Source organism: Lytechinus pictus, chromosome 3, assembly GCF_037042905.1.
Source record: "Lytechinus pictus isolate F3 Inbred chromosome 3, Lp3.0, whole genome shotgun sequence".
NCBI lineage: Eukaryota > Metazoa > Echinodermata > Echinoidea > Temnopleuroida > Toxopneustidae > Lytechinus > Lytechinus pictus.
Genome location: NC_087247.1, coordinates 58,789,939 through 58,932,401, shown reverse-complemented (window position 1 = coordinate 58,932,401; position 142,463 = coordinate 58,789,939). Strand labels below are relative to the sequence as shown.

Genomic DNA, 142,463 nt, shown 5'->3' with positions numbered 1-142,463 from the left:
GTTGGTCATCTGTTTGAATTCGCATCTCTTATTTAGTCTGCGGTAATCGTTCGTTTATCGTTCGTGTGTTATAGTCGCGCATAGTCCCTCATCGCGCTGTTGCCTAAGTGGACCGATCTAGCTCAAAAGAACCCTTAACGAAGCAACACAATGACACAAACATACAAGAACGCCTGATCTATTCCCTCGTCTTCGTTTTTAATCGCACGCCATATCAAACCATTGCTCACTGTTCGTTCATTTTACTGGGTTATATCAACCCTTTGTTCGCCTTTGGCTGCAATCTACTCAAAGAGGTGAACCGAAAAATCGATATCCTTCGCATGTCATATTTATCCTTCGCTTACCGTTCATTGATAAAATTTGACAATAGTTGCTGATCGCATGATTTGACGGAAATCTTATTTGAATTTGTTGAATTCGTGTGCATTTCGTGCATTTTTTCAATTCGTCACCCTTCGTCCGCCTACATTTGGTCAGGTGTGAGGGGGCTTTAAGAAAGGTGATTTGGTGAATATATAAAAAAGAGAGCCCAAGAGATGAGAGGGAGGTGTACAGCACTGAAACAATTATGTGAAAATAATAAATGCTAAAAATGGAATGGATATTAGTGACAACACATCCCCACAAATGGTGAGAATATGGACTTGAGATGGCTTTTGTAGGTTTAAATCTACTTTATTGACAGAGGGAGAGATGCATAAACCTTAGTGCCACAGTGCTTTGTAACTGCATGTAAAAGTTGCTAAACCATATACTCAATGGATTGGATTCGACAATGAAATGAAAACTAAAAGATATCCTTTCTATCATATTCACTCTTACAAATACATCAAATCGAATAGGTACTGAGCTATTTAATACCCCTAGCAACTAGTATCAACATCAAAATAGAAAAGCTCACAATTTTGTTCTATCACCATTGTTAATGATAATCAGAGGAGAAAATTCAATTCCAAAACTGAACTGTATTTGACCAAAATAGTGGATTTCAATGCCTTAGATAACAGAAATGAATGATAAACCAGAAGGTGTTTTGGCCTATCACATTAAAAACTTTTAGGAAATTTTAGCATCATGGCGAGAATTGTATAGTCAAGCAACACTGGAAATACTGTTCACACACCACACATGATGCAAGTTTCTTAACATATCTATCTACACTTCATTAAAATTTAGTTCCAGGAAATTCAGGTTATGATCCTATTTTAGGAAATTCAATCCTGGGATAGAAAGGGAAGGCTTCGATAAAAAAAGCATTTGCATTCATTTACATGTGTTTCATCGTCATGACTACTTATGACTCCTGGAAAGCTGCCTAGTATGTCTTAAAATGGAAACAATGTTGCAGTCTCATATCATCTCTGGATTACAGTAGATTGGAATATCCTATTCAGACATAGTCTTCAATGTCCTGTTGAAATATTCTTTTACAAATACTTTCATTTAAAATATCTATTACTTCTTTACAATGATTTTGTTGAATGAGAGAATATTAATTTACTCAGTCAAGTAGCAGAGTCTGAATTAATGCCCTTACTTGATATTCAAATAAAAATGTGTTCATTTTAATTAAATTCAAAATTGCATTTATTCATTAAATTGCTAATTAAAGCACATCAATAACTAAAGTAAATGTCTAGATTTGTTTCTTTAAGTTGTACTTAAAAAATAAAAAAATCTTGCAACTTTATCTGCTTAAAATGGAATGCCATGTTAAAAATGAGACACACCTTAATAAAAGGACACATGAACTCTTTTAAAAAGTACTACTGAATTATGGCAATGAAGCTAAAGGCAATTGTCTGTATATAAGTATACTACATTACAAAGTGAACACAAAATAGTTTGAAGGCATGGATGCCCAACCCCTGTGAATCATATGTGTTTTTGTAAAAAAGAAAATCAATGTTTTGATTCTGCAAAATCACTGAAATGGGTCACTGCCTAGAGATAGAGGAAAGTGATACTGTTACAATCCATTTTGTACTCTAATCTTGGGAAGGAAATGATTTCAAACTGATTAGGTCTCGGATTATTATAATTGGGACAATTAGGTATTAGCAAATGCCCTAGATTAATATGAGCCACTGATGATGTGATGATATGATTCAACTATTTCATTGAACAGTTAAAAACTTCATAGAATAATTATACGATATGGAATGAATTCAATTATTTTAGAATGTAAAAGATCACCTTGCATATCCTTACAGGAAAAAAATTAAATCATCATCTTTAGCCCAACAATAATTTATAATCTTTTTAATGAATAAAATTTGTCTGTTGGAATTGTTTGATAATGACTGAATTTTTAAAAACAGAAATATTGTAATCTTTGAAGATTTAGAATAACCTTTGAATAAAGATGCATTCTTACAATTAGTCTATCATAAACCACTCAAGAGCAGAATCATAATTATCATTTTAGAAGTAAGCTTAGTTAGTGTTCCCACAAAAAATGATAGAAAGACAATTATTCAATTTCTGTGCATTAAGCTTGCACTAGGTTATCTTATCTTTTTTGGGGGGTGGGGGTGGGGGGGGGCACAATACACATCATATAACCCAGTGTCGGTGATAGCTATTTACAAAACAATAGTGACAATTAATTACCATATCATTTGCCATCATGACAATGAATATGTTTTTCATAATAATTTATCATCCATTAAAGCCTGCCTAAAGATTTTTGAAAAATTAACAATGTATATATATCATTGAACTACACTGCATTATTCTAACATAAGAATCTTATAAAAGTGTAGGTACTGTTGCATCTCTTTAAATTTACTTTTTTTTCTTTAAAAGACTTTGAATTTGATAATATATTAGATTAAGCACCCTGTCTTGGAAATGTTTTATTTTTCTAAATAAAGGCATTTGAAATTATTATTTTACAAATTATTGTATAAATCTAGTTATCAAATTTTAGAAAGCTACATTATATCCTGACATTCTTGATCCAACCATAATGGTTTTATACCCCCTCCCCCCAAAACAATAAAACACTTCAGACTTTAATTTGCATCTTTCATAAACATGGGTGTTATATCTTTCATTTTATCTGACAATGATTTGAAACTTTGAACATTTACCAAAACTTAATGCAGGATTTACTTTTATGGTCATCTTTTAACATAATAATATAATATCACTGGGTTGTATGGAGGATATTCAATACTGATTTTAATTTTACTCTTCAGCAAACACTATTCTATACAATTTTATATATAAAACACATTTTTTTAGATGCTCTAAGAAGTTTTCTCCTAAAACATAATTCATCTATTTCATCCCTTTTTTCTCCCCCTGTAACCCCTAACCCACATTTTATACTACGATACTCCATTCCCACAATTATTTCAGACTATTTTACATCATTTTGGTTTTAAATGCAAAATAATGTCTAATTGTTGAATATTGTTGATTCTAAACTACTTCCTTTCCAAATGCAAGTTGTTTTACCCACCCCGCCCCCTCAGAGTAATGTATAGGAACAGGGTAGAAATATAGGGGGAGATGTCCACTCATAGTCCCTGATACAATAAATTGCATGGCGCGCAGGGGTCAAAAATCCAACAGAGATGTTGCGCATATATGCACTGAGTGATATTACAAACTGTGATAAATAGTGGTTTATGATGCTAAAAATTATGTGCATGGTACAAATGATTTTACAAAGTGTTCAAAACCACCTGTTTCTTTTTTTAATAAACGGTTTCTGAAATTCCTACCTGCACTTCATTTCAAATGTTTCAAATTAAAAAAAAATTTGCATACTGTAAAATGATTGAATTTACACTTTGTAGCTATATAAACATTGCTCTGGTTTCCTTTAAAGCACAGATTTATGAGCATCAGAAAAACAATCCGTCTAGATCTAAAAAAATTGAGTTTTGGGGACCAGCCGAGGTTTAAGCCGGATCGTAAACTTGGTGACAATTATTCAAATACATAGACAGCATGTTTTGATACACATGCAATACATAAAAATAAGAAACAAAAACAAAATGGACCATGTTCACAGAGAAAGATTACAGGCAAAGTCACTCTGAATCATGCTATTAATAAATTGAATTTATATAGTTATCTCTTGTCTTTTTCATGAGTGTATTTTACTCTATGGAAATCAGTCTAGGTGTGAGTAAGTAAAACTTTTTTATTAATCCCATGATAAATGTTTGTCAGGTCTGGCTCAGTTTTATAGACATAACATGTATTTGTCATTTCTCTTTGACCTGTCCAGGACATAGGTCAGTTCAGAATAATAAAGGAAATATTTATAAATAAATGGATATATGGAAGTGCAACTATCCAGTCAAACAGCTATAAAGAAGTATTTTTCACATGAACATTTAATCAAAATATCAACCATTTTGTTGAAGGGTTAACCCGGATTTTAAAATTATGCAAATACTTTCGTACAGTACATATTGTTCCTAAAACAATTGGTAAACCCTTTTATGCCCATAAAGGAATACATTTCTCGTTAGTAACAGATTTTTGGTTGATGACTTGAATATATTTTTATAGCTAAGCATAATATTCACTCCTTCTTCTGACAAAGATCAAAACGAGAGCCAAATTTAGCTTAATCTGAAAATCTTAAAAACTATTTTTAATCCAGCTGCAGGAAAAAAGCAATCAAAATGTCAATAGATATTAGGCATCACATTAAAGCACAGCGTGGAAACTTAAATAGACACTGACATGCATAAAAAGTTATTGTTTAGTTATTCATGGTATTTGGTATAATTCCTCCTCTCTGAATACAATATATATATTATTTTTGTGCTTTGATACCCCTTGTTTACTTCACATGAATATCAAAATGCAAGAAAATGATGGCTTTTTATATTTCCTGTATTTTCAATCAAGATTAATGAATAACCATAGAAAAGAAAAAAAAATGATATAAAATTTCAGAAGAAATGGTTGAACAAAAAGGAGGAGAGGTGATATCAGGATAGAAAGAAGAAAATGAAGAAGAAAACATTGGACAGGTATATAAAAAAAATGAAATATGAAATAAAACAGAGATCAGTGAAAAGGGAACATAATAGAATGGGTCAAATTGAAACATCTGTGGTAGACCTTAAAATCCATCTCTAAAACCTAAAGGGTTTAAAGTAATGTATAAAAAGAAAAAAAAGAAGAGTGAGGTACTGGGGAAATGGAGACATAAAAAAATCCCAAATTTCTAAATTGCACACTCAAAATCACCAGACATCAGGTACCTATTTATTCCTAAAATAAGAAGATGAGACATCAAACAATATATAGTAAGAAGTAAGAATATGATGGGATCAAGACATCCTGTACTAATCCTTCTAATCAATCCTTAATCCATCACGATCCCAGCCACCAAAATAATCTCCCCCTATTGAGCGATCACTATCCCACAATACCTTGCATCGCTGACTGGTCCTTTTGCCTCGCTCCCATGAATATCGCTTCCTCAACACCATAATAGATCCTCTAAAACCAAATGAATTTACTTTAAAATGTTTAGCATAAGGATATGAAGATTCTCATACAGTAATCCAATAACAGTCCTAAAAAGTCATAGAGAACCAGTTTCAATTCTAGAGACCAAAAAAGTAACTTCTAAGTTGCATCATGGACAAAGAATGAGTTAAATCTCTTCAGAATTAGTCATCCCAATCTTATAAGGATGATGTGGTATATATCCAGATAGGTTGATGATTAAAAACTCATATTCTGATGAACGTACACAACTTCCAAGCATCAGAACCAAAACAGTGATATTTTGATTGGTCCTCCTCCCAACATGTGCTCCATTCCATAGCATTCTCACTCTAGATCTGAGAGCATACTGTTAACTACACTATATTCCATGTCTGGTGACAATCATACCAAAATTGCATTGTAATAATTCAATTCACAGCTCAAATCCCCATGAAGTACAAAAGAGATATATATATATGCTCAAAATATGACTTCCCCTGCATTGCTTACTCATGAACCAAACAAAGCATTTTGTCCAAGTGAAGGTCTAAACACCATGGACCGTTCTTCCCAGGAGACAAGTGGGGGCTCTCTCTTCCTCTTACTGATTCACAAGACAACAGTGTAGATGAGGAGTCAGAGAGGTTGGGATTAGGGTGCAGAGATGTACCCATCCTTGATCACATACATTGGGAAGCTGGACCAGACACATTTCAACTGTGATACACTGCTCTTTAGTCGGCAAACCTAAAAATGCGAACAGATTAGGGTGAGCTGTACGAGGATTAATAGGAAGAAATATTGGCAATTTTCCTTCCCTCCCCCTTAGCAGTTCTTCCTCTTTGCCAAGTCTTTTTCACAGGCAGGATTCATATTTTCCAGCATGCTTTTGAATAACTTGTCAGTTTTTAGCATGTCAGGATATAAATAGATGACAGGACAAATCTGTTTTTTGTATAAGGATTAAGAAAGGGGCAATGGGAGATTTATTGATTTCCCTTCTCTGTCTTAGTAATTATCATTGTTATTTCATTGAATCAACACTTATTAGCAACTCGAACTTGATCAAGCCACACTACATATTTATTTTCTTTAAGAATATGCACATAAATAATTTCTGTTTTTTTTAACTGTCAATTTTCTTTGTTTCTCTTTCTCATTTGATTTATTTGGAGAGTGGAAATTTTTTTTCAAAAAAAACTTCAAGTTAATTTCCCTTTATCTCTGCTTGAAACTCAAATAAATAGATGGGGAAAAATTAAGGGAAAATACAGGATTTTCCCCTCCATTTTAAGTAAAACTAGTATTGCAAACTTGACAAATTGCATTACAAATTTCACAAAGCAGAAATTGTGTGGTAATAAAGAGAATTTATGTCATTATGGCCTGTCAGAATAAAAATGACAGAAGTGCATCATCTGCCAAAAAACATCATTGATCTTGCAAAAGCTGAGATAATACATATTTCTAACTTTTGGACGGCGTAAAAGCTTTTTCTGCCTTTGAAAAAATTCTCCAAAAAAAAAAGAATGAAGATCTGCATCCTCAAATAAATATTCATTATTTCAATTTGAAAATGGCCCAATGTGCCTTAAGCAGAGACTATCTGTCTTGAATTTATGTATCTATATAGATATCTGTTGGCTGCCAACTAAACAAGGTAGGTTATGGGGCTTTTTCTTGGCAGTCTCATGGCATGTTGCTAATGACATTGGAAATTAAATTAGAATTATAGATATCAAACAATATTTAAATGCTGTAAAAGCCTATAAGCATATTGAATTTTATGCCATGTCTACACAAACAGAGCAAAGATTTATCCCTGAAACCCCAGTCATCTTGGATAGTCCTTCATTGATTTCTCAACTAACTTAACTTGTGAAGTGACAGCTTTTAAATGACCATATTTAACTCACCCATCCAATTTCCTGGTAATTAGGTGATCAAAACTGGCTAAAACTTGCATTTCATTACAGAGACAAGGTTCCTCCTTTATCCTTGCTTATTGGCATTTCCCTCTATCCCCTCTCCATCTTCTTAACCTTCATTTCTTTTTTTTTCTCTCTTTATCTGTGCTATCCAGGTCTATTAACACACCTGATATATTGATTTACCGATAAGTACTCTTTCTTTTTATGTTGTCTGTTTATTATTGTTATATTTTTTTCTTTTCAAAATTGTTATCAGTTATATCAATTAGCCCTGTAGTTTGCCCGAGAAGTGAAAACTGCTCTTATTCTTGCCATAACTGTCAGAGGATCTTATAAATGCACTTTCTTCATTTCATGACCAAATAAAGATTACTTACATTTGTGACCTACCATCCCCCAACCACCAATAAGTCACCAGGTAGGGTTCTATGTAAATAGCCAAAATAGTAATTTAGTCTCCAAAAACAAAAAATTATAAAAATAACTTATCTGAAAGAGCAATTCTTCTTCTTCATACCATGAAAATTTGACGTCATGAAGTTGAATAAAAGAAAAGATACAAGAGTTTTTTGGACTCTACAGTGCGTCCCCCAAAAAATGTCCCTCTGATATGCGGCTTAATTACTTCCAAAAATAAGAATTATTTTCAATGAAATGTATGGAACTAGGAAGCTCATCTCATGTTCTAACTTCTATAAAAATTTAATTGGTCTCACTTCAGTGGTTTTGAATACACAGTTTATTATGTAACAGTGGTGCTTTTCAGCCCATTCCAAGTGCATGCATGCAGCACTGCTGTGTGTTCTGCACTTTCTATAGGATATCAACCCACTTTGACCATTCTGACCAGGCTGACCAAAGAATTCCCTGATCTGACCAGAGAAATCTCCATGATCTAACCAGGCTCATTAAATCACAACCTTGAGCATGTTCAGAAGGCCCAGTCAGAAGGGCAAAAACAGTATTTGACAGTTCATTTCATGTTTGATAACGGGAGATGTAATGATTAGGTGGTGCTGCACCATCCCGAGTTTGCTCAATCTCGAGATTTTAGCCCGATCGGCCCACTTCGCGATTAATCTCGAGATTCAAGAAACCCCGTCTCCACCATCGCAAGAAGAGCGATTCCTGCTCGAGCGAGGCAACAAGCCTGATGTTACGAGCATGCGCACTTTCGGATCTTGGAGTTTCAACGGCCCGCGCTTTTGAATAACTTCCCGCGATATGCAAGCAATGTACTCCTTTCACTAGCACTTTCGCCGAATTCGACCGGTGTTATGCAACAATCCTCTCAGCTCAGCGAGTGAAGAAGTGATGTATTCTTCGTTAAATATGATGGCGGAGTAGGAGGCAACGACAGAGAGAGAGAGAGAGGGAGAGAAGGAGGAAAGAAATGCTATTTGCTCACATTTTGCGAAGGAATAAGACAACACTGCTGTCAGTGTTGTTATTGAATATGACCATCGTCGATGAGCGCCTCCCCCTTCGGTCTGGTCTCTCCCAAAATCCATTCACTGGTGGGACACCATCGTTGCTTATTAGGCAATTGATGAACGCTATTCGCATGTATATAAAGTTGATTTTCGCACGTGTTTATGTTTTGACCAAGGCGGATGTGGAACGCGAATTGCATTATGGACTGACGTCATGAATAAATTACCCCGAGTCCAATCTCGAGTGCGTCTGCACCGACGAATTAGCGGGATAATTCGTAAAATAGCGCGCTATTTTGCAAATAAACCCGAGTTGACTTGGGATTGCAATCTCGAGATTAATCCTACGAACTAGCGCGATAATTGCGTCTCCACCGCCAACTATCTCGAGATTTTTCAGATCGGGATAATTTGCCGGATCAGAAATAGCGCGCTAATTTGAAAACTCGGGATGGTGCAGACGGCCCTATTGAGACAACGGGTCATGTCTGTTTCATGCCTAATTCCAACAATACAGCATTTTTGTTTTCATTCCTTTTTGTTTAGTTAATAAGCTACTGAAGTCAAGTTAATTCAATCACTGTAACTGTTTAAAAGAAAAAAAGAAAAATTCTCAGGTAGTTTCTTTTCGCAAAGGGTGATTAACTTGTGAATTCCACTTTATTTTTCAGCTTATTTTCCTCATCCATCATTCACATTTTCTTTCAAGTTGGTACACTGATTCCCCTTATCAATCATCAAACAAACTTATATTTCATGTTTCTTGTCCTTCTGAACATACCAAAGTAGCCTGGATATGATTAGGGAAATGTCCCTGCTCAGATACTGGATGTAAAATGGAGGTTGACATGCCATATGACCCCTGTTACATCTGAAAGTTCCCTACCCGAGACCCGACCGAGTCCACTTGCAACCTTGACTGGATTATTGGTGGATTAGCTTCGCGAACGGACCGAGTCCGAAATGTGGTCTGTTTACATCTAGCGTTCATTCCCTCCCCTATCGGTACGGTTTCGAGCCGTATCCGATTGCTGACACCAAAGGGTGCTCTCGATCTAGGCTCTGAATAATTTGCGCGCCCTAATTGAAGTTGTTTACATTTCGTTACACTCGTCGGCTGCTAGCTCGCCATTTGGTTACGATCGGACAGCGTACGTTAGTTGTTATTTCTAGATATTTAAAACCCCGAAAAGTACAGACCCTCGAATACATTATGAAGAAAATTAATGTGTATTCCCTGATTCGGGAAAGTCGTAAGCAATTTCTTCGGGAAAGGATACGTTTAAAATGCTTCCTAATTCTTTCCACTCAAATCAAAGACTTTATCAATCACAATTCACATGTCGCATGCCGCAAAACATTCAAAGAACAACGGGGCTGGGGAGGGGATAGCGCGCGCTATGACATAATTTGACAGCTGGCGAACGGACCGAGATAGGTTCGAATGCTTGTGTGCGTTTACATCTACGAATCGGTGGACCGGGGCCGGCCCGATACCTACCCGAGACTACCTCTGGATGTGGTCTCGGGTAGGTTCGCTAAAAGGTGGCCCGAGGTAGGTTTGGGATGTTTACATCTGATTTCTTTCCGACCCGAGGTAGGCCCCGGGCCGGCCCGAGGTAGGGAATCTCTCAGATGTAACAGGGGTCATAGACAATGCAGAAATGCTGCAAACTTGGAATGGGCTAAAATGCATCACTGTTACATAGCAGAGTGTGTATTCAAAACCGCTGAAGCGCGACCAATGAAATTTTCGTAGAAGTTAGATCATAAAATGAGCTTTCTACTCATGAACATTTATTTGAGAATACTACCACATTTTAGAAATAATTCAGCCCTATGTCTGAGGGACATTTTTTTTGGGACGCGCTGTACTTTTTCAGACTGCTTGGAAGTTTCACTGAGATTACACAGTATGCACATCTCATGCTTGAAGGAACCCAGACTTCTTAACCTTGTTTTCTCCTTATTTTTTAAGCTCTTGCTTAATTTCCTCTGCATTCAAACAAGTACTTGTAATGGTTATTGTTGGTCAATTTTAACATATTAAAGCTTAGAAAGTGAATTTTGAAGCTCAATTAAAAAACTAATTAATCATTTTGGTCAACTTATTGATGGTTTGGGGGTGGCAGGTCACATTTATGACCCAAACTAATCCATGTATTCATATCTTATCAAGATAGAGATCATTGTCTTTCATTGTTCCCTTTTTCTGAACAAATTGCGCAAATAATTTAATATCTTGCATATATAGTACAAATCATTTGACCTAAAAAGTAGACTCACCTTTACTAAATAAATTGATTTAAGAATTATAAACAAAGCTCTGAGGTTCATTTCCTTGTCTCCTAATAATCAAGGTCAGATACAAAAGTTGTGAAAGGAAGAGCCCATAGAAAATTGCCAAATATTGAGTGAATTAAGACATGAATATGCCACAAGGGGCAACACTTGCAATTATTCACTGCCAACAGGGTATGGATATTCCTACCATCTCCCAAGTCTATAGCGAATGTCATGCACAGACAGTAGCACATTGCCTTATTCGTGCTGATGAAAGAGTCAAGGCCGCTATGACGGCATGTATAGTAAGAGAAGAATCTTACTCTAGGAAGACGTATGGTAATACTGATGCTAGAGATATGGTGAATATTGCAACGAATACCACGTCTGATAGAAAATGGTCAAAAGTTAAATCGAATATCACATGTGCTGTTAAAAATAATTGTCAAGATATATGGACCGATAAGGTTGAGGGATTGCTGCTCCAAGGTAAATTCTTGGAGCTCATGAGGCTTGAGCAGGAAGATCTTACCTGGAAAAGTATTATATACGACCTACCATCCAAAGTTCTTAGTTTTGCAGTCAGGTCTTCTATTGACTGTCTCCCTACTTTTAGGAACCTTCAAAGATGGGGTAAAAAACTATCGGCAAATTGTAAACTGTGCGGAAATAAACAGACCCTCCTGCATGTTCTAAATGGATGCAAAATCATGTTAGAACAAGGTCGATACACATGGAGACACAACAGCATTTTGAATGCGATATACGAGTGTCTTCAGTCATCATTATCTGGAGATTACACTCTTCGAGTAGATCTTCCTGACAAAGCCAATCAACCCACAATTCCTATGAATATTCTACCGACTCCACTAAGACCCGATCTTGTTCTTTCATCTGTCCAAAATAAAGAAGTCATTGTTGTTGAGCTCACAGTTCCATTCGAACAAAACATTGATTCACGTCATGTGAACAAATGCAATAAATATGCACCTCTAACTAATGACATTGTTGACCAGGGATATTCATGCAAACTTTTCTGTATAGAAGTAGGTTCAAGAGGTTATGTGTCTAAGCAAAATAAAGTTAGGATCAAATCATTACTCAAAACGATGAAACTAGGGAAGAAAAACAAAATGATGTTGAATAGGATAAGCAAGCTGAGCATCATGACTAGCTATTCTTTGTTCCTTGCAAAAGACCAATCAACTTGGACCGAGCCCCCATTGCTCAGTGTCCCGGAAAACAACCAAAGCTAGTCTACTTTATCTGCTTGATGATTTTGACCCTTATAAAAAAAATAAGTAACTCCACTTTTTTTTTTCTCAAAATATAGGTATTGTGATCTCTAAATTATAATCTATATCAAGAGACGTTGATGAAACAGTCACATGTATACTTACCGTCTAATATTAACATACATAGAATGTGAATCATTAAAAACAAGATATTTAATTAAATCAATGGATTATCTGTAAATATGTATAACTTCCAAATGTCAATCAGGATAAACAACTTGAACTTTTTCTTTTTACATTTATTAGTCTGTCATATTTTAAAATATCATAATTGCAATAATTCACATAATGGAAATATTTATCATAACAAGATTCCATGAATTTGAATAAGTACGTAACACTGTTTTAGTTGTGGCGATGCGTACCTGTATTATGAATGTATATATATCTTCATCACAAAGTGATGGTTTCAATTTTGTACTTTCCTACTGTCTGGCCCCCTCTTAATCTCTCTTTCATTGAGACTGTCAACTTTCTTTTTCATTTAACATGCTTATCACTTTCTGCATACTCTACGTTATTCCATTTAGTCAAGTATATATTCAGCTTTCTTATGTAATGTAAATTATGTGTTAACTCTTATGTATTGTACCTTATGAATTGTACCTTTTCAATCAATATCATGTATTATCACCCTGCCTATTGCCAGTGAAGGGGAGTTTGTCCCATCATCACTGGCAGAGGACCTGGGTTTATTGTAACTTCTCTATTTGATTATGAAATAAAGATGATTTATATATATATAGGGGTGACCAGACAATACTCATATTACTTTATAATTTTATTCAAATTGTTATCCTTTGCGTAAATCATACATAACAAATAAAGGCTTGATACAACCCGTTGCTAGTATAATGTTGAAATTTGACTCTCATCGTATATTTACCGCATTTATACAGTGCCATCTATCTAGATATATTCTATTCCGAGGCGCGTTGTTATTATTATCCCGACTTTAGCTTGAGCTGCCTTTCAGCGCACATGCACTCAAGGAATTAATCCTGCCGGGTACCCATTCACATTACCTGGGTCGAGTGCAGCACAATGTGGATAAATTTATTGCTGAAGGAAATTACACCATGGCTGGGATTTGAACCCACGACTCTCTGTTTCAAAGTCAGAAGACTAATCCATTGGGCCACATCATTCCACTCAAGGCATTCCCTTATGAACTATGACTTATTTGTGAAATAATACTCATAGTCTTAACTCATTTCACACTAAGCTGCTGATCCAGAATTTACCAGGAGGGCCCCGATTTTTTCTTCATTTTTTTTTACATGGAAGATATAGCAAAAAGCGAAAAGGTTTTTCCCACTCATGGGGACCCTTTCCACCCCTACAAAGAAAGTCAGGGGGCAAGGCCTGCCCCCCCCCCCAAAAAAAAAACAGTCAGGAAAGCAAGGCCTGCTCTACTCCCCTCCCATAAACAACCGGCTGCACAACACCAATTATTGAGTTGCATAACATGCACTTACATGTACGATGTAGTCTTTTATGTCTTTATTTTCATTATTTTGGGGGCATTACTGCTCCCCCAATGAATACAGATTCTTTTCATGATACAACTGAATATCCAAAGTTAAAATGTTTAAGATTCAGTCAACTGACGGTGAATAGAAGTACCGGGCCAAACTTTTAGCATGTACGTGGGACTATGGTGCTTTCAATATGCCTCTTAATTATGATCATAATTTGCCCCTTTTTTCATATCATAAAAAAGTGAAATTATTTAAAATGGGCTATTCTAACCAACATCAAAGCAGATTATGGATAAACCACAAATGAAAAAAAAATAGATGTACATTGTTAGAGTCTAAATTAGGTGATTTATTGTTTATTATGTCATATTTATCATATTCTGTAATTCATATTTTACTAAAGCTTTATCTTGATACCTAGTAGCCTATGAAATGAAATCAAGTGGAACATTTTGAAAGTTCAGGGAAATCTAAACATTCAAGGAAGCCAATCTATGTCAATTTTAACATTGCAGTGCTACATGCAGTTAATATAATTTTGAGTGTAGCTTATTTCATCATAATTATCTGTAAAAGATTTGTGCCATTCAGCTCAATCTTGAAGCAAAGTACCATTATTAATATAGTAATAATCCTCCAACAAAAATGTTTCTAAATTTTGTAAACTGTATTTTGTGATTAATTTTTGAAATAGGATAATACATTTAAGTGTTACTATGTTACACTGGAATTGCCAATCAAAATGTCACTAAAGAGGAAGAATAAGGGCATTTATAGAACTCTGTCAAAGTTCTCCAAAAGAAGTTCTGAAGAAAGAAGTGAGAATATGAATCAGAATAGAGAAGGAAAGATAGGAAGATACAAACAAAAATAAAGAGGAAAGGAGTTTCCCTATCGATGACATCACAGTAAGAAGATGAAAATGTCATAGGTCCCCAGTAAACTTTAATACATTAACATTCTATATCACCCCTCAATGATAGTATTTCCCCCTTTCCCTCTCTATCATTCAATATCCTGACATTAACAGTAAGGCCTAACTCCCTCTCCCCTTCATGAAAGTATAACTGTAACTTGCTTCACACTCCTGCATCAGGCAGTACAGAAAAGAAACCATGTTGACACACATCTTATTTTCAATCAATCATATTGTTTGATGTTACAAAGGCACTTTATTCATTATGGGACCAGGGAAATTGTGAAAGAAAATTTGATACAACAAAGATAGATTATGTTAAAAACTATTTTTTTAGCCCAAATATTTTCAAGAATTTGTCATTCATAGCAGAAAACAAGTCACATAAATATTCAATTGCATATACATGTAGTAGTAATGTATTCCAACTTTTTTAATTTGACAAAAATATAAGATAAATTTTAAACAATGAAACTGAAATATTTTATAAGAGCTTTTATCATCATTAATCATGCCACAAAAGTGTGTAACAATATGAGATGCGATAAAAACTAACTGACATGAAAACTTGAAAGCTATTGTCACTAGATATTATCACAAGTGCATTTGAGGGTGTATGTGAGGTTTTACATCTGTGCCTGTCTGACTAATTCATGTGTGCGGAGATGACTCAGAATACATAGGGTAAGATAAAACATACTTGCACCTCTCTCTCACGTAACCCAAATATTAAAAAAGATACATACAATACAAAGTGTAGCCTATGTTACCTGTATAACACTACATGATAATAATACTTATCTGGGGGCCGTGTCATGAAAGTTTTCAGCACTGACAAGTTGATTTTCTCTGACAGTTGCTGTAGTAACATCTAGGCCAGTGCCTCTGAAATTGTCTGCAATAACAAGTCACTCAGTGCTGACAACTTTCAGAAAACACCCCCCCCCCTCCCTCAGTTATTCATAAGGTGCTTATGACATCTAAGTGCTTACAGATTATTATTACTTTGGGGGATGCTTCATGAAAGTTGTCAGTATTAAAACTAAATTGTCTGTGCTGGAAATTTCAGTGAAATCCTTGTTTTGATTGGCTGAGAGGCAATTGTCTTTGACTGTTACAATAGTAACTGTCAGAGAAAGTCAACTTGTCATAGCTGACAACTTTCATGCAAATGGTCCCCTGGTCATATTCAATTAGACATTTCTGTACATATGCACATCCTCCACTCCTTAGGGAGTATTCCAGCCTGTTGCTATGATAAGTATGGAAATTGACCAGTGCTTTTAATCCCTATACATAGGCCTACATGTATGTAGAATATGTTCAGTATCAGTTCACTGCCTTTTAAAACTGCATATCATGATCGGGCCCTGACAGGTTGTTTTTCCTGACGAGTCTATGACTAGGGTTATTCAGAAGCAGGTGTGAAGTAGTGTATTATATAATTCAATCACCTGTAACGCCCACTTCATCTCTATTTCCTAAGTGGAAGTAGACATTGAACATAAAAAACAATCACCCCAAAGAGGGATGAATCAAAATCTAATTTTCTCCAATGTGATAACTGTTTTTTTTTTCTTCCAGATAGAATGAATTATCAAATCAAGTTGAATGAAAGTTTCTTTTACATTTATACAATTCGTTCTTTTGTTCCTTTAACAATTTTTTAACAAAAAATGGCCTACATCTTTTACTATCACCAGCAATGTTTACACCTATGGAAAAGCAGTCAAAGTCATCTAAATTTCAAGTTGATAAGATGCAGGTTAGATGAGAAAATTTTACCAAACAGCTTAAGGAATAAAGGAAGAGCTTTTAAACCCCTGTCTGGCTCCCCTTTTCAATTTTATGTTATATTTTGGGATTACCCCCTGAGTAGATGAATCATGCTTGGCAGGAACACATCTTCAAAATCAAATCAAGACATGCATAGTGTCAAATCATTTCAATGTTCACTAAAGATTTTCTCAAAATCACTCTTGGTATCTCAATTGGTAAAAATCTTTATTTTTAAAGCCAATTTCTGGCAAATTGGCAACAGGGGTTAGAAAGTAACTCATTAAATATCTGTATGTCCAAAGAACTAGGTCAGATATATTATGGTTGATGTGCCAAGCATCAGTGAGAGTATGACTAAATCATGAATATTATCCCAATATCTCTCCGATAGAATTAGATATAATAAATAAAGATAACTTAATTTTACAACTAATTTTTCTCATATCCATCATTATGATTAATGACTTTTATTCAATTTACAAAATTACTTTTATCCGACCAGTTTGAAAACAAAAGTAAGAGCTTCGAATGATTTTTTTTAATTTGTTCAATATACATTAATTAATATTTCAAATATGTTATTTCTCGTTTATTATTTAAAATACAAGGACATGATATAATTTTAGACAATATGAAGAACCAGGGTGTTGTTATATAAAAGTCTATACCCCAATTCAGTTACAGTGATATGATACAATTTGCTGGGTGCACATAGGCCTAACAGGTGACTCATTTAAAGGATAGAGATTTAAGTAGGAATAAGAAAGGAACTTGTAATGAAGGAGAGGTACTTTTTGAAAGTGTCTGGATTGGTATTTGTTAGATCATTTTGTTTCACAAGTTTCCAGGAAATACAAATATCGCACTGAAGTCATACACCAGAGAGACCCTGTACAGAGAAGATTAAAAAGCACTGTCAACACTACAGGATACACTCTGTGGCAAGTCGGGGACCTGGGTATATAATCTACTTTCTTAGAGATCAATGGTGTCCTGTAGAGGCGAGAAAGAACATTTCAAAAGAAAGATGGGAAATAAGTTATATTCAGACAAGGTTGGGCAGAAGAGGAGAAATAAGGGGATGAATAAAAACATGAGATCAGCTTTTGTATCCAACGATGTAGGAAAAAGATTCAAATAAAGAATTAACTCTGATATCATTTTTGTCCATCTTTATCTCCTTAAATTCATATACAAAATATAAGGCATGCTTTGCAAAGTCCAAGTGTTACATTTGCATAATATTCCATCAATAAGAGAGAGGGACTAAAAAGGGAATATCAAGAAAACTACCGAGTCAGTTGTAAGAATGAGACATTTTAACCATGCTACAAAGGATATGTGATATAGACAGTGAAACAAGAGTTTGAAGAAGAGTAAAGATGCTCAATGTCTAATCTACACATAGATGTAAATCCTGCCATCTGTAGTCTACAATGTGACAGTTCATTTTTTTTCTAGAATTTTGGTATGTTGTAATAAATGTGCTGTCAAGGATAAACAGGGACTGTGCTTACAACATTTTCGGTGTAAGACTGTGAGAGTATGCTTTTTTTGCATGTTTAACAAAATCTGATATTGTTACACTTGTTTCATATACAATAGTCTTTTTCAGTACATATCTCAGATAAATATAAATTATACAATCATGACTACTGAACAATTATCAAGCCTGATATCATCTGATTGGGAATGTTTGTTATAACAAAGATTCTTTCAAAAAACTTTTAATTTGCAAAACGGAACCAAACTGATAGACGACTGTAGTTCGTTCTAGTAGCTGCCCTTGCATCATGGTTTTACTAAAAATCAGGCAATACATTTAACCCAATGTCTACAGGAACCTGGGTGTCCCTGTGTAGAGCCTAATGGGAATTACAGAATTCTGTAGTCAAGTGGTTTACAGAAGAAAAGAACAAGAATTAAGTTGAAAAAGGTAAGAAATGTAGACAATGGCACAAAGACAAGAAACATAAAGATAACCTTTCCACCTCCTGGGCTTCCAAAAGAAAATAGGCCCACCCAAAATGAATTCACAAAAAATTAATGAGATGAAAATAGATATATATATACTTATTCAATATCTACAGACTGAAAATATTAAGTTAAGGCAAAGATATTGGTGAGGATACAAGTGATTAGACATCATTAAGACTTAGATAGGAAGGAAAATGAATAAGAGTTAGAAGGAGACTATAATATGAGGTCAGGTATCAAAAGCCTATCATTGCCAATCCTTTGTGGGATCTGATACCTGTGATGTCATCACTGAGTCATATATGATATCATGATATTGACTAGCTTCACCATGTGGAAGAAGATGAAATAGTTTATTAGTACGGACCATGTGTAGTTCTAGGGTATAATGGGGATGATTCTTAAAATGTGATTCTCTCTCATAGTCTACTGTTATCAATGCTGGTGGATAAAATATGTTGACATGATAACAATCTTGCCATATCTCAGTACATAACCTAACCTTATTCTCACAAACTACAGAATGCATCTTAAGGACGTTCCACAGTTATGTTTGTGCGCATCATGACCTGCGCATTTTTTACACTCTGCGCGCTGACGTCACAATGGATGAACAGGTAATTAATCAGCTGTAGGTAGGAATGAGCTGATTTTTTTTGCTTATCTGCACTAACTGCAGATCCGATGTGTTATTTTATTCGGCTAATAAACTGGAATTATTCCATATGGACCATTTTTTTTCTTCAAATTCCTCTACAATTTCAAAATACTTTACTCTGTAGTGCTGCAAAGTGCTTTTTTGGGGTGTTTTAAAAAGCATGTTTGCTCTAATAAAAGTGCTGATAGTTTGAAAACGAGCACATGAACCCATATTTTTTAATGTTTGTACCTCTTAGGTATACTGTCCTCTACAACTTTGCAAAGTTTGGTAAAATTGACATGGATTTTGAATAAAGTGCATCATATCTTGTACTTCTCAAGTTTGTTATTGAATTTTCACATTTTTGAGCTTGAGTTTTTGTTATCTTTCGCCCAATATCTAAGAACTGAGAGTGCTGTTAGACTTAAAAGAGCAAACAATTAAAGGACAAGTCCACCCCAACAAAGAATTGATTTGAATAAAAAGAGAAAAATCCAACAAGCATTACGCTGAAAATTTCATCAAAATTGGATGTAAAATAAGAAAGTTATGACATTTTAAAGTTTTGCTTAATTTCACAAAACAGTTATATGCACATCCTGGTCAGTATGCAAATGAGGAGACTGATGACGTCATCCACTCACTATTTGTTTTGTTTTGTTTTTTATTATATGAAATATGAAATATTCTAATTTTCTCCTCATTGTCACGTGAAACAGTGATTAATTCCTCCCTGAACATGTGGAATTATGATTGGTTAATACTATATGGTTCAGTCAAGTCGGTCCCTATGGTCAAATCTCTAAAAAATGAAATATTGTATAATTCAAACATTAAAAAACAAAAGAAAGTGTGATGGACATCATCGACTGACTCATTTGCATGTCACTGAGTTGTGCATATTATTGTTTTGTGAAAAAATAAGCGAAACTTTAAAATGCCATAACTTTCTTATTTTACATTTGATTTTGATGAAATTTTCAGCGTTATGCTAGTTTGATTTTTCTCTATTTATTCAAATCAACATTTTGATGGGATGGACTTGACCTTTAATAACAATATAAATACATTATCCATCTTAAGGATACAATTATTAATTATATTACAAAATTTGATGAAATGTTCATGGAGTTTGACTGAGTAATAGAGCTTTAAACTCATTGCTGTGATCTTGTGAGGTCTAAAAATGCCAAATTCTTTTGAATGCTTAATTCTTAAGAACATCCATTTGGGTGAACTTTGAAGCTCTATAGCAGAAAATCAAGCACATGGACCCATGTTAATTTGTGCATATTTGGATTATACAGACTGTGCAGAAGTATCTATATGCAAAGTATGATGAAAATGACATGGGTTTGTTTCAATGTTTGGGAGCAAGACAACTGAATCATTCGCATTTTAGATGGTATAATCAGACTTTTGCTTGTTCTCGGCGCATTTTGGGCTGTTTCAAGCCAACTCGCAATAATTTGGACACTAATAGTTTAAAAACGAGCACATGAACCCCATACTTTTAACATTTTAACGTCTTCAGAATATATTCCTCTACCAATTCGGAGAGTATGAGGAAAATGACATGGATTTTGAATACTTGGGAGCAGAACTACGGAACCATTCGTATTTTAGACATTTTGGACGTTATTATCAGACTTTTGCACGTTTTCGGCGCATTTTGGGCTGTTCCAAGCCAACTCGCAACACTACAGACACTGATAGTTTAAAAACGAGCACATGGACCCAATATTTTTAACTTCCCTACACCTTTGCAATGCATTCCTCTACAATTTTGCTGAATTTGACGAAAATGACATGGATTTTGAATAAAGTGCAGCTTAAAATATACTTTTTTTAATTTTCGAGTAGATTCACCTCTTTTAAAGATTTGTATTTTGGAAGTTTATGCACCATTCCTGTCAATGAGGCCGCTGCTGACTCCGAATAGATACGGTTTTGCCAATTAAAAGATATTCTCCTACTTTGTTATCTACTAAGTTACATATCCTGAAAATTTGATGAAGTTTGATGCGATATCGACAGAGTAAAGATGATTTAAACTCGTTTGGTGAATTCGTGAGGTCTAAGAGAGGCATAATTCCCTTGATTGTGCAATTTCATATCATTCAAATACGTCGACTTTGAAGTCACGTAGAAAAAAATAAGCACATGAACCAATATTATTTTTTGCATTTTCATAATGCATACATACCAAAGTAACTCTCTGCAAAATTTGGTGAAAATGACATGGACTTAATTTTAACTGTGGAACGTCCTTAACAGAATATAAATACAAATAAAGATATTTATCAGAATGGTGATGATTTAACAAGAAGAGATTTTCAGTCTCCTGGACTGTCACACTGCCAATATCCCATCTACAGCAAGTCAAAGCTAGTTTGGAGAAGCCTGAATCAACCAGTAGGCGAAAGCTTTCTAGTTACAACAATAAAATGATTCTGAAAAGATGAAAATTTAACAGAATTACATTATCTTTATTTCATGTAGCATTATACCGTTGTTTTATTTAAGCAAATACCCCATTTATCATACTATAGTATGATTCACATACATTTACTATGATTCGTTAATTCAACATAAGCTCAGCTTCTGCCTTACTTCTTATCTAATAAATTACATTAGAAACAGTTAGATAGATTGATCTTTCTTTCTGATATTTTTCAAAGTGCTATGAAGAGTTAAATACAACAAACCCTTGATCATTATAAAGAACCTATCAATAATAAAAACAATAATAATTTACTCACGGTTGCCAACCACAGAACTTTCTATATTAATTACACGTCTCTGACTTACATGCTGACTGCCTATATAGTTATAGAAGGCAAAGGTCTTTGGTATGATTTATTGATGACTGAACTTATGACCTCCCTTTAGGAGAGGGCACTTTACCATTGACCAACATTGTTTATAAATACGTATTTCAACCATAATGATTTAGTTTATGGAAACCAACAGTCTAAAGATGGTTTGTTGTAAATATAAAAGCCAGAAATTAACTTAATGTGTCTGCATGACCAAAATAAGCTTTTGTTAAGCAACAGTGTTTTAAAGTTTGCAAAAGCATAAAAAACTAATTATACGTTCACATCTTCTGAAGATAAACATAATATATGACCAAGTCCATACTACAGTCTGTTACTATAAAGGTTACTTACTAGCAAATGACATTTGTGTTTTTGTATTCAGATAAAATAATCATTACGCTTACTTTCACACCACAGCTAACCAGATTTTATGTGAAAAAATATTACATGCATTATAACTAAGTTAAACTAACCGGGCATGGTGGCTCTGTGGTAGAGCGCCCGCCTCATGAACGGGAGGTCGTGGGTTCGATCCCTGGCCGAGTCATACCAAAGACTTATAAAAATGGGACCTTCTGCCTTCTAGCTAGGCACTCATCATTTAAATTGGAGAAGGGTAATAATAACAACATATTATGTCATGCAGGGCCCAACGGTAGAGCAGTTTCCCCACTGAAGTGGCTACCCTGGGTAAATAAAACATCATTATTATTATCATTATTAAGTTTTAGAGTCACCGCCTAGGAGCAATATTTGAAATTATTATGTAAACAATACAAGTCAAGCCAGACTTACTTTACTAGAATTGTCAGAGCAATGACCTATATAGACCTAGATTTAGCCTACTTGATAATTTTCATAAGGATTATGCTACTATAAAATCGTAAATAGAAAATATTTTCTTCTTTTAAATAGTTCATGACTTCAAAGACCCTAGATCAACCCCAGATTGAATGCCAGGAATAAAGGCTGATTGTGAGTGAATACAGGTTGAAGTTTGAGTCATATTTATTCGAAAGAGATTAGGTGAAGAGGTCAGTAGGTGAGAAGAATTAGAACAAAATAAAACAAGTGAAGCATGCTGTATGTCATTTCAGTCACTAAATAACAGCTGACACTTAATCATTCTTATTGAATGAGGAAACTAAAGACCTGCACTATCACTAACTTTGATTATCAAATCAGTTTACAGTTTAGGCCTCTTTTTAATGGTGAGTTGTAGCTGGGGCCTTAAGTATGCCTAACAAAATATACTAAAACACTGATATAGTAATGTGCCTGCCTGACTGAACAATACAGTGATGTTCCTTTGGCTGACTTTAGTTAAAGTGTTTGAAAGCACATCATTGAAATGCCAATGTGTAGCTTGTAAAGGAATGAAATAACACAAACAAGTTGCACCAAAAATGATTCATACAGTCCTACATGGGTAAAGGAAATATTGCATGAGTAATATAACATTAAGAAAACAAAGACATCAGAGAGAGAAACAGGAATATAACATATTGTGGGCTTATGGTCAGTGCAACAAGGGTCTCTTCTTAGTGTCAGCACTCTATGACTTAATGTCTTTCGTGCACCAAGTAGACAATATATCCTGATTAATATATTCCTGTTTAAACTGAAATTTGTTATTGATGTAACTCATACTGCACTGAGTGATATTTTATAGGTTGAAAACGACCCTTTTTGACCCCATTCTCCACTGGCCACCTGCCAAAACTTCAATTTAGTGGTTGATGTCAGTAACTTTACAAACAAAGCAAACAGCAGATGCAGAGAGTCAAGATAGCCGTCATGCTTAGAATGATGAGAGATGAAATGGTAGGAAAGGTTACTGTCCAGTAACATCCATTGTGGGTGGTTGCTGCCATGAGGTTGACACCAAATTCAGTTCTAAGAAGACAGGAATTTAGTTTAATCACACTTTACTTTTCATTTCATATCACGTTACACTCCATGTTAAAATAGACATCTGCCATAAATCTCAGTTTCTGGTTACCCTATTCAATAACTCACAGAGTAGGATGTTTTAACCCACCATGCACAGCCTACATTTTAACAGACCAATCAAAAGGACAGATCATAGGATCACCCTTAACTTTTTATAATTTGACTAGGCTCTCTATTATTGAGAAAAGCAGGAATGTAATCACTCCACATTGCCCAAACTGACCACATAACCACTAGAAGATTTGTGTTCTTTAATAGTATCATGTGATATAAAGTATCATGGGCTTTAAAAAATGCTGTTTCATCTCTTAAAACTAAAAGCTAGATATAAGGGCAACACAGCATGTGATATAGGAAAAGCAAATCACCCCATAAAAATATATCAATTGCAAGGAAATAGATTTATCAACAACAATTTGAAAAAGAATTTGGAGAAAAATATTTGTTTAATCCATGGGGAATTCATTATTTCTCATACCTGACAATATATTCACAACTCTACAGAATCTTGTATTAAGTCATAATTGGAAAACAAGCTAATGCTATTAAATCATAACACTAAATATTGGGAGGGGAACTGTATGGGCTAACTTCTCCCACCTGCTAAAACTAGATTCAATTTCCTTAAACCCATATTCATTTAGTAAAATCTGACATCAATGTCTGTACAAGGTGTATTTGATAATGATATTGGCCTAGCTGTCAAGTATTATATGCAAGAATTGGAGGTGTTAGGTTCTAAGATTAGAAAGCACTTAGATTACTTCCTATATACCATTCCTCACTTTGATCTATTCTTAATCATAGTCACATGATCAAGGACAAGGAGGATTCAAAGACTAAAATCTATGAGTGGGAAGGAAAATATATTACTTTACTTTCAAATCCCCACTAATCAGCTCTAATTCATTGCCACTGACACCATAAAAAGTACAGAGCCTAGCTGTGGTGGTGTTAAAGAAAATATAATATCCAGGAGTTTCTGTTTTGCTCTTGTAATTTTTATCTTGTCTTTGACCTCTTTACTTAAGACAATGCCAATCTCACAAACATGGCGTTAAACTTGTTTTATTTAAAGCAAACATGTACAATCAGCTTAGGGCAACTTTGACAAAGTGAAACTAACAATACAGTTGAAACAAGTTTACTGATTGCTAGCAAATATTTTTTGATAAAAAGAAATATTACAAAGCTAAAGGAATTCATGTTGGTGAGAGAAACAGCATTCACCATATACAGAATAAGGGGGGGGGGCATGTATGAGGAGACCTCTCTGAGAGAGTAATTGTGACTAAGATACTGTCAGGTGAATAACAAAGTGGTAAACTGTCAACAGATTCATATTCCATGAATATTTCTTATATTATACTTTTATTCTGATATTTTTACCTTCTATGATAGACAAAAAGACACACACAAAAATAAGTTATATGACCAACTTACCCCAATCATTAACCCCAGTCTTGGGATCATAATTACAATGATATTCTTCTCCTGTTGCCTTGGAAAATAAGACATTCAGGTACAGTGCATGTTAATCCACAAATAATCCCATCGTGATGCTTCTAAGCTCTCTGATTCTTGCAACACATGTTTGTCATGTAAAAAGTGTTAAATATCAAATATGATGATAGAAAAATGGTAGAACCTCCACAATTTTAGGAATATTTGGAAGAGTCAAGTTGTTAGGTTACTGATCTGACTCCACTTCAACTGTTTACCCATTAACATCCAAGGTATGATGGAGGAAAAGATATGTCAATATTCAAATGACGTGTAAAGCAAATTTTTCTCAAAAATTAACAAGTCTCTCAAGCATAATAACATCATGGCACTCTATTAATTGTATCAATGAGTGAGCAACACTAGGAGAGTGTAAATTTGGCAAGGATACAAGTGTTGTAAGCACAAAATGGTTCCTGTCTTCGTTTCAGTCCCACATGCAGAGAAAGGTAGAGTGAGTTTGACTTTTATCTGCACTTTTTTCAACATGAACTCTTGATGAACGACAGTCTCCTGATGTTTTCCTTACTCAAAGATACCCCATTATTTAGTCATAAAAAATAATCAAATCAATGATAAAATATGTCTCTGTGTAATATCTGAAGGCAATGCTGCATAATACAAACTGTCCAAGATTGAATGTTACAGGAATATACCTGTGGATAAGGCTGTTAAGAGCAGTGGTTAGGTGATGAGGTAAATCCTGTGCCCTGATTCTTATCTCTGACGGAACGTAGTCACAGCACGATAAAGCGTGTCATAGCAGTGCAAACATTTTAAAAAACCATGCAATACAATCCACAATCGTCCTCTGCAATTGAATATGGAGTAGTAGAGTCTATCCAGTCCATGAAAGAAACAATACAGGTTTACACAATCTTAATGCAGTGATGGTTATAATGAGTGTGCTTGCCATGTCATTCCTTGTAGCAGAACGTGATTGTGGTTTGTACTGTCCTCAGGTTAACAGGTGGGGGTGACAAGAAGGATGTCTAATGCAAATGGGGTGGGGAGGGGGAAAGCCAAATAATAATACCTCACATGCTAACACTACCTGTTGTGAGATATTAAAAATCATCAAACCACATGAAATGGTTCCTTTTCAATGTAGAAGACATACCAATCTGTAAAATTTCAAACAATCTTGAATATCAAATCGTCTATATGATTTTAATGATGCCTCAAACTTTTTTAGCAGCTAACACTGCCACTATTTGCTTAATTATGAAAATTCCTTTTCTACAGAAAACCAACAAAAGACGTCAGACATGTTGAATGAAATAGCCAAGTCATGTTCCTAGCTGTTGTCTGACAGCACATGGATGAAGGTTTCCTCTCAAAACATTAGAGAATACTCCCCTGCAGGATATCTTCTAAAATAAGCCTGTGCTCTCACTACGCTCAATGTCTATCACATCACCATCAAGTTCAAAGAGAGAGCTTCAAATGAGTTCTTGTGTCCCGTGAAACCAACTAGGGTCTTGGCAATCACATGTTGTTTAAGTAATTAACTCAACTTCCAATTGACTTTCCTGATTGCTTGTCATGAACAGTATGTCTCCTGAATGTTAAATGTCAACTTCAGAACAGAATTGTCCCAACTAACGATGAAGTCATAAAACAAGTCTTCGAGTATAGCCTTGGAGTGGGATGGGGCATTCTACAAAGGTCAGTTTCTTTTAAAAGATACTAGATTTGTTAGAGGATTCCTTTGCTCTCTGCCTAGAGATAGATCATATTCTTAAGATATGACCTCTTTAAAGTCTATCTGTCATTGATATATATTGCTGATTGTCAAATAATATATCTTAAATTTCTGGTTCAACCCACCTATGTAATATCATACTTATATGAAGAAGAATCATCAGTTGATATTTATTTTTTTACAAACATCATGTATAAGGTTTTGAATATCTTCCCCATTTAAGATAAAGTAAAACACAATGAAACTCTATCACACAAATCACAGGAATAAAATAAACAATGATACCTATATCCAAGTATCAGTTGTATATAGAGTACCCAGTTTTGTCACATGATAAGCCTAGATGTTTTGTACAGAAAATAAAATGAATAGGGCAATACTGATTTCAACAGTCTTAACATTAAGAGCCTCTTGTGAGTCACTGAGCTCCTTGAAATCAAGAGGTGAATCATTTGTATTATTTTCCAGAGAACCTAACACTGACAGACTCTAAAAACAATTCCTTTTTTTTCTTATTTGGGACCTTTTTTAATAAAAAAGGAGCAACAAAATTTATCAAGAGGTGAATCATTTGTATTATTTTCCAGAGAACCTAACACTGACAGGCTCTAAAAACAATAACTTTTTTTCTTATTTGGGATTTTTTTTAACAAAAAAGGAGCAACAAATTTTTTTACTGAAATCAATGCATAAAGTAAGCATTTTGAAAATTTGGGGGAAAAATCTGAAAGAGAGCATTGTTGTTTGATTAAAAAAGAGGGAAAATCAGAGAACGGTGCCTTTTTGGATCTCAATTAAAAATGTGTCATACTACCCATAAAAGTCAGTATAATTGCCTTTCCTAAAAAGAGGATAAATCAAATAATCAAAATGTAACGTTATATACTTTTGTGTCTGGGCATAGTGAGGAATTCTATCTGCTATATATACATTTCCCAAAATGGTATCAAGTATCATTTTATTCAGAGATCATTTCTATAATCCCCCCATATCAGTCCAACACCTCTTCAATAGATGACTGTATGACACACTAAACCATTTTTCATCATCTTAGAGATTACCCCAATTAGACCCAACCCAGATATAGCTAACCATAGTCGTGTTTACATAGAATGTTCACAATAGGAAATATCATCGAAAAAAAAGAAAAGATCATGAAAAACAAAATAATTGGTATCGAGAAAATGTGAAAAATAATGACAGCTGTTGAACTGTTAATTGACCAAGTCAATATGTTACCTAAATTTCAGAGGAGACCTCTTATACTGAAGTTTTAGATAAATAAATATTCAAATATTACTGGTAGTTTCAGTATTCCAATATGTACCTCAACACTTCTTACAAGATGAAATCAAAGTAAAAAATCAAATTCAAAACTGACATTTAAAAATAAATACTCCAAGTGATGCCCTGAATTGAGGTTACGATAAATCATGTAAACATAGCTTATCTTCACAACGCTAGTACATCCCAAAATCTTTCAGCCCCCATTATGGCTTTTTAGTTCTAACCAAGCCCAATACTTGAGATTAAGAGATGTGACCTGAACCGTTTCATATCCTCTTTCCTGTGGGGTGAGGATAACTTTAATCCAAGTGAGAGAATATCAAACAAAGGAAGAGACAGGCTTCTTAACATATTGATTTTTGCTCATATCCAATTATTTTTTCCCCCATTTAATGTGTAAATTAAATAAAAAAATAACAATTAATAACAATTTGTAAAAATGAGAAATCTCATTAACCCCCTACCCTTTCATTTCTCTCTCTCTCACTTTGTTTAAATTCCACTGTATATGTGTAGAAAACACTCATGGATAAAATATGTTGAGTGTATTGTCAAGTTCTAAGTAACCTTAGACTGCAATATGACAGTAATGGCCCTTTTCAGTTTTGCATCATTTTGGGGCAAGCCAATCCCCCCCCCAAAAAAATATATATATATATATTTCACTCCAAGTTTGGTAACTTTTCTCACCGAATGAACCCTTTTTTCATCCTCAATGAGGGAATAAGGTGGAACCACATACCAGAGTGTATTCTTTTTGTACAAATTTAATTTAAAAAGGGATACAATCCCTATGCCGAGTGATCTGTGCATGAAAATACGATTAGTAACCTTATCATGTCATTGCCACATTTCCCTTGTGTTATCAACCATGAAATTGTATAATTTTTCCGCTCAAAGAATATGAAAAGGAATCAAGTCCTCATTTAATGTGTAAGGTTATAATTGTTGTTACATACTTTATTAAAAACAACACATACTATGAAAAAGTTGAGCAAAATTAAAATTCATGTCATGAAGCACATGTGTGGCAAAGAGTTGGGATGTGACATCATCAGTTTCTTTTCCAGTAAAATATTACTAAAACCTTAATAAATCTAATTTTTTTTAATGTGATTTTTCCAATTCAATTACAATTTTTTTGTTTAATCTTACATTATTTTCAACAAATCATGTTAAATGAAGGATTGGGTACCCCTTCAATTTGAAAGGTTTTACCCATAAACAAAGCATAGGTGACACACAATGTTCTTGAAAAACATGATGAAATTAACATAGAATATGACTCATTGACTAGTAGCAAAGACATGCAATAGGAGGTTCTCTTCATCACAGTCATCATACTGTAAGATAATCATGTTTATGTCCTCAAACTGTTTCAAGTAAATGTTAATGATACAAATGCAGGTTTTGCTTTAAATCCTTACGAGCTTCTTCATTTACTCAATATTGGGGAAATACTCTTACCTTCAACAATATACTCTACAAAAAAAATTGCAGTAGCTATAAACATTAAACAAGTGGAATGCCTCTGGCGGTCTCACCTGCATCACGCGATTCAATATAGCAGCAGTGCTGACTTTGAAAACTACTATAACTCGCACAAGATGTTCAGTGATACTTGCATGGTTACTCTTATGTCCACGTTTTATGAACTAGACTAATACACTTACAGAGATATGATGGTAATTCAACAAATACCCCCAACATGGCCAAAGTTCATTGACATTACATGACCTTTGACCTTGAACATGTGACCTAAAACTCGCACAGGATGTTCAGTGATACTTGATTACTCTTATGTCCAAGTTTCATGAGTCAGATCCATAAACTTTCAAAGTTATGATGGTAATTCAACAGATACCCCCATTATGGCCAAAGTTCATTGACCTTTGACCTTGGTCATGTGACCTGAAATGTGCACAGGATGTTCAGTGATACTTGATTACTCTTATGTCCAAGTTTTATGAACTAGACCAATATACTTTCAAAGTTATGATGGTAATTCAACAAATACCCCCAATTTGGCCAAAGTTCATTGACCCTAAATGACCTTTGACCTTAATCATGTGACCTGAAACTTGTACAGGATGTTCAGTGATACTTGATTACTATCATGTCCAAGTTTCATGAATCAGATCCATAAACTTTCAAAGTTATGATGGTAATTCAACAGATACCCCCAATTCGGCCAAAGTTCATTGACCGTAAATGACCTTTGACCTTGGTCATGTGACGTGAAACTCATGCAGGATGTTCAGTGATACCTGATTAACCTTATGTCCAAGTTCATGAACTAGGTCCATATATTTTCTAAGTTATGATGACATTTCAAAAACTTAACCTTAGGTTAAGATTTTGATGTGGATTCCCCCAACATGGTCTAAGTTCATTGACCCTAAAATAACCTTTGACCTTGGTCATGTGACATGAAACTCAGGCAGGATGTTCAGTAATACTTGATTAACCTTATGGCCAAGTTTTATGAACTAGGTCTATATACTTTTTAAGTTATGCTGTCATTTTGAAAACTTAACCTTCGGTTAAGGTTTGGTGTTGACGCCGCCGCCGCCGCCGTCGGAAAAGCGGCGCCTATAGTCTCACTCTGCTATGCAGGTGAGACAAAAGTTAGCTCAGAATAAGATGACAATTTCATCATGCAAATTTATAAATGAATTTTCCTAACATAGTATGTGACAATTGGAAACATCTTCTATAATTTAAAAGAGTGACTCATGATAATGAAATGCATATAGGTTTTATGACTGGAGGAAATTCACCAAGAGAGAACCCAATTACGAAATCATGTTTGTAAGAAACTGAGTTTATCTACATAAACTTCTGTTGTTTGGTGCACACATGAAATATATCCAGTGAAAACTCATTAATGGTGAGTTGAAGGGTATATATTAAAAAAAGTGGAATGCCTCTCGCAGTCTCGCCTGCATTTTGCAATTTAATATAGCAGCAGTGCTAACTTTGAAAACTGCTATAAGATAAACATTCACAAAAACATCATTCATATAATGACATAATACCACGTTCATTGACCATAAATGACATTTGAACGGAGACTTAAGACTGTCAACTACACCCATGTCCACATTTCATTCACTCTATCCATAAACTTTCAAAGTTATGATGGCACTTCAACAATTACCCCAACATGGCCTAAGTTTATTGACCTTAACTGACCTTTGACTTGGTTTTGTGACCTGAAACTCACAGGGGATGTTCAGTGATGCTTGATTACTCTTATATCCCAAGTTTTATGAACTAGATCCATAAACTTTCACAGTTAGGATGGTAATTCAACAAATACCCCAAACACGGCCAAAGTTCATTGACCTTTAATGACCTTTGACCATGGTCATGTGACCTGAAACTCGTACAGGATGTTCAGTGATACTTGATTAACCTAATGTCCAAGTATCATGAACTAAATCCATAAATTTTCAAAGTTATGATGGTAATTCAACAAATACCCCCAACTTGGCCAAAGTTCATTGACCCTAAATGACCTTTGACCTTGGTCATGTGACCTGAAACTCGGGCAGGATCTTCACTAATACTTGATTAACCTTATGTCCAAGTTTCATGGACTAGATCCATAAATTTTCAAAGTTATGATAGTAATTCAACAAATACCCCCAACTTGATCAAGGTTCATTGACCCTAACTGACCTTTGACCTTGGTCACGTGACCCGAAACTCGAGCAGGATGTTTACTAATACTTGATTAACCTTATGCCCAAGTTTCATGAACTAGGTCCATATACTTTCTAAGTTATGATGTCATTTCAAAAACTTAACCTTCGGTTAAGATTTTGAAAATAATTTTCCCAACATGGTCTAAGTTCATTGACCCTAAATGACCTTTGACCTTGGTCATGTGACCTGAAACTCAGGCAGGATGTTCAGTAATACTTGATTACTCTTATGTCCAAGTTTCATGAGTCAGATCCATAAACTTTCAAAGTTATGATGTCATTTAAAAAACTTAACCTTAGGTTAAGATTTGATGTTGACGCCGCCGTCGGAAAAGCGGCTATGCAGGCGAGACAAAAACTGAGCCTGCCTCACACTCTGGAATGTCCCATATTGGCACCCTTACAATGAAATAATGTGATCCTGTTTTTTTTTATTCATTGTCAAAGAGGTTAATATATGAACCAAACTTGAAATACTTCATAAGGTGCAATATCTGACATGAATAAATTTTCAATTGCAACAGAATGATAATTATGTTAAATATAGGGCAATAATTGTTAGGTAAATAGCTGAAGTACAAAAAATTCTCAATATGATAATGAATTAGATATTATGTCTGTTCTGGAACTTAATCATCACTTACCAGATTCATATCAAAGAGTATTAAATTAAAGAAAAAAATCAAACTAAAATGTTTATCACTAACTGAAAAACCAAGGACATCCATCCTTTTATTAGTTTTGCATCATCACAAATTGCTGTCATAGTAACAATAAAATCTAAACTATCTACCAAATAACCCTTTCAGTGCTTCGGGTTTTCCCTTCTATAATCCATCCAGGAAATATTAAAATATCAGCCAAAAACTTGGAAAACAAACAATAAAAAGATTACATAAGGATATTTGATTAGGAATCAATTTTTCATCTTCTGTCAAATATCATAGTGCTGTGGTTAAGCAGGGAAATGTGGTCTTTAGCCATTTGACAGCTCTCTAATTTTGAGGTTTAGAAATAAAGCAAAAAGATTGAATAGAGTGAATTTCTCACGTAATCTTTACCAATCAATATCCAATGTTTATCCCACTGGTCTGACAAGAACAGGCCAGACTAGTAGTTAAACAATTTTTCCTTTTTGTAACTAATTTATTAGTGTCCATTTATCTCAAATATAAAGAAGAATAATGAAATTCATGTAGATCTAAATTTTCATCTTTTTTAGATATCCGTGACAAAATCCTTTTTATCTGGTCAAGTCATACCCCTTTCATAAACCAAATTATGCAGATAATATCCGCATAATTTGGTCGTAAAATCGGAGCGGGACCAGAGTTATCCGCATTATTTCGATGCTGCAATTATCCGCATGATAGCGGCATCGGGACCAGATTGTGACTTCATGAACGCATTTCCAAAGTAATGTGGATAATTGCCATGGTGCGGTCACAAGGTCACCCTTTTCCAACACAACCCCATCGGAGGGGGTGTGTGCAGTTGCCATGACAATTATCCGCCTTTTTCAGGTCGGGCGCTTGTAAAAAATAGTGCGGATTATTTTCGGAGTTTGTGAATGCAATTTTTATTGAATTATCCGCATTACTCTTAGGCGGATAATTGGAGGATGGGTTTATGAAAGGGGTATCAGACTTAAGCAAATTCAGCCAAACCAAGAGAGATTTAAACTGGTATTTTACCGTACAGTGCCAGTGTTGAGCCTTGCAGTATCACAATTTTTTTTTTCGTTTTATGTTTCTGAAGCAAACTAAAATTTGAGTAATTAATATGTACATGGCTGCAAGAAGAGAGATTCAAAAGAATGGAAATTCAAATACAGGGACCTAAGAAACATGAAGGGGGTACCCATTGAAGTAAAAAGCTACTATGCCTATTTGAATCCTTTTGTAAATAAATTTTAACTTTGAAAATAACAAATTTTCGTCTAATTTGGATATGACTCAGATCAGCTCTGCTACGCTTTCATTTCTTTGTTCTTGTCTTGAATTTCAACATATTATAATTATTCAAGATAAACTCTTAACAGGTAGTTTTAGAGGGACTTCAAAAAGTTTACAATCAATATCAGTGGGAGAACAAATACAGCAGTTGATGGCCAAGAACAAAAGCATGTCTTTGTAATGCAGATGATATGCGTTTATATTTTCGGGGATAGTTTTTTAATATTGATTTAACTTGCACTTTTCCTCAAAACTTGAAATGTAAGATACCTTGTCAAAAGTCTGTGCCATGTCTTTTAGCAGGAATCATGCTAGATAGGCACTTTGCATCTTTTCATAATGGTTTTCCTGGAGTCCTCATTAATTTGTCTATGATTATGATGGAGTGCATGTGAGAATTGGTAATGAAAGGCCACTTGCAGGATTCCTGTACGAAAGACTCGACTTGGAATTTTGACAAGGTACCTAATGTAGTCTCACAATTTCTTTTCCTACAATGCTATCAACCTTAAAGTGGTAAAATGCCATTCCTCAGTCACACACATTGCTTCTTTAAATAGTTTATACCATGTAATTAAAGATTATTGTTTCCTTATAAAATCTTTCTTGTATACTACATAAAACACAGATTACATCCAAGATACTAGAAATAGAAGATCTTTCGATGTTCTATTAATATTCCTTGTTCAGGGTATACAGTTACATAATACCTTGCTGACATAATATAGGGAAATCAACAAATCCAGTGAAACAGAATCTCTTCTTCCTGAGTCATCACCTCTGTTAGTCTTTCATGCTATAAGAGACAAACATCCATGCTTCCGTTTATACCTTGGTCACATTTGTTCTACGGCGGCCGTACGGCGAGTCGAAAACAGCCGTTTTAACATTTTGTGTACCAACTACATATAGGTGGTTTGAATTAAAATTAATGAAACGGCTGTTTCGACTCGCCGTACGGCCGCCGTAGATCAAATGTGACCAAGGTATTAGCTCCTGTTGCTATCTGCTCTTCTCAGCAAAATATAGGGTAAATGATTTAGAAATTATGTCTGGATAAGCATGCTATAGTTTATAGCTTAAAGAGTGGTGATTGGTGGGCCCTTGGAATAGAATTTCATTTGTAGCGAAAAAAGGGACATGGTGATAGACATATGTTACAACTGCCAGGTATGGAATGTCAGGATAGGAGGGGGTGAATTATTATTACACACCCTATAAGAAATCGGTTTATGTCAGGTCACGCTAATTCACTACTTGTCAATGAAATCATTCGTAAATGCTGCTCTCGACATCATGATTGGAGGAGTGAATCTGCGGTAGCTCATTAAAAAAGTGAATGGATCCCAATTCCGTGGATTCACAATATGGTGCGCCATCTATCGGTTGCGGCGGACAGGCCGAAATTTGCAATGCCTCATGGGAAAAAGTTGACATCTGCTGCACGCGCTAGTTCTAAAGTGCATACAAGCATGCATGCAATTATACAGCGCTTGTCGACACGGCTCAATAGGGTCCAGGAGGTGGGAGAGAAATTTGCCCGCATATTTCTGTGCAAAATTTAGACCGTTTTTGGTGAATTCCTGCCATATGGATTTCATTTTTGAAGCATCACAGTCACATTACAGTACACTGGCACTGTTTATTGCCTTCTCCTACGTGCAATGTTGACCACAAAGTTAGACAATTGGCCTATTCGCTGAAACCGATAGATGGCAAACCGTATTGTGAATCCACTAAATTGATTGGGTTTCCAACTCCCATTCTTGTGTTTTACTGTGAAGAATGTATGTAAAACAACTTTATGTCTCCGATCCGGGGGGTACTCAGTATAAATGTATGATACGTATGTGCCGCGGTTGAGACCCACTTTTTCAGTCTAAATTTCCAGAGCACCATTCAGGCAGCCATAGAGATTCCCATTTTCTCCCGTTCCGTAGACCTTCAAATTTTGTAATTTCTTCTTGCTCCAGAGAGAACCTGTCATGATCTAATCAGCCGGTCAGAGCGGTGAGCTTGATCAGCGCGGAGCCCTTGTGTCGGCCTGCCGAAGCTCCCCGCGCCCCCAGCTAGCTTGTGCTGGCCCAATACATAGCCGCTACTGATTACACCTACGATGTTTTTTATGTGGTCCATTCCTGAGCATTGCATTTTTAGCAATCGTTGATCCAAGAGCCACTCCGGAGACCCTCAATTTAAGACCAAGATTTAGTTCCAGAGCCCCCTATTGTCGAGTTGGCGAGACACATAGATATCATGTTATAAATCAATTACCACCCTCCCCCCCCCCCCCCCGGGCTCAGATCCAGCTCAACTTTAAGATACTAGTATTTGCTTCTGAAAATCCTTTCATATTTTTCATTTTATAGGAAATTTATGTATTAAATTGAATTGGTTCATATCTATTTGCATCCACAATGCAAAAATTTGTCTGCCAAAAACTTGTGTTATTCTAAAAAGAAAGCTAAGTCCGATAATGAGAAAATTTGTCTTCTACTCAATATTCTCTTATAATCTACCCTCTGTAATATATCCAGGGTATTATTATTATTATTATATCCAGGGTAGTCAAAAAATTGATGGTTTTCTATGAGTGGACTCACAATGAATAAGATATGTATATTAACCGTGCACTCAGTATGATACAGAGGAACCAATCCTTGCCCATCCATCAGTCATATTCTAAAATAGGTTTCTGAATATGCAGAGATACTTGTCTATGATGCATACCACAACAATAGGTAGAATGGTTGAGGATTAAACCCTGAAGGATGTGACTCAAATCAAAGAAGGATGCATCAGGAATATGAATTTTTCAAATGTACACATTACAAATTGGCAAGGAAGGAAGGCTCCCTGGGTTAGAGAGACCCTGAAAATTAACATTACGTCAAACCCCCGTTTGGGGAAAGACCGCAGTTCAGATTGCAAACTGCGGTTCTATACCCCATTTTGCGTTTGTAAATCCCAAAATCATTTCCAAGCCCAGGGGGCCGTTTCATAAAGCTGTTCGTAAGTTAAGAGCGACTATAAGAACGACTGGTGATCCTTTCTCGCGCGCTAGATCATCGCCAATGGTGTGTACCATTTACCGCAAGACAGGATCACCAGTCGCTCTTTATTTACGAACAGCTTTATGAAACACCCGCCTGATCAACCCCGCTAGGCCAGGTAATCCCCGCTGTCTCAATTTTACCTCCACAGGCCAGATTATGAGCGTTGAGCCAAGGACAAAATGATAAACAACAGCTGTGCTATTACGTAAGACTTCTCTGCCTGTAGTAGGACCTTCGGAATGAAATTATTGTATTCGATATTTAATCACGTTTTCAAAGGCATATTGTATTCAGAAATCCAATGTTAGTCCATTTTCAATTTCGAACGAAGAAAATCAACCTCGAAATAAGGAAAGTAAGTGAATTAAAATGACGGCATGCTTTGCTCGGGCTGGTTGTGTTATCTTCGGACCGAGGTCAAGAAACAGGTGTTTTGATACTTAAATTGCTTGCTTGGGGCAGTTGTGGTTTGTCGTACTTGGAGAAGAGGATTGATTGAGGGAAACTGGGGTATAGTGTTCTCAAATGAAAGGTTTTCGTCATGAGTATTCGATATTACGTTAAGACAACTTAAAATCTATTATTATTAGCAGTTGACAATCAAAATCTGACAACCAGCATCAGAAATTCAAAGATAAATGGGAAATACACCCAAATAAACAATAAGAAAGTTGTGAAAAGTTTAAGTTCCCCTTCGTTTCACAAAATGGTTATATGCACATCCTGGTCATATGATGAAATCTCTCACTTTCTTTGTGTGTTATGAATTATGAAATATTTTAATTATTCCTCATTATAATGTGAAACAAAGATTTATTTTTCTGAACAAGTGGAACAAAAATATAGCTAAATGAAATTTCTAAAATGATCTTTTGACTTCAACCTATAGGGAAACTGGGATAATATATACGGTAAGATCAGCCCATTTGCAGAAAAAAAAATTCACAATGGAATACATCAAGTATAAAAACTATCTACCTAAATAACAGGCCTTAAATTTCTATTTCCTATGGCACATTTCTATAATACACTGGCCGATGAACACAAAATGTATGCATAAAAAACACAGCAGACGAGCAACATTTCAAGGGTGGCTCCATTTGTTTTACCTGCTCCAGAAAGGGACAAAATTGGATAAATAAATAAAAAAATTGGCGAAAAGAAAATGGAAAAGAACAGAAATTGGTAGTATGTAAAATCAATTGGTTCCAAAATTCAAAGTCACAAAATGGCGAAGAAAGACCAAACAAATTGAGATGGGATTAAACAAACTTATCAGTTCATTAAAGTTCTCAGTATGACCATCAGCATGTTTAATTGATTGTCTTAATAAGTAAGAAGTTAAAAGAAGTTAAATTAACATTTCAAATACACCAATGAGGTCAAAAAAGCATAATGCATGAATAGACTCGATAGCAGTCAAACAAAGAATGACCATTTGATTTAATCCCATCTCATTTTTATTGGTCTTTCTTTTGCCATTTTGTAACTTTAGATTCAGGAACCAATTGATTTGAGGGGCTACAGCCTCTTTGTTATTAAATCAATCCTTAATTAATGATATGTGCTTAGTAAAGATTATTTAAGCTAGCCTGTGTGAAAATTTTGTTCATTTTGACTGAGTGGAATTTGTGTAGTGTGCTTGTGAAGTTTGATATGTTTCTTTTGGAACCCAGTTTAGATAACTGTAGAGGCTTCCTCCATTTGAGACAATCCACCCCTCTCTTTGTGTATGTATTTCACTTAAGAACAAATTAAATCTGATCCACCTCCCCCCCCCCCCCCCCCCCATTCCACCAGGAAGACATTTATTACAGAGAAGTGATTTCTCTGATCGGTATTGTTTCCATATCTTACCAGGGGCCAATTTCTCCATGATTCACTCTTGTATTTGACTCAAAGATCACAGGTGTATTCTCAAAATCTAAGTTAGGCCACTTGGGGTAAGAAAACATCCCTGATTAAATCTTATTTTACACCAATTTGTCAGATTACTATTATTTTACATTTCAATTTAATGGTAGATCGTAAGATAACACTTTCAATAAAAATTACATTTTTCAACTTTCAAGTGTTATTAAATACATATACATAATACAGGCTATTTTGGCCTTGTAATTTTATCATTGAAAACAATTGCATTACCATTATTCATATTCTTCAATTAAAAACATTTACCAATCTGAAATTTATAGTGTTATGCCTTGAGATATAGATGAGAGATTACAAATTTAAATAAGTAGTCAATGTCTACTTCATATGTAACATATTTTGATGCCACTTAGTACAAACAAAAATAAAAAATATGACTGTCATTCTTTCTTTGGGTACATATTTCTTGCATATCATAGCTATCTTTACACATATTATAGACCATCAAATCATGTCTTGTCATTATATCATACAGGGCAAATACAAACCTTGATTTTTGCATCTAATCTAACCAAAAAAGAAAAGAGTAGACAATGAAATTACTTTTACACTATACACTGCCTAATAAGAAGTAGGAAATATTTACCATGCACTTCTTTTTTAACCTTTCTTACCCTCATTGTAGAACACACGCTACCATGCTGTCATTTGACGTACATTCTAATTCTAGTTTGGTCCTTTAATTGATTATATCCTATCAGCCAGAGAGGGAGACAGACATTCAGGGTCACATCATACCCTTCCTTCATGAATATATTTAGATCCATTTTATAAACAGGCTAGTAATAAAGCTGGATTTCAAGTAGTCACAGTCAGAAATAATTTAAAGAAAAATATTTGTTACAATATCATTGTGAATTATGATCCATTTTATGATGTCATTAATTTCACTCTCTGTATGTATTCATTGCCGCCCTTAAATCTCTGTTTAATGAGCCAAAAATCAGTATCATTATTATTCATGTACTGCGCTTTTCTCAGATTGGCCCAAAGCACTTACAACACGAAAAAGAATATGTTAAAGTTTGAAACGAAATTTCGCAATTCTAAAATTCTGGATTGGAAAAAAAATGTGTTAACTCCTTTTAAATGAATAAATAAAAACATTGGAAAGTAATTCATTGGGGCATGTAAAAATCAAAAATTATGAAAGAAACAATGAAAAAAAATCATAATTCAATTCAAAATCAAAACTAACAATGAGAAGTACAAATGCAAATTTCCATTTACACAATTTCAATAAAAAATTAATTGAAAATGGGAATGAAGTGGAGTGGAAAGTAATAAATCAATCTGTACAAAATTTTACAATAAAATATGTATTCTGACATACATGTAGTGGTATAAATTGAGGCTTACTAATCAAGACAGGTCTAAAAATGCATATTTCAAGTTGTCCATGTGTTGAATTTGTTACTCTGCAAATGTAAAAAAGAAAACTATAACTTTCTCATGAACATAAAGAAATAAATGTTGACCTCATAATACTAATATTTCATACAAGCATTTGTTTTGTAATTCTCTAACAAAAATGCTACAAAGAAATGGTAATATCAGAATCAATACAATTCATTTACATGAAGAAGGCTACTGGATATGATGGAAAGTGAATCAATCTGAGACTGATGATGGAGAAGATTTTGACTCATTTCAAGACGGAAGGAAGAGAACATTTCCAGGTGATACATGCTCCACAGACATTCTGATGGATCTAATAAGAAAGATTCATCATACAAATCTAGACCAGAGTTTTCCCCCGTCAACCATGTCGACAGGGTCTCAGGAATACAAATATTTCATCTTTTTTTGAGAGTGTATGTAGGAGTGCATAGCTGCGTAATTCAATAAGATTTTTTTTCAATCATGTCATATTTAATTCAACTTTCTTTGTGAGAACACATGTTTTTTAAATTTAATATTTGAATTTTAGTGATTTTTTTTGTTTGTTTGCTGTTTACAGAAAGAATTGACCCCACTTCTTTTAACAATGACATTTTCCCCCTCCACTGTTAACAATGAGGGTAGATTAATCTAAATTCAGTATTTTTATTCTGAATCATGATTTCTGAAACATACATGTAAGGAAGTACGTCACCTTGTGATTCTTTAGGAAATTAACCAAGAAAGTTGTAAAACTTGTAGCTCTTATTTCACTGATACCATCAGTACATTTTGAAATAATTCCCACTTTTTGTTCTTGATAACTTAATATTCACATTTTCTGTAACTCTCTGATGAAAATTTGGTATATATTTTTCAGATTTAGTGCAAGGAAGCAAATTTTCAAAATACTGAAAATATTATTCCTATTCTCTTACAGATTAAGATTAACCAATATAGTCAATAGTTATTTTGGAAGATTCTTGCCTGTAATTTAAAAAAAATTATAAGTGGCTTTTATGCAGTTCCCTGTTTCATTTCCATTTTTACTTTTGCTTGTTAATAATTTTGTATATTTTGTGTTATGTATATTTTTACCGAAAATGAAATAAATGTGAATTGAATTGAATTTGTATTGGTATAGTGAGAATAGTATTATTTTAATTCCTGAATATATATACTCCAGAAGATATCACCTGTCATGTCAAACTAGCCAACTCAAGGAGAGTTTGAATGACCACTGGTGCCAAATGTTGATGATACATGGAGGTACCATAGGAGGATCAATAAACCAATAAAGACAATCAGAATTGGAACTTAGTGACTATATCCAACTAATAGAACATTGTGTGGTCAAGAAAACATATTGTGTAGAAGACTTAAGAATGGTTAAATCAAGATGTAGGGTTGTCATGAAAGTTGATTTCAAAACTGAAATTCCTATAGTTTGATGAAATCCAATGGCAAAATTCTGATAAAATGGATGGCATTTAAGCTAATCTCATTTAGTATACTCTATCTTTTCTTTCATATAAATTTTTTTATATATCAAGTTTGGCATATATTACCAATATATAATTACACACTTTAACAGTTTTTACCCTGAAAATAATAAAAGCGTCTTTCTTATAACTACATGCAATCACAGAGAAGTAATTGCTGAGATCAAGCTTTGGCTTGAAATGCTAGGCATAAATTCTGTATAAGAAAATGATAAGCCGGAACTTGTGCCTAGACTGGAGTATATGAAACCAATAACACTTTAAAGAAGAACAAGAAAACTACAATGTAAAAGGGTGTATATGTTGAAAAGAAGGCCATCTAACATAATCAACTTGGAGAATGAAAAAAAAAAGTTTATGGCAAACCTTTTCTACCTGAAAATAATGGGCTAAAGAAGGATGTTTTATTGTGGTTTAAAGCACAAGAAGGCATCCTGGATGTACCATTCAATACTGAAAACCCCAATTTGATAGTTCATACTAACGTGACAGCCACTGTTGAAACTAAAAGCAACAAATAGTTCAGGGCAATGAAAGGACCCGAGTAAGGCAAGTGCATATCCATACAAAAAATATCTGCTTAACTTATGTTTTGCTCACTGTGAGCTGGGATTTACTGCTAGTTTCAACTAGAGTAGAATAGTGCAAATACAACCATGGGCATGTCATCTAAACCTGGCTAACAAAGGATTTTCTTACAAGCAATTTTTTATTCTTGTGTATACTGATTACAAATAATGGCTATTGAAACACTAAAAACTCGCTCTTTATTTTCCCCCAATATTTTGACTGCCATGCAATTTTTCATGAGCTCTATAGAGTCCATTTGCCAACCTTAAAAAGCTCCAAACACAATATCATTATATAATTGGAATAGAATATATATAATTAATTAGATTATACAATGTTAATTTGGCTTTTTTTTTTAGTATGTCTTTTTTTCAGCCTAATAGTAAAGACACATCTACTTTCAACAGCAGAGGGCTTTTTGTAAACTTTAAACAAGAACACATCAAGTAGGAGCTGCTTACAGTACAACCCACTATATTAAGTCTAAACCTTTAAACTGAGCAGCGTAGCTTTTTAAATGGAGCAGGAGAGGGCGTTTGCTGTATAACCAACTTCAACACTTCAAGGTTCTATGGTCCCACCACTGAGATTAAGAAAAAAGAAGACCTGGATAAAATGTGCATCAACAGATGACAGCAGCCTAATCACTGGAATAATCAAAACTAAGCTGCTACTTAAAAAAAAGAGTTAATGCAAAATTACACTTGGCACAAATGAAGAAGGCAAGTCTTCACATTACTGAATTATGTGTCATAATTTTTGTTCAATATTTTTGTGTACACAACACATTCAACCTTTACTGCATCCGATTAGGCGGTTACATCAATCACTATTCATAGATCCCATGTACTACTGATAAACACAAATGAGGTATTAAATTATAAACAATATGAATGATGTATATGAGAACCGATCAATGTCAAGTTTACACTTAAGGAAGATTTTCTTTTTAAGATAAATTATCTCTTCTCTAATGAGTCTATATTTTAGGCCAAGCCCTGTAAATGGGTATTGTAGGGATAAATCTCAAACCAAAAGGAATAATATAATTTGTCATAAAGACGACAAGTGAAACACCAGGAATGAAACCACAAGTTTTAATTTTCTACATCAAAACTCAAGACCTACAATAGCTGTTAGAAGTAAATAAGTATTAAGAAGAAAAAAAAATGAATATTTCAAAGATTGTTCAGGTTCACATATTTGCTTCATTAACTGATGAAACATTGTGGTTTATGTGAATAAACTGCCTAATCAGGGAGACATCTTACCTAAAAAACAGGTGTCCCTCTTTTATTAACCCACCCCCTGACATGCAATAACCTAAAGGTAAATTGACTTTACTTTGTCCTCTTTTTTATTATCACAGAATTCAAAAAGCATTTTCATGTTTGTCGTTTTTTTCTAAAGTACCCTTTAAAACTATCCTACATCCTCTGCTGAAGATCAAAGGACTGATACATGCTTGACATGGTAACACATCAGAAGATGATGAGACAAGATATGATCTTTTCAGGATGCTATCCAGACTGGCCTTTAGAACAAGGAGATAAGAGAGGAAGAAAACTTTCCTCAACATGAAGAGTTACAAGAATATCATGCAACATGTCCCCATCCATTCCTGCACCCCACCCCCACCCCCTACCAAAAAGGAATCCTCCATCTCACACACAAAATTTTTGCCCTTAAAAAATAATTCAATTCAATATTTGAAATCTATCATCATCTAGCACAAGTCATTTCTAAAATTTAAAACATAAGGGTCCCGTTTCATAAAGAAACAAATTAATCACTTAAATATCTGAAATCTACAAATGGAAAATACAACAATTTTTCTATCAGCCAATAAAATAAAATCATTACAGAAGCTTTAAAATTTTACTTCAATTTTGTTATATTAACAAGTTTTATGAAACAGGCCCAAGAAGGTAAAAAGTAATGCAAAGGAGGGCAAAAAGGCTCAATTCATAGCGAAAAGTACATATTGACCCTTTAGATATTCTTATTCTCCTGTCAATTTGAGAAAGCAATGTGGATATGGGTCAAGGAGGGGGAGTAGGTGATAGGAACTAAAGATGCCTCTCATAGATAAGGAAAGCTAGTTTTAGACAAGACTCTTGATGGAAGATGAGATAAAGCCAGTCATAATCTCAAAGAGACATATCAGAGGTTTGGAGAATCTTAGTAAATGCCATTTGCTTTTAACATCTTCATAGTTGTAAGTACAAAATATATTGTTAAGTATCCTTTAAAAAAGCTTTCAATTCTAGCAATATTTCCTCATAATTCTAATGTTCACTAATTGTTACTATTAGAATAATTGATGGAACTACTGCAAGTTAAATGCATACTGCCCTCTATTGATTCAAAATGTCTTGGAATTAATCATTGCTCACAGAGGGTCCACGTGTGTTGTGTGATTTGTAGCACCGAAGTTTTTCTCAAGAAACTTGACATTTAAGGTGATGAAAATATATATCAATGACACATATTTGTCATAATATGGCCTCCTTTTCCATAACAGATTCTTGGCACAAGTGATATGTTTTATTCTTAGAATTTACTCACACTACATGTACTCACTGAAAAAAAGTCTTAACTGCAATATTTTTATGAAAAGTAACAATCAATTGATTATTTGTTTAAAAATATGACATTTTTACAACATTAAGGTCAATTTCATAGTTTGAATTGAACAGTTAAGACAGAAGTAGATAGTATGCTGAATTTAAATCCAATAGCTTGCAGAGGCAATTTTGTTCAGTTTTCTTAAAGATCCAGACCGGACCCGAAAATGAAATTGATAAATTATATACAAATCGAAAGCTTATAAGCTACTAAATACAGCAAGGTATGCTTTATGCATTTTCACCGCTTCCCAGCTGAGTATTTTGCTTAAGAATATTCCAATTATCAGGCTTCGAACCCCGCTTAGAAAATAGGCTTTATTGTGCTTTTCACCTGCCTCGAGACCGTGACGTCACGTTGTGTAAGAAGCGTCGTGATTCCATAGGTTTGAACACAGAAAAAGTGGGTGATTTTTTTGCTTTCCAGATAACGCATTTCATTCTCTTCACTTCTATCACAGAGGGATATCACATATATTTTTACCCACAAGCTTGAATTTATGAAATCTACAGTTTTGAACTAGTTTTTGCCATATTTTATTTCCTGCTTATTTGGCGCAGATTTCAATTCTATCTGCATTTAGATTATGTATAACAACTTTTCCTGACATAGCAATTTAGGCCCAATAAGAGCCAAACAAAGAAATCACAAAAAAGGTAGTGAATAGTTGCAGGTTTACAAAAATTTGAACAGTGAATAATTTTGAGTGCCATTTTCATCTGAAAACGAAAAAAAATAATGGATTCATAACATGGAAATGGAATAAAATACCCAATGCTTTTGTACACAAACCTATGGAATCACAACCCTCCTGACACAACGTGACGTCATCATTTCCAGGCGACGTGGGGGTGCTCAATCGAAGCGTACTTTGGAGGAGCAGTTTCTTTGATTTTTATTTTATATTTTTAACTATTGGAAGGAGATATATGTAATATTTTTGGTATATTTGTATTGTATGAATCATTACCTTTATTTTGATATATGATTGTTTTTACACCGGTCAGGGTCTTTAAATATTTAGGCCGCGATCTATAACATTTTCATGCAGGAATCTCTCACACTAACATCTTGCGCTTTAAAGCAATAAACACAAGTAAATATGAAAAATAATAAAATAAAAAGTCATTAACATTCATAGCTATATAATTGTGGGGCGTTATGTTGCTTTTAATCACATTGACTTAAACTATGTAGTACACTTCTGACATGACTAGAAGATATTCAGGGGGGGGTGGATTATTCCCTTTGGCTAAAGTTGAAACTCAATATTCTTATCTTACATGCACCTGAATGCATAATTTTTTTTTAAACAATTTTTAACATAACTATTTTGAAATTTTGAATTGATCAGGGTTGTCACCAGGGATTTATAATTGCCTTACAACTTGCCATGGGCATTAAAGGGGGCATCAACCAGTCAGTTTTATAATTTTCTTTGAAATAAATGCCAGTCAGGCAAATGTGATGTTACATTGACTACCACTGTGAAATATTCAATGGTGGACAGTTTCGGCCGTCAGCGACCACGATACTGATAACAAGACACAGGACTCCACTACCTTCAGGGTTTATAAATTAACCATAAATGGAGAAAAACAAGAAGTAATTAAAAGCATTAATCCCTGTCCAAATCCTATGGGAACTCTGCACCTCATGTTTCATTAGGTTAACCGAAATCTTGCAGCCTTGCTGCTCAGTTATTGCTGTAACCTCAAGTCATAGTTTGTAACTTTAGAGTGAAATTAAAACTGCAAGAAAAAAATTCTTCCTATAAAAAAAAAAATTCAATTGAACATTGCATTATAATTCACATCCAACAAACTACTGGTACAGCAATGATAAATATGTTATATTACACTGTCAAACAGTGTGCATCAATATTAATCATGAAGTATCACACTATTCTACTTAAATTAAATTATCATTAAATTCAAAACATGCATTTGAGCTGTATTTTTTTTTTGAAATAGAAGATGAGCAAAGAGATTGAGTGCAGTAAGTGATATTGATTTAGAAAGCTGTATCCCAGGATTTAATCCTAGATGAGCATGTGACTTCACACCCAGATTATCTGTCTGCCATGAAATGACTCCCAGGCCAGGCTTTACAAACCACATACCATATAGCCAATAACCCTCAATAATGCAGGTCTGAGATAAGCATTTATAATAATAAGAAACATACTTTGTTGTGTTGACCACAACATCATTAAAGAAAGATAACATCTCAATTTGCAGACTCACATTATCTCATTGAGTTTTGTCATTTTTAATTATGTAGTTGTTATTAGTCTACTGTTATCAAACCACATTAGATTTTATTTTATATAACCTCCTTTTCTTATAATGAAATTTCCCCTAGTTGCAGAAACGTTTACAACTTTTTCTCTGTATTTCTTGGGTGAGAAATACCTAAATTTCCCAGGATATTGTGCTGTGCTGAAGAAAGTAGGGGAGGAACAAGATGTTATTTTTTTAGAATAACTCCACACCCAACCAACTTAACAATTCCTTTAGCTAATTCAATGAGTATTTAATGAGTATCAAGAAATCAAAACAGATTTAAGGTCATAAAACTCAAGAATCTGACTACTGGTATCCCTCTCACAATGGAGTGACTTATAAGATCTGGCTTTCTAGATTGAAAGTGTTGTTCCCAAATGCAGATGCAATGTGTTCAATGGTTCTCGAGTACCTATGTCCTGTGGTTTTTTGTCACCCTGTTTCAGAATGTACATTAATGTGAATATCAATGCATCATAATTAAATCATTCATATGTGAATAAGCTTTGAAATATGTGACACCCAAGAATAAAAGAATGTTAAACTGTGGCATACTGAACAACATCTGGTAAATGTTTTTGAGCAATATATGTTAGACAAGGCAATGAAAACAGAGATTTCACATTGTCAAGAAATATAAAGATGTGATGACAAAATGATGTTGCAAATTACTGAAATACTGAGAGGATTTGATTCCTAATCCTATCTTTAATCTTTATTGCAGACAACAAAAACTTTGCCATTAAAGGTAAGTATCAGCAGACATTTTCATGCAATATTAAGCAATAGTTTCTTTCCAACCCCACTTCTAAATGCTCTTTTTTCTGTATGGCATTACATTCCAAAGCATATTATACTTAATCAGGCTGGTCGTATCAAATACTGACAGCAAACTATCAACTTGATACATAGGCTTAACTTGCTAGGCAGCAACGGAAATGGCAGAATTACAAAGTTGGCAACAATCGCAGACTTTTTTTCAGCTCAGGCCAGGGTAATTCCAGCATGCAGAGAAGCAGTTTGAAAGGTTATTTATAGTAACTATATATCTCTGTTAGCCATCATTATCAATCATAGCTTATTAAATATTGTGATGCATGTTGATGAATGGCAATGAGTAATGTATATTAGGGAGGCTTCATCAAGCAAGTTAGAGTGAGTGAATATGATAATTAGCTTTTAGTTCTACCAAAAATTAAACAGTAATGGCACATGGCATGAACGGCTTTCAGTTGACTCTTAGGAGATAAAAAGGGCCTAACCAATATTTAGTCAAATGCATTATTTATACATGATTTTTTTGTCCCGCAAATATCAATTAAATTCATAAACAATGTTATTCCGAAAAATAGAAGATTCTTTTTCTTAAATAAGTGATAAATGCATACACTTTAATATAAAGGTATGAAAGATAAACATGTATTTATGTATTATGGCACTTGCATCTTCTAAATGATGTCAATATTTGGTAAAACACAAATTCATTAAGTTATGCAAATTATGCATATCGTATTTAATTCAACAAAACAATAAATCTTGGGTTGTGAAATAAGCATCAATATTCTAATTAATCCAAAATAAAAAATATGTGCATGTAAATACATTCATTTGTGAAAGTTTAAAAGTGATCAGGTTTTTTCAGAAAAAAATGTCACACTACAAAAGTCAGGCAAGATTTCACAGGCACATAACAAAGAGAGGAAAAAGAAGATGTTTTCCATTTAAATATTGTGGTTCAGTGAACTATAACTGCCAATATGTACAGAACACAAAACCTAGACAGAGCAGTTTACAATCCCATTAAAATTTCTATCAACTAATCTTAAAAATTCCTTCCTTTTTGATCTGCAACCACATTCAATTATTTGCTAAAAAAATTATGTAATATATAAGGATTGCATTTTCGACAAATTTGAAATAAACACCATTAGGATAGACATAAGCCTATATTGTTTTACGCCTTTTCATACTAATGTGATTATAGAAACAAATCAACTCTATTCTGGTTTTATTGTGTCATGTAGGAATTATTAATCTGAAATTTTTATGAGAGTTGATATGCATGTATCAATGAATGAATGAATGAATGAATGAATGAAGAAAGCGTGTGTAATGCTCAGTTGCGTAGATGCAAGCCATGGATGGATCTTCTATACCTGTGGACCTAGACATTGTATGGTAGTGTTAAATTCCTCTTCTGATGCAACCAGGGGGTCAAACTGTGGCAGAACTTCATACAGAATCTGATTCCCATATGCGAAAGGAAATAATATAAACAGAAATCATTTACTCATACCATATGTGTATTTTGACATACGAAACATATACAAAAAGAAATAATGTAAAAAACAAAGGGCAATTATGGAATCAATATAGTGCATACTTGGCTATAAACGTTGCCTAATACAGTTTATAATTTAAGTTCTAACATGGTCCACAAAGACATTATCATCATTGGTTCAATGTTTTGAAATGATCAAAACAAGGAGCTACCATGATCAAAATGAATAAATGAAATAATGATAAATTCACTACATAAACAAACATAATAATTATCATATCTTAGGAACAATAACTTTTGAAAGTGATAATTTTGTAAATCTGTTGGCAATTTAGCATATATAAAATAATTGTCCTTACAAACAAAATATCACTTCTAAAATGTTGTATTTGTATACTATTTGGTATTATAAAGAGGCAAAAAAAAAGATAAATCCCTTACTAGTCCTAAATATATATATGTATATATATATATATATATATACACACACACAAACACACATATAAATATATATATATTTTCTATAAAAATGTAAAAATCAATTTTCTATTCATGTCATCAGCCTCTCTTACCTAAACCGAAAGTAAAACATGGTTGCTTGGTCAGTTGAATACCAATCTTAAAGCCATCAGTGATTAAACTTTGAAATTACATCTTATGAAAGTTATTTCCAATTTGAAGGATATATTTTCATCATATATTCTATGATAAAGATCAGTGTTTTCTTGCTAAAATGTTTTTTTTTATCTGATAGAGACAGACTGAGTAGAGAGATACAGATCTCATGAAAATGATATTTTTGAAAGTTCAGAGATTGATATCAACAACTGTGTCAACAGTCTTACAAACCTCATTAGACTTACATGATGGGGTTTTTCCCCATGTTGCACTGCAGCATTCAATTGATTTAAACAAAAATATTATAATCGTAACCTCAAACAATGTTTTTTTAATCTTGTCTTAGTTGACTCAAACATGATTTACTCAATAAATAATGACATAATGAAAGAAAAATATGTTTCATATATTATTTCTTTATTCAAATCATAAATTCTGGCAAATGACCTTATCAATTATAAGCCAAATGGCTTAAAGAATATGTATGGTATAGTTACTTTTACCCAATAACTTTGTCAGTGTAGAAGTAAAAATGTATATTCATCTTCTTAAAATGCTATCAATGCCAATGTCATTACTTGAACCCATTTTCTTTGTGGGATTATCTGAGATTTAATTAACTATCTATAAAAGCTACCTAATAACAGATAGTTTTAGACCTAGATGTAACCATTTAAAGATAAATTCCAGTTTTGGTAACGATCTAAAAATGACTTTTTACAGAATCTAATATAATGACCACCTAAGTGTCTGTTTGTATGAATAAAAAATATGTGCCAAAGGATTCTGGAAGAAATTGTGTAATTGCTGAGAAATAAGCAAAATAAGCGCGGATTCGGTCACTTCCGTCGAGTCTTTATTTTAGCAATAATAATACACTGTCCCACGTGTGCCTATCTGTGTTGGTGATCTTCAGTGTGAACATTTTTCAGCGTAGATTTCAAGATTTCACAAAGTTCAGTTTATGTAACTGTACCAGATCTAGATCCTCGATGATATACTGACAATTAAGCCTTGTTTTACAGACTTTCTCATGAAATCAGTGTTTACTGCAAATACTGGAATTTCTCTTTAATGAATAAAATAATACTTATGATATTGTTTCCATGTAGCGCCAAATCCACCAGCAATGTTCAAATATCATTCATAGTTTTCTAAAACCTGTAGATATTTTTGTATTCAATTATCTTAAGACTTTGCAAATTTCTTACCTTCGATTCAGAACATATTTTTTAACAGTACCTATATATTATATGCTATACTCAAATAAGGAATTCATTACATCAACCATATACCATACAAATAATGAACATTTATGAGTGTGTTGTGGCGATGCAGTGCATTTGAGGGTATTTACGATATGAAACATGTCACTGTAGGAATACCTGAGATGCTTGCATTGGCACTAACATCACAAATTCAAAAAATGTGCATTATTTGTTTTACAAAATGGGTCTGCAGTATGAATTCATAGTGGAAAGGTCATTCATATCCCTGCAAATTTCTAAGGATTGGACAGATAAAGAGATCACACCTGCTTTCTATCTAGTACGCGTGCTAACAGTAAGCGCAACAAAGTCCTTGCCATAGCCTTTTCTTTGAAAGAACTTGTGTTTTACATGATGTATTAGTTCTAATGCGCTTTGGGTAAAATTATGCACCCAAAATGTGCAGTACTGCAATAAAAAATGCATGGCTGGGAGGTTGCGTAGAATTAGAGCATGAACACGTGACTTGCATACACACTCATTATTGGCTTCATTTGAATCTATTTTATAAAATGAAATAAGTTGCATTTGAGACCACATGAAATAATTCTAAGACAATGACAATTGTGAATTTTTTTTTTTCAAATTTGATGGAGTATTGTAATTACAATGCAAAAACACAATGTTAGTATAAAACTTGGTGTAATTAGAAGAGTGGATTGTCAACCTCACCAAGATTAAGTGCATCTGAAATTATAGCCATGTCCTCAGATTCCAAACTAAACAGGGGATTAATTGAATATTCAGACTCACCTCTGGGGCATAACCATGGAGTGCACTATTGAATTCATCATCACACATTGAGAGATCAAAAGATGGAGGTGGAATGAAATCATCTTGGAAGAGATCCAGTACCACAGAGTCATCAAATTTGGACGACATCTTCAAAGAGAACAGATAAAAAGAAAGGATTAAAATTTCAATAATCTATTAATCTTGATTTTTGGGGTATAAGAATGTTATCATGATAACTATTTGAATAGCTATAGCTCAGACGGAACACAGAGAGGGCAAGTTTTTTTAGGTCAATACAATCCTGCCATCTCATGACAGTGTAGTGTACAGGGGTAATTGATGGTAGATAAATGCAATATTACATTAACTTTTCTCTTTTGAAAATACATTATTCAACAGGAATCAACAAAAATAATAATAATCAAGTAGACACAAAGCATTTGAATTAGAAATATAAATACTCAACGAGAAAATGTTCCTTTGACATCAATGATAAGAAACTCCAGTCTGAGTGATCGTCAATGATTCACATCATTTCCCTTTGTAAGGTCATGGACAAATAACTAAACTTTGACTGATGTTATTAAAAAAAATCCTTATTGCACCCCATGGTAAAGTCATGTAATTATGTGGAACTTTACAAACAAATCTTTTTTAAACATCCCCTCCAGAAGATATGATTACTTCCTTTATACCTTAGATTACTCAGACACAGCAAAAACATGCATTAGCTAACATACCTCTTGAATACTAGGTTAACACACTAAACTATGTGTCCAATATAATATCCTAAAACCACTGCTGTATTTACAGATTTTTCTATAAGAATGCAGTAGAATAAATTCAAGCATCCCTTTCCCTAGGCCATCACTTCTAGTGGTTATATCACATTTCTAATTATCAGTTGTTGATTGGGCAGCATGGTTGAACGTGATAGGGGTTGTCCCTTGTAAAGTCTTTTACAGATTTGATGCCAGTCATGCCACTGATTATGACTAATACAATACAGCTTTGTAAAATGATATGAAGGAAAGTAGCTTTGATGTCAACTGTAAAATGATAGTGGCACAATTGTTTCAATGATTCCCGGAGAAATAATTTGAGGAAAATATTATTTTAGATTGAGAGAGGAAGAAAGTGACTGAGATGAAAATACTTTGAAGAAAAAGAAATGTATGGGGATAATTGTTTTGAGTGACAACTTTTCGTTTCAAATGTACTTTTGCTGAAAATCAAATGGCTTTAAATAAATGAATTTACATGTGGGAGGGGCATTTTAAATCAGGTTGTCTCAGTACACCATGCATAAAAAACAATTTACTGAGAATATAATTTTCTTCCAAAACATTTCTGTACTTGAACTTATGAAACACAATCTGAAATTCACTCTGCCTTATCCATCATTTCTTCATAAAGACCATGCCAATTACATCATCAATTGATTTATATCCTGACTCATCAAATGGTTACTGACAACTTGTGTGAGATTGTGACATTGTATATCATGCAGAGCATTGCCCCAACGTACCTCACATGTTGAAATACATTTATGTCTTATTTGTTTAAAAAAAAAAAAAAAATTAAGCAAATAAAAAAAAAGAACAAGCAAGTTTGACCATTTGAAATATTTTTTAAAGATCTACTGCAGATAATGGCTCCAAAGCATTGAGAAAAACTCACAGGGATTGGTACAGTCATGAAACAAATGGGCCTTCCACGTCAATTTCCAGGCCAGTGATAATCTGATATTTATAACAACAATCAAAGCGACATTTTATTTCTATTTTGATCACAAACCTATAAAATTGACTGGAAATCTATCTGGTGGATGGTTTGCCTTTATGTGATATCATATCTAGTATTAGCCAATCATAATTTTTCATCCATATCAGATATCAATTACAGCAATATGCATCAATAACAAAAAGACCTTTAAAACAATTCTCCAAACAAACAAAAAAAATGTTTCACACAGTTTTATGAAGCCAGTACATATCAATGCATATTAAAATTACACTATATACACATACCTTGTATTCAAAAAGCTTAATCAGACAATGCATTTGAAATAACAAATTATTACAAAATAAACTTAGCAAACTTAGGCAATATAGCCATAATCACTTTTTATGCAATTGGAAATGACCAAGACCCAATACATCAACTTACTGTCTACAGCAACATGGCTAAATAATGAAAGGTACAATGTAAGTTATATGCAACAGGTCTTATGTTCAGTAGACACACCTCCAAATTAAATAAAATACAAGTTCAAAAGAAACATTTTTTGCTGTTTTAAAATCAAGTTGTGTTAATGAATTTGACTGAATTCTTTCTGCAGTGGGCCCCAGAAATCCCTTTAAAGCAAGTTGATATTGCGTGACAATGCACCATGGGATGTGGGCTGACTAGTTTCTTCTGAAAAGCTAGAGCATGGGGGAAAGCTGTGGCTGGACGCCTTATGTATTTGAACTGTGAGGTCACTGTCTCGTCTAATAAGAAACATCAGGGGGAGGCCAAATTCATTGAGAGGGGGAAAAGACAGGAAGGAAGGGGTGATCAGATCAAAAGCCTCAAACATTTTCAAAATGCCACATACTTTTAAGCCAGGTCAGGTTTTCAGTAGACCTCATTAATAAGTACCCTAACCTCAATGATGGATAAGAAAGTTCCATACGCAATGTCAGGGTGTGCATGATGGGGGATTTAATGTCTCGTTCACACATAACACCTTTATTGAATGAAAATGTGCTTCAGCAAGATAGTGCATGGCAATCATGTAAAGCCTTGTTCACACAATCAACACCAACAATGAATAAGAACTGATATGAGCCATGCAAGGAAATAATGGTGATGTCAAGCCTTGTTGACACCAAGTAACTTTAACTAAACCATACAGCCATCATTATTTCATGCACATATATATTTGTTGTACTTTGCTATGATTCCAAGAGAGGAACAATGTACCACTCGCATTTATCTGACCTTGATACTAACCACTGAAATGAATATCTAATAATTTCCTTTCACATGCACCCAGCATGAAGAGAACTTTGTTGGAACATGGCATAATATACAGTCAAATGATAAAGTTTAATTACCTAACCTCTTGTATATAATAACCAAAGGCTATTTTGGTGAATCTGATATACAGTGCGTATCAAAAAAAGTTTACACTTTGAAAAAGCCCTGGGAATTTAAAAATATACATGTTGGTATTTTGTTCACTTAGGCTGCGTTTATGCGACCTCAAGCCAGAATCATGATTTGAATCATGATTTGAATCATGATTCAAAACACAATCATGAATCACAATATCACAGAATCAGCGTTTAGACGACCTTCATTCCAATGCTGTTTCTCCTCAGATTCGGGCCAATCCAGTGCGCATCACTAGTGCGCAGTTTGACAGAGGAAGTTTTTCGCACGTGTTTCGGCTCTCGAAAAATATTTTGCTTCCAGAATTCAGTCTATACCTCATTTTGTTTACTTCTATCATATGGGGTCCATATGCTTCTATTCATCTTGTTAGTTTATCCAAAATGGTGTTCGGAAGTGAATTTCAGCGTAGATCCAATTTAATATTGATACTGTATACTCAACAACAACTGAGATCATTGTCTGTCCAGTTAATTCATTTACTAGAACTTGAAGTTGAAGACATGACCAAAAAATTAACAGTAGTGGACGATGCGATGACCAACACAGAACTTGAACACGACAGTAAATGCATGCGTAGTACATAATCATGTACATACAATGATCATAGAGCGCCTTGAGCTTTGAGCTTGGCAATAGTCAAACCGAAAGTAGCCTTACACAGTGAGGTCATATAGAATCATGATTCAAATCACGATATCGTTTATTCGAACATTTTCGTACGTGATTCTGCAGAAACGTCTTTCCAAACGCCCCTTTTTTCGTGTTTCATGTTTGTGATTCTAATCATGATTATATTCAATTTCGACTAAACGCAATCGTGATTCTGCAGAATCATGATTTGAATCATGATTCAATGATTCAGATCATGATTCTAGGGTAAAAAAGTGGCGGATAAACGCACCCTTATAATCTTGGGTTTGGGTCTCATCTATCCAATAAAAGTAACAGTTTTGACAGAATGTTACACTTGAGTGAGCACTGTCCATTTTTGTAAAGCTTGCAGAAATCTGTTTGCGCAGAAATGCTTGTTTTCACGCTGTGTCAAGGGGAAAGGGCGCAATCAAACTTACCCTGTGAAACATTTTTAATACATTTTCCTTGCACTTTTAGTCAATTGAAATAAAACGGATACATTCAAGCATTTTGTAACAATTTTGCCACCTAAATTGAAATTTTAACATTTAGTAAGCACAATCTTTACCCTTTTTGAGCCAGCTGGATATGAGGACATTACTGAATCTGAACAAAAGTTTATATCAGACATCTCCAGCATTTTTTCACTAATTTTTTATCATTTAAAGTGGGTTTACATTTCACTTTACATTTAATACTTGTTTCTCCACACTTTTCCCAAGCTTGACAATGATTAACTAAATGAAAATCAAGCCTAAGCCATTTCATGTAAATCACAGCTCAGTGTAAAGCAAATAACGTCTCGATTGCCTCGATGAGTGGGGGAGTGGGGTGGGACGCAATGCACTCTTCGAAGTGTTTTGGGCAAGGAAACTAGTTTTAAAAGGTAAAAGATATCTTCAAATCAATTTTACTAGCTAAATTCCACGTGTTCTTCATGATTAAGGTCTACTTTTATTTGCATAACTATTTTAAAGTTCTGCGCAAATCATTTTTCACTAACTTTTCAAAAGTAAGTGGTGCTCACTCCAGCGGAAGTATTTTTAGACAGTTATATCGTCATTTGCTTAAATGGATCTGTACCAATGTTAAAATGTGGGAAAATCTTCAGGATATTACAAATGTGTAATTTTACAGGATTTTTTCAAAGTGTAAACTTTTTTTTGATACGCACTGTATATACATGTAGATATTAAGAAACTTCACAAACTTCATGATCTCAACTATCATTATGGTTAATTGCACATTCCCAGCTAAGCCACATTGCCAATCTATGTTATCAAATACTCAGCAGTACCAAGCTGTTCAGTAAATTAAGAAAGTAAATGTACAGCATTTTCAAAAAACATAATTTGTATCCTAGATGAAAATTATTACTATAATGCAATTCCGTCATTGTATGGCATATTAAATGATTGTAATGGCACTTGGTGAATAGAAGAGCACAGATACTAAATTAACATAAATTTTAATCAAATACATGGTCAAACAATTACATATGCAACACATCATTGTAAAATTATAAAGGTCATTCAGGTTGCTGTAGTTGATATTTCTTCTGTAAGTTTTCATGACGATGTCACACAGTCATATATATCTGGACCTAAATGTACCTCATGGAGGCGCCGGTATGAAGTCATCAATGGCTATCATAGAATAGTAGCCTAATCTTAACAGAGACACAGAGGGTAAATTTTGTTTATTCTTAAGATTTGCCCTTCTTGGTCCACTTTTTTGGAATACTGACTCAATTGAGGATAATACCCTAGTCATGCAGAAAAGGGGGTTTACCATATCTACCATAGGGCTGGTATTTCTGGATAAAATACACTACAAACATATTCCGAAATAAAATAAATTCAAAGGAGGAATTCATATCAAACACAATGCGCATCGTGGAAAGCTATTACTTAAAATAAATTAAACATTGCGTTTTAAACTTCATCTTTTCATTTCATCACCAGCGCGTTACATTCATGTTCTCAACTTTCTCCATACTAAAAATCCTACTCTGATTGTTTTCCAATCAATATTAAATCTTATACATACTCAACATTTAATGTACAATCAAATGATGCACAGGGACAATTAAGCACATATTTCACATTACCAATTAATATAAGTAGTTTTCCCCAGCCATTAAATATTCAATAATCCCATTCAATTTTGTTCACTGTATTTTCTATTGAATTGTCAAACGCTACAGTATAACAACACTTAAAATCATGACTTTAGGCCTATATGTCTTCTGTGGTGTATTTTATCAAATTTATGAAATACACAATATGAGATATTGATTACACAGTAAAAAAATATACAACCTGTATAATTCTCATACAACCCTGTTTACTATATGAAGTGATCAAGTATTATTTAATATTTCTAACAAATGGTTTACCAGAATAAACTCAAATAGCAAAGTACAATTTTCAAACAATATTAAAAACTGGATATTGCTGTTGAATTTAAAATGATTTCTTTAAACTTTTAAATATTACCTGATCAGTTAATATTCGGTTCATTTACGAGTAGTAAAACACATATCATTTTTACTTTTTACAGTTGCATGTGCTCTTACAGGTTACATCTATATCTACATGCAAACTTTCAGCAAGTATATTTTAATACGTGGGATCCAGGGTTGAGATTACAAATAAAATCAGTTAAGGATTGGTCACATTAGCAAATGTGGTATTAACCATTACAAACTACAACCAAGCAAAAGCAAAATCAAATGACACCTTTTTAGCCTCATCAGTTGTCCTAATTATTTTGTAAAGTTTGGATATTAGCTGTAGAAGTTGAGAGGAGCTGCTTCATTGTTCTTGTTAATGGTACTTTTGGCAAGGAGCCTCGCATGCAATATTTATTTTGTATACAGTATATAAACATGCATCGTTAAACCTAATTAATATAACAATGGTTTGATGAACAAAGGATGGACAGATGGATTTCCTGAACTTAATTAAAGAATGTTGATTAGTGAAAGGAACATAGCCGAATAAATCATGGCATAACTCTTACTTGAAAAGTGCACAAATATTCCTCTTAGTGATTAAAATTTAATTTGCATCTTTCTAAATTCATGAACAATAAAAAAATGAAAAATTCAATAAATAAGGTTTTTTCAACTTGTTAGAAATAACTTACATCCAAAATTAGTTAAGACAAGCCAAGTGCTCATAACTAACCATTGTACATGGAAAAATAAACACAATCAGCTTGAAGAATTCAGTCTTTTAATCTTTTTTCCAAGACCATAAATCCCAGTGATTTCAACCAATTTCAATTCAATCATAATAACTAAAAATACAATTGATTTGGTGCACACATACTAATAAAGAAACCACAATAAGTGCTGCTGAATATGTACAGAACCAGATTTTGACCTGTATTCATAAAAATAAATGTTAGAGTTAATAAAAACAAAATCAAGTAAGAAGTATGAACCCCATGGGTACTGAATTTTCTATGAGTGCTTCCTCTTTTGCATTGAAGTAGTATACAAACTCATAAGCAAAAAACATAGTTCCATACAACCTCTTGATTTCTTTAATTACGTTCAATTTACTCCCTTGCATGACCTCATTTGTATAGTTTTTAAGAATGAAGGGTAATTGCATACGGGTGTGTCAGAGCAAATGAATTTGGCTCACGTGATCAACTAACAAGTCACACAACGGGTTAGGAAGCCTTGTATGACACGGTACGAGGTCATCATAAAACTAAATTATTGTGCGAGTATATATGCAGCAAAGGAATAGTACACATAAGGAATATCTTGGATTATTGACCAAATCGATACAATTTAGGATACTTATTTAGTCTACAGAATGTCAGACACAAAGAACCTGTATCAGATCAAAACTTACAGAGGGATAAAAACTGGAAATTAACACTGAAGTAAAAAAAACTTCCAATAAAAATAGATACAGATGGGCAATTCCATAAAATAATCAACCTTTTTGTACGTCCGACCCCCATTTTTCTCAAGTTTCACTTCGCTTCATAAACTGACCAAGTCATGGTCATTTGAGAGCATTACAGACTTTCAAAAGAACCAGAAATCAGAGACAGAAAATGTCATGAAGGTCCCACATATAGGGGGTCAGATGTACATATTTTATGGAATTGCCCAGATATCAAGATAAGTTAGTATAAAACCTTATCTTTGTTGCCTCTACCTATTCATTCTCTGTCAAATGAGACAAATAATTTGGTATATTTTGAATATTATGCCTATAATATTCCCTCAATGAATGAATTGATAATGAATACCATATTCTGCTTGTGTAAAATCAGTAATAGCAAACACCTGAATCCTGAAAATGGGGATACTGATCGGAGTTTGAAGAGTCTGAGAAATAAAACGCAGAATGATTTAATATCTATAGTCTATGATTATATGCCAGAAAATAGATAAAAATTTATGGTGCTTTCGAAACAAGGAAATTATCATCGACAAGACAATGGCAGCATAACTAGACCACATGACTTCAGACTTTGAAGTCAAGTAGGATGTACTTCTAAACTTCTTGACATGTTAATTATCCCATGTGACCATCATTTACAAACTAGAATGGGAAAGGATGAGTTTAGGCGATATAAAATACCTGAAAATATGATAATGATAGCTGGATATATAGGTTTTTTGCCCAAGTATACAAAGCACTGCTATTATTACCCTGGCTTTAGCTTGGGCTACCAGTTTTACATCAGCACAAGGAGTTAATCCTGCCAGGTACCCGTTCACCTCACCTGGGTCGAGTGCAGCACAGTGTGGATAAATTTCTTGCTAAAGGAAAACATGACATGGTTAGGATTTAAAGCTACAACCTGTTTGAAAGGAGAGTCAGAACCAATCTATAGGCCATGATATATTTATTAATGACTACCTCCCTCTCCCTCTACAAAATGAATTTTAAGGTGCTTCCACACCCGTCTGATCACAAAATTCCTGTTAATTGTGAGAACTTGTTCAGTACTTCAGTCTCTAAAATGCCTGAGAATTTATCTTGTGCATTCACACTCGCCTGAACAACGTTAAACAATAGGCCTACTCTCCTTTCATAATATGTACATTCAGCTTAATGTGAAAGTCTACAGCTTTTAAAAGTAATGTAATTACTAATATAACTAAATTCATACATTAAACCTCATCAATTCTTTACCACTAAATGGATTGAACTTAATAAAGAATGTGGGTGTAAGAATAATTTTATTTGGCTTAAGGGAAAAAGATGAAGGGGTCAATTCTAGGATAAAAAACAATTTTGAATATGCAAACTTTATACTACTAAAACTTGAAATGTGTTATAGCATTAAAAAGTAATGGATGATCTAGATATATCTCATACCCTAAAGGCAATGTCACACCTATCATTTTAGCCAGCCAACATATTGTTTGTGTGGCCAGCCAATTTCAGCCATTTTCTCCTTTTTGTCCTTTGTTTATATAAACCATTCCATTCTTGATATCAAGAATGCACTTTGTTAATACAAAATATTATTAATTCATATTCTTTATATGAAGAATTATGTGTTATTAACAAAAGGCAATTCTTAATATCAAGAAAAGGGATTGAGAAAATAGCTTGCCATATATAGCCTACATACGTCAAAATACACTGGCTAAACGTTTAGTTGTGACAGCCCATCAACATGGCAATGTATTAGCTCAATATACTGATGAAGAAAGTGGCTTGCCATAGTCTACATACCTGAGCATGCACGAGCTAAATGTTAATGTGTCTCAGAGCTTTAACATGGCACCTCTTAGCGCGACATACTGCCTTTTAATCTGCAATGCCAAATGATTTAAAACCTATTTTCAGACAAACTCACTTTTCCTTTATTGTCCTATAAGATCCAAACAGCCTTGTATTTACAATATATTTCTGGCGGGGTTACATGGATAAAAGATTGTACCAAAATCAAGAGATTAATATTTTTCACCAGGTATGCATATTTATAATGAATATTATACTTGTTTTCATCTAACACTTATTTTATAAAAAAATACTACAATGTATAAATCTTGGTCATGGAATCATGGCAAGCTATCATTAGAATAGACTCATGATTCAAATAAAAATCGATGTTCCCTGGTCATAACTGCAAATCATGAATATTATTAATTTTGAAGGTGTACAGGCAAACCTTTAAATTACATTTATTTTAAATCAAGGCAAAATTATAAATCATATATGTACTGAAAATGTTTAATCCCCAAACTTTTGGCCAAGTGGGGTTAACTATCATTGTAAAGTTGAATGAAATAATCACTTATTTAATTTGTTTTAACTATTGTAACTGGTTAACCTAACATTTATTTTAAAAAAGCGTCTGCATGTCAAGGTCAAAGGATAGTAAAATTGTAAGCAGTTATCATCACCTCACATACTATTTCAGAAATAACAACCTTAATATTCTGCCATTTTTTTTACAATTATTTCCTATAACACTTTATTTAGGTCAACCTGATCTTGGTAATTTCAGACAGGGTCTGTATTGAAAAAGTTATTACTATAATGTTATACCCTTACTAAATTCATCCCTCCCTTAAATTGACATGTGAATAACTTAAACTGACCTTTATAATCTCTAATATTAGGCCATGATACCTATTTATGGATAGTGATCAAACTTTGTCAATGTCCATGCAATTTGAAAGGACTTCCACTACATCATAATACCAGTACTGGATCTGGATCTACCAATGTAGCCTTCAAAGAATATAACTGACAAAAAAGTATCTTATTGGTGCACCCGTTTGAAACCGGTACGTTTGCTACTCGCACATTTTTTCCATCCCATTTCAACACAATGACAAGCAATTGTTTATCAGACATCAGAAAAAAATAAAAGACAAAAAAAACTAAAAAATATGGTTACATGAAATGTGCTCCAGCAACAATTGCTCTGCTATGAATTCCAGACACTAATGGAATTATCAACTTTAACCCTAAATTTAACACTATACCTATCATAAACCTAATATAAAACCCTATTGCAACCCTAACCCTATATCTTAGGACAAAATAAAGCCCAGAGCAAATGTCGTGTCACCCAAAATATACTGCCGGTCTAGCGGAAACCCGAACATATATGCTACTACCATTTGCGCAGGAAAATATTAAAACCAAACATTATCCGTAGTCAAAAGTTGCGGTCGGCACATATAAAATGAAATTGCATTAGTTAGTAATTATACCAATTTTTTACCATGTTTTTTTGTTGTTGAAGATATAATAGTCAAGGATAAATTAGTGGCAAGAAAATAATAATAAAAAGAACAAGAAAAGTTTATGCCTACAATTGATGTCTTTTTGTGTCTCATTTGTATGAAATTGCATACATAAAATGTGTGATGGGAAGAGGTATTCTTTTCATATGATAAGTTATTCTTTGTGATTATGTGATTATTTGGTGGCCCTGAAAATGGCCATTTGGTATATCTGTTAAAAATGAAGACTATACTCTCAGCTCTGCTTCACAGTTGGGATACATCAAATCATCTTCGTTGTCTTCATCTTCTCCCACTTATCCATCTTCACCGTTGCCATCTTTCAATAGGACATCATCTTCGGTTTCATCTAATTCATTTCAGATGCAACGTTCCTTGAAAGAAAGTAGAAAGATTCGCTTTCCGATACCAGCCCCTCTTGGTGAATGTGTGGTCCCTGTCCATCATCCACTTGGTCCAGCAACAATGGAGCCCATCCTCGAACGGCTTGTTAATACACATCCAGAGGTTGGAGAATGGAAGTTATACCTACGGGTATGACTGCCAATCGATGTTGGAGTGACGCATCGCCAACATCACTACATCCATCCAGTGGCACCGGAACGTATGAAGTACCTGAAGACCCTGTCGCTTGGTGGGTCCTGACACACGTCTTCCCCACACACATTTCAGCCAATCATCAAACAGACCCTTGTCCATCCATCCCTTGTGTGCCCTTACAATACTTTCTTTCAAGAAACGTTGCATCTGAAACCGGTGTGTTGGCTCAGTTGGTAGAGCATCTCACAATCGGGAGGTCGGGGGTTCAAACCCCGGCCGCGTCAGACCAAAAGACGTTAAAAGATGGGAGTTGCTGCAACCCTGTTTGGCAGGGATAGAGCCTCGTCGATCCGCGGAGGGGGCACTCAGTATATAATGCATAGTGGGTATGTGCTGCGGAGGGGACCCCCATTTTTACACTCAAATTTCCGTTCCAAGGCATAGCATTTTTGTCTTATTGAGAAAAAGAACAAAGAAAGCCGCTCCAAAGCATAGCATTTCTTCTAAAAAGAAAGAAATCCGCTCCAAAGCTTCGCATATTTTCCTTTATGCCGTTCCGGCCGCATTGATCTGCTACAATGAGCTGCAATTTTGGTGAAAAGCGGCCGCAGAGCGCTGTCCGACCATCGCCTCTGTGCTAGCGCACCCGGCGCCCATGCCGCCGGGCGAGCTGCATGCACGTTCCATAGAGATAAATACGCACACGCAGGCGACCTGTTCCAAGGACCCTCGTTTTCACAAACATTTGTAGTTAAGAAAGCCTGTTCCGAGGACCCTCCCGTTATTTGTCTCGCTCGCGGCACATACCTACTACTTTTTTGGTCGAGTACCCCCCAGGCATCGATCTGGCGCTGCACAGTGGCTGCCGCGCCCACGATCAATTGGGCAGAGCAAATTTTCGGAGTATTTCATTTCATGTCTATTTCGAACAATAAAATATGGATTTTCATTTTCATCATTTCATCAATGATGTTGGACGGGAACTTGTCATTTTGAAGAGTTTTCCTCTGGAAGACGACATATGGCGGCAACTTCCCTTCATCTGCAGTGCGCGAGATTATCACTGTAGATCAATATTTCTTGTGTCATGTGGTGGTGATGCTAATGGACTAGGCAGCCATGGTGATGTTACGTGGAATGTTGAAAGTGAGTGCCATTTGGTAAGCATTGCCGATCCGGGAGAGGGTAATTTTGCTCATCAGGGAGGCGCTGAGATGTCGGTGCTGCGGCAGATAAAGAGACCATGTCAAACCATGAAGTGGTATGCATATTGCTCACTGGCCTTGGAGATTTTGGTAATGGCCCTGGCCTACATTCTCAGAGAAGCCATGGAGATGGCCTGATCTTCTCGAGACTTCTCGATTTCACATGCGAAGAGTTTCTCTTCCATTTCAGGTCAGTTGGCTGTCCTCCCACTGCACGCCTTCTGTTGCTTTGGTGCTTCAATTAGCTGCTCTTGATCTCTGCCCTCAGCAATGTCAAATCTTCTTCCTGCTATGATGAGCTTGAATGCAGGTGAGAGTGACTGCATGGCGAGGCATCTTGATCTGATCTCAAGAAGAAGCGAGATGTGTTCACTATGACAACTCAGTAAAGTGTGATTTCCCTTCAATTTCTGTCTGAGCATTCATCGAAAATAATTGTGGTGGCAATGTCTTTGAAGGGATAAGTTAATCACCGCTGGGGATCAATGCGCCTTTTATTTGCACTGGGACAAACATCTGGGTTGTGGCCTAATTGGTAATTTGTCAATCAATAACAACAAAAGATAATCATTGACAAACCAACATGTTAATTAATCATGTTGATCTGGGCAATAAATAAATGGACAATAATGGGCATTACAGACAAATAAAAAAATATATATATGGTTATCACGCTGCACTTTGGCAATTAATTAACAGACAATTGTGGATGTAAATCCCAACTTGACACTTGTCAATCAACTCAAACACAAAACATCTTAAAATAATTTAGATGAGTTTGACACACCAAACAACAAAATATTCAATGTAAAAATGGGTGAATATGTAATGGTCCATGTTATCGCATATAAGTACATCCATGAAATAGAGACATTTTTACTAATCTTTATTCAAGTAATTGATAAACTCAACACTCTAAAACCAAGAGATATAAATGTGGACACAAAGTTCTGGCTATCATTGTTTTTCTACAATATAACATTAAAATAAAAACCCATATACTTCAACCCGCATACATTCGTAATTTCGACGCTTCATTATTCCGAAGGTTCAAGTACTCTGAAGGTTCGTTATTCCGAAGGTTCGTAATTCCGAAGGTTCTTAATTTCAAAGGTTTGTTAGTCTGAAAACGAAATAAGGTTTGTAATTCCGAAGGTTCGTTAGTCTGAAAACAAAATGAGGTTCGTAATTCTGAAGGTTCGTAAGTCCGAAAACAGGTTCATAATTCCGAAGGTTCGTTCCTTCGAAAACAAAATGAGGTTCGTTAATGCGAAGGTTCGTCAGTCCGAAAACGAAATGAGGTTCGTTTATTCGAAGGTTCGTTAGTCCCAAAACAAAATGAGGTTCGTCATTCCGAAGGTCCGTTAGTCCAAAATAAAAATGAGGTTCGTTAATCCAAAGGTTCGTCAGTCCGAAAACGAAATGAGGTTTGTTTATCCGAAAATGAAATAAGGTTCGTTTGAAGTACTTATTCTATTCATGTATTCCATGAAGTTCTCAAAATATTCCTTTTCAGGTCAGATCGTCAAATCTTAACAGCTGGCACTGCATGCTCACATTTTCATTAGTATATATAGGCCTACTTCTATATGAATTCTAACAAACTCCTTAAAATTCCTCTTTATGACAGTTTATCAAAAATGTCAGCTCACACTTCGCGCTCAAAGTAATTAATTAGTTTCATACGTGTCTTGTTCATAATCACAAACTTTGCTCAGAATGTTAATGTTTTAGGACAAAATTCCTGAAATTTTTTATAACTTTTAGCTCACTCCTCCCGTTCGCATTATTCAATCAGGGATTATTAGATAAATTTCTCTTGTTTATAAGAATGAAGCTAAGAAGTCACTGTTTGGACAACCCCTTCAAGAAAAAATAAAATAAAATCAGCTTTCAGCAGCCAATCGGGGAAAATGTGAATGAACCCCACCCCACCCCTTCCTTATTGACAAAAGCTCAATCCACATCTGTATAATTAGATGTGTATATTATTGTATACACACAATAGTTTAATGTGAAAAACAGTGTGCCCCCCCATTCCGAAAAGCTGACTACGATGGCTGCAGATGGCTTTTTTGTCCCGCCCTAGCTAAAAAGTGGTGTTTGAGGTCCAAACAATCACACCCCTGCGCTGAGCGATTTTTTATTTTAGGTTTATATCATAAGTGGTAAACATTTAATTAAGAATGGATCTTTTAGTAGACATTTTGAACTTTGACAAGACGATTTCAAAAAGCATCAACACGCACCCCTAGTGATAGATAACTTCTATGATAATAATTCTGCTCTTATATTTCATTAATAGTAGATTTCTTGTTGAATGCATTTATATTTTCGTTGTTCGATGTTCAGTATTTTGTTTTTTTAAGTTGTAATTATTGTAAACATGTTAAGTTTGGTCCTTGTATCTTTGTATATGTACATGTATCTGTTTGAACCGGATAAATATAATGAATGATAAAATAAAATATTTGCAGGTCTAGCACAATGACAGATAAACATGAGCATGATGAGTTAGCTTTGCACTCGCATTATTCGATGTATCCTATTCATGAGTCACTAAATGCAATCCTTAAAAGGTTCCTTTTCTGGTCAGTATATTTTAGCTCGCACTTCGTGCTGAGTTAGATGCACATCTTTTTAATGATTACAACAAGTGGAGCGCCTCTGGCAGTCTCACCTGCATCACGCGATTCAATATAGCAGCAGTGCCAACTTTGAAAACTACTATAACATAATTATTCACAAAAACACAATCCATATAATGATACAATACTATGTTCAATGACAATGGATGACAGTTGACCTAATTGATCATGCGACCTAAGGCTTGTCAGTGATACTTGATTACCCCTATATCTACATTTTATAAACTATATCCATAAACTTTGGACGTTATGACAGCAATCTAATAATTACCTCCAAAATGGCCAAAGTTCATTGACCTTAAATGACCTTTGACTTTAGTCATGTGACCTGAAACTCGCATGAGATGTTCAGTGATACTTGATTACTCTTATGTACAAGTTTTATCAACTAGATCCGAACACTTTCGGAGTTATGATGGTAATTCAACAAATATCCCCAACTTGGCCAAAGTTCATTGACCTTAAATGACCTTTGACCTTGGTTATGTGACTTTTAAAGCCTGCACAGGATGTTCAGTGATACTTGCTTACTCTTATGTCCAAGTATTCTGAACTAGACCAATACACTTACGGAGTTATGATGGTAATTCAACAAATATCCCCAACTTGGCCAAAGTTCATTGACCTTAAATGACCTTTGAGACCTTGGTTATGAGACCTGAAACTCGCACAGAATGTTCAGTGATACTTAATTACTCTTATCTCCAAGTTTTATGAATCAGATCCATAAACTTTTGAAGTTATGATGGTAATTCAACAAATATCCCCAACTTGGCCAAAGTTCATTGACCTTGGTCAATGTGACCTGAAACTCTCACAGGATGATGTGTGATACTTGATTAATATGTCCAAGTTTTATGAATCAGATCCATAAACTTTCGAATTTATGATGGTAATTAAACAAATATCCCCAACTTGGCCAAAGTTCATTGACCTTAAATGACCTTTGACCTTAGTCATGTGACTTGAAACTCAGGCAGGATGTTAGGTAATACTTGATTACCCTTATGACCAAGTTTCATGAACTAGGTCCATATACTTTTGAAGTTATGATGAAATTTCAAACACTTAACCTTAGGTTAAGATTTTGATGTTGATTCCCCCAACATGGTCTAAGTTCATTGACCCTAAATGACCTTTGACCTTGGTCATGTGACCTGAAACTCAAGCAGGATGTTTAGTAATACTTGATTAACCTTATGTCCAAGTTTCATGTACTAGGTCCATATACTTTCTAAGTTATGCTGTCATTTCAAAAAACGAACCTTATCTCGTTTTCGGATTAACGAACCTTCGGAATAACGAACCTTATTTCGTTTTCGGATTAACGAACCTTCGTAATGACAAACCTAATTTCTTTTTCCGACTAATGAACCTTCGGAATATCGCCACAAATGTTTGGATTAACAAATCCTTTTTTGTTTTCGGTTAAACGAACATCGAGGTATTGGTAATTTACGTGTGTCGGAATTACGAACCTTCGGAATAAAGAATCTTCGGAATTACGAAGTGTAACCCTTCAACCAAACATAATACACATACAAAATGTGAATTTCCATCTCGTCATATCATTTTACATTCTGGATCCATGAATGTGAATCATATTGATGACGTAGGGCTTTCTTCTTTGTCTTATGCCTTTAATCAAACTATACTTTATACTAAAGATATGATACAGCTGGTGAAGAAGGATGATATTCTATCAAGCCATGGTGGACGCCGGACAAGCGTCTGGCCCCCATCGAGGGGAACTTCTGATTTCCGAAGGGCATTTCCTGCCCTTCACCAAAATAAATCTCTGAGGAGCACAGAAGCCTCTCCTCAAAAACATAAATTGGACTGAAAGGATAGTCATGGAAGAGTGACTGTCAAAAAAACGTGAATATCAATACTTCTATTGAACTCAAGTTGAAGGTTTTGGGAGTTCTTTGTTTTTATACTCTAAATTCATGGATTCATGGGCTATGAATAGTAAAACACTGGATTACACTGTGAAGATTTGAAAGCTTAAAGTGTTGAATCTAAATTTATTTGAATATAAATATTTAGGATTCAAATCTAAACCAGAGGTCAACTGATCACTTACCACAGCCAATCTTAATTTATTAAAAATCTGTATAATTTTAGCAGAGTGTAGGCTACTGTACAATCATTTATTCATATTAAGTTTCATATATTTGTCATAGATATAATACATTTCCTTATTTCATCTAACTCTGAGATTATTGGATTAGTTTCCTATCCACTCAACTACCAGTTAATCATAATTCAAATTTAGATATCAGATATAAATGACATATATACCGGTAGCCAAGAAACAAAATTTCCAACTGAAACTTGTTGCCTTATAATTAATCAAGTCAAGTACATATAATACATTGTATTTTCTGAAGCAGTCGTACAGCAAGACATCCCTATCAAGAATAAACTGAAGAAATAAATCACATTATTTTTTTTATCTAAGACATGATTTAAAATTTCTTTACTTTGTTTCTGCATGTATTCTAGGAATAAGTAATTATATTGTCTTCCACATTGTAAATGTGTTTTATGTTAAATGTGATAGTGTATTGTCATGCTGGCACTGATCTTTAGATGAAGCACACCTTGTATGGAGGAAATAATTCATTAATAATAGATAACTAGCAAATTGAGTTCAATTAAATAGGTCATTTCCCTAGTTAATATGCATGAGCATAGTAGATCATGTTTACAGTACACAGAAGCAATGTGCTTATGTTGAACACAGAACAAGGTTTTATAATCATCAGGAATGATAACAGAATAAAAATTTAATCATTTTATTTACAATGAATGAATATAACAGCCCATGAATGGTAGAGATCACCTTGATTTCACTTTATATAAGTTTCAATTGCAAATGAGAAGTAATGAAAAATTGTAAAGAGATTATTTGATTATAGATACAGTATCAATTTAATATGTTACAACTCATTACAATTTATGACAATATGTTTATGTCCACAGCACACAATATGTAAAGATATATGACCCAAGACAGTGTTATATGATTTTGCTTATTTTCATACTGTACAAATATTATACATTTAATTAAAAAAATAATTTATTCAGGTGAATTTTTGATTTATGAAGAATTTCAATCCGTGGCTGGGAATTTATTATATATTTTTAATGGGGGGGGGGGGGGCAATTGAAGGTCTCCAAAACTATCAACTTATTCATTTTCAAGTCACTCCCGGGGGGGCCACTTACATTGACGACTGGATACCATGCGCGACCAAAAAAACACGTAAAAAAGATGTCTTTTTCAAGATAGGGCACGTTACGTACGTAACGTGATAAGGGTGTCAAAAACTCTAAAATAATGAAAAAAGGGTATTTATTTTCGCTAGGAAAGCTACGTGTTTAGGATCAAATTTGCGAGGGTGTACAAAATTAAGACTAAAATGTTTTATTAAGGATGTACTTTTGCCCCAAGAGTCAACACTACATGTTTAGAGTACGATTTGGGCGAGATGTGGGGCTGTACTAAACCCAATGATGTGGGTGAAGGTAGGCCGACAACCGACGTCCGTGACATAACAATAAAAATATCGCTGTACTTGTTTAGGGGGTCAATTCAGGGAACTAGTGCGAGAGAATTGTTTTGTTTCCAATACTTGTTAAGGGTATGGTTTCACACGCCAATACTTGTTAAGGGGTGCATTTTCATATGAAATTACACTATTTCAAAGCTTTGCTGTATATATTATACACCCCTTTTTCTGGATAGTATGCAGTGCTTAAAAGTATTGCATTAAGAGCTATAAATGTTGCATGTAAATATTATTGTTTTAAGATGTAATGAATAAATAGCAGAGGAAAATAAAGAATAATACTATAAAACAAAAAAGATGAGATTGAGTGTGTAATGGTGGTAAAGAAGAAAATTAAATGTAAAATTCCAGGGGTTTGAAATAAATCCAGAGTAGCTGGCTGTGATAGGTGAACAGGATACATCAGATATAAATTTTAAACCTTGTGGTTTTGAATTTAAAGCAAACACAAAATGAATTTAAATCATCATGATTAAAACATATCTGTTTGGCTGGTCCACTTTTCACAGCTACTCTGGTTTTATTTCAAATCATTTTAATTCATAGTCTATAACTGGGAGCTATTGCTTGGCTAAACCATCATAAACATCACACGATAATACCATCTCATATACCTTTCATATTAACAAGTCATAACAATAACCCATTTTTCTTTCTCTTAGTCAAAGAATCATATAAAGTATGAATTGTTTCTTATATAGTTTGCAAGTATTGTGGGGTGGAAAGTTAACTTTGTAAAATATTTTAAAGGAAAACTTTAGAAAGAGTATTATAGAGAAAAGGTACATGATGAACATGAATATTCTATCCAAAATACATTGGTGCAGAATGAAAGGTAAGCTTGATGTTGAAACCCAGAAGAGGTAGCTCATAAAACAACAAGGCAAAAGCGATTTTGTGTCTCGCCCACTCATGAAAATAACCAGAAGTATTGTGATTTGCGAGGGCACGCAACAGAATTGTATCGAAACTTCATTGTGAAATTACTGGGATAGAATAACACTTGTCATAAGAGCCTTGTACTTAAACTTTAATGTTGACCTGAAAATGACCTTTGACCTTACCATGTGACCTCCAACTGCAGCATAACATGCAGGTCGCCTAAGTACATCTACCATCCAAGTTTGGTTGAAAAGTGACTTACGGTTGCGGAGTTAGGTGTCATAAGAGTCTTGCATGTAAACTTTAACAGACCTGCCAACCTCTGGGAATGAAAAACTGTATTCTGTGATAAAAAAAACTGTATTTTTCCCCCCAAAAGTGTATTTCATAATAAAATGCGTGGCGCACTCGCTCATCGCAGCACCCAAGCTGCATGCAAGCTAAAATGCGCACTGCTCTTGCAAATGAAAAAAAATAAAAATTTAAACATGTGTATATCTCACCCTGGTTTTAACAAAATAATTGAAAAAAAAACAAGTTACCTGAAATAACCATATTTGTGTAAGTTTAATGAATTTTTGTTTTTTTTACAAGAACGTATTATTTAAAGAAAAAACGTACTGCCGTATTTTGGTTGCAAAAGCGTACTAAATATGCCAAAAACGTACAGGTTGGCAGGTCTGCTTTAACGTTGACCTGAAAATGACCTTTGACCTTGATACCATGTGACCTCTGACTGCAGCATAACATGCAGGTCCCCCAAGTCCATCTACCATCTAAGTTTGGTTGAAAAGTGTCTTACGGTTGCGGAGTTAGGTGTCATAAGAGAGTCTTGCATGTAAACTTTAATGTTGACCTGAAAATGACCTTTGACCTTACCATGTGACCTCCGACTGCAGTTTATCATGTAGGTCCCCCAAGTCCATCTACAATCCAAGTTTGGTTGAAAAGTAACATAAGGTTGTGGAGTTATGTGTCATAAGGTTTGTGAAGGACGGACGACGGACGGACGACATTTGGATCCCTAAATGCCACCGCACACCTTACGACTATTCGCGATCCGATTTTGGAACAAATCGCACTCATTTTCTGAAAATGTGAATGGAACATATCATTTTATTTGCGGTTAAACTTAATTGAAAGAATACTAATATAACCATTTTGAAAGATTGCAAACCTTTATTTTAGAGTAAAGGCCAAATTAGTTTCAAATCGTAGCCAATCGTACGACTGCTATGACGTCATTACGACTAGATATTAAATTCGCTTTTATTCTAACAAGGATGATAGCATAGTCACAGATTTGAACATAGGTATTCGTACGATGATTTAGAACATTACACAGTAAGATATTTCAAGTCTCAATATCAGCATCAAATTCTACATTTTATTCTGAAATCGGGTCGCAGACCAATCGTAAGGTGTGCGGTCGTCTTAAGTCCCGCCTTCACCTATTGTGGGCGAGACAATAAAACAATCATATCTTGCAGGGAGATGATTGAATTCATGAAATAACAAGTGGAATGCCTCTGGAAGTCTTGCCTGCATTTCTAATGTAGCAGCACTAAAACTTTCCCTTGGTTAAGATTTTAATGTTGATACCACAATATATTCAAAGTTCATCAATGTAAAATGACATTTGACCTTGATCATGTGACCTGAAACTTGGGCAAGATGATCAGTGATACTAGATAACCCTTATGTCAAATTTTCATGAAATAGATTTATATATACGTTCATATAAAATAGAAATGGTCTTAATTGGTTTAGTAAAATGCAATAGAAATAAAATCTTAGATTTCAAAAGCAGCGTAGCTCTAAAAAATGAAAGGTAAGTCACACTCTTCGTCAGTGTCCATGATGTAACCAAAAAAAGACAATTCAAAATCTGTTTTTGAAACAGTCGTGAAAAGCATGTCTGTTCATGTATGATAGGCAGGTTCATGAATTGTAGAGATGCATACAAGCACCTAGGGAGAGGATGTAATTGTCTCAATTTTCCTTATAAATTCAAATTATTTCTCTGTATACATATTCATTTCTAGTTTTTTACAGATTGTGAAGGAGTGTAATTTCTAATCATAACATTTTTTATTGAATTCTACTTACAAAAACTATTACATTTTATTGAGAATTGAAAAAATATATATTCTTAAACAAAATTATTTTTCAATTGACATTGATTTACATACCTTAATTGTTATCATAGTCCGCATGACTTCAAGATTTTCATGCAAATGATTTTTTAAAGGAATGGGGAAAGAAACAATAAAAACCCCATATGGGTTACAAGGAAACTATGAAGCATGAAAGAAGCTAACTTCCTTCTCTGCTTTTGTTATAGGATTATCAGCAATTTCTGGGGTCCAGTGAGGAATTTATAGCCATACTCGCAAGCACTTTATAAAACCATTATTATTCAACAAACAAGAGCTTGAAAACAATTCAATTTGCATATTTTTGTATGCCTTGCATCACAAGAGTATATCCCTTTCTATTTAGTATTTAACTTATGAAATAAATCATATAATCAACAAGGCTACATGATTAGTAAGAATAAAAATGGAATTAAAATATAAGTTTGGTCTTGAAAAGTAAATCATTCTTGAAATAGGCACTGACCCAAATACCCAGAAATAAATTGGTGTATTGCGTTGTGTCAGTGACACTTAAAAATAAGTTCAGTGTGGAACCTTTCAATTAATCCAACCAAACACATTTTAATTTTATGTTTTCCACATTATAGAACTATGTTCGACTGGTCCTTATTCACAGTCAATCTGGATTTATTAAAGGGCAAGTCCACCCCAACAAAAGTTGATTTGAATATAAAGAGAAAAATCCAACAAACATAACACTGAAAATTTCATCAAAATCGGATGTAAAATAAGAAAGTTATGACATTTTAAAGTTTCGCTTAATTTCACAAAACAGTTATATACACATCCTGGCTGGTATGCAAATGAAAAGACTGTGATGTCATCCACTCACTATTTCTTTTGTATCTTATTATATGAAATATTCTAATTTTTTCCTCATTTTCAAGTGATACAACGATTAATTCCTCCCTGAACATGAGGAATTAGCATTGTTTAATACTATATGGTTCAGTCAAGTTGGTCCTTATTGTCAAATCTATAAAAAATGAAATGTTGTATAATTCAAACAATAAAAAACAAAAGAAATAGTGAGTGATGGACATCATCGACTGACTCACCTAGTTGTGCATATCACTGTTTTGTAAAAAATAAGCAAAACTTTAAAATGTCATAACTTTCTTATTTTACATCCGATTTTGATGAAATTTTCAGCACTATGCTAGTTAGATTTTTCTCTATTTATTCAAATCAGCATTTTCCTGGGGTGGACTTGACCTTTAAATCCCTGAAATTTAGAGTGTAGGGCACAAACATTCATATGATCAAGTAAATAAATGGATTGTGACAAGTATGCATTTTTTTATTGGGGGGGGGGGGGTGGGTTTACCAAACCAAAGATGTAGGCTCTTGCTCATGGTTTCTGTTTTTTCCATTCTTATTCTGACTGTAATCAATTATTTGGTGACACAAGCAAGCCCAGAAAGATAATAATCTATATTGTTTTTTAAGCATCTTTGATGTCTTTTGAACAGCTTATCATCTTCTTTTTACTTTTACCCCTTTTGGGGTTGTCCTAGTTTAGCACATAATAATTAAGAGCCACATAATGAGATTGTACAGTGAAGTTCTAGAAAAATAGATTGAAAAAGGAAATTCCTTTTTGTTGGCTTACATAACCATTATTTGATGCATCCTGATGGGTTACAGAAGATGGATGTTGTTCAAGTCTGATAATTCAAACCAGCTGTCACCATTATGTGCTCAGGATTCCATTTAAAAATATTAATTTTGTAAAGGCATCTTCTGCCAAATTGTTTAGTTGAGAAAAATATCACTTGAAAGTACATCAATGCTTCTATTGAAATCTTACAATAACATATTGAACAAACTTCTGAATATATTACTACTGGTGTAAAATATTGAATGGCTTAGCTAGAAATATATCAATGAATACATATTAATCCTAATTTTCAATATTTCAATATTTTGATATCTTTCGATATTTATAATTAATAATCACTGGACCCTCCTGTAAAACAGCGTTGTTATAATGGTACTTTCACACAGGGAGGCTATCCAGCCATTTACACTCTTGCTTTTTATCAATTGATTTTGTATTTTTGTTTTTCTTTGAAGAAAATAAATTACCATACCATAATCATAAGCGTTTAATATTCGGTACAAGGAGTGGAACATTACTTGAGCTCTCAAATAACCATATATATGCACACTTAAAATGGCAGATAATGGGTAGCTCTTGTCTAGAGCTGTAAAGGAAATTGCCTCCAAGTTATTATAAAAGGTTGTTCATAAAATAATAATGCACCAAAGATGACAATTGCTTAAGTTATCAAAATCACAAACATTATAACTTGATGCTACGTGCACTACAAGCAGAAACAAATGTATGGGGCTATATATACACCTGGTGACCAGTTTCAACCACTATCACATGTACCTTCTTTTAAAAACAAATTACTTTGTACATTTAAGCAATTTTCAATATTTCAATATCATGATAATAATAGTGTTGATGTTGTCCAATACATTCAAATGCTTCTGGCACCCCGACGTTACCCCTTCATAGCCAATATGTGAATATTATATGGACCCTTATAAGGAAAAAAAATTGAAAATATGTATAAAAGTCACAATCAGTATAAAACTTGCCAATTCATCATTGACACTACATCCTCTTTTTTTGCAAATACTGTAATATTTTAAGCTCTTAATTTACATTTTCATAATAAAAATCTTTGACTCAATAACATGACTTGTCAATATAGGCCTATAGGCCAACACAGGTTTCTTGAAAAATAAGTATAATACTCCAATAGACAACCTCTCCAGTACTGATCAAATAAGTATCATGTTGCTAGGGTATTACCTTCATTTGCAGATATCATAATCAGTAAATGTACAGTATTTCAATACCAAAAAATAAGAATAGGATTAGTCTTGATCAATTAGAATAGAATCTAGAAAATCATTATCAATTAACATCCCCTCTGTACTTAGACATCAATTTTATAAAAACAAACTTTAAACCTCACCATGTGACACTGTTTAGGAGTCCTCCTTGAAATCAAGTTCGAGGGTTGGTGTTATTCCTAGAATATAAAATCTCTGGAGAAGATGTTATTGAGTCCAGTCAAGTAACTACATCTTACATATTCCAGTTTTCCTATTCACTTCAGGTCTAGGTCTCTAAATAAAATCAGCTCTTGGCTCTCTCAATGTACTTAAGTTATGAAGTTTTCAGTCAGTTTAGAAAATAACAAGCAATTCCAATATTCAAGTCAAGTGTTATCTATGTGGTGAACAGAAAGCGAGCAGAGAAAACTTTTTGTCAGCTTTGAGAGTGGTTCGGCAGTGCACGAGAGGAAACAAACAATACAAGGTTGCCCCTTCCTCGCTGAGGATACAAAAAGGTATCACAGCAAATACACTGCTGCTTGAGTGTGTGTGGGTGTATGTGAGTGAGAAGGGGGTAACTTACTGCTGTGAGTTGAAGCCCTGCATTGGGACGTACTTCCTGATCCATGGAACATGGTGAGTCATCTGTACACCTCAACGCTGTCAACGCATTTGCACTTCCTTGATGAGTGCAACCAGAGACAAAACCAAAATCTATGGTGGAAACACAAGGAAGCAGTACTTTTGATTGCTAGAAAGAAACGTATCTGAGTTCTAAAACAAGCTTCTTCTGTGCCTACTTTCTGATTCTCAGTTCTATTGATGTTACTTTGTCTGAGTAAAAGGGAGAAGATAATCACTCCCAACTAAATAATTAAGTGACTCTAGTCTTATAGATTACTTTTTCAGATCAAGCTAACTAGAAAATAAAGAAATGGGCTGATAGGTCTACAAGGCTATTTGATAAACTAGAGATGCTCGGCAGGTCGCGCGGCCGAGCACATGTATCCCGCGTCATCCGTCATTGCCATATATAGAGCCCACACAGATATTTGACAAATAAATACAATTGTCATGGCGACAATGACCCTGCCCACATTTTGCCTGTGGGTACCAAATTTGATTTTGACAATAATATGACGTAGCAGCATGACTCTGCAGAACCTAAAATATTGTCCAGTAGCACCTGTTGGGGAATACAATTATAGAGTAATCTGGATATATATTTTTTTTGCAGGATGTGTGAGACATAATCATAAGATAGCATAAAGTATATAAACAAGTGACAATCTTATATATAGTGACTGGAGAAAGACATAGATACAATATAGAAAAAAAAATTAATGAGTAAAATGCAGAGGCAAACTATATACGCAAATAAATGCTTGAAGCATAGCAGCCTAACCCTATGACCCCCCCCCTCAAAAATGATAGGTATCTTCGCTTTACCTTCTAATATTGCTTCTGTGTGCCAACTGTTATGACAAACTGGAAAAAAGCAGAAGTTACAGGTTTTACCAAATTTTCCACAAAAATATGGTTACCATGGGAACCAAGTTTCCACCCACTCCAAAATCATTAGGCGGCTTTGCTTTACCATAATGGACCTTCATGACAAATCAGAAGATAATTGGAGAAGAAATGCAGCCAATAGAGCACTCACAAGGAAATCTCTGCTATTTCCACAAAAACTCTTGTTACCATGGCAAGGATGTCTCCGCCCACACCAGAATCAATAGGCGGCTTTGCTTTACCATAATGGACCTTCATGCCACATTTGAAGATGATCGGAGAAGAAATGCAGCTGGTAGAGCGCTCACAAGGACATCTCTGCTATTTCCACAAAAAACTAGTTACCATGGCAACGATGTCTCCGCCCACATCAAAATCAATAGGCGGCTTTGCTTTACCATATTGGACCTTCATGCCACATTTGAAGATGATCGGAGAAGAAATGCAGCTGGTAGAGCGCTCACAAGGACATCTCTGCTATTTCCACAAAAACTCGTTACCATGGCAACGATGTCTCTGCCCACACCAAAATTGATAGGCGGCTTTGCTTTACCATAATGGACCTTCATGCCACATTTGAAGATGATCGGAGAAGAAATGCAGCTGGTAGAGCGCTCACAAGGACATCTCTGCTATTTCCACAAAAACTTGTTACCATGGCAACGATGTCTCCGCCCACACCAAAATCAATAGGCGGCTTTGCTACACCACACTCAACCTTCATGCCACATTTGAAGATGATCGGAGAAGAAATGCAGCTGGTAGAGTGCTCACAAGGACATCTCTGCTATTTCCACAAAACGCTTGTTACCATGGCAACGATGTCTCTGCCCACACCAAAATCCATAGGCTTCTTTGCTATTCCATACTCAACCTTCATGCCAAATTTGAAGACAATCGGAGAAGAAATGCAGCTGATAGAGCGCTCACAAGGATATCTCTGCGGCGGACGCGGCGGCGCGACGAGGCCAAATCCATAGTATCCTCCAAACTCTGTTTGGGGGATACAATAAGGGCTAAGTTAATAAGTTTAAAGAGGTCCCTGAAAGAGGCTTCAAATTATTATTTTTTGGCAGGATTTGATTATATTTTAAACTTTATATAAATTTTATATAAATTTAGTATAAAATGTGAATGTCACACATGTCAAGTAAAATCAACTTAACTCAAACATTTTCAACATCAGTTTATTGGTTGGTTATAGTTTTGCGGTGGCAAGTTAAGGCAACAGTGGAAAAAAAATATTTGACAGGTGTACCAGCACATGAAATATTACAATTAAAACAATTACTAATCATAACTTGAAAAAATCATAGTAAAATGAATTCTCATCAATTTCTTTCTTCATAAATGTATGTAATACTTTGTAGAAGAAAAAGTACAGTAAGTTGACAAGTAATTACTTTATTTTCTATTTTTATTTTGTATTTATGGGTTGATTTAATTAATTTGTTTTTTTTTTTGCTATTACTTATACTCATTACTTTACTTTCCTTACACATATAGGCCTACAGTGAGATGTAGGGGAGATTGTAGTTTGAACGTTTTTGACAAAAATGGCTGTTAAGTCCCAATAGATTTTATTCAAGAAATAATCAATATATCAGCTTAAAACTAAGGGTTACAAATCATGTACCCATAAAAGTCTTCAACTCTATGATGGTTACTGAAAAATCCACCTTGAACAAGACCATCTCAAGTGTTCCAACTTACTCCATATAAGTTGGAACATGGTATGGGGTAAGTTGGAACACTGCATAGTCAATTAAGAATTATACTAAAACTACTACATGGTGTTGGCTTATTTGCTTATTTTTTTAAGTTCAAAATATTAAAGGTGTGTATTCTGATTTGTTGAACTTTATGCATTCTATTACACATGATATACAGCCACTCATGTAAGCCGACTGTGTAGTAGAATTCTGCATATATATTATTTTGTGTGCATTTGATTTTACAAGCAATTAAGTGTATCAGCAATTTCATGTACTTCTGCACCAAATTTACATGACATTAATCAGATCATTATTAATACAATGTAGTGTTTTGAACTGTAACTCAGTAATAAAATGGATATGGAGGCTGACACTGAATATATGAAATATAAATAGTGGCTTTCATGACAAATGTATGATGCCAAAATCTTATTACTCATTAGGTAGGGGCAAAGTTGGGGATGATTATAGGAACACACACCTTTAACTGTACTTTGAACTATTTACAGTATCTATACCATACAATAACAATCGAAGGTCAGAACTGAATGAATGGAAATGTAAATTATGCTAAAGAATAATGCACATTGTTGTCAAACATGAGATACAAAGTGTGGTACTCTACCCAATGAAATGCACCTAGCATGTTAAAACAAAAGTACATTGGGTAATTAATTTGGCAACTAATTACTAAATATATTGCAGTTAAGATTTTAAACCAACACATTTGCCGTTCCAAATAGCCCCTTCAATTTTGTTCCAAATAACCCCAGGGGCCCATGTGATATTTACAAGCTTACAGCACAAAAAAGGGACTTCACCATGGCATATTAATAACCTTATTTTGTAGTTTGGTACAAATGTCTATTATACCCCAAAACTGGCCAACCTGATCTATAAACTTCTCTGAGATAATAAAACATTTGTGAAAGAAAAAAAAATACTCAGAAGGTGAAAAACCAAACATTCCTTCCTAACTTCACCAGGCTTGTTGCACATGAGTTGTCTGTAATATGGTGGAAGGCTGTTGCTAATGGCAATAAATTGAGGGCAGTATTGCATAAATTTATTTATAGGTGTTAAAGAAAATTACAATGTTTCACCTTACCCCGCGTTCCAACCAAACCCAAATCTCCCCTACCTCACCAAAATGTGAGCTCTCCAAACAATGGCCCATAACGGACTATCACATCTTGATCAATACTTACTGTATTAATTTGGCACTAAAACCTTTAAAATGTTGGTTCTGTAATTAAATAGTAAAGCAATACTAGCATATTTTCTTGATAGAATACTAACTGAATGTCCTAAAATTTTTAAGATAATATTATAAAAGGCTTTCAGATTTTAAAAATAACTTACAAAGTTTGGTAATAAAAACACATCAATTGTATTAGAATATCATCCTTATCTTAACTTCTTTTTAATGATAATTGTGTCCTAAATTATGTTTAGATATATACCCTTTTTCCATTCAGGACCATATATCAGATTTTCTTTTCCAATGCTTTTCTCATCAGCTTAAGACATGCAAATATTCAAACTTTTATCAAACATAAATCATCAAAGGAAACGTAAAATTCAAGTTAAAAAAATTAGAATACTTTTAAAGTGATTCAAAATATAAGTTGTATGCCTATGTGATATTGGTATTATAGTGAGAAGACAACTGGAGCAGACATCAATGTAATGTAGGGTGACATGATCCAAATAGACCTGACACATGGCACCTACACATTCTCTTCATAATCTAACTATCTTATATTGATTGTGAGTAATGGATAAAAAAAACACCTGTTGTTCTGTCTTCCATAGCAATGGGCTATGGCTTAGCACAATACAGGTTGATTTCCATATTTCTTAAAACGGTACATTAAATAAAAATACAAATTTCATTGAAAGTCACTGATTGATATGAATATTATGATAATTCAAATTTTGCATGGAGAGGCTGAGCTAAAATCTAAGCGCTGAATGTGATGTGCTCTGTAAAAGAATTTGAACTTTAGACATATTCTGTTCTATATAGTGAGTTTTATGGGACAGTTTATCTCTTTAATGATTGTTATTATAAGAATACCTTGCCCTATACAAATAATTGACTCCTAAAAAACATTCATTTGGAAGAATTTGTTTTATACATTTCACCATGTACACTAATTCTAACATTGACAACTAAATAGTAGGAACTACACAATTCACACACCAAAAAAAAATGTTTGAAGCACAGATTCAGTTATTTCAACAATGTCAATTATTGTTGCATTCCATTCAACTTTGATGGGAATGACCAGTAATTCATATTCTACAATTGGTAAAGTTTCTCTAAAACATTGTATGCTTTAAACTAATTTGCTATCATTTGACCCATTTCCACATACCAAATGACTATCGTTGTTTTTAAATCAGACAAGCATGTTTAAAAATAACATATGAATAACCTTGCTAAGTAATCTCTGCGATTAAAACAGCACCATCTATTCCAGGTTACGACCGATGACGGGGAGGCCCCCCCTCAGTGTTATTTAGGGTACGCCTATGCTTGTTCCCTCAATTTGAAAGCACCCCCCTATCGAAGGTCTGCCAAAATTTCTGAATCCCCCTTTCAAGGGCTTTTCGCAGGCTTTTTCTGCCTTGGAGACCCCACTAAATCCGGAGCACTGCTCAATGTACCCCCTATCTCAGGACAGACAACCTCCCCCCCCCCCCCCCCCCCTTCATCTCAGGTGCAATAGCATGAGGTTCCCTGAAGTCATGATGGAGGACAAAACAATAGCAAAACCATAAAAACAATTACTTTTCATAGTCTGATGCACAGGTTTTTATTGTTTGTCCTCTAATATGGCTGCTTGTGGGAACCCTCTAGATCTAGATCTTAGGAATGATTTTTTGATGTTCAAAATAAGATCTAAGAACTCAATGCAGTCATAAGAAACAACAACGAAAAAATGAAAATCTCATGACATAAATGTTTGTTAATGAAAAGTCCTGTTAATAGCAGTTTCAACTTTTGTTACTTTCCATGATCACTTGTAAAGAGAATCACAATGGGATAACATCAATAACAGGATAAAATCTAAGTTGTCTATGGCACTTGCTCATGAGGTTAAAACTGAAACGATTACGAACAAGATGTCCCCAAAAGAAATCAATGATCACAATGTGGATCAGAGGAGAGAATTGTTAGGACATCCTGTATAGGTTCATATCATGACATACAGCAGTGAACTAGCAAAGGAGGTTCTAGATCCAAACAACCATTCTTCGTTCCCTAGCAGACCTCCTCAGACCACTTAGCTTTCAGTCCCACACATTCATTTTCATGGGTGTAGGAAAATGAGTTAGAAAGTGTCAATTTTGCAAGCAAGCAACCGGGCAAACTACTCACCTGAATCAGCCACATGTAGCCAGCCACAGTACCCACAACGAGGAGACTCTGGATCCTGCTCAAAATCGTTGCAACTTTGACAGTTTTGGCGACTTATACCTCGCTTGTCTATATAACCCCATCTTAACAAGCCGATCGTGCTAGCTGATACCGTATAGCATCCTATACCGTACAGCACGTGCACGCATAGAGTACTACATGTAGATATACCATAGTCTTTAGAGGTAGAGCTTATTTTGTCTACCTCTATGAGAATACACGTTATGTTCATCTCTCGCAGATAACCCCCTTTTGAAATTTCTCAGGAGTCCAAAGAGAGATATAAAAAAACACCCCCTTTTTTTTTACAATTCGCGGGCCGGACTTGTCCTACGAATAAGTACCCCTTTATCTGACATTTTGGGAACACGCATGCGGTCCTTCTGACCCCGTAGTGGGGGGGGGGGGGCGGGCCTTCATCTCCTCATGAACAGACTGTAATAATTAAGCGCTGGGTTTAGCAGAAGAGATAAAACCAAATTTCCAGAACATATGCATAAGGTCTATGCATAGCCATTTTCTAAACAGTATTGTAAAATGATTCTGCCCTCAATCCCCCCCCCCCCAGAAAAAAGTTTCTGGAGAAATTCTATGCCTTCTACTTTCAGCTAGGCTATATGCTGCTGACTTACTTGCTGAACTATTTGGCCCTGGCCTTTTCACATGTTTCTATTATAGCATTTTTCCAAAGTCTATTTCTACTCCTTTATATTCATTGTCATTTTCTGAATTTTTAAAGACAAATATCTATTATTTCATTTATTTTACTTTATATTTATCTTTCCATTTTTTTTTTTTTGGGGGGGGGGGATAAAAATACATTTTGGTCCAACTGTACCCCTTCCTATTTCCCCTGCTTCCAGCACCCCTGCTTGAATCCATCTGTTTTCAACAATTTTTTTACTGTTTTCACCTGTATTACAATTCAGCTGTAGTGCAGCAAGATGAAGTCTAGCGGAGCTGACAGAACCTACAAAACAGAGGCTGGATCTTTTGGTCCAGAACATTTTGATCTAGAGCTGGCCTCTAGCTCTAGACCAAACTTGCTGTCTGTTAGTATGGAGTCTCTTAAGTCTCTCCCCCCAGGTTTGTAGGCGTAAAAATATTTTGAAAAGGATTAATATTCTTTATCATTAGGAAAAAATTTACAGTAATTTTAGTTATTATCACAGTTATCCTTGTCATTACTACTACTATTATTTTTTTAATTATTATTCATTACACAACGTCATACAATACATTAAAGTCAGTAAGTCTTTTTCTTCCCTTTGCTCATTTCATAAGGGTGTACACAAAGACTCACATTATGCATATAATGTATACCCACATATAAATGAGGGCTCAGGGCTCCCCTCCCCATCCACGAGGGGCCGCAGAAATGGGAAATGGGGGGGGGGGGCTGGGTGAGCTTCAGCCCTCCCCACTTTTTTCCAAAACCGTGTACAAAAAAGTAAAAATGACCATCTGATTGTGATTTTTTGCATGGTCAGCCCCCGGCCCCCATGCAATTTTTGCAAGTTTTAAAAAAAGTAGAGTTCCCTGGTCCAAACATTAATCCATTTGCAAAAGTTAATAAAAATATTTCACCAGTGTGTATCCAAAGTTGAGAAAATTAGATACGATTATAAAGTAAAGGTGTGAACAAAAAAGTTAAAGCAGTATATTGTGACTTTTATGATCATAATAATAATTTATAAGGTATAAAAATTATATTACATGTACCTACATTACGTACTTGGAGTGTGAGTCATGTGCTATAAGCCTGTAGTTAGATTCAACACAGCTTAATGGACTTTAAATGGAGGCGCGGTTGGATGGACCAACCACCACTGGTCCACAGACACAGATACACTAAACATGCTAAATGGGTTTCGCGTGCGTGCCACGTACGTTAATCCCTCCAACTCAGTGTAAAAAGTGGGCGGAGCTTAATCGGATTTTCGGTCCTAGCAACCCTGTTAGCAACGCCTGTTAGCATCGTTTGGCTCAATCTCCATAATGTCTGCGATATTAAAATCCTACAAACTGATGGAATTATTCAAATTTAGTAAGGCTATGAATGTTTATCATTTACACTGACTATCGGTGTACAAACTCATACCGAATTTAATGGCAATTGCCTGTTATATTACGAATTATCAGTCATTTTGATGAGTGATGCAAAGTGCCAAAATTTATGAAAATATAGCGTAAATTTTATATAGCATTTCAAAATCCTTATTTTCAATATCCCCATAATTTTTTGTTGTTTAAAAAAATATCTTATTACATTTACCAGAATTTTCCCGACCTGATAACGTTAATAGATTACTGTTTCTCGGCTTTATGAGGAAATGCCAGACCTTCAAAATCAGGTTAATTATTGTTATATTTCTAACAGAAAATTGTTAGATTCGAACTACTATACCAACTGTACGCCCGAATGAGGGTTATCATCTCGTATTGTTGTGTAAATGATACATATCAATTCATTTTAGGAGTGTAGTAATCCATGTTAGATAATCTTTTTCACGATGAGTTTTGTAATGAAGAGAAAAAATCAAGTTCATTCTTGGCACGCGAGCCGCAGAATGATAAATTTTAGCGTGCGCAGACGGGGCTGATCCCTAGTGTGTCGGACGGGATTATCTAGTCCCATACTGGTCATGCTGGTTTCGGGTGGTATATTCCACGATGACCACTGTCCCGTTTTATAGTGCTTAATGTTGATACTTAATCTGTGAAATGAATAGTTTACCGATATCTAAAAATGCTCTAATATACCTGACACATGAATGATTTCATTTTTGAGAATTATCATTTCTTTCGACCTGCATGAATCACAAAAAGTCAATCATTAGTCCCCTTTCTCTGCTACTGAGACTGACGAGGTGGTAGAGGGAGGGGGGGGGGGGGTAATCATCTCACCGTGCTCACTGCCGCCCCAGCCAAGTGTGTTTGATACATTTTAATTGCAAGGGCTTCTCCTCCTTTATCTCCCTGTTCTCTCTTTCTTTGTTTTTGCTTTCGTGCCATTATATATCTCAAAGATCAGCTCTCCCTATTTAAATTTCCACTGTCTTGTATTTTTCCTTCCCTCCTGTTATGGTCAAGCTCTCAAATAAAGCTTGCCCTATTAATATTTGACCCTCTGTCATTCTACCGGCCTGCAATCTCCTTTTGGCCCCTTAATTCTTTTTTTCTCTCGGCCTCGACCCCTCCCCATGCAATCTATTTCATCCAACCCTTTTACTCCCCCAACTCACCATGATTATAATTTATAATCACAAGAGCCTGGTAATAGGCATATTGAAGGTCTATAAATATTGATACTACTTTCATTTTAACAAATAATTTGAGTCCCCCCCCCCCCCCCCCCGGCGGTCATGCAGGTTGGCTTCATAATATGTTCCATAATGGTAAAGGCGGTCGTGGAATTTACAAAACATATAGTTGTTTTATATTTTCTGTTTAACATATACCGAGATGCTGATGACATTGGACAAACTTAACACGATATTTCCCAAACCTATATTTTTAACTATACAGTCAATGTTACACATTCTTGACATCAGTTTGACTTTTTGTAATTAAGGAAAGAAATAATAATCACCGAAAATGAAATAATTTATGTGTCAGGTATATTCCAAGTATTTTTAGACATCGGTAAAGTATGAATTTCATAGACTGAGTATCGAAATAAAACACTAAAACTGCACAGTGGTCATCGCGAGGGGAAAAGGTACGTGAAATATACCACCTGACTCCAGTATCGGACTGGATAATCTGAACGGACAGCCCGGGCGATCAGCCCCGTCTGCACACGCTAAAATTTTGCATTCTGCGGCTCGTGTGCTAAGAATGAACTTGATTTGTCTGTTCATTACGTAACTCATCGTGAAAAATGTTATCCAACATTGATTGCTACACTCGTAATATTTAATGTTATGTATGATATACACAAATTTATGTGATGATAACCCTTCTTCGGGAGAACAATGGTATAGTTGTTCGAATCTAACTATTTTCTTTTAGAAATATAACAAAAAATAACCCGATTTTGAAGGCCTGAAATTTTCTTATGAATGATGGAGAAAATAAGCTACCAACGTTATCAGGTCTGGAAAATTCTAGTTAATGTAATAAGATATTTTTTAAAACAACAAAAAATTATGGGGATATTGAAAATAAGGATTTTTGAAATGCTATATAAAATTTACGCTATATTTTCATAAATTTTGGCATATTGTATCACTCATCAAAATGACTGGTAAATCGCCTTCTTACACACACTTGCTTATAATTTCGATATAGGTTGATACACCGATAATCAATATAAATGATAAACATTCATAGTCTTACTAAATTTAAACGATTTCATTAGTTTTTAGGATTTTAATATCGCAGACATTTTGGAGAGTGAGCAAGAAGATGCTCGTAAGCGTCGCTAACAAGATTGTTAGGCGACCTACCGCGAGAGGGCTTTTATAATGGCGGGCTCCACTGAGTTGATACATAGCCTATAGGCGGTGAACGTACGTGGTGCATGCGTTCATGGCAAGCGAATAAGATTGTGAAATTATACCGAGTAGAGTCTACATGGTTGAAAATAAATAAGTAAACATAGCAGCACGGATTTCGTTCTTGAATGAAAATACTTACATTTGGGGGGGATTTAGGCTTGAACCTGAAACTTGAACTCTCACTTGTCTCAGCCAGCTGATCACCAATCCGCCGTCACACGGAACTTTCCAACCAATCAGATGGTGAGGAAATATCAATCCACCTGTTCGCAAGGTACGTATTCCACTCATCCAATGAACGCGGTGATAATGTTTAAACCATGGAGATATGGGTCGGTCGGGACTCCCCTTTTCAACGAAGGGGGTTGGGATGTGAGCGAGCAAAGGGGGTCCATGGTCCAAGGTCATCTAAAAAGAAATTGAAAAAAAAATACTAAGCGAATGGGTCACAGTTCCGGAATGCGGGGGTGTGGCTAAATAAATGGGGTAAATAAGGGTTAGCGACATTAGTTTTGAGGCAACCCTTTAATCATTCAACGTATCAACTTATCAAATTATTATTTTAGATTTCAAAACAAGGGAAGAAAATCCATATTCCATACCCAGTCGTTATTCCATAAGGGTCCAACATGAGACCAACGGAAAACTACTTTAGGTCTCTCATGTTTCCTGAAATGGTCTCTGACAGAACGTCAGGGTTTCCATTTTACTTTCAATAAAGAATAATAATTCATAGACTTACATATATAATCCTTTGCTTGTTAACCAACCAGCTAGGGTTTCAACTAGCTAGGGGTTTGATTCATTTTCTCTTTCATGGCTGGGAAATATTTGATAAGCACCCCCCCCAAAAAAAAAAAAAGTCACCTGTAAACACAGGCCTACCCCCACCTAGATTTTTGCTCGTTTCATCTTGATTATTTCATTGTTTATTTCAATGTGCGTGCCGTATTTTTATTCATTTCTTGCAGGTGGTGTTTGTGTGTGAGAGGGTAGGTGATTTTTTTTGGGGGGAGGGGGCTTGCTCTTGCTTCACAATTTTGTTTGATGTGGGAGTCTCTTGAATTTGTCATTTTCATAGAGTGTTTTCTGAAAGGCATGAAATTTTGACTATCTTGGATTCGCTATGTCCCTTGGATTCATAACAAGAATCCGATGTTGCGCTGAAAACAACAGGAGAGATATAAAGCCTATATATAGCCTATGCATGGAAGAAATTGTACTAACTTTCCAATTAAAGTAAACGAGTTTTAATTCTACCTGTATATTTTATTCATCCGGTGAGTGCCCGGTGGTTATGGTGGTTATGTCCCCATATCCACCTCGTCAGTGTCACCAAAAAAATAAAGGTTATGTTTATCGAGGGTTAAAATGTTCAGTTGGAAAGCAGATCTTGTTATAGAAAATTTACAATGTATCTTTATATTATTCCAATTGGCTCAAAACTATGAAAAAAAGATAAGATGACGAGATCTCAGATCTCATCATGTCTACATCACGTGGGAGAAATGATCAGATGGCAAGATCTTGGATCTCGCCATGTCTACATTGGCAGTGGAAGCGTAACAATTTAGGGGGAGGGGACGGAATAATATTTTCACCCCTATTTTCCCAGTCGGCTGCTAAAAGCTGTTGTTTATATTTTACGGGGTAGTCTAAACTATAGTCCGTAGTTTTAAGTGCATCTTAGTTTTTCTTACAAACATGATGAGATATCTAACAAGGCATGCGCATTTACAGGATTTTGCACCCCGTGGGCCCTACTGGATTTTGGTGCCATTGTGCACTTTTATGCGAGTGCGAAGCGCGAGCTAAAATTGAATTTTTGATAACCTAACCTAAAATGTTTACATAAGCACTTTAGGTCATCATGCAGGATAGGTATACATCTTAACAATTGATGTGAAAATTTTTGATATTCTGACCTAATATTTAGACATTCTACTTCTGATAATCATGAACAGAATGGGTATCTAAACTAAACATTTTATGCGAGCGTGTATGTAGCGCGAGCTGAAAATTTTCGATATAGATCCGACCCAAAATTTGATATTCTAAAGCCCTTTTTATTACCATGATCAGGATGGGCATCTATCTAAACAGTTTATGCGAGCACGTCGTAGCGCGAGCTCAAAATGTTTGTTATTCCAACCCCAAACTGGACATTCTAAGCACTTTTGTGACCATGAACAGTATGGGTATCTATCAGTGTTGTAGTGCCTTGATGCTCGGCTTTGGCCTTAAGGCGCCTTAAGGCCTACTTTTTCAAAGCCTTGGTTCGAACATTTAAACCTTGGCCTTGAGAGGGCCTTGGCCTTTAGGATTTTGAGCCTTTGAATTCGAAGGCATTTTCAAGGCATTTTCAAGGCATTTTGTATTTTGCACTTTCATTTGTTTTATATAAGTAATTATAAATATTTCAATTGTTCTGTATATTTAATGACACTAATAGTCAATACTGCCAGTCAGCAGTAGTAGTAAGTATAATTGCAGTGCCATCATTATCACCATTATCAAGAATTAACATCACATATGTAACAAAGAAAACAGCAGTGATGAAAAATAACATTATTTATTGGTAATGTGTTGTAATCATGACTAAATAATGATTTGACAATATTAATAATAATGATAATGATGATAGTAATATTATAATAAAGATTATAGTGATTTGATGACAGGAATAATTCTGACAGATGTGACTGCGATTTTGATACCAATTTTCATACTTTGAAAATAGTTATCTCTAAAGAATGATAACAAGGTTGATTTATATTCCATTAAGATTTTCCTTCTATTATTTTCTTTTGCCAACAAGAATGTTTTAAGTCTTAATGATATTCTGAAAAGATTTGATAAACTTGAACACAATTTTCAATTTTGTCATATCAAATGGACTATGTCAATGGCATGATGAGCCAAAAATTTTGAGGGGCCAAGTATGGCAGATGGAGCAAAATTTCTGCAAAAAAAAGGTTATTTTGTGATAGATTGTGACATTATGTTTAGAAAATAATTCCACATTTACTGCTTTTCCTTTACTTTTCTAAGTTTATTCTTGGTGGTGGAACTTCTTCTCTCTCTTTTTTTTTTTTTTTTTTTTTGGGGGGGGGGGGGTTCTGATATTTTTTAAACAGGCGAGAAAGAGGAATGGAAAGAGAGGGAGAGAGAGAGGAGAAGGGGGAGAAACATGTGAGGGCGTAAGAAAGATGGGGGTGACACATTTGGATGCTAGGCAGATTATACTGCAAAATCAGTTAATATGTTGATTGGCAGTACATATTTTCTATTATATTATATTTTGGGTCTAGTGTCTCAGATTGTCGAAAAAAAATGTTTACTTCTTTTTAATCATATGGTTCAACAGTGAATTTAATTTCACTACAGTTTCAAGGAAATAAACAACGTATTTGTTTTTGTGTCAATATGGATTAATAGAAAACTATTTTACTGTTTCAAGAAATAGTTAATATTTTCCCTCCCCCAACTAATGGTATGGGGTGCAACCCGTTTATTTTATATCCTTTTGAGTATAAATTCATTTTGTTAGTATTCTTTAATAAATAATGCCCTTTTTTCCAAATGAAATATGCCCTTTTTCAAAAAGAAATACCTTTTTTTTTATAGTAAAACATAATACATTTTAGGTTCGAAAATCACCAAATTTTGGATCGCGCTCGAATCAATTATTGTTAAGTACAGTACTAATCCTGTTCATGGTTACAAAAATGTTTAGCATGTCCAGTTTTCAGGTGGGAATATTACAAAATTTAGGCCCTCTTTCTGCACTCGCATCAATTATCGTTTAGTAAGGTAGTCATTCTGTTCCCGTTTACAAAAAAAATGCTTAGAATGTCCCGTTTTCAGGCTGGAATATCACAAACTTTTGAGCTCGCGCTTCGCGCTCGTCTTATTTGATTGGTAAGTTATATGTATCATATTTATTAGTCACTAAATGCAGTCCTTAACAGCTTCTTTTTCTGGTCAGTATATTATAAAATTGCAGCCCGCGCTTCGCGCTCGTGTTAATTCTGTAGTGAGATACACATCTTTTTCACGATTACAAAAACAGCTCGAAATATTTAATTTTCATTTTTTATTTAACACGAAACGTCCAGAAGTTTGAGCTCGTGAGACGCGCTGGCAATATATCTCAAGGATGCCATTTTAACAGTTATTAGCGCCATAACTGACCAAAAATCTAGTTCTACAATTTTAGAATTTATTTTTTACAATTCTTTTTTTTTCGCTGCGCTTTCTCGCGAAAAAGTAATGCCTAAATCAAAATATATATCTTATCAGTTAGAAATCACTTAAAAAAGGCTTTGCTCAACTAGAATTTTTATAAAACACACAACTACTTTACGCAGATTATAATCTCATTTTGAAAATATCTGTTTGCACCAAAATGCCCATTTTGAAATATAAGTGCCCTTTTTGGCTTTGACCCCCCCTTTTATAAACAAAAAAAAAGTTCTGCCGCCCTTGTCCCAGGGAGTGGAGAAAGACATACGCTGAGAATGGGCATGCCAGCATCAGATGACCGTGGTAATAATAATTATTGCAATGTAAATTGCCTAGAAAAAAAAAAAAAAGTATTATTACTTTGATATTATGTCTAAATCTATCAGAAAATTATTTTTGTTTTACATGTACAAGGGCCAAAATTTTTGGTCGCTCAGTTCGCTCGCTCCCACCTTTATACATTTTGCCCTGTGTGCCATGTCTGCCGCCTAAGCATTGTTGGCTCATTGTTCCATATATCGAAAGTTCGAAATGCCTTGGCCTTGAGGTTTTCAGGCCTTGGCCTTGGTTATTGAAGCCTTGGCCTTGGGTATTAAAGCCTTGGCCTTGGAGGTTTGAGCCTTGACTACAACATTGGTATCTATCTAACAGTGGCGTAGACAGGTTCGTACACCTGGGGGGGATGACTGGGCTGCCAACGCTATTGAGGGCGCGAAGCGCCCGAGCGAGGGAGCAAAGCGACCGAGCGGGGGGAGGGTGTGGGAGGGGGGTACCCCCCCTCCCATGGTAGGGAGCTTTTGCAATTTTGAACTTGAAATCGTGCAATCTGATGCATACTTAATGAGGTAAAATAACACACACAAGCGCCCACGCACACACACACATACACACACACACGGGTGCGCGCACCACACACATACTACGCCTTGAATGGACAGACATACATCGACAAGATCTACACACCGTGGCATACGAATACAGAATGGACTGACACATATATTGAACCACACTACGTATTTATTTATCTCGGTGAATTTTGCTGTTACACCTCTTCAGAAAAAAAAAACCAATGTCAACTGTGTACACGCAGGTATAGTCTTTGTTGTCTTGATATGGGTATGTGGTTATGAATGAAAACAGCCTCTGTGGCCATTTGTGAATAGAACACATAAACAACAAACAAATAACAATATGTCTGTTCATTATAAAGCATAATGAATACGTACATACTATGCTTTTTTTTACCTCAAAGAAACAGGCATAGTATCCATAGATGGATATTGGCTGGCGGCTCATTAACATACAGATACAAAAAACATAAACAGTATCACTATGATCCATGGAGTAACAATACTGCTTTGTAAGTTTGTGAAGAAATCGGAACCATAACGGCATTGCATCGTTTCAAATTAGGGCATTATTTACTTCTATTTGATCTCAGTCTTATAATAGTAATAATAATAATAATAATAATAATAATAATAATAATAATAATAATAATAATACAAATAAAAAATAATACTAATACAAATAATAATGCTAAAGTTCCTTTTATCTCGCATTTCAAGACAGGGTAAATTCACACTGCGCTTTACATGAAACAAACTTCTTTAAACATTTCAAACTTATGTCTTCATGCATCAATCAACATACTTTAAATGAATACAAAACAAAGTGCATCTTTAATAAAACAAAAATAAATAAATAGTTAACAATACAGAAAAGATGTAGCTGCTGCAAGCTTAACAACAAACTAATGTATACCAGTCAGTCCTGATATCAGTATTAGTGTAACAATAGTCATATAGTGGGAGCATGAAGTTGAACAATTCATGATTATACATAATTATATATGTTATAAAGATAGTAGTATGGTACTCTCTGTCACGAATTATTATGTATACTGTTGTATCACATTCATTTTCTATTCTGTTTTAGATTGCGCTGATGCATTTTGCACACAATGTATAATGCCTATAACACGTGGTTTGCCCCATTTGAACACGCAAAACTCGTGGTTATCTTTTGGTTTCCACACCACGAGATTGCGCGCACTGCAAAATATGCGCGATTAATCTTGTGGTTAACTTGTGGTTTCCAAACCACAAGATAACCACAAAATACTTGTAAGATTTTCTTTTTTTAACCGTCTGAATTGGCTTTCACCGTGTGAATGCGGCTAATAACAATAAACACAATTACAATAATGATGATGATTATTATCATCATCATCATAATTATTATTATTATTATTATAATTGTTATCATTATTATTATTACTATTATTATCATCATTATGACTTATTAAGTAACCAAATATCATTCCCCAAAACCTGGGGGGGATGATTGTACATGCCATCCCCCCCACCTTGTGAGGTGGGGGGGATGCATCCCCCTCATCCCCCCCGTTGTCTACGCCCCTGCTATCTAAACAATTGATGCGAGCGCGAAGCGCGAGCTGAAAAAAATTGGTAATCTGACATAAAATTTTGACTTTCTGAGCACTTTTGGTAATCAAGAACAGAATGGCTATCAAACTAAACGTTTTATGAGAGAGCGAACCGCGAGCTGAACATTTTTGATATTCCGACCCAAACCTTAAAATTCCAATACACTTATTGTGACCATAAACTGGATGGGTATCTATCTAAACAATCGATGCGAGCGCGAAGCGCGAGCTAAAAAAATGATATTCTGACCCAAAACCTCGGATTCCAAGTACGTTTTGAAACGATGAAGAAGATGGTCATGTTGCTAAATAATTGATGCGAGGAGCGAGATGAAAATGAGAGATATACTGACTTGAAACGGTAACACTTGAACTACTGTTTTCAGTAATACATGAAGAGAATACGTATCTCGTTACATTTGCCTGTCAAATAATGCTAGCGCGAAGCGCTAGATGAATTTATTTTGATATTCAGTACTTTTTGTAAGCATGAACAGAATGCAATGGAAACTCGATTCGCAAGCAAAATAATTTGTGCAAATTGACTTTAAAATTGGATAGGCATATTCTAAGCTCCATGGTATCCTAGTGAGCAGATTACTACATTTCACTTAACAAGGAATGTGAGCGCGAAGTCTGAGCGAAATTTTCTTTTTTATGTAATGTCCCGATATTTTTTTTTATTTTCCAATTATCCCCTCCCCTTATTTCATTCACATTTCTTTTTATTCTTATCTTGTTTTCTCCTCTCTCTCTCTCTTTTTTACATATTTTCTTCTACATGGTGCGAAAGAACTGTTTTGTTGGTTGTCTAGGTTTTCTGATTTTTTTTTATTTTCCATAGTAAAAACTTTCATTTTTGCTATAAAAATATAGGTATTAATATTTCTTTGTTTCAGCTGTTCAGTTTACTTGCTATCTTTATCCTCTTCCTTTCTTTCTTCCTTTCTTCCTCCTTCTCTTTCTTTCTTCCTTCCTTTTTTTCTTTCTCTCTTTTTTTAGGGGGGATCGACCGTCCCCTCCTCCTGAAATTTAGGGGGCGTGTCCCCCTTGTCCCCCCCCCCCCCGCTTCCGTCGCCTAGCATGTCTACATCTTTTAGAAGAGATGGCAAGATCTTGGATCCGAGATTTTGCCATCTGATCATCTCTTGCACAAGATGTAGACATGACGAGATCCAAGATCTTGTCATATGGTGGCACTTTTGGTGGCACTTTTAAGCTTCTATAAACTTGTCACCTGTTTGCCCACATATTTTAAAATTGAGTTTGCGAATTAAAGACACCGTATTGTTTTTCTTTACTGAGCTGCGTTCTTCTTCTTCTTATGTTGGTTTGAGTGGCGATTAGTCATATTTGACTATTGTCGCCATTGACTCTATTAATAAAAAATCTCACTTCTCACATAATGATATTATTACCAATATGATGTATACATATATGAAATATTATTCTTGTGTATCCTTTTAATATTAAAAAGGATAATTATGGTATGTACAAAAGTTTGTCGTAACTCTTGTCAAAATGGCATATAAACAAATCTTCACCAAAAACAAACCGCTATCTTCAGCTCAGTTCCAACTAGTTGCGCTTGCCCTGCCCTTTCAAAGATGCAATCATACCGGTCAGCACGGTACATTGTGCCGATTTTTCGGACATAAATGCCTAGGTCACCCATGCATAGACGAGGGGGCGCTAGTGTACCTGTGCTTACAGATGGGTTAAACATTAAAATAATTTGTTTCTTTTTTTTTTTAAACAACAACAACAACAAGGCGAAAACACTTGTGGGCTTTGTTAGTTATATGTGCAGAACATATCATTTTGTATATTATATCATTTTGTATATTATATATGCGTTCGGTACTTGTGACTCTCCCGTGACTCTGCCCGAAGTCAGGATTAAATAATGAAATTAAGGATAAGACTGGGTGAAAGAACCGATAAAATTGCCATTGGAGATGGAGAAACAAAGGAAGAAACACTTGAACAACTTTCATCTGCCGTTGGTAATGCTCTGAGGTATGTTAAATTTTGGCATGTTTCAAAATGGAATCATCGGCCATTCGGCAGCCTGTTATACAGCCTACAGCCTTACAGGAATCAATTGTGGGAGTCGCCTCATCCTGCGGCCTAACCCAGAGAGCTCCCGCCCGCGTAGCGGGCGGGAGCCCAGAAGCTTACCGTGTATTTTACCATTGTCACCGGACTAGGGTGATTTATGGTCTAAATATTTCTCCAAATGAATTGTGAAAACGGAAAGTATACAATTACCACGATTATATGGATGAAGGTCTAACGAGTGGCAGATTCCTGACATCTGGGCACAGTCTGGAACCTCAAAAAAACGAAAAGTTCTCTCCTTCTACCCAGTCTCGATCGGCCATTTTGTTACGATTTTTAACAAAAATGGCCGATCGAGACGGGGTAGAAGGAGAGAACTTTTCGTTTTTTTGAGGTTCCAGACTGTGCCCAGATGTCAGGAATCTGCCACTCGTTAGACCTTCATCCATATAATCATGGTAATTGTATACTTTCTGTTTTCACAATTCATTTGGAGAAATATTTAGACCATAAATCACCCTAGTCCGGTGACAATGGTAAAATACACGGTAAGCTTCTGGGCTCCCGCCCGCTGTGCGGGCGGGAGCTCTCTGGGTTACCTGCGGCCTAGACCCTGGCCCTGCCGACGTTGCGAGCGACATGCCCAACTCCCGAGGCGAGGCCAAGCTTGCAATCAGTACTGACAGTCTACAACATAACATTTCGCACGGGAATATTGGGCCCCAATCTTGGAATACTTATGCCAAATAGAAGCAAGGCATAATTTTAGCTATAACTTTTTAATGTTATCTAACATTTTTAAAACAATTTTTGCATTGAAACTTTCAATGCAAAAATTGTAAGATAACATTGAAAAGGCAAAATTCATTGTCATTAATTAATGATTATGAATATGATCTCGATTCTCATTTTAGTCAAGTCATGGCATGTTGCACGTACGGTCGTACCTCAGGCACAAGTGATGTTCGTGCAGGCTCCACTTCACTACCGCTACACTACGTTACACCTACTCGAACATCAAGGTCCAAAACTCGCTCTGAGACTGAGTGTGATACTCCGAGTGGCAAAGGTGGGAAAAAATGCATATTTATTGTAAAAATCCTACACAGAAACTAGCCTGAAAAGAATTAGACCAAAAGCTTCGGTCTCTGTTATGTTGGCTGTTCCGCTGAACTCTGCTCTGTTGGCTCCACTAACCAAATACAGTCTTACAGAGACCAAAGTTCTAGCTCAATCTGTACAGGGACTCAATGGCCATATATGTTTATGTACCGTATTAAGTTCGGATAAAACAGGGAAGTGAAGTCGCACGACAGCCGAAGTAAGTCACTGTTTTTTTCCCCCTTTCAAGTTTATTTTTCCCAATTTTGGTGCATTTCAGGCCAAAATGGAATAATAAACTTTCTTTTGGTACAGTTCTTTTCATATGTTTTTATGAAATAAAGACAAAAATCGATGAGCCCCATCGGGGGATTTTGCATTGTTAACCCCCTAATAATGGCTGCACGATAGCGAGCCGTCTGTGTACGAGAAGAAATAATTTTTGTTTTAAATGTTAAAAAACTCGAAACAGACAGCTGCCAGCTGTCTAGAAAAGAATAAGAAGCTTCATTTCTTTTCATCCTAATTTCACTCCATATCCATCCTCCGGTTAGCCTCAAAATTGTTGATTTATAGCCAATATCGAGTTCCTCACATGTACATAAATAATTTGCTGCCGATTTTAAAATATCGCATGCGCATATGCGAGGGTCCGAGCTCAGACCCTCTCGCATATGCGATGTTTTTAAATCGGCAGCGAATTATTACTACGTCTGAGGAACGCGATGTTGGCTCTAAATCACCAATTTTGAGGCTAATCGGAGGATGGATATGGAGTGAAATTAGGATGAAAAGTAAGAAATTAAGCTTCTTATTCTTTTTAAGCTAGTTTCGGTGTAGGATTTTTACAATAAATCTGCATTTTTTCCCACCTTTGCCACTCGGAGTATCAGAGCGAGTTTTGGACCTTGATGTTTGACAGTTCGGGTAGGTGGAGCGTAGTGTAGCGGTAGTGAAGTGTAGTGGAGCCTGCACGAACATCACTTGAGGTATGTCGCAGGTAGACTGATAAATCCGCTGTTTCAGATTTTGTTTTGTCCTCCTACACAGACAGATGACAGCCCACCATTACGAGCCCAATGGCTGTCATCGGTCTATTGATGGAGGGGATGCCGCGGAGCTGGACGAAGTCACAGCGGAGCATAACCCTGACAGAAATAGACCTATTTATCGGTCTTCTTTCCCATCTAGGTCATGATAATCAGGGATTTGTGGTTTTCTCCTAAGTACCATTTCCCTGGGGCAGTAATCTCAATATAACCCTGGTAGTATATTGATTTATGTCCTCGTGAAAAAAAATATAATTTGAAAGAAAACTTTTGGGAAAAAGACATTTTAGCCCTTCATGTATTGGAGTACATGGAAGAGTAGTTCTTGCCTTACATCCCTATGACATCCCATATGTGGCCAATTTGAAGTCTTCATGGGTATAGTGAACCAACATTTACAACTTTTAGAAATTCATAACTTTCTTATTGTTTGTCTGATATTGTTCAAACTTTCACCTATAAACTTGTCTGATATTTCTTTTTCCTATAAAACAAGTTTTTATTTGGGTCGGATTCTCCTTTAAAAATGTGAAATTTATGCATTTTATTTGACATAGCATACATGTATATCGGGCAGCTGCTGATATATGTTGTCACAAACCAGATACTAAATACTAACAACTTTCTTTTATTATGATGTCAAGGTTAATCAAGCAGTAATGTGTTGGTCTACATAAGGTGCTCACTGTCGTTTGTTGTTGCTTGTCCTTTGCTCACTGCAACTTCTCTTTGCTGGTATTGTGTATTTTGGTTGCATTCAGTTGTGAATGTTTAGGAATTTTTTAAGCTACCGGATTAAAAAGCAAGGGTTTGACTTCATATTACACTACAGGATTAACCTCTTTATTGGCTTTTTTTGTTGTGTTTAGTTGCAAAATGCAAAGGTGAGAGCCAGTATTTAGATTTGAACCTCATTCTTGAAGATGACAATGTAACCAATTTTTATTGCAATTTCCGATCCGATTTTCCCCTTTTATCAACATTTTTCCGAGCTCCGATTTTTGACGAGTGGGAAAAAAAAATGTGGCGACGTGCATTGCGGCGGAGCGCTATTCTTGTGAATTAACAAGTTCCGAGCGAAGCCCTCATGTTGGTCGTCAAAATGCGCTGATGATTTGTTTGATCTCGGACAAAAGCGGTGGAAGGAAAAGAAGGTAAAGGAGAAGAAAATTATGATTTGTTTTGATCTCCGATATTAGCGGAAGAAGAGGATGAGATGATGATGATTTGTTTTGATCTCTGACATAATCGGGGGAAGAGGAAGAAGAAGATGATGATGATTGGTGATGATTTGTTTTGATCTCTGACAAAAACGGAGGAAGAAGAACAAGAAGAAGATGATGATTAATTTTGATCTTAAGCGTAGGCAAATAAAATTTAGTTGAACAAGCTGACATGCGCGATGTATTAGACGTGTTTTGAGGAGCTAGCGATTTAGAATTATTAGCAATGATCTCTTGCTCTCCCAGAAGTAAAAGAAATATAAAAGACGCATCTTCAGACGCATTGAACAGAAGTCTCCAACATGATAATGACCGATAGGTGGAACATGAATAAAAATATTTTGAATTTAGGTGCTAGCGATTTCAAATTGATATTAATATATATATTCTTTAGGAATGATCTCTGAGACATCTTACGTTAGAGTTTATGACTGCCTCCGCAATCACCACGATGTTGTAGAGAAGGTGAATATCATCGTAATCAACTTCTGATAGCAGTGCATCTATTTCGGTAAGTAATGTGACCTCTAAGAGTTCATGACAGACTCCGCAATCACCAAGATATTAAAGTAGAGAAGGTGAATATCATCATAAACAACTTCGAATAGTAGTGCGTCTATTTCGGTAAGTCGTGATCTCTAAGAGGTTACGATTGCCTCCGCAATCACCATGATGTTGAAGAGAAGGTGAATATCATCGTAAACAATTTCGGCTAATAGTGCGTCTATTTCGGTAGGTCGTGCGTCCTCTAAGAGTTTACCATTGCCTCCGCAATCACCACAATGTTGTAGAGAAGAGGACTATCGTTGATCGGCTGTAGTGTCGCACGCTGCATCATCATTATCTTCTCCTTCCTCCGATTATGTCGGAGATCAAAACAAATCATCATCTTCTTCCTCCGCTTTTGTATGAGATCAAACCAATTCTGTCATCGGTGCAGCTTGCAGCATTTGTCTGCGTGCCGGCCACCCACAAATTTTAATGTATTTTTTTGTTATTGAATATCTGCCGATCAGATATCCGAACTGATTTTGATTTTAGGAGCAAAACTTCCGAACCGAACTCTGATCCCATTATTGCTCTAACTTACAACATTAGTTGAGGACATAAACCAAAGTTCTACTTTAATAGGAGGAGATTTGTAATCATGTAATGGGATCCCTCCCTCTGCATCCTTTGCTGCGATCACCCAAAAATGCAGAAAAAAAAGATGAAGAAAATATGATCACGGTAACTATTTTTATCAGGTTATTGTTTTATTATTTTTGTTTAATGTAATTATGGAAAATTACATATGAAGTGTCTGCTTTCATCTTTCAGATTAGAGCCAGGAAGCTTTGAGCTGAGCCTGAATGGGAGCGATCCAATTAACGGATCCCCAGATGATCTTCTGAAGACCTTTGGCATTGTGTCAGGTGACCTGATCAAAGTCCTTCGGCCGAACGAACTGGACCCATCTTTGAGGCAGAATAGGGAGAATACAAGAGTCGGACCTCGCCTAGATACCCGTATCAATGGGAGCCTTGCTTCTGCTAGGGAATGCACCACATCAGATAGGAGGCCAGAGCCTGAGTGTGAGGAATCTCAAGATAACTTTGCCAATCAAGAGAATGACATGAGTACAGAGGAAAAGGAAGCAAGGGAACAACTGGCAAGACTTGAAAGAGAAGCAGAAATGGGAGAGAAGATATCAGAACCAATGTTGTGTAGGTAAGAAACAGAATAAGCTAAAAAAAGGAATGATTGTTCATGATGAAACTCTAAGGGCTAGATGATATCATATTTCGGTATTGATATCACCAAGCCTTACAGGATACCCACGTACCTAATTCTTCTTAATGGACATTCCTTTAAATCACAAGATCACTCAAGACAAGATATTGCATTCGGCTAAACCTCATTGAAAAAGTGAAATCTTTTGTTTCTGTTGCTGACTTCATACCTATTAAGTGAATTGTGTGCACAATTTTCTCATTTCAGCTAACTTACTATCCTTGTGCACTTTGAACGTAATCTCCAATTATTTTTTGTGTGTGTTTAATTGGACTGAGTATGTAACATTAATTTTATTTTTTTTCTCGAGTTAAAAATATCCCCCAAACACACACCCTTGTTTGTGCTTTTTTTGGGAAGATGCAATTAATTGATATATAGTGAGAACAAGGTTTGATTGTTTTTGTAAATTTGTTGTTAGATTTTGGAAGAGTCTTTTACTTACTTGAGATTTGCTTGATTATAAGTGACTGATATTTTGGCTCCATGAAATAATGTTCTTAAATTGTTCACATACATTTTGTATTTGTAGAAAATCTCTACATGCTACCTGGAGTTGACACATGTACAAATAATCAACTACATGTAATTGGCTAAAATCAAGGCTAAAGGAATAGTTTGTCTAGATGTTATAAGAGTTATGTAGCAGTTTTAAGAGTCAATTTTTTAGCCTGGCACATTATGTGATTTGTTGTGATCTGAATTTCAAAGAAATTACAATAACACTTGATATGAACATTTCAACCAATAAAATCTTAGCAATCAGAATTTAGAATTGTGATAAGACTACTGAAATCGGAATTCAGTCAAGTTGGAGCCTCCCTGTAGGTATAAAAGCAAAATCAATCCCAATTCGCAATGACATCATTATCATCGCCTGCGACATGAAGCCGATTTGGACTTTATTCCGAACACAGTGTTTGCCACAAAGCAAAATTATGATTTTATTATTCCTAACATTATGCCGAACTTTGCTTCTTGGAAATGTCACATTTAATGCAAAATGCGATTTATAAAAAAATTGTGTCGCATTGGATCGCAGTGGGAGACAGGCTTAGGTACGTAGGATTCACTATCTGTATCTTTTAAATATACAATTTTTGCAAACATTTGTTCTATTTCTCTATGTGGGTTAGTTCTGCTGTGGAGTCTTTTGGACAAATTTCCTCTGGATAGAAAACACCATGCTGAAGATACATGTAATGAGAGATTGAATAATTCAGATTATTCAGAATAGTCCTTATTCCACTGAAAACTAAAGACTTAATTTTTGTTTTTGATTTAGCTGCTCATTGAAGACATTAAGGGTTCTGTCTTATTTACATGTAGGTTGATCATTTTGCTGTGAATAACCTCCATATTTGTATTTGATGAAAATGGATATTAAGAAATATCGATCAAGAAGTCAGTGAGTGGTACCAAATATCAGACAAATGTGCTCTATGCTCATGTGATTTGTTAGGAAAGTACATGACAATTTAGGATTTTCTCTGAAATTTTCCATGATTTTATCAATGTCTTTACTATACAGAGATGCAGAAGGTGATAAGATTCCCTTGCGTTTGAAACAGTTATGTGAGGAGATCCAACCAAAGAGTTCTGGTGATGCCTTGTGTCTAGTGCTTCATGTCCTCATGGTGGAGACTGGATTTGCTGCTCAGGTAATTTATATTGAATAGTAACTGAAGGACTCCAGTCCTTGCATATTTGGAGCAGATAACCAGTGAATGTCTTCAGTGAACACATCTTTGTTTTTGCTAAAGGAAATTCAACTTACAGTATGTCAATTCTCATGACACAATTTAAAAAACTAAATATTGCCTCATATTTTTTTACCTGCATTGCAGAGTGAAAAATAGACCCTGCTTTTTTTCAATGACAGCATTGTGAAATATTGAAATCTTAACTAAGTAGGTTATTTTTTTTGATTATCATTATAACTTAGAAAGTGTATGGGCCTATTTCAAGAAATTTTACATAGTAGTAAGCAAGTGTAAACTGGCATGAGTTTCAGATGAAATGGTCAATGAACTTTGACCATGTTGTGGTATCCATGTAAAAAAATTAATTAAGGTCAAGACTTTGAATTTTCAGGATAATTTTTAGGCTTTCCACTTTTTGGTATATTGCAAACTAGTAGAGTGAATTTTTATCCTGTTGACTACTGTATTCTTTATTTCTAATAGTCTTTTTATATGGAACACTTGGTTCCAGTAGGCTATTGAGTATCCACTTTCTTGGTTACTTTTAATGTCTTCAGTTTCACTATTAAATTTAACCAGTGAATACAGTAGAGGCTGAGCTATAAAAGTTCCAACAAGACAAAGAGTTTTCATAGGCGTATATGAATTTTGCTGAATTACTTTCTGAAATCATTGATGCTTGGATCATTAGAGTTCGAAGATATATGTTCCATTGGAAAGTTTTAATCTTCCAATTTGATGCAACAAAATCTTTGCTGCTGAAATATTTTTTTTCTTTAATGTGTTTATCAGCAATGTGGAAGTTCATGCAGCACAGACCAACCCTCATCTTCACAGATTGTAAACAGAGAGCAATGTAGGGAAGATAGAGACCCAGACCCTCTAGCTGCCTTACCCAATGAATGGAAGACAGGAACATCATATAAACTACCATATCAGCATGCAGAATGTAAAGGAGCTGAGTGTATGCTTACCGGTGTTACAATGGGAAATATACTTCTTATTCATGGTAAGAAAATTGCAGAAGGGTGTAAAATGGATATTGTAGCTAGGGGGGAGATGGGTAAAGGAGTGGTAGGGTTGAGAATAAGGTTTTGATACTATCAGAATTTACATAGGGTCAAAGATGATAAATGTTGGTCAAGTATTTGGTCTATGGTCAAAGGAACAGCATTGATCATGAAAAAGTATGATCTTAGATAGAATGTTGTATGAGAGAATAAATTGGTGACATTAATTGTGATAGCACAGAAAATTAGGAGTGTGACAGAAAAAAAAATCTTACTTAGGAATCCTTGTTGATGTACTAAAGGTGGAGAGTAATGATTTAGGCTTTTGATTTTGTACTAAAATGCAAATACTGGAAATTTTAGGAAGATGATGATGATGGTAAATCAATTTCATTCAACCTTGAACTTATAATATAACCTCAAAATTTTTAAAAAGTGGTTGGACATATATGTTTAAAACTCTTGTCCATGTTTTTCTTGTACTACAGGTCTAATTGGGAAGAAAATCAATGCAACATTGCAGTTAAAGCCATCCATGTATGCCTCTCTTGTGGAAGGTGTGTCTTTATAGTAGTTCTGTCTTTCAGTTCTATCTGATAAGTAAAGAAATGATGATCCAAGCATTTGAAAATTATCAGTCATAGTGTTATGGGTACTTAATAACTTAAATCTTAGTTGCTTGTGATATTTGGTCAAATTGATTCCATTGTCACATGTTCTGATCAGTAATGATTCAATGTCTTTTCATATCCTTTCCAAGCAGGTATTTCTTGTAATGTGACAACATATCAGCCTGTCTCTTTTATTCCTAGGCTATGTATCACAAAGTTTCACTTTGACTAAAACTAATTTGTCTGTGCCTTACTATCCAGTATGCTACTGTATATTATCAGATCCTGATCTTCCCTTTATAGTGATGTATGTTAGAGTATATATAATTACCTATATTTATCAAGCTAAAGATATAAATTCATTCACGTTTTCTGTGCTTTTGGACATCAGTAGTAATACCTGGGTAATTTTTCCCAGATGCTATGTATCATATATAGGATGTGATAGCTGTTTTTTTTTCTTGAATAGGGAGTGTTCTGTTCACAAATCTTGCCTACTTGTCGAGGAGTTTTAAGGACACCATAGTTTACCCTTTATTAGCAACAATGAGATCAGGTGAGATATAACTCTTCTATGTTTCAAATTGTTTTCTTTCAAATGTGGTACCTGGAGGATTTTTATGCTTTATTACTATATAATATATACCAATTGACATGATTTTGTTTCCTGTTTTATGATTTTATTTCATAATTTAATTATATGAAAACAATCATGACCATTGCAAAGATTTCTAGGCATTTACTAGGCAAACACATCATCTCTTGTGAACTTCCTCAAGCAAAGAATGATACTTCTAAATGCCCTTCTTTCACATTTTCAGATACATTTGAAGAAGTATTTTATCAAATTTGAACATAGCCATATTTCTCTAATCCTCTTATCATTTTTTCCTTCTTCAGAGCTTGGCCTTCCTCCACTGCATGGTCTTCCAGCTCTCTTTCCAGAAATTCAGGTTTGTTGTAACTCCACAATTTTAATGAAATGTGCAGAAAATATCTTTACTATTACATTAGTTATCCCTATTACCATATCTTCAAAGATAGCTGCCCATATTTTAGGCAAATGATATATATTTTATTCTGATCTTGACATGTGCAGTACAATCCTAGTAGTACAGTACAGTTCACTTTCCTTATTTTTAAGTTCAATGGTCATTTGGGGTCAATAAATTAGTGTCAACTTATATAAAAATTCCCAAAGTTTGGGAATTTGATTTTTGTCTCACCTGCATAGCAGAGCGAGACTGTAGGTGCTGCTTTTCTGATGGTGGCGGCGTCATCAACATCAATCTTAAACAAAGGTTAAGTTTGTGAGATGTCATCATAACTTATAAAGTATATAGGCCTAGTTCATGGAACTTGGACATAATGGTTATCAAGTATTACTGAACATCTTGCCAGTGTTTGAGGTCACATGACCAAGGTCAAAGGTAATTTAGGGTTAATGAACTTAGACCATGTTGGGGGAATCATCGAAATCTTAACGGAATCTTGGGTTTTTTAAATGTCATATGGACCTAGTTCATAAAACTTGGACATAAGGGTAATCCGGTATTACTGAACGTCATGCCCGAGTTTCAGGTCACATGATCAAGGTCAAAGGTCATTTAGAGTCAATGAACTTAGATTATATTAGGGGAATTTGTTGATTTCCATCATAACTTTTTTAGTTTCAGGTCACATGACCAAGGTCAAAGGTCATTTGGGATCAATGAACTTAGATTATGTTAGGGGAATAAAAACAAAATCTTAACCAAGGTTACATTTTGTTAATGTCATACACTAACTCTGAAAGTGTATGGATCTAGTTCATAAAACTGGGACATAAGAGTAATCAGCATCAGTGAACATCCTGCATGAGTTTCAGGTCACATACCCTAGGTGAATGAACTTTGGCCATATTGGGGGTATTTGTTGAATTGCCATCATAACTTTGACAGTTTATGTATCTAGTTAATGAAATGTGGACATAGGGGTAATAAAGTATCACTGATCGTGTTGCACAAGTCTTTGGTTACACGATCAAGGTCAAATGTCATTTATGGTCAATGAACATAGTATTTCATCATCATAATTATGAATGATTATTCTATAGTTGTTTTCAAAGTCAGCACTGCTTTCATATTGAATCTCGTAATGCAGGTGATACTGCCAGAGGAATTGTTAGTTTTTATTCTCCTAAACTGTGTTACAACAGTCGTCATGTATCATCAATTACATGATTATAATGCTAGGTTTGAATTTCATAATGCACGCAAGACTGCCTTGGGTGTTCACTTGTATTGTTAAATAAATATGAATTGAATACTTGTTGTTTGTTTACAGCTGAAGATCTTGAGTTTTCTGAATATTGCTGATGTAATAACAATGTCAACCGTCTGTCACCATTTCCATAGTCTCATTAATGATCCTTTATTATGGAGACAGCTTTTACTAAGAGACTTTGGAGGTAAAGTCACAGACAGGGATTGCAATTGGAAGAATGTAAGTGAAGGTTTTATTATTATTATTTTTTTAGATAATGCATAAAAAATCATTTGGGTCATAGGATTATCATTATGTTTTATAGTTGTCTGTTTGTCCATCCAATTTTTGAATTTTTGTATTCATTTGTGACCAAGCATGTCAAAACCAACAAAAAAGGTTGTGCTAAGTGATTTTCAGTAGGAGAATATCAAGTTTTGGTCAAATGGTCAAATTCCAGTTCTAATATTTCTTGAAAGATTATACCCAAAATGCTTTTTTGACAGTTTTATTAAGACTCATATTTTGCCTTTTCTGACGTTATGTTGCAATTTGTTCTACTTCCTGAGAACCAAAGTATTCCCCTTATTTTGAACACCAATAACTAAAAAACTAGATAAGCTCTTGACTAATTCTTCTCTATAATCACAAACAGGATGTGCCTAATTATTGTCACAACTGTGGAGCTTATTAAATGACCCCTTTTAGGAAGATTTCAATGATATCTAATCCCCCTTTTATCATATTTGCACAATAGAGTGAAAGTAAGTGTGCCTTAACAGTAGACCAGTTAACTTTAATCCCTGTTTTCTCAAAAGTACCATTCTCTTGTAGTGAATCTTCTACTCTTTTTAAAAGGGTTAGGATCATGGAGTAGTAGTGAGTTACATAACATATTGCTTCAAAGCTAAGGATCTCCTCTTTTTGTAAGGAACTGAAAATTTTTCTTTTAGTGGATTTTGCCATGCCTGGTCACATACTTGGGTCATATATGTGTATATGGAACTGGCAAAGAAGAATGACATTTGGGGTATGGAGGTCTAAGGTTCGAGGTCACAGGTCATACACATTAAAACCTGTTATTCTTGTGATAATTCAAGAATCCTTTGATGGATCAACTTCATATATGGGTCATGTATGTCAGAATGAAACAATATTTCATTCAAATTAGATTAATTTAAATGGTTTTCAAAATATCAGAATAAAGCATGCAATATAGATATAGTTATAGATCTCGCAATGGCGGAGGGATACATTTCGACTGTGAGCAGTTGAGAATTCATCTCGTTATTAATATTCATTTCAGACTGTCCCTCCAGCAAAGCATGGAAACATAAATTTTGTGAAAATGTCACTCTCATGAAGTCACTTTTGGTTGTTCTACAGGTTTACAAAGAGAGATATCGCTTGAAAATAATGAGGGAACAGCTCAGAAATCGAATCCAGAATTCTTTCTACCCTCCTGGTCGACACCCCTTTGCCTTTGTACCATCAGTTGCAGTTCCACATCCGCTACCTGGTGTATATCCCACTGGCTACAGGTAAGCATACCATCAGTACCACACCCCTACCTGCGGTCTACTCTGGCTCCAAGTAAGCATAACATCAATACCACACCCTTACCTGGGGTCTATTCCCCTGGTTTCAGTAAGTATAGTACCTCACCCCCTACCTGGGGTCCATCCCCTGACTACCGGTAAGCTGACCACACCCCTACCTGGGTCCATCCCCTGACTACCGGTATTCTGACCATAAGTATCACATCTCCTAATTAGGGTACAGGTAAGCTGACTATAAGTACCATACCTAGGGTCCATCCCCTGGGTACAGACATGCTTACCATAAGTACCACACCCCCTTCCTGGTGTCTATCCCCCTGGCTCCAGGTAAGCATAACATCAGTACCACACCCCTACCTGGGGTCCATCCCCTGACTACTGGTAATCTGACCATAAGTACCACACCCCCTACCTAGGGTCTATCCCGTGGGTACAGGTAAGCTCACTATACGTACCACACCCCCTACCTAGGGTCCATCCCGTGGGTACAGGTAAGCTCACTATACGTACCACACCCCCTACCTAGGGTCTATCCCGTGGGTACAGGTAAGCTCACTATAAGTACCACACCCCCTACCTGTCCTTGACTTTCATCTTAATGCTGTAATTCATTCTGTTGAGGCTCCCATCCACCTTTGGGCGTTATATAAATTTGTGTTATATGGCTGTATATTATCTTCATTTCTATTTTTATTTTTTCCTGGCAAATATCCTCAAAGGCAAAATGTATAAGTGAAAAACCTGTGTTGCCTAAAACTAACTTTCATTCCCACTTATCGCCAATTAAATCTTTTTAAGAAGCCATTTTTTAGAAACCTTATTTAGATTTTATGATGTGTAAAAGAAGTTGACATAGACTTATGTAAACTGCCTCTAACCTATAGCCTCACTACAACATTTTTATTATGTGATTTATTGGAGTATGTTATATCTTCATTAAGTTCTTGTATTTTTTTACAGAGGGGGAGACTATGACATCGACCCATTTAATGCCGGTGGTGCCCTTCCAGGTTACCCAAACTCAGGTATGGTTTAGTTGCTTTCAGTTTATATAGACTTAAGAATGATTGGTCTTTTGTTAAGGTCTTTCTAGAATTAAAACAGTTTGTGTTATTCATGAATCATATGTAGGATTTTTGAAAGAAAATTCTTATTATACACACAAACATGAACTACAAAACATATGTTTTTCACCTTCTACTGCATGCATTCTTTATCATTCTATTCTTTAGACTGAAAAAAAATAAACAGTGTTGAGATTGTATAAGTACATAAATTAAACTTTGTGCATGGTATACAAAAACATTACTTGTACCTGGCTTGAATTTTCTAATGAGCAAAATTCATTAGTATGAAATATTGTCAACCTTTGAAAAAAAATTAATAATGTTATGTAATAACATTTGATCTCTTTGTTTTTGACTGGCACTATCTTGTATTACATTACTTTCAACTTCAGCCTTCCTGCCAATTCCTGGCCCTCTGGTACCCAATCCTCGTCATGATCTTATATTCCCTAACCCCGATGCAAACCATATACCTGGTCACGGTGGAGGACTTATGGACTTGGAAACTGTGAGACCACATCCTTATGCTCCTCAACCACCTCAGGGATTCCCTGGGAGGAGGACAGGTGGTCGGTCCCTTGGTGGAGGAAATGGGATGAGAACATTCTTCAGGTGATGGAGAGAGCAATCATCTCCATACCAATAATTGGATGGAAGCAGCACCGCAAGGGCAAGAGTTACCATTACACCCTTTCAAGACCATGGGTAAACTAATTAGTATTAGTGGAATGTGCTCTCTGCCTTTTCATATGATGTTAATGTAGAGTAAGGAGGTTATGATTTTACATGAATCGTCATAAATGTTCTGAAGTAAAAAAGAAGCTTTGGTTTCAATATGTTCAGAAGAACATGCACCATGACCTGTATTAATCAGAAGTAAAGGAGCAACTTCATGCCCCCAAGAGATGATATTCCAAATATTGAGATATGATTTAAGTGGGTAGCATTTAGATGAACATTTTTATCTGCATGTTGATTTCATATCTCTTTGTCGAGTAGGAAGTTGGTCCACATTATGTTCCTTTTAGTTGCAAGTCTGTGCAGAAAGTATCAAGAATTTTGAAACATAAGGGATTACTTTTTTATCTGTTACCTGAAATGACAATTTTTGTCTTTTGTCTTAATATGAACAATCAATTCTCGCTACCCCAAATAGGAACAAAAATCTCATAATGCGCGAGACGAGATAATTTTCACTCCGTCGGGTCGTCATCACCATTTCCGGTTAAGAGTCATGCTCGCGCGGGGTTCGCGATTCTGAGTTTTCCACCACGCTGAAATCGATGCCAATCAGCGTAATATGTACAGATTATAATACTTTTTATCTAATTTGGTCAGTTTTTATTCCATTTGAATTATAAATAAAAATAAAAAATATATTTCACCTGAAAATAATTTTTATTCATGTTTTTATTTGGTTATAAAAAATTAATCAAAAAATGAATATCTTAAAACTTTGCATTTAGCGACCGGCCTAGCCTGACACCACGATCGTATTCGACTAGACGCTAAATATATACAGCATTCATTCCGTTCAATTTTTAGTCGACCGCACAAAATGGATAAAAAATCAGTTTCGGAACTTAAAAAAATCTTAACTGACAGAGGAATACCTTGCAATGGAAAGCGTCGGGCAGAATTAGTGACTTTAGCAGAAAAGGCCGTTAAACTGTATCGTGAAAGAGAGGGTTGTGATCACGAAATTTCCGAGCGAAAGCGACGTTGTGTTGTAGTGCATGACGGCACTGTTGATCTGAATGGCAAAACAGTGCATTGGACTTCCGAACAGGAAGTTGTAATACCGAAAAAGCTATCCCATAATGCAATGCGCGTTACAGGGATTTTCCCGGATCTCGGCGAAATCACTATTTGGGGTAGCGAGAATTGGTATACATCATATGAAAGAGAGATCCCAAATAATTTAGTAATAAGTTCACGATGGTGTGAATATGATACATTGTTCAAGAGACTGCAAAAATTGCTCCAAAGCAATCCCTTTTGAAAGCTGCCATTCTTTGGGAATGAAAGAAGCAACATTATTTTTCTTTCATATATCTTAAGACATAGTACTTGGCTTGAAAAATAGCAATACATGTTTTTCATAATGGCATACCTGAAGGTTGATTTAATTCATTTGAAATTAAGCATCCTATCAGTTGTAATGTGTACATCCTGAACAAGGGTAGAACAGCTGTATAAGATATAGGCTATCACTTATTAATATAATAATCTAGTACGTTTTGAGTACCAAAGGATATTGTGTGTGTATTATCATTTTCTGTAAACTAATTATGTAAACAGGGATGCCAGTGGCAAATGGTCCCAGGGTCTGAATTTTTTCAAAGCATGGAGTCCCTTCCAGCTGGGCTTCAGTTTAAGGCCCCTGGAAGCTCTAGGGTTCTAAATGGTCTCTGATTCAATCTGAGCCCGTTTCAGGGATCTTTTTCCCAAAGATTTAGCTCAAGCTTTGGGGATATTTTTATGTTGTAGAGCCTTAACTTGCACAATGAAGTGCATGATGAAGTTTACAAGAACTGTAAACAAGAACTTTACTCCGTGCAAGAAATATACTCCATGCAAGAAATGTACTCTGTAGTCTGTAAACTCTATTGCAGTGAAATGGTGCCACAAAGACATACAGTTTGAAGCACACTTATTAAATATTTTGGATATTTGTAATTTTAGAATTAAGCTAAATGACTGTTAAGACCTGGGTAAAAAAAAAACCAGCTTCAAATGAACTGCATCAAACTTTGTAATTATACAGTGCAATGCTTACATGTAATCATAGAATACATACAAGCGAACATATACCAGCTGATCAATAAACATTCATTATTATTAATTTATTCTGCATTTCAACAAGATCTAGTTATAAGGTAAATACATGAGTACAATGAGGGTAGAAGCAAGGATGTATACAGTACTAGTCCAGGTTGCCTGGGAAGGGAAAAGTAAAACTAATTACTGTAGCCCACAGGCTTTCCACCCCAACCTGGACTTGTAAGGTGACATCCAAGAATAAAACACATACATAAAATTTACATTAAACAATAATAATTTGGCTATAGATAACATTCGTTAAAATTAGAGATAAGAGAACAAGAAAAAAAAAAAAAAGAAACCTCTGAGTAAAGACATGAAAATTGTTATTTTATGGTAAACATGATATTGGACTGGTAATAATTATTCATCTAAAATACAGGCATTAAATTGTTTGAAATGAATGAATGTTGGGTACAAAGAGCAAGATTATTAGTTCCATAATTATACACTGTTAATATAAAAATAGAGGTCACCATTTCCATGTTGAATGAGATCCAAGTGAAAGTACATGTATATCAAAGCAATGCTGATAAGGGAACTTAAAGTGTTATTACTAATTTTAACAGAAAAGGGAATTAATCCAATATGAATGTGTACAATTGAAAAATCTACAAGCTGACTGCCATCCCCCTGCTCACCAGACCCCGCTACCCCAACAATAGTCATTACGATACAACTAACTCAAAGCTCGAATAGCTCTGTCTGCAATTTAGCCATGTGTCCAGAGTCAGAGATCCACAAACCAAGACTAATTCATTATGAGGACTTGGTGTTAGCTCCTCCCACACCCTTGGAAAATAATGTATGGGAGAGCAGTGTAATCTTTTCTTTTTTTTTCCCCAAACATGGAAGTCATTAGATTTTAATGTCTGTACAAATAAGTAAAAGAACCGAAAAGCGGTTTGTAGAAAAATGAGAATGTAATATTCACAACCAGCATACTATGTACAGAGAAGAGTAGAAAATGGGTAAAATGATTATATGCAAATATATGCATTATATACAAGTGAGCTATGCTCACATTCAGAGCAGAAAAGCACATGGGATACAGTTTGTGAGTGTGCTAAGCTAGTCATATCTGTGTTTGTCTGAACACATAGAAGCGTTCACACACACACAAAGATTTTCAGATTCACCTGATCGGGGTAACATAATAAATGAAAAAAATAAATCTTGAATGGCAGTGTAATCTTTGGGTCTTTGCAGTCAGGTTCCTGAAAGTAGCTTCTCTTTGTAATGGTCATTTACGATTAGGTTTAGAAGAGATAGTGCTTGAATCTATTTGACTGAACAGGGATGTCAAGATGCCAGCGTAGGGCATTGTAAAATACTAAGTCGGTCTTCATACGACAACTGTTGCCTTTTCTGTTTTCAAACTATACGGGTGGCCCGTCTTTCCAAAGATTTGATTCTGTCAATCAGACATCTGTTAGTGTTAGTATAAATGTTAAATCTTGTAAGGGGTGCACCATATGGAAGGGAACATTTTCTTGGGCCCTTTTCATTCCCTGGGAGCAAGACTGGCTTACCTGCTACACCAAACTTAACTGCATCGGCATTATGGAAAACTGCAGGCAGAATTTGGTTTTCCTTTTTAATCCTTGAGGCAGTCTTGTGGGCATATGAATTCCTGTGTTTCATCAAGGCTTTCATTCCACTGCTTCAATACACGATAGTTTGATTGCACACAATACATCATGCTTTACCAGCGACGTTGATTTTTCAGAAGCAGTCCGAGAGAATCGTTCCTCTCTTGTCTTTGTTTTCCAACCACTTCCACTGAAATTTGTTCTAGATTCCACCGTCTGTTTGTTTAATCTTGGTTCCTCTTTCGACATCCACACTTGTTGAAAAATGATTATCATTAAATCCACAATCTGTGCCACTATACCGCAAACAAAAATTCAGCTTGGTATAACATTAACAATGTGAACAGGAATGAAAACACCGTACCATACTGTATCGCGCAAGTGAATACATGGCCACCTGACTGTCCACGCATGTTTACAGCTGATATTTCGCTAGACTAAAATACAGTAATTTTATCTAAATTCAAAATTACGCTCAGAATCCATACAAATATTTTAATGTACGGTTATCAGTCATCACAAATCACATACGCACACTTTAGTCTGGCATAATATGACCATATACGCACATGCGCAGATAAAAGCTTGATTAAAGTAAGCATTAACTGATGGCTCGTATGATTTGAATTACACTAACACAGGATTTTTTTTCTTTCACCATAGCGTAGGTAACAGCCGTACTGAGCAAAGACAGCTGTCTGAACGGCTGTACCTGGCTGGTGACTGTTCTCTCCGGTCTGAGAAAACTTGACCAGCCGAAACTTCAAGTAAAAAGAAAAATGGAAAAGCCGGAATTCCGTCTATAGCCGGAACTCTGGCATCCCTGTGCAGATACCTTTCTAATTAAATACATATATCTCAGTTACATATATGCACTGAAAATAGGTATACTGGCAAAGAGTGAGAGTAGGAGGGTGGTTAAATACTAAAGCCCCAGCACTTTTGTTATTTCATGTGTACATTTAAAGCTGTCTGGCAGGCATTTCTTGAGATTTTTTGTAGAATTATAAAGGCCAAATTCTGGGTATTTCCCAAATGAAAAATTTAGCTAACAATTTGTTAATTTATTCATTTGGAAAATACCCAGTTTTGTTTGGATGAGTTGAATCTCCTTATTCCCTTTCCTGACAAATGTTAAAAGTTAGCATCAAACAGAATGAAAGAAGAGTTCAGCAAGAACCAATAGATTAATTTATTTCTGCAAACACTTTCACTAACGGGATTTGTAGAGTTTGTAGAATATGCCAATTAAAATATCCGTACCTAATTACTTTTCCCATTTTTATTTGTTTTCCTGAACTTCTGCAACATGGCTTCCTGGTGATGCTTCCTAGCTAAAAGAGCAGACTGTCTACTATGTTCCTTGACTTTTTTCTTTGCTGGAGGAAGCCCATTCTGTACTTTCAGCTCAAGATCTCTTCTCTATCAGTTACACACTCTCTTTTCTTTTCAAGCACTTCTCGTGCTCTTCCCCAGTGCTTGATCAACTGGATCATGGAGAATGTCTTTCTGTCCAAAATTCTCAACTGCTCTCTTTCCAGTAGACTTCAAGGAGAACTTTACCGGTTGTATAGCACTGAATGGCTTTATGTCTAGTGAGAAGTTTTCTCAGTGATGACTTTGCCTGTGACACTGAAGAAGCCCTCTATTTGTGGTCCATGAAAACAGCTCATTATGGCTTTGATTAACTTTCAGAGACAGTGATATATCTATTTTCCCTGGTCTTCCTCAACAACCAATAAGACTCCTCAATCCATTTCTCGTTCATCAGCTGAACATACACAGTTGCCATTTTGAGACCTGTTCTATCAATGAGATTCCCAATCTCTCTTTGCTGTCATTCCAGTAAGGTGATATGGAAGTCCTGAATATGCATACACTGACGTTGGTATTAAATGCCGCCACATTTACTTATTCAGGATGTTAATGTGCAGCCGTTTCATACTGGCTGAGAGCCCAACATTGACTAGTCTCGGTTCCAGACCATGCAACTTTTTTTCCATCCCCATAGTACTAATGTCACTTTTTCACTTCCAGATGCTCAAGGAGTTGTCCTTTTCAGTGTTTAGCTTTTAGAACATTTCTCGCTCTCTCTGGCCTTGGCATTGCATGCAAAACTGTCCTATGATTGCTGTTCCATTTGGTGAGGTGGAAACCTCCTCATGCTTCTTGTAGCCCTTTTGAGATCTCTTTGTCCTCAGCATGAGGTACTGAGTATAGACGATCGTCTACACAAAAGTTCTGTTGTATGATATGTGGAGCTTGTGATCACATTGGTCTGCTGTCTGTTTCAAAGCATAGTTTGCACTTGCTGGTGAAGAAGTTGCTCTGAATACATGTACGGTCATGCGATATTCCTTGCTTGTACATTCAATATTTCCATCAGGCCACCATAAGAACCTGTGGAGGTTCTTACTTGAGAAAACATAGCTTCTATGTCTGCTGTGACTGCAATGTGGTCCTGACAGAATCTGGTCAAACACCCAAAAGGCTATTTGTAAGGTTTGGCCCCTGTAGAAGATTTTGGTTCAGAGATTACCCCTTGTAGACCCCTATCTGGTATTGGTAAGGAATCTTCCCCAAGAAGTAAATCGTAGTTCCAGACATTTAACTGATGATAGTACTAGTAGGTCTAATTTGAAAGGGAAGGCTCAGTTCTCAAGTAGATGGTGTCTGGGTCTGTGTCATCTGCTTGGGTCTAGATGTCAGGTAGCAAGGGCCCATCCACATCAACATGGTGCTTTCCTGCTGATAATTTGTATGAGCTGCAAAATGTTTTGTCTAATAAATATTCATTTAGTAATTTTTCTTTCCTTCACAATGGCTGTTTTAGTGATAAATGAACATCCATTTCCTATTAAATGTAATGCATTGTAAAACAAAACCCACACATAAAATGGCATTCATATAATAATATTCATTCACCACTGAATACTAATCCTTGCCTACATGTACATATTTACTACATCAACTTACCATGACAAGGTCTGCATCGTTTGTGCGTAGTTGATGATTGCTTGAGTGTACATCATTATCTGCTCCTGGAAGTAGGCGTAGCTCTTGTACTGGACTGCTTTACTCCATCGAAGATAACCCTCTGTAGCAGGACTGCTCCCTTCTGCTAGACGCTCTCTCACATACGGCAGGAGCAGTTCACACGGTCCACCGTGATACACAATCTGCAGAAGCTCCCACGCCTTATGGTGATCAGAGGTGCCCTTGGCATATTTCTGAGCTCTCTCAGATCTGAGCCCATCACTTTGGCAGCATCTTCAATGAAAACGTCCCAGTTTAATGAGACAAAGCTGCAGACAGCATTCTTTTCATAATGGCCGTGCCCTGCATGAAGCAGGAGCCAACGAAATTTAAGATTGTCCTCCATTTTGTACTTGACTCCAGGATGGATTGTTGCCATGTGCTGTGTGAATTTATCCTGCCCTTGTGTTTTTTCTTTGCATAGTTGACACTTATAAAATGACTTCAAAATGTTCATGGCGATGGAGTATGGCAGCCCATCACAAACTACGCAGATCCACTCTCGGTCACCATTTCCAGCAACATTCTTCACCTTCGCATCTTTCCCAATGTGACTGATTCGGCGGCAATTGTTCCCACAGAATAGGGATTCACGAAGAAAGGGTCACGTGCTGAAATTTGATCGTCTTACTCTTCTTCTACTTGGGAATCTGCTGCAAAAGTTACACATGTACCCTTTTCACGGTGGGCGCAGTGCGCTGTTCTGAGCCTGATGTTTTCATAGAACTTGCAGAACTCTCTTCATCACCTTTTCCTGCATCTGCTCTTCTGCTTAAACGTTCTCTGTAATATGCACAAATCTGCTTATTCCGTCGGTTGCTCTCAGAGCATGAAGGGCAGATACGATATTCGCGATTAAATGCATTGTGAGATACATGCATATCTATATCGTCGGTCATCTTTTTATCACCACTGTGCCTCTGCTCATTGACTATCCCTAAAATTTCTTTAGAGAGTGATTTGTATAGTTCCTTGTAATTAGCTCACTAGCTTTGACATTGATCTTGGACTTTGCATGTACTAAATCCTCCAACTGATCCTGACGTTTGTCCTGCCAATTGCTGGGTTTCATTCCCCCTTGTTCTTGTAATATTCCATCCTCTTCAAATGCACAGATGCTTGTTATTATGGATACTCGTACCTTTATTGTCAGCCGTCACATGATACGTCTTTCCCTGAACTTTATCATTGTCAAATGCTCTAACAACATCCATATTCAAAGGTGGAAGTTCTTTGTACGCCTGATGATCCAGCCACTTTCTCAACCTGTAAAACTCATATAGAGCATCAGGCAAGAGCTTGCTCTTACTTCCAGAGTAAATCAAGATGTTCTCCTTGAAAGAGTGGGGTAGCACACACTTTGGGTTAATGTTAAAATAGGACTGTTCTACAGCCTTGCATACACCATAGACTTTCTTCTCTGCTCCCTTCTCCCTCTTTGCCAATAAATTCAAGTCACAATCACTCCACACAAAACATTGCAGAGTACTGCATTGCAAGACCCTAACTACTCCACTGAATCATGTGCAAGCGAACTTTCTGAAGTCAGCAGAAATGTTAAGTTTGATGATGTTATGTCTGTTTGGATAGGTTTCCGCTGACTTCTACCAATAGCATGTGCAACTTCAGCGATATTTTCTTGAGGGAGAGATAACACACGGTTTGTTAGCTCATCCGGCCCGAAGGGGCAGATGAGCTTATTGCTTGGCGTCTGTCCACAATTTCAAAGTTCTTCTTCTTCGTCATTTCAAGTCCGATTTAAATTCTGTATGCTTTATATGATAGCACTAGGTGGGGGATTCAAAACTTCTACACAGAATTTTGAAACTCATTGAATATGCTAATTTATGTGCATTTTTCAAAGTTCAAAAAAATGTTTGTTGACCGATTTTAATTTTTTTTGCTTCCATCTGATAGAGCTTCATGAGCTTCACCAAACTTCTACACAGAATTTTGAAATTGGCTGTCACAAAAGTCTGCTCTGCTACCGATGATAATATTAGCTTTGGTGACAGTGAGTGTGGCGTGATTGATGTCAAGAGCTCTTGGAATGAGTTTATCTAAGTACTCTGCGACTAATGGTCTTGTGATGTGGTAGATAACTGTAGGTATTATGGGCAGAAGTGGTTGGTCAAGCTTTAGGGTGATTCCATACGTGTCGTACGGGACATTTAGAGAACATTTGACAGTTTTTGACAAGAAAAACAAAAAATATTCCATTAGTTAAAGGTGATCATCAAGTACTGCCAGAGTGTTAGGAAAACCAAGACTTAACATGAATTTAATTCACATCCTGTATAATACAGATTTAAAATAGTAATGTGTCGTATGGACGCAGAAAAAGTGGCTTTTTTAGAAACCTCAAGTTTGTACTCTAAAGTCTGTGAGTTGGACAGATAATTTTCATAGAAACTGAACTCAAATTGATATTCAATTACCCAAGAACAAACACATCTATGAAAGAAAGCAAAATAAACATTCATGAATAAATAAAGCAAATTACAATTTTCGAGAACATTTCGGCGTACAGGACACTCAAAATGTGTCGTACGGGACATCTCTAAATTGAAGCCAAACTTTCTTACTTTATGTCTCTTTGACTTCTTCAATCACTTTATGTGGCTGATGATAATGATAATCCTATCAAACAAAAGACATTCATTATGTTAGAAACCGCTTTTGGCTGAATATTTCTGTCAATATATCATAAACAAAATAATGTGTCGTACGGGACACTTGTGTATTGAACAGGCACTTGCGTATTGTACTGGACAGCCTGAATAAAACAATGAACTTTTTATCAATCAGAAGGGGAGCATTGCCCCTAAATTCTTCCTTTTAAATGAAAAGCCTTTTAATAAGTAGTCCTTCAGGACAATATAATTACGTAACCTCAATATATACAATCGGGAGCAATATATTATCATTTTTTTTCATGATGGGAAATGTACAATGGTTCACAGCATTTTTACGAGCTGAAAAACTTGAGGTTTTGTGTGAAGTTATATTTTAGTGAATTAATTGATGATTTCTAATACACTATTTAAATTTTTAAACAATACATAAATGAAACTGTTTGTGTAAATTATGGGGCTAAAATGTTATGATTTTTCATATAAAATGTATATATACATGATATATGTGGCAACTGTCACTTGTAATTCCACAAAATATTTTTTTCTAAAGAAATGCGATTCTACTTTTTCAAACCTTTCTGCATTTCATGAAACCATATGGTTTGTCTTATTTTCCAGATTTTTTTTGAACAACATGGTTTGTCTTATTTTCCAGATTTATTTTTACAACTTGAAAAAAGTGAGGAGTTTCAATACTGTATATAAAAAATTAGTGATCATCTAGGAAAGTCCAAATAGATGATTGATATGTAATTTTTGTTTTACATCTTATAATAATTTAACATTAGCATGCAAGAGGAAGTCATCTTAAAGGCTAGGGTGAATCAATTATAAAGGTTTACTTTTCATGCTCAATGACAAAGAAATTAACCTGCTCTGACCAGTGAAAATCACCAGTTTAGCTGAAGGGATTCACAAGAGATTACGCCTACATGAAGTCAATTAAAATGGTTAGAATCACCTATTTCATGTTCTATTGAGATAAAAAGTATTTTTTTCAGTTCAATTTATAATAATAATAATAATAATAATAGCTGGATTTATAAAGCGCTTTTTGCCTAAGGATACAAAGCGCTGCTATTATTTCCCCGGCTTTAGCTCGAGCTACCATCACCGGCGCTCAGTGCATGCAAGGAATAATTCTGCCGGGTACCCATTCACCTCACCTGGGTCGAGTGCAGCACAGTACAGCACAGCACACAGCACTTTATGTCAAATCAATTACTTAAATTAAAATAGGCCTACTATTTATAGTTTCTGAATCCAAATCCTGCAATTAAATGCAGTATATATTGTGTGTCGTATGGGACAACTTTTAATAGGACAATTATTGAAAAATGAAGGGCAGTAATTAGATCCTTATGGGATAAATTGATCACCCATGGGTCAAAGATAGAGAAACTGATATTGCGAAATTGCATCATCAAAAATAAAATTGTAGGAAAACTTTTGCATTTTCATATGTCGTACGGGACATTGCCAAAAATAGGTTCCGAAAAATCAGGGCTGCCCCTATTATGGATCATGAAAATGTTGTAGATATTATTTGGAACCATCAATGATACATTATTCCATTGACCTGCAATATTTTCAATCTTCTCGTATCAGGCAGTGTTTTTACTTGACTATTTAATTAGCAAAATTATTGAAAATTGAAAATTCTATTTTTTCCCCCCAAAAAATATATCTGACTTCACCTGTGGTTAAAACTCATAATTTTCATAAAATTTAGGTATCATAGTAAAATATTACACTACTTATGACTTTATTGAAAGCATTTTGAAATTATGATATTTTTGAAGTTCTAGTGTGGAATCGTCCTTTATGATGGGAATGTGGTTCAGCATTATGTTGTATTCAGTCTCAAATAATCCAACGGTTGCTCCAATCCAAGTGTAGTTCTGGATTTTGAAGAGTTGTCTTGTGTCCGTTGATGTTTTGATGAGGAGATAGAAGAGGTCACCTTTGGTGAGTTCTCTGAAAGATTGATACAGAGATGTTTAGGTAGTGTGTGAAACTTATAGTGCTTATAACTGTGAGTAAGTAATGTTACAATGTCGATATTTGATATGGACAAGCATAGTAGAGGTGTTCTGTCGCAATAGACCTCACAATTCTAGTTCATAAGTAGTGTTAAGAGGGCAAGCATGCTGACTGACATAAAAGTAATGATAACAATTGGTTGGTAGTTAGAATGTTATGTATTTTACCTCAGTAGAACAAGCCGGTCATACTGTCTTTTTATTTTGGAAAATTTGATGCCATCTTTTTTTAACTTTTTGGGCTTGGGTTTCTTCACTGGGAGCACTTTGGCTGTCAACCTTGTGTTCTCTGATGTGGTGGTCAAGACTCTGATAATGTCATGTTAGTCACCGTGGGATGGTTGAATATTGCTATTGCTGCATCAAGGTACCCTTTTTCAAGGTATTGTGCTAGCATGGTGATATCTGGAATAAGAAAGAATGAAATCTATATAAAACAAATTTCTGATATGAAGATTTGGGGGTATTGGTAACAGGTTAATGATAGTGTTGGACAATAATTAAAAGATGAAGTGTTAGCAAAATCAACAGGTAGAATTACTTTGGCTACATGCAGTGTTTGTTAGGCATGCTGAAGGCATGTACTGTACATGTGTTGAACTATTTTGATGTTGCACATAATTTTGTGTTATGTTTCTGTGCTTGGAGAATGAATGTTGTTGATGAAGGATTCTGACAGTGAGAGGATGCATTACCTATATGGGGAATGCATCTTCTCACCTACTGATTTTTATGTTGGAAGTAAATGTTGGGATAGTGTCTGTACTTACATTGGCTGGAGATGTGTATGGGTACTTTCGAAGACGATGCTTCCGAAGACGAAAGAATGTGCAACCAAACGTGATCTTACATGTGATGTCCTCTATGACGTTCTTTGTGACGTCACGGGTGTATTAGATTATAGAATTCTCTTTTTGGCTCAGATGTATGCTGTTTCGTATTTTACTATTTTACTTTGAAAGTAATTGAGAGAGTTCCGTCAAAGCCTTAGTGCTGGGCCACCTACGGTGGTTCCGGGAACATTGCGTCTAGCACAGTAATCTGCCTTGCAAGCCATTGATTTCACATATTGTGACAAAGTTCCCAGTAAGTGTTTTTATAGCCCCTAGCCTGGCATTCCTGCAGATCTATGAAACCATCACAAATTGCATAGTCAGTGGTTGGTCTGGTGAGGACAGGAGCCCTGGTCAACAATACCTTTACCCTTGACATTGCCTTCTCGTGTTCTGATGACCATTCCTAATCGACATCTCTTTGTGTGAGTCTTCTCATTGGTTCGAACACATCAGACAACATAGGTCAGTAGAAACTTTGCGAGGTAGTTAGCACTTCCTTGAAGGCGTTACACTTCTGCAGGGTTGGGTATCTCTAGGATAGCTTTGACATTATCGGGGTCCACTTTCAGTTCTTTGTCACTATGTGTCCCAGGAATGGAATGCTTGTTGCCTTCAGCACCAACTTCTTCGGATTAAGTTTCTAGTTTATGATCATGGTCCTTCTCTGCTTGCTCTTCAGTGTCACCTACACCAAACAGAATAATATCAGCGACACACTCTATTCCATCAAGACCATCTAAAGCCCACTTGCAGCTTCTTTTGGAATATTTATGTGGACACATTGAGACCAAAAGGTAGTCTCTTTCACCTGTATCTCCCAAACGGGGTGTTCATTGTCGTTAGGTAACTACTCTCGTCATCAAGCTCACAATAGAGATAACCTGATCTCAAATTGAAATTGTAAAAGACTGGATTTTGTCAGCTCAGGAAGGGTGTCTTCCATGACCGGCAATCGATGAATCTCCCTTTGCAAGGCTTTGTTGAGGGGTCTTGGGGTCAATGCAAATGTTTGCGACTTAATAAAGAGTAGTCAGTTCTGGTTTAGACAAGGCATACAAGGTCTGCTGCGACCGCTGAGAGCTCGGGCTTCTCGCCCGAGTATGGCTGTCCATGTCACGTTTTCTCAGCAGGGGCGCTTGGGTTGCCTGCAATCGGTTGTTGATCCAAACATTTCTGAGCAGCCTAGAACATTTTCAAAAACCAGGAAACTGAGGCAATTTCAGAGTCCTGAGAGGGATGAAAAACCGACTCGTCTCTCTGTGCATCTCCCTGATCCATCTTGATTTTCTCTACGGGAATTGTGTTGTATTTCTCCACACGGTCGTCCTTAGGACACTCAGCCCCCTCTATTTTACACAGCAAAGTCACGGACATCCTGGCAGGGAAATTATCCTCATCCTTATTGGCTGATGTGGGCCTAGCTTTTGGCTGAGCTTTGATCGGGGCCTTGCTCCGCCCTGATTTTACATGAGGGTCCTGAACAGGGTTACTTCCCCTCTCATGAATGGAGTCCTTTGGGGCTTTCCCCTTGGATTTAGTTTTGGAGGGGGTCTTGTTCTTGGGAGGGACTTTCAATCCTAACCCTCCTCCGGACTTTGCTTTAACTTTATTTAACTTTAACTTTGATTTTCTTTCCTCCGTTTTTATGCAAACCCTGTGAACTGACAAGAACTGGGTTCTTAGACCTCGGTTTTTTTGTCAAGATTCAGGTGTATGTATTAAACTCTTAAGAGCGTTAGCGCCATGACTTTTCGGTTCGGGCACCGGCAAAAGAAAGAGGAAGTGAGCCGCACACGAGGGGTATTTATAGTACAGGCGGGGTTTCCCACCTTGTCGTACGGAGCTCTTTTCTGCATTGCAGACTCTTCTTTTATAGAAGTTTATTTTTGCCGGTGTTTTCGAGCATGGCGATCGAATGGCATTTAAGGGAATAGGTAAGTATGGCGTATCTGAAGTAGATATGTTGGACCTTTATTCCCAGAAAGCTGGCAATGATAAACCCAAACAAAAATCTCTGTTCATATCATTCATACTTCCCTATTAATTCAGTAAAATAAAAAAATATTTAATTTGTGTCCAAATAAAATACTTCAGGCATATGCATAATATAATATAATCATTGAAAAGTATACTTTACCTTGATTGGTAAAATGTAATACTTGCATCACACTTGAATTCAAACCATCAATATTTGTAATTTGTGTTGCCTTATAATGATATCAATCCTATCTGTAATCCAAAAAATGCAGTATAACACTAAGGTAAGTATTGTAGCTTAGTTATCCGTATAATGAGTCTTAAGCTTTTCACTGACAATAACATCACTAAAGGCATGCCTTATCACAAAATACTGTACAGATCAATAACATAAATCTAATTCACTATGCGTTCTTTCTGTATTGTACGTTCGCGTGTAAAGATAATCACTGCGTTACAAGCGATTGGCACAAATGTCTTATAAATCTTCAACACATTCATTAGAAATCAATTTGCCTTTGACTCGAACAATTAATGAGATAATTTTAAACATACCACTGTGCCTCTTGTAATCTGTATTTCAGGAACTAACCAAGGATAACCTTGAATCTTAGAAGTTTGGGTTACAACCCTACATATTTTCTTTCTACTTTTTTTGTTGCTACGTAAACTATGAAGTGCCAGATGAAATTATGCAAGGTATGGAATGTGGATCGCTGCACTCCCACCAAATTACTTTTATCTTAATACCTGAACCATTATACGTGCAAAGCTAAATTACCAACAAACTTGAGTTGAAAGTAATTTCCACAGATTAAAAAAAAAAACTCCATACCTATGAAACCACAATGAACTATACATATTGTGCAATCGAGCTATTACATTCAAATTTAACACTTTCATTAGCATACAGGCATGTAGATGTGTAGCAAACCAATAGGGTCTACAAGGCTTGGCACTGTGAGCATTAAACAAACTGTACAACTGCATGTACAACACATGACACTCAAACTATGTATAAATCTTTCAAAAAGGTAAAATCAAAATACATCGCACATCCCAACAAATCAAGCAAACTCGAGTGCAGCTGCATGGCCTAAAGACCCCATTAAGCCCTTAAAAAACTTTAACCTAATTCACATGCTTATTGCAAATAACATGAGCACACTTGCATGAAGCCTAACAGTTCAACAATAAAACAACCTTTTGTATTGGCCTCCAGTATTCAGATGCCTTCTTCTTGGGTCGACCCATCCTGTCAAGGTTGCCATTTCCTACTCGTACATGCACTTACCTGACCAAACCATCCGCATCCAGAGCAGCTGCAGTCACAACAGCCAGAGGCCATTTCACACGCGGTACCTCCTGGTCAACAACCAGTACTACATCTCCTACTTGGAGATTTCTTTGGGGATTTGTCCATTTCTGGCGCTTTTAATTTGATTCTCTATTTTTATCATTTGACCTGATTGTCTTATCTCTTCATTTTGGGCACAGTAAAAAGTAGTTTAATGTGTCTATGGACAATCAAGTCTCGGAATGTGTGATTTAAACAGAAACTTACCCCCCGTTTGTCTGGTTGTGTTTGTGTTGTCACATCTTTTTTTTGAAGGGGTGTCTGTGCATGTGGGCTTGACGTCAATCGTCTCCGTTTCCTTCGAAGAAATGGTGATGCATGGACACTGTTCACCTTCACCTTCCTCCCCAAGTAGACATTGATTTTACTGATTTTCTTTAATTTTGATTTATTTTTTATTACACTTGAATTACTTCAGGCTAATTTCAAAATTATTTTGCAGCATCTGTCGCAAATGAATTTTTTTATCCTTGATCGGGGGTCATTTCAATTCCTAATGATTTGATTCCATCAGCAGTTGTGTAATCTCTGTGATTCATTTTTGCATTTAAAGTTCTTCTTTTAGGATAATCAGTCAAATTACAGTCACAATTACAACACCAGTAGTCCTCCATAATTACTAAAATAAATTAATGAATCAAATAACAAAATTACCACCAGCAATCAGTTTAACAATTGAATTACCACCAGCACTCCTACAAGGCAATATACGAATACAATAATACGATACGATACACTACACTACACGAAGACAAACGATACTAGTTATAATCGCGATATATTGAGACATTAAAAAGTTAATAACGATAATGACGTCATTCAAGATGGCAACTTGCAAAAAAAAACGTCAGCTCAGGTGAAAATGTCTTAGATGAAAGATTTCTCAATCATCCAGAGGATTTTTTTCAATAACTCCGGTCCAAGGTACGCAATTACTTAAGTTATTTACATTTTCTTGATAATGGAAACCATGAAACTAAATTTCGCTTAAAAACAGTTTTAAATCGCGACCTATAAAACGTTAGTTCACTTATATGTTTGCTGTACGTACGGGCCTCCAAGCTCTTCAGTCTATGTATGGTGAGTGGAGCCAATGTAGTTCAGCGGAACAACCAAAATACAGAGACTGAAGATTTTGGTCTACGTTTTGACAAGCAAAGTCGGCGACTGTGAGGATAAAAGACTCGCACATCGTATGTGCTGTGAACAGGGATTTATCTCCTGTGCAATTCGAATTACTATATCGCAGAATTGTGATATCCCAACTGGAAATGTGTGCATTAGAAATTGCACATGGTGAAGTATGGAAAAACCGCTACTGGAAGCACGCGCGCACATGTATTACAGGAGAAAAAAGACGGACGTAGCTCACTTTTTATGGTACAGAAAAAAAGACGCACTTGGCAATTTGAAACTGTGCTTATCGTAAATTGAAAGTTACTTGATTTTGGCTTTTCAGATATTTAAATTACATGTATGATATGGCTTCACTGCTCACTCACGGCGGCCGCAATTACCTGGAAAATATTTGTGCCCGGTCGTCAAAATTTTGATGATTTGGGGGCTTTATGGGCGCAATTGATGGCTTTATGAGCGCGAATTTGTGCTCAGCGCCTGCTTATTTCAAGGCTTGGCCAGGTGATTCCAAGCAAAAGTGGACATTTTCAAAAAATTTATATTGGCTCTATTTCAAATCTGGATGAAATTTTTCTATCAAAACCCATAAGGAATTTCAAAAAAAAAAAAAGGGGATCATAATTAGCCATTAAAAAAAAAAAATTCTTACACATCTCCTTATAGAAGAATCCAAACCAAACCAAGATTCTATACATGGGACTACATATATATATATTTTTTTACTTCATTTCAATTTAAGAGAAAATTATTTGGTATTTTGTACAATTTTCTTTTGGATAATCTGAAGGTCATTATTTTACATCATATTAGAAGAATTTTTTTCAAATATACCGTTAAGTTCATTTTACATTGCTTGTGTGTGGATATTTCAGATGTCACTGTAACCGTAACCGGGTATGGGTTTACATTTTAAGTCGTAATTAACAAAATAATACACCAATTTATTAATGTAGTGCAGCATATTATAGCTAGAACAACAGAGAATCTAATCAATAACTTGTTATAGCCATTTAAAGTTCACAGAGTTTGAGTGATATGTTTTATCCTAAAAATGCATGTCCATACTCTTTCACTCCGTAACCATGTTTATGAATATTCATATCTCATTAATTAAGTGGATTACTGAAACAAATGTTATTGTTTTTATAAGTGGGTTTCAAGAACTGTCAGGTACCATTTCTTTGCAAATAACGATTCAAATATGGGTGATAAATTTGTTTGTATGCTAAAATTTGTTTCTGAATGTCACTCCGTTTCCTTGGAATTGCCCACAACCAAGATTCTGATCAATTTGAGTTTTAATTCTTCAATATTCTATGGGGAAAATATTCAAGGTACAATCATTTTAATTCTGGAATAGATGTACTCTATAAATCAATCAAAAGATGCACTATGTCACTCAATGGGCATTCTTTCTTATTCAACCCTTGTAGATCAATACTGCCCTCACTCAACAAAAGAAAACATGGTAATTATAATACTGTACTTCTATTGTCTAACTTTCTTGATGATTACTATTGAGACTGTGTAATGGCATGATATTGCACATCAGGTTTTGTTAATTAGAAAGTTAAGTGAAGTGTCGAGAAATAAAAAACAGTTTAAAGATTTCAGTTTGCATATATAATCTTTGTTTTTCAGTGGTGATGGATAGCTAGCTACTTATCTTTTAAAGATCTATAGTTATCCTCTTTGTGGGTGATATCCAAATGTGTTGGTTTATAATAATGCATCTTTTCAATGTTGAAAGTTTTATTTCAGATAACAATATGTTTGTTATACTATTTCAATTTATTGTACTCGTCTATGATATGGAAATATTTGTGATATTTTTGAGACAAATAAAATACACAACTCCAGCTGGAAACCGCGATGACTTAATTATTATTTTCTGAAATCTGTTTCTGGCAATGGATTAGCTGTATTATATGAACACAAAGACAATTATAGAAAACAGGCCTCTTGATACAATACCAATTCTAAACATTTTATTGATCACTTATACATTTATCAATACATTATAATAGATAATACATTTACAAGAAGAATATACAATCACATGTTATTACCAATTGAAAGGGAGAGGAAGAGAGTAAGAGAGAAACAGTATATAGAAAAAATAAAACAATAGTTACAGCAAAAAGTATACTATCCTCCGTTCATTAGAGCTGGGTTAAGCCACCATTGCACTTGTATACCTGACCCAAGTGCATTATAAAAGTTATTACTATGGAACTTTAATAACCATCCATGGAAAGTTGGAACATGGAAACTTGTTGTTGAGCATTGTTTTCATTTATGGTAAACTTATCATATACAGCAGGCCATAGATGAGTAATTGCACTAGCTCTAAAAAGAAGAAATTTATGCTTCTTAGTATCCTTTTACCCTTACATGGGTCTAGATTTACAAAACAATACTCTCATTGAGCTTTTACATAGTAAAGTATATTTCTTGTTTTACAAAAATTTGATTTATCATATCAACTATACAGTGCATTCCAGAAAAAAGGAAACCGGGATTCTCAGATCTTTTTTTCTTCAAAGGCAAATTTATTATGATGTTTCATTTACATCATCATACAATTCAAATATTCCTCTACATTTTGATTGCTAATATGTGATGAACACTTCACACATTAATGAGCAAGATGAGTTTGAAATTTTAATGTCAAAATCATGTTGCGCAGAAAAATTGAACAAGATTGGTTTGTGATACGACAACTGTGCTTATTCGACGATTGGCTCATTAGCATTTCTTTGTATTTAAGTTCTCTCACTGATCTCTGAAATGACAGTGGATTCACATTCACATGTGGGTTTCTTCGCAAAGCATTTCTGATAGGCCTTGATATCTTTCGTTTGTAATCTGCCATGTGTGAATGATTGGCTAAGCTGCTGGTCTAAAATTAGAGATTAGATTCCACTCTTACCGTAAGTATCAAATTCAAAATAAAAACATACATAATAATTGTGAAATTTATCTCTGAAAATGTGTTTCCTTCTTTATGGGACGCACTGTATAGGAGAGCAATATGTTACATAGCACATATTTCACATTAAAGATAAATGCTAGTTGTGGTAACGATCTCAAAATGACTTTTTACAGAATCCAATATAATGACCACCCAAGTGTCTGTATGAATAAAATATATGTGCCAAAGAATTCTGGAAGAAATTGTGTAATTGCTGAGAAATAAGCAAAATAAGCGCGGATTCGGGCACTTCTGTCGGGTCTTTATTTCCAGCAATAATAATATACACTGTCCCACGTATGCCTATCTGTGTTGGCGATCTTCAGTGTGATCGTTTTTCAGCTTAGATTTTATGATTTCACAAAGTTCAGTTTATGTAACTGTACCAGATCTAGATCCACGATGATATAGTAATACTTAACCTTGGTTTTACAGACTTTCTCACGAAATCAGTGTTTTACTGCAACTACTTTCATTTAGCTTTAAATCCATGTTATTCAATGGGATTATTGCATTTGAATGTGAACAATAGGAAATTCACCAATGTCATCAATACTTCCATTTTTAATGACGAGGTGGCAGCATTAAAGAACCTTGCACATAAATACATTCTCTTTTGGTGATAATGAACATTAATATTTATATAGCTACATAATTAATGTCCAATCTGTGAATAGCCCTATTAAATATGTACACAAAGAAGATAGTGTAACTTGATAACACTAATATGCACTGTAACTCTGAATACATACATTTCCAAGATATACGAGTACATGTTTTTTACAATTTCATTTTATTAGGAAGAAAGGTGCCAGAGAAGCCTATATACAATATTGACTTGTGATAAAATGAAAGATGGAAGATTTGACTCAGGAATGTATTATTGTAGAAAGGTTTACTCAGTACAAAGTTTACAAAGACATAGATATCTTACATGAATGTCTTATTTCTGAGAATGCCCTTATTTATACACTATTGAACATAACATGGAACAAACTTATATTATATAACAAGTATATTAGCATTTAAATATTTCATTCATCCACGTTAATTTATATTGAAAGGGTTAACTTTTCATTCTTTTTATTTATGCAGAAGGCATTACATACAATGACTATTTCTGAAATAAAGAAAATGGCAGAACCCACATTTCTATGCACTTTTAGTCAATCCATTCAATTTCAATGCCATGGGATTTGTTCAGCCCTCTAGTAACTATTATAAGGGGATACCATATTATGTGTCATTTATTACATTTTTATATTGCATCTACCATAAGATTTATATGGCATTTGGATCTAGTCTTCAAACATCGTCAGCTCTCATTATGTAAAAAGTGCTTCCTTCCATCAAGACAAGAAAAAGAGATAATTATCATCCAATTTAATTAGTAAATGGAGTGTGTTAATTCACATATGACCAAACATTCAACATGCTTTCACAACTTGTATCATTTGGCAAAGTTTCTCTGACAAGAAAAAAAGTCATACCTAGAGGTTGTTCTACACATGTTAAAATGATAAACATATTTTCATACACAAAACAAATAAAATGGACCATTATTGCACAATATGTTAATTTGACTAATATCATATGATGGTTACAGATTTCTTATATACAACATACGTTATATTTCAGACAAAACTAATAAAAAGATGATTCTATTTGAATTGAAAAGTTACCAAAATAAAAATGATATTCAGGGCATCCAGGATATCCATGGATAGTACTAACAAAATTACAAGCGTCTTTGAGGTGTGACATCTTTTTATTTGTAAAGCTACAGGGAAAAAGAATGAGTTTACTAAAAAAAAAATTGAATTTTCAACAATTCTTTTCTCCAGAAGCAAATCTCTACATGGTTCATCCAAATATTAGAATAAATAAAATTTGAATATGGTAGAGACTCAGTTCAATGGCTATACAAGGCAGCCATTGAGTTCTAGTCCTTTGAAGTGACAACAGGTTCACACCAACGGTCATCTATCAAGTAAATCTACAATCAATCTATTCAAATTGAAATTTGCATTACGTCAACTTCATTCACATTCAGACTTAGAGCTATTAGTTAGTCTGTATATTCTCTATGAACTAAAAGTACCCATATAAGATTTAACTACCGGTGAATCTGCCAAATTTGAATCACTTGGGACCAAAGAAATCTTGACATTCAACAAATTAGACTTTGTCCGGTATTTGACTTGATGGTAAACTTATGAAGACTGACTGAACTTTTTCATTTTTTGGTGTATGTTATTTAGGCTTACACTAGCTAGCTACATAAGCTTCATTTGAACATCACATGCTGAAAGTCAAAAGAAAATTTACTCTGCTAGATGAGTATTCCCCTATTGATTTGCAACAGATAACATATAAAAAGAAATTGACAGAAAACCATTTGGGCAATCAAAAAGACATTCAAACTCAGCCTAACAATATGCTCTGCAGTAAAATAAAATAAGTTATCACAAATCGCCAAAGATGCTTGCAAAAGTTTTCTTAAGGTTCTTGAAGGTATCTTCGTCTTCTGTTGGTGTCATCTTGGCTGATAAAGATGCCTGAGAACCTCCCGCTGTGGCATTGGAGGTTGATGTTGTACTGGGGGCACCCAAGGACTTCACGCTGTTTGGGGTATGGTTGTTAGAAGCCCTGAAGGGTGTGGTCTGTGGGGAGGTAGCTGAGGGGGAGTGGGGTGCAGAGCGAGAAGTACTTGGAGCTGGACTGGTGCTTAGCAGTGATGAAGAACTTGCTTTTGTACTGTGGCAGAAGGCAAAGGGGAGAAAGGGAGATGGACAGACAAAGAGAGAGAGATGAATAGAAAATTATTTTGTATTTCATGAGTGATTCAAGCATGCAGAATGTTAAGATGATTTATATAGTTAATATGGTATTTTGTTTTAATATTGTACAAAATATGTTCTGTGAAATCATGTCTAGACAATTATACCATAAATTTCAGTTTGAAAACTCCAGAGAAAAGTTTAACTTTATTTATATGATTTTATAAATGGCTGCGGCCAAGTGGTCTACGGTGCCTGACTAGACACATGGAAGTCTGTGGTTCAATCCCCAGCTATGCTGCTTTTGCCCTAGAGAAAGGCATGTAATCAAATGTGCTCTTTTATTCTACAAAACAAAACTACCTTTAGTGTCACAACATGATCAATAAATTTATAATTTCAAAATTCATATACCTGTTCACTGTATTATTGATTTAATTATTATGCCTTTGTAGTTTAATGTATATTTTCGGGTATTGTTTTTTTCATGGAAATAAAACATATCAATCAATAAATCATAATTTGCATGTCCTTATGGTTTACCTGATTATACTCATACATGTAGGTGCGTATTCTGAAGCCAGGTTTAACTTAGATGATGGTCTGCTGCAAAAATGTCATAATTTTTACTTACATTGTATATCTCTTATGATTATTGTGCTCTTTTCTAACTCATCATGGTGAAGAAAGCTATCTTATTTATCCTTCCGAAACAGATAAGAATGATTTGAGAGAAAAATGAGCTGATACATTGAAATCATACTGTTATAAAATTATGACACTATTGGCTATCCATACTTACACCACAACTCTAAACCTGAGTTTAAATTAAACCCGACTTCTGAATACGGACCATAGTGTTGGATGTACATTTAAATATGGAACCCGAACAATATCAAGCTAGTCTGGCGACTCGTCCAATATATCCCACTCACAGGCCATCCAGTATTATCTAATAAGAAAAATATCCTGGCTTGCAGGGACTTTACTCAAGACGTATATTTATATGAACAATGACTCATGTATATATGTATCTTGTTATGTCAAGATACGATATGAAAGTAAAAAACTGACCTGATGGTGTTTTTGATGATAACAGCATGCATTTTTTGAATGACTAGATCTGCTATTGCTTTTCTATCCTCTTCTTGATTTTCACCCATTAGAGACATGGAAGAATCATTCACCTGCAGATGTGGAACAAGAGAACATTAATGTATAATTCTTTTAAAGACTTTCTTCATTGTCATCTATTTTTCTTCTTCCTTCCTTCTCTTTCTCATCCTCCCCCTCCTCCCCTTCTCCGTCTCCTCCTCCTCCTTCTTCTTGTCTCCTTTCCCTTCTCATGCATCTTACTCTTCTTCATTTGTTTTTTCAATAGCATCCTTCTCCAGCCCATCACTGCAATCATGACCAGCACCATCATGTACTCACCTCGATGATGAAATCCTTGCCATCTTTAGTATGTATAGCTTCCACTGTGACAATATCCATTCCTCCAAACAGGTTTGCAGCCTCATCTATCCATAACTTGAATCTGAGTACATCAATAAATAATAAAGTTGCAATCACTCAATCTGAACATTTGTGGAAAAGTTGTTAATCTTGAGTGATCTTTACATACATTTGACTCAATCAAATCCACTTGGTGAGCAATGCTTTGATTGCTTGACTGATGCAGAGACTCCAACTCTCCCGCTTTCGGCGAGAGATCTCCCGCCGAAAGCCCATTTTCCCCAAATCTCCCGTTCCCCCACTTGAGATTTAATATCTCCCGCCCAGGCTCTGTTTCTCCCGCTTAAGATGTATTTTCTTCCCCTTAAAATTATCTTTCTCCTGCCCAAACACCTTTTTAAAAACTGCAATTGAATTTTCATATCCAAGCAGATTTCAAGGTAACTAGAGCGTCAAAGATGTGCGCAATCTCGTTACTTTAGTGGGCGCGAGCTATCTAGATAGCATCATCCCTCCTATAGGCCCTCTTATGTTGCATATATACCAAAGAATCGATATAATGACATGACATGAATTGATGACTATATATCATTAGAATGTAAAAAGTGAGGAAATTCCTTCATTTTGGTTTCTAGGAATACCATGTGAAATAATTAGAGAAGCAGTAAAATTGCTGATAACAAACTTTAAAGTATACATCCAAAGAAAATTCACGAAAGTGATGATTATAGACAAATTATATATGAATGGAAAGGTCTTGTCTTTTTATACACAAATATGTCACTAAAAAGTCTTATTGATGTCGTGGAAATGCAAGAAATGAAATTATTAGAGACCATTCTAAGCCCCCCAGCCGCCCCCAGACCGACAGTTCACGCAGTGAAAACAGTCGAGAATAATGACGTCACACAATAATCGAGCTCATCATCCCTCTGTGCATAATACACTGAATCACCTTACTGACCTCTTCAATATCTTCCGAATTTACCGTTTTCTTCATGTAATGTGACATCCGAATTCTGTTTTCGACAACTTCAGACTATAAGGGAACCAGAACTGTGTTATTTTGCCCGTTTTTTATTGAATTGTGAACTGGAAAGATCGATTTTGTCCACTCGACAGTCTTCGTTGTGTTGCTCTACTAACTATTGAAAAACTCCAAGCTGCACTGTCCCATTCACTTGCTCCCGATGCATGTTGCAGGCTACGCTGTTTGATCCAGTCAAAAGTCAAGGTAAGCATGTTTGGAAACTGTACTTGTTCTGACGATGCATTCAGGTCAGATGACAGATACAGATCTGATATAAGTTTAGAATCATGCATTTTGGCATAACTACTATTAAAATTAAAAAGTTTTTATTTTAGAAATAATGTTTTTGCACAATTCCACCCAAGGGTTCATTACATGCCGCCACGCACAGAAAAATCAAGCCATAGAAGTCGTGGACCCAAGAAGTGAGATCCCAGACGCCTCCAGGCTAAGCACGCGCGACCCACTAGTTAGAAATCCACTGCCAAACGCGGTTCGTGGTGCGAGGTTAGTATACTTAATACGTGTGAGTGGCACAATTCCAGCAGATTTTTTCTTCAGATTTCTAAAACTGGTCAGGACTCAGGCAGGCGATTAAATTATTTAGGAGCACTGAGTGGTATGGACCATGGCTGAAAATCTGCTGTTTCAGAGGAATGTTTAAGTTTTTATTATACACAGAATTATATCACCATGATGCCGATGTCATGAAGCCAGACAAATTTTCAGCAGTGATTACCCTGATTCCTGGCCAAAATCACTCACACGTATTGCGAGGTTAGTATTAGTATACTACTAGTACGTATTGCGAGGTTAGTATTAGTATACTAACCACGAACCACGTTTGGCAGTGGATTTCTAACTAGTGGGTCGCGCGTGCTGGGATCTCACTTCTTGGGTCCACGACTTCTATGGCTTGAATTTTCTGTGCGCGGCGGCATGTAATGAACCCTTGGGTGGGCCAAAATTAGAGTCTGGTGTTTCTTTCTGATTAGAGTGCTGCTGCATATATGTATGCGTAATGCCTTCAACAATGAAGATAAATGCAATCTTTGTAATGACACAGAGACTCAGAGAGCACCGTACCTCAAGTGATGTTCGTGTAGTCTCCACTTCACTACTGGAGTACTGCTACAGCCTACACTACGCTACACACCTACCCGGGTAGGTGTGGCGTACATATGTACGATAGTGTAGCGGTAGTGAAGTGGAGTGGGGCCTACACAAACATCACTTGAGGTAGAGCACCAGTGTTCTGAGTGGAACTTTTCAGGTGTCTAAACCTACTATCATTTGTTGTTGACCGGGAATTACATGCCACCGCACGTCATCAATCATCACGATAATTAAATTCATACTTTGATTTGATTATTTAAACTATTTCTTTTTTTCTCTCTTCTACACACAGATCTGCACAATTGCTGACTCTGGTGACTTCTGGTCTCTGCTTGCTACCTCAATCTGGGAGATTCCATCATGTCCTTTTACAACCGCGTAGCCAGGATTTCATTTTGGAGGGGGCGGTAAATGCACGCAAAGCGTGCCAACACTTACAGAGCGCGCGAAGCGCGCTCCCTAGGGGGTGGGTGCAGGGAGGGGGGTTTCCCTCTCCCGCGCGAAGCTTTAGGTGTTTCATAAATTAGAATGAAAAGGAGCCGTCTCTCTTGTCTCTAGTACCTATATATCAGCTCCAATTCAGTTGACTATATTGTGATTTTGAACCTTGTTTTCAAAAAAGATTGTGAACGCACAAAAAGGAATACAATGGAGGAAATTAAGATGATAATAACCCCGCGCGAAGCGCGGAAACTAAAGCGTTTTATCATTTTTTTTGCCATGAAAAGGGTCCCGAGAAAAGGGTATTCTCAAACACATATTGAATACTTCCCTTGGAAAGATCAGATTTGATTACAAACAATTTAGCAACAGTGCATATCTTTAACTCGCAAAACAGAGGAGAAGAAGTGTATCATGCCGGGAGGAAGATATTCCTCCCCGCGCAGAACAACGAAACTCTGAAATTTCAAAGGGCGGACGTTTCATCAAATGCAGATATATCCAATACCCCATCGGCTCTAATTCAATTTATTTTCTAAGATTATTGAACTTCATTACAAGGAAAATAGTGGCGCAAAAGTTGAAACTTCTGTGATTTATTGAAATTATATAAAAAGGATACCTAATTTCTTTGACTTATCCTGAAGCGCTTCATTTTGAATTATAAAGAAAGTTTAGTGTCATTCAAAATTTCAAACTGAGGGCGCAAAACAGGACAGGAGATGAATGTGCAGGGAAAAGACATGAAGTTTAATAGAATTTGATAAAAAATATTGTACTTTTTTATTAATACGATACGAATTTTATACCTTCCTCTTTTTAAATTAGGAACCTGTTTGCCCCCAAAATTATGGTTGTTTAGTAATGAGCTGAAAAGCGGGAGAAGTTGACTTTATGGAGGTAACGGCAGAAATTGATATAAAGATTTCACCCGCCCGGAGCCGACCCGACCAGAAGTTGCGCGATCAATTAAAAAAAAAGATAACTTCATATACTTCGGCCTAACCTTACTCTAATTCCATGCCCTTATGTATACATTTGAACTTTAACTGGCAAGAAACACATATAGTTGAGGTGGAAAAACAAGGTTAGAGAAAGGGTGGGGGGAACAATGGAGATCTTCAATATTGTCATTTAACCGCGCGCAGCGCGGAAGCAAAATTCATATATAAATCTAGAGCAAGAATGAAGGAGTTTCTCTTTTGAGAAAAAAAAAAGAATCAAAAGAAAAAAAAACACAAAGCTACCTTTCTTCCCTTTCCTCCCTTCCCTTTTCCTTTTCTCCTCTCTTTTTTCCCTTTTTTTTTTTCTTTTTGGGGACGTTTTGGGGGGGCGACCGCCCCCACCGCCCCCCCCTGGCTACGCGCCTGTCCTTTTACTATGATTTGGATATAGCCATTTTTTTCTTCACTCTTTCCAGGACCTACGGTTTGCCAAGTTGTGGACTGATAATGATACAAAAGAAAAAATTTCTTTATCAATCTTGGAAACAATTTTGAGAACAGTTTTGGAGAGAACTAAGAAATTTGACTTGGACAGGAATACAGCTTGTCAAAAATAATAACACACAATTTAAAACGAAAGAACAATTTTAATGTTACTAGGGCATTTTGCGAGAAATGTTATACTGAATCACACGTCCCAAATCAAGGGTAAGTCCTTTTATTAAACATGTAGTTGAATTGCGATTGCAACTCGACCTTATTACGCTTGAATTTGAATTTAAGACTTACGCTTGATTTGCAATTGAACATAAGTTTCTTGCAGTGCCCCATAATTATGTTTTGTTATCAGATATTTAACGTGCTGATTTTTCTCGAAAGGTATAATATATTTGTCCTTTTAAACGGTATTTGAATATGGGTACGCCTTTTATTTGTTTTCCACAATATTTATTGCATGTATGAACAGAAGTGAAATATTTATTGTGAAGCACTGTGAATGTTGTGTGATGGTTCATCATTTTTGTTATAAGACTGAAAGCCTGGTGGATGTGAGGAAGTGGCCTGGATGAAAGAAAAGTGAACATGTGTCCAATTACTGATTTGCATATTCTAAGACAATTTTGTTTCTGGATAAATTTTGCTATGCATTCCGTACATTAAGAGTAAAGGAGAAGTCCACGCAATCAAAAATTCATTTGAATTTAAAGAAAAATAACAAGATATTGCAGGAAATTTCATAAAAACTTTGATTCAAATTTATATAATTACTATTTTAACAGTTCCGTAAATATAACCTATTGTGATCAGATGAAGAGTTTCCTATCGTCAAATCTGCAAAGAATAAAAAACAAAATGCCACAAAAAATAGAAACGAATGTGATGTGAGTGACAACTCTAATTTGCATATCATTGTTTTGTGTATATGACTGTTTTGAGTAAAAACAACAAGGGAAATCACTCTATTCAAATAATTTTTAGTTGATGTGGACTTGACTTTTAACTCTACCCCTCCCACCCCAAATAAGAGTAGAAATAATCTAATCAAGAACTTGAAAATCAAAAGCAGCAATTAAGAAGCAAGATTTGATAAATACAGGTCTGAATAGAATTTCACAAGAAAATAAAAAGAGAAAAAAAAGATGGGTAGGGACGGGGAAGGAATAAAAAAAAAATACCCAGAAAAAAAAAATCCGAGTTTCGAACCAGGGTCCTCGCACATGACAAAACAACGGCCAACGCATTTGGCCACAGACCATCGCCCTAACAGGAAGGCATTTTTAAGATATATGAAAGAAAGTCCGCTCGCCGCTGTTTCCTAATAATGCTTCGGCAATTCAACTGCAATTTCAGTCATTTCGCGATGGATATTGCCGTGTTTTTTTGTGGTTCCTGACTTTGCTACTTAATGAAATTTCATAATTTTTGTTCAGTCATAAAGAAGAATGTCTATGCCTTATATTGACTATAACATTAATGTGACGCAAGTGTGATTTCTACGTGAAAATATGCTTTGTTTATTCACATATATTTCTTGAAAAAAAAAAAAAATTCTAAGCTAAATATCGGTTACCAAAATACGTTAAATGTGCACTTTTTTTCACTGTTCAGTAAATTCAAACTTTTATCTATATAACAAGACCAATCTTAAGAGGAATAAACAATTCTAAGAGCAAAAAACGCTGATTGGAAAGATCGTCTCCAATGGGCTGCTGTCAGCTCAGCTGCTCACTGCTCATTGTGTGACGTCACTCAGCTGGAGCTCGCAAGAGGACCGGTGGAAGGCAGAAATATGGCATGAAAATAAATCATTTTTGAGAGCTGATTTCTGCAATCTCTGATCACTATTTTGAAAAGTGAAGTTATATATCTGATTAGTAATACTTCCCCTTTACAATGATGACCACATAAAGTCATTATAAAATACTTTTGATTCTTTGGATGTATACTTTAAGCAATCTTACTCCACAGATCATCAGGGGCCCGTTTCATAAAGGACTTGCAACGTTGCCATTATCATGATTAGGGCAACTACCATGGAAACCTTGATTATGATTGGCTGCTGAGTCCTTTTACCATGGTAGTTGCCATAATGGCAAAGTTACGTGTAAGTCCTTAAAAAACAGGCCCCAGATGAGACAAGATGGATGTGGAAATGTCAATTTAAGGTGAGGTAGTATTTACTATGTCTTTACTGGTTGATACGAATAAAGATATTGCAAAAGTGTAGGGTTTTGTAGATGCTTATCAATGTCATATGCATGTATGAATAATGATATATGAAAAGAAGTTTTATAAAACCAAAATGTATGGTTTGATTCATTGAATTGCAAGGGTTTTCGCGCTCGTGATGTGCGCTTCGCGCAAATCAAGTTGGAGTCTCCAGTTTGCTTGGGGTTCCAGGCGGGAGAATCTCCAGATCCATTACGTCTTACCCCCGTTTGAAAACGGACCGCAGATCAGATGGCAAACTGCGGTATTTCACCCCATTTTGCATTTGAAAATCTAAAACATCATTTCCAAGCCCCGGGGGTCGTTTCATAAAGCTGTTCGCAAGTTAAGAGCGACTTTAACAACGACTGGTGATCATCGCCAATGGTTTGTACCATTTACCGCAAGACATGATCACCATGCAGTCGCTCTTAACTTACGAACAGCTTTATGAAACACCCGCCTGATCAACCCCGCTTGGCCAGGTAATCCCCACAGGCCAGATTATGAGCGTTGAGCCAAGGACAAAATGATAAACAACAGCTGTGTATTACGTAAGTCTTCTCTGCCTGTAGAAGGACCTTCGGAATTAAAGTATTGTATTCGATATTTAATCACGTTTTCAAAGGCATATTGTATTCAGAAATTCAATGCTAGCCCATTTTCAATTTCAAACGAAGAAAATCAACCTCGAAATAAGGAAAGTAAGTGAATAAAAAATGGCGACATGTTTTCCCGGACCGCACTCGGGATGTTGTGTTATCTTCGGACCGAGGTCAAGAAACAGGTGTTTTGATAATTACATTGCATGCCTGGGGCAGTATGGTTTTCGTATTCGGAGAACAGAATTCATTGAGAAAAAATGGGGTATAGTGTAATCAAATGGAGGTATTTCGTCATGAGAAGGTTCTTGGGGTTGGAGTCTCTGCTGATGTGAACCCCCCAAATTATCAGATGACATTTCAGGATTGTCTGGCGCAGGAATCATATTCAAGCATCTGAATTTCCATGCAACTGAAGT

The 142,463-nt window shown here is 35.4% G+C and overlaps 3 protein-coding genes and 1 pseudogene across 5 annotated transcripts; 1 reads left to right on the top strand and 3 right to left on the bottom strand.

The window, feature by feature from the left end:
- Positions 1–46,356: 46,356 nt before the first annotated feature.
- Positions 46,357–84,192, bottom strand: LOC135153448 (uncharacterized). Its single transcript, XM_064096032.1, has 4 exons — positions 83,922–84,192; positions 77,890–78,020; positions 52,416–52,544; positions 46,357–49,738 (listed from the first exon to the last, which is right to left on the bottom strand). Exons 1-4 carry the CDS (start codon positions 84,190–84,192, stop codon positions 49,646–49,648), a joined length of 624 nt encoding a protein of 207 aa, XP_063952102.1. The 3' UTR covers positions 46,357–49,645.
- Positions 84,193–96,682: 12,490 nt separating this feature from the next.
- Positions 96,683–112,812, top strand: LOC129256901 (F-box only protein 7-like). Its single transcript, XM_054895122.2, has 11 exons — positions 96,683–97,175; positions 101,911–102,300; positions 103,895–104,024; positions 104,859–105,075; positions 105,565–105,633; positions 106,157–106,243; positions 106,588–106,640; positions 108,013–108,171; positions 109,318–109,472; positions 110,451–110,515; positions 110,950–112,812. Exons 1-11 carry the CDS (start codon positions 97,063–97,065, stop codon positions 111,171–111,173), a joined length of 1,662 nt encoding a protein of 553 aa, XP_054751097.2. The 5' UTR covers positions 96,683–97,062; the 3' UTR covers positions 111,174–112,812.
- A 2,362-nt stretch (positions 112,813–115,174) lies between these two features.
- Positions 115,175–123,083, bottom strand: LOC129255455 (uncharacterized; annotated as a pseudogene).
- Positions 123,084–129,959: 6,876 nt separating this feature from the next.
- Positions 129,960–136,241, bottom strand: LOC129256902 (synapsin-like). 3 transcript variants are annotated; one of them, XM_064097453.1, is made up of 5 exons: positions 136,167–136,241; positions 135,182–135,284; positions 134,822–134,934; positions 134,291–134,350; positions 129,960–133,724 (listed from the first exon to the last, which is right to left on the bottom strand). In XM_064097453.1, the coding sequence occupies exons 2-5, from the start codon at positions 135,239–135,241 to the stop codon at positions 133,433–133,435; spliced, it is 525 nt and encodes a 174-aa protein (XP_063953523.1). In that variant the 5' UTR covers positions 135,242–135,284; positions 136,167–136,241; the 3' UTR covers positions 129,960–133,432. The 3 variants fall into 3 exon arrangements, with proteins under 3 accessions (XP_063953523.1, XP_063953524.1, XP_063953525.1); XM_064097454.1 differs by having other exon boundaries at positions 136,191–136,211; XM_064097455.1 differs by lacking the exon at positions 134,291–134,350 and having other exon boundaries at positions 136,167–136,229.
- Positions 136,242–142,463: the final 6,222 nt, after the last annotated feature.

Bases quoted from the DNA above. Each gene is read 5' to 3' on its own strand.
- LOC129256902 (XM_064097453.1), bottom strand. From the start codon at position 135,241: ATGGATATTGTCACAGTGGAAGCTATACATACTAAAGATGGCAAGGAT. The intron at 134,935-135,181 runs GTGAGTACATGA...CCACATCTGCAG, and splicing joins GCAAGGATTTCATCATCGAG to GTGAATGATTCTTCCATGTC. The intron at 133,725-134,290 runs GTAAACCATAAG...CTTCTGCCACAG, and splicing joins ACATGTATGAGTATAATCAG to TACAAAAGCAAGTTCTTCAT.
- LOC135153448 (XM_064096032.1), bottom strand. From the start codon at position 84,192: ATGAACATAACGTGTATTCTCATAGAGGTAGACAAAATAAGCTCTACC. The intron at 78,021-83,921 runs GTGAGTAGTTTG...TTTCCACCATAG, and splicing joins GCTACATGTGGCTGATTCAG to ATTTTGGTTTTGTCTCTGGT. The intron at 49,739-52,415 runs GTGAGTCTGAAT...TATGGGAATCAG, and splicing joins TCCATGGTTATGCCCCAGAG to ATTCTGTATGAAGTTCTGCC.
- LOC129256901 (XM_054895122.2), top strand. From the start codon at position 97,063: ATGAAATTAAGGATAAGACTGGGTGAAAGAACCGATAAAATTGCCATT. The intron at 105,634-106,156 runs GTGTGTCTTTAT...TTTCTTGAATAG, and splicing joins GTATGCCTCTCTTGTGGAAG to GGAGTGTTCTGTTCACAAAT. The intron at 109,473-110,450 runs GTAAGCATACCA...ATTTTTTTACAG, and splicing joins GTATATCCCACTGGCTACAG to AGGGGGAGACTATGACATCG.